This window comes from Heterodontus francisci, chromosome 4 (assembly GCF_036365525.1).
Source record: "Heterodontus francisci isolate sHetFra1 chromosome 4, sHetFra1.hap1, whole genome shotgun sequence".
Taxonomy (NCBI): Eukaryota; Metazoa; Chordata; class Chondrichthyes; order Heterodontiformes; family Heterodontidae; genus Heterodontus; species Heterodontus francisci.
The window spans coordinates 171858897-172003075 of record NC_090374.1 but is presented as its reverse complement, the minus strand read 5'-3'; the positions used below and the strand labels follow the sequence as shown (position 1 = coordinate 172003075).

Genomic DNA, 144179 nt, shown 5'->3' with positions numbered 1-144179 from the left:
ATTGAACGTAGAACCCTCCGGGTCTGTCCAGATCGGACACACATTGGATATCGTGCTGTTCATTTACAAACTGCAGCTTAGTCCTTTTGGTGTTTTGTTTTATTTTTTTATTTTAATCTCCCTTATCAGTTTTTTTCCCAAAAGTATATTTTATTTACAAAATTTGTCAAAGAAATACATTAAAAACAATTCAAAGTGGACATTTCAGAAAGTGCAATAGAGATCCGTTTCTCTCAATACAGAACGTGAGGTGCCTCACAACTCCTCCCATTCAATTTTATATACAATGTCCATTTGCATTATGTAGCAAAAACAGTCTCTGGTGCATAGGACCCTACACAGTCGCCTTTCCCCATTGAGCCTTTGCGGTGGCTGCCCCAAGATTTAGTGCATCCCCCAGCATAGAATCCTGGACCTTGGAATGTGCCAGTCTGCAACACTCGGTCATGGAAAACTCTTTGCTCTGGAAGGCCAGCATGTTTCAGCCAGACCAAAGTGCATCTTTCACTGAGTTGATGGTCCTCCAGCAGCAGTTGATGTTTATCTTGGTGTGCGTCCCCAGGTACAGCCCATAGAGCACAGAGTCGTTCGTTGCGGAGCTGCTCGAGATGAATCTCAACAAAAATCACTGCATCTCTTTCCACATCTGATTTGCAAAGGCACATTCCAGAAGGAGATTGGCGACTGTCTCTTTGCCATTGCAACCGCCTTGAGGGTGGAGTACAGTGGCAATGAGACTTCGGGCATGCAGGAAGGATCTGACAGGGAGGGCCCTTCTCACCACCAGCCAAGCTATGTCTTGGTGCTTGTTTGAAAGTTCTGGCAATGAGGCATTCTGCTAAATGAGCTTGACAGTCTGCTCAGGGAACCATCCGACTGGATCCATTACCTCCTTTTCCCGCAGGGTCTCAAGGATGTTACGTGCGGACTACTGCCTGATAGACTTGTGGTCAAAGGTGTTTTTCTGCACAAACTTTTCCACGAAGTGTAGTTGGTAAGGCATGGCCCATGATAGAGGACAGGAAGAACTGGGACGCCTTCACGTTGTACAGCCCGGCATAAAAGGATTTGCTGATCCTTAGTATGTCAGGCTGCGATGACGTTACCGAGCCGCCATCTTCCTTCAGGCTGATGATCACAGAGCTCTCTGTGTGTACCTTTTGGGAGAAGAAGTGTGAGCACTTCTCATCCTGCTCCAAGGAGTGGCCTCTGGACCGGAAGATGATCTTGGAGGCCTCTGTGGCAAAGAGCGAGGCCTGCTGGCTCTTCACCTCTTGGAGATTCTCCTTGACCTCAACCCCCATTGACTGCAGCAGGAGCAGATTCTGCATGCTTTTCTGGAGTCGGGACATTTCCCTCTGTCTCTCTCTTGCCCTATAATCCCTATTGAGGATAAAGAACCTCTTTCTGTTCGCCTTGGTCACTTCCCACCAGTGTGTCGGAGACCCAAAAAGGGATTTCATGGTCTCCAACCTTTGTAATCCCTTTTGAGTTGCTCAATGTTCTCTGGGGTCACCAGTTTTATGTTCAGTTTCCATGTCCCCCTGCCAACCCTCTGGTCATCCTGTAAGTGGCAGTCAGCCAGGAGGAGGCAATGGTCAGTGAAGGATACCAGCTTGATGTCAGTGGATCTGACTACGAACACTCGGGGTACAAACAGGTCGTCAATCCTGGAACAGACGGACCAGTCTGGTCGCGGCCAGGTGTGTCTATACCACACTCCGTCTGCAGGGTTACTGAAGACATCATGCAGTTTGGCATCTTTTATTGTTTCCATTAGGAGTCTGGACGTGGCATCCATTTGACTGCCAGCCCTGCTGGATCATCCAGCCGCATCGATGATGCAGTTAAAGTCATCGCCTAGAATGACCGGTCTGGATGTCACCAGCAGCAGTGGAAGCTGCTGGAGGATGGTCAGCCACTTACTGTCTTGAACCAGGGTGTACATGTTGATTAACCAGAGTTACGTCTGCTACGAGGAGGCGACCACTTTAACTTTGGAGATGATGAAGTTGCCTCCCGGGAGCAGAATACCCAGGCCAGAGGAATGGGAATCGTTTCCCCCGATCAGATCGATGGCCGGTGGGACCACCATCGCAACCATTGCTGGTAGGTGCTGAGGTGCGGTATTCCATACTCCTGCAGGAACAGCAGGTCAGCTTTGATCTTGGCAAGGTATATCGCATAGTAGGCTTAACGTTACACACGTTAATAGAAGCAATCTTTAAACCCATTAAAACTGTATGTTGCTTACCACTCCAGGTGTCTGTGCTAGTCCCAGTCCTTGGGTATGTTCCTGCATACCTATAGGGTTTGCAAACTGTTGCATAGTTGTTGGGCTCAGAAAATTGTCCTGGTCACTCGCAGGGGGTTGTTACGCTGGGGTGACATCGGGAGGGTCTTGCAGGCAGCAAGGTTTGGACTGTCTTCTGCTGGTGGTGTCTTTTCCCTCTGTTCCTCTCGAGGACGTTGCTGCTTCCGGCTTCCCGGAGCTGGAATCCTCTGGGCGTCTCACTGCGTTCGGCGCTTTGGGTTGGGGTGCACTGGGCCCTTCACTGCTTCCAGTGTTTTGGAGCTGGTGGAGCCTTCTCTTCCAGCTCCTTTGTGTTCTGCCAATTCTTTTGCTAGTGATGTCTTTCCTGCCCTTCCTCATCCCATGAGGAGCAGCCACTATAGTCTGTCTCAGATATTAGCCTCCTCTTGCCACTGGTTTGGGTGGTGGCCTGTTCCTTTTTTTGAGCCTTCTTCTTTGTGGTTTTCATCTTGACTACTTGCCACTCACCCAGTTGTCCCTCTGCTGGCTCCTTCTCCAGTGATTCTGTCTGTTGAGGAGGAGGTTCCGGGCACAGGGTTGGTGTTTGGCAGCTTGCTGCAGCTTCCTCTTCTTTCTTCTCCTTGTCTTCCTTAGAGAAGTTTTCCTCACGGTGGGGGCGGGGGGCTCGGTGGGGTGGTGGGGGGTGGTTTGTGGTTGCTGGTCTCCTTCGCAGCACCAGCCACGTTCACCATTCCTTCCTCGTGCCTTTCCTTGGTTCTCGCCACCTGTGCGTAACTGAAGCAGCATCTCGGGTAGGTCTTGTAGAGGTGGCCTGCCTCACCACACAGGTTGCAGCACTTACTCTGCTTGCAGTCCTATGTCTGATGGCCTTTCTGCTTGCAGTTCTTGCAGAGCACTGTGTTGTAGTTGGCCGCCACAAGACCAGATTTGCCACAGGTACAACAAACCCTGGGCTGCCCCGCGTAGGCTAAGTAGCCCAACTTCCCCCGATAGCAAAGCTGGAGGGCGGATTGCTCCACTGGCGTCTACCTTCAAGGTCACCTTGACCTGCTGTTTGCTGGCCAAATCCCAAACTGGTCTTTGACCTCGGCGTTATTCCCAGCCACTTTGACATACCTGGTTAGGAATGTGAGCACATCTATGACAGGAATATTGGGGTTGTATAGGTGGATCGTCACCACCCGGTTCCATTGCAATAGCAGCGTAAACAGCAGTTCCACCATGAGGATTGACGGTGGCGCCTGGTTCTTCTCTCCTTGAAGACTTTCAGGAACTTCATGCATCCCGTCATGTTCTTGAACATCAAGTCAAAGTAGCTACTGTTGGGAAGTCCTGCAGGCAGAAGATGTCCGCAGCTTCAAATCCACAGCATTCAAAAAGGACTCTCTTAATGAAGAAAATATGGTCCATGGGTGCACCTTCTTCACTATTTTTCACCGTCACCCTAACAGTGTTATGCATCCCCTGGCCTGGAGCTCTGGTACTGGTTGCAGCCATTTTTTGCTTGAAGCCTTCCCAGCACAGACACCAAGACCCAAACCAGCAGGCAAACAACCATGGGAAAACTCCAATCCCAAAGGGGTGAAAAACATTGCTGAAACCCCCTGACAACCCAAAAAACCACACAACACCTGCTGCAGGATCAGGGTGTTTCCCCTGTCAAGAAAATCTCCCCTATCTGTATTTTTTTCCTACTGCACGCCTCCATTGTGCTTCCTCCTTTAGGTGGAAGGGTGAAAGGAATGGTCCTGGTTGCACAGCCTCTGTACGGTCATTATGAATTATGCTTCTTTATGTGCTTGTTTTGAACTGCACTGGAGAATCTCGTGGAGTGAGAAATTATCAATGTTCCTAAGCTGTGCAGTGTTTGTTTTTTAACACAAGCTACTAGGGTTGAAATCATGGATGTAGAAAAGAATAGGAGTAAGATAGTAAACCCCTCAACTCTGTACCACCACTCAATTAGATTATAACTGATATATATCTTAACTCCATCTACCTGCCTTGGTTCTGTACCCTTAATATCCTTACTTAACAAAAAACGATCAATCTCAGAGTTGAAATTTTCAATTGCCCCTAGCCTCAACAGCTTTTTGGGGGAGAGAGTTCCAGATTTCCACTACCCTTTGTGTGAAGAAGTGCTTCCTGACATCACCCCTGAATGGCCTAGCTCTAATTTTAAGGTTATGCTGTCCCCTTGTTCTGGACTCCCCCACCAAAAGAAAGAGTTTCTCTCTATTTACCCTGGGCACTTAAATTGTGCACTTATCCCTCCAGCTAGTGAAGTGTTATATATAAAATGCTAACCTTTTTTTTAATTCATTCACAGGATGTGGGCATCACTGACTATGATAGTATTTATTGTCCATCCCTAATTGCCCTTGAGAAGGTGGTGGTGAGTCGCCTTCTTGAACCGCTGAGGTCCATGTGTGGTAGGTACACCTGCTGTTAGGAAGGGAGTTCCAGGATTTTGACCCATCTTTCTCTTTCATGTACTGACTGACCTTTTAGAACTTTCAGCATCCATGGCGTGGTTTTCAGCCTATACAGTGTATCGGTTATTCTATTTGTCCCTTTCTGTGCTATTTTAACACTGTTGTTAGCTTAATAATTAACCTATTGTTTAAAGACTACCATTAAAATGGATCGAAAATTATGCTCAGCTGAAATTTGCTTTTCTGTTGTGCAAAGCTTTGCACCAGAAGGGCTAATGCATAAAGTCTTTCCCCATAACTATTTTAGAATTAATGCACTCATATTAAATTGAAGTAGAAGTGATAAAGGAATTGCCATTTTTTACTTACTTTTTTGGTGACTTTTTGTGCTCAGATGTCAGCACAGACATGATGGGGCAAATGGCTCCCTTCTGTGCTGTACATTTTCTATGTTAAGCTGAGGAACATTAGTGCGGAGAACATTTCAAATTTCGGACATTTGTCGGGGGGCGGGGGGAGGTACTTGGATCGCCCCTGAAAACTGGTACAGGATTTGTGATGCACAATTAACCTGTGCCTGTTGATTGCAATGCAGGCAGCATGCAACTTTGTGCTGACTGTTCATTTGAATGGTCTCTGTGTCCAGCCAGCGTTAACCATGTTGCTCACTAGCTGGCCACATCAGTAGGTGGCTAATATTGTGAGCGGTTAGCACCACTTAAACCAGCCTGCACTGCTTAAAGCTAGCCTGCATCTCTTAAAAAGGAGATGCATTGTGGTTGGAGGAGGTGCTAGGAGTGAAGAGAACTTAACCTGGGAAAGAGTAGGGATTGGCATAACATGGGAGAGAGCAGGCTTGAACATTTTCAAATGCTGCATTGGAGGTCTTGGTGGAGGAGGTGGAAAGAAGGAGAGATGTCCTGTATCCTCGGAGGTGGGGGGGGTGCAGGGGCACAGAAGGCTCTCCAGACACACGCTCAAAACAGATTGGGAGCAGAAAGCCATGCAAGTCAGTTGGAGGAATCAAACCCTGAGGATGTGGATGCAGTGCCACAAGAAGTTCAATGACCTCACACAAGTGCTCAATGTATGTGAACGTATCTTCAAATGCTATATCGTACCAATTGTACCAGTAGCTTCAACCACTGCTCAAATCACCACATCCCTATCACCACAACCTGTGTCAATCAGGCCTCATATCTAACATATGCTTTACCTCACCCCTTTCAGATACTTAACACTGCTGCAAGCCTCACATCCACATCTCACAGGTTGTACACACTGCCAATGATTCAACCATGACAGCCACATCACCCAAACAGATTTCATGACACTCACTGACACACATCCCTCTCTCTTGCAGATCAAGGTGGCGCACAACTGGAGGCAGCAGGAGCTCGCAAAGGCTTGCATGTCCTTATCCCGATGGAGGAGACAGTGTTAGCCACTATTGGAAGACCCATTGCTGAGGCCATGGTCAGTTGCGGAACTGAAACCAACCAGTATCCGCATACATTATCTTCTTTCTCACATTCTGCTTCCTCTTCATCCCACACTCGCTTCTTCAGATTGTGTAAGCATGCACCTCTTACTTTCCCTTGCTCCCCTCACCATAACCTTATCCTTGTGCCTTTTTCCTTTCACATACCCAAGAGGTACAACCTGACCACTGTCACAAAACATTTTATTCTTGTACCAAAATCTTGGACTTCTATGTTTCAAAAAAAAAGAAAGCAGGATTTTGCTCAGTGAAAGATACCTGGCAAAATAAATTTAATTCCAGCAATGTTTTGAAAGGAAGTTCAAAACAAAGAGTTGAACTTTATGTGTGTTTTTGAAGGAAATTAAACTTGTAAAAGGATAGAAAGGTCAGCAGTTTGAAGGAAATCACAGGGGTTTGATATTTCTTTGGAGCAGCTTGAGTGACAAGGGGAGAAACTGTGTCTGGACATGTGACCATGTTCAGGAAGGTGCTTTTTTAACTTTGGACCCTTTAAAAGCCTGTGAATTGGACAAAGAGTAGGCATTTGAAATCTTTGCTTGACCCACCTGGAGCCAGAGAAACAAGACCCAGAAAGGTATTACCTCTCTCTGCAAAGGAGACTCGCATTTCTTGAAAATGAATTCTGCATTTGAAAGGTAGCAGATTCCTGTTGCCTTTAGTCTCTGAAGAATTTTTGCATCCAATCAGGTTCCTGCTGCCTCCTGTGTTCTAAGAAAATCCTGAAATCTGAAGAATTCCTCTACTGCTAGATTGCTGCTTCAAAACCCAAGCAGACGTGTTGCTACATCCCTGATGGAAGACCTATGTGATGCCTGCTGCAGTTAAATTGCTGTGAACACCTACCCATCACAGACTGTTCATCAACCTCGCCTGGAGAGACTTCGAGTGGCATCTGAATATTTGACTCTAGGACACCTCACCGTGCCAAAAACATCCTACCAGAATGTGAACCGCAATTATTTTTTATTATTCCTTCTATTCCTAAGAAACAGTTATCACCCCAAAACTCCTTTTGAAACTGGTTAACCATTTCTTTTTGAATGTATCTTTTTGTGCATGAGGGTTAAGGGAATAAGGGTTTTTTTCATGTATAGATCTATCTCATTAATAGTTAAGACTTATTATTTCTTTTCTCATAATGTTGTTTAAAGAAACCTGGTTTGGTGTGCTTTGTTCAGGGGAAAAATACAGTGTGTAATTTGGCTAGATTTCGTTAGGTGAGAAACTTTATTTTATATGCTAAGACCTGTGGAGTAGTGGGACTGAATTAACCGTATTACTCCCACCTTGGTTGTAACACCAAGCAGTGCAGGAACACCAAGAAGAGGATGATGATGATGAAGACACAGCACCATCACTCAATTTCACACTCGCAGCCACCAGCTCAGATACTGGCATGGCGCATATCTTAGGGGTAGGATATGCACATGATATTAGTATTTTTAATTAAAGGGAATAACTAAATAATCTAAAGGTAAGTCATGGCAGGAGAGATCGCACCCGTGATCTGCTCCTCCTGCACTATGTGGGAAATCAGGGATGCTTCCAGTGTGCCTGGCGACCATGTGTGCAGGAAGTGTATCCATCTTCAGCTGTATTATGGAACTGAAGCTGCGGGTGGATTCACTGTGGAGAATCCGCGATGCTGAGATCGTCGCGGATAGCATGTTTAGCGAGGTGGTCACACCGCAGCCAAATTCTTCAAAGGCAGTAAGGGAATGGGTGACCACCAGGCAGAGTAGAGGAAGGCAGGTAGTACAGGAGTCCCCTGTGGTCATTCCCCCTCTCTAACAGATATACTACTTTGGATATCGTTGGGGGAGATGGCTCAGGGGAAAGCAGCAACAGCCAAGTTCATGGCACCAGGGGTGGCTCAGGAAGGGAGGAAAAGGAGTGGCAGGGCTATAGTGATAGGGGATTCTATCGTAAGGGGTACAGATAGGTGTTTCTGTGGCCACAAACGTGACTCCAGGATGGTATGTTGCCTCCCTGGTGCTAGGGTCAAGGATGTCATGAAGCGGCTGCAGAACATTCTGAAGGGGGAGGGTGAACAGTCAGAGGTCATGGTACATATTGGTACCAACGACATAGGTAGAAAGAGGGATGAGATCCTGCAACAAGAATTTAGGGAGCTAGGTAGCAGATTAAAAAGCAGGACCTCAAAGGTTGTAATCTCTGGATTACTCCCAGTGCCATGTGCGAGTGAGTATAGGAATAGGAGGATAGAGCAGATGAATGTGTGACTGAAGAGATGGTGCAGGAGGGAGGGCTTTAGTTTCCTGGATCACTGGGTCTGTTTCTGGTGAAGGGGGGACCTGTACAAGTTGGACGGGTTGCACCTGAATCTGAATGGGACCAACATCCTTGCTGGGAGGTTTGCTAGTGTTGTTGGGGGGTGGGGGATTTAAACTAATTTTAAACTAGGGGGATGGGATACAGAGTGGAGGTACAGTAAAGGGTGATGCACAGTCAAATATAGAAGAGAAATTGAGTCAGTCTGGAAGGCAGAGCAAATATAGACCTGTTAAGGCACAAGCGAACAATGCAGGATTGCATCTATTTTAACACAAGGAGTCTTACGAGTAAGGCAGATGAATTGAGGGCATTGATTAACACATGGGAATATGATATTATTGCTATCACAGAGACATGGTTGAGGGAAGGGCAGGACTGGCAGCTCAATATTCCAGGGTATCGAATCTTCAGGCATGACAGGGGAGGGTATAAAAGAGGAGGTGGCAGTGCACTGTTGATCAAGGGGTCAATTACTGCAGTATGGAGGGATGATATCTTAGAAGGTTCCTCAAATGAGGCCATATGGGTAGAACTTAAAAACAAAAAGGGGGCAATTACTTGGCAGGGAGTGTACTACAGGCCTCCAAACAGTCAGGGAGAGATAGAGGAGCAGATGTGTAGGCAAATCTCAGAGAGGTGTAAAAATAATAGGGTAATAATAGTAGGGGATTTCAACTTCCCCAAAATCAACTGGGATAGTCTTAGTGCAAAAAGCTTAAAGGGGGCGGAATTCTTAACGTGCATACAGGGGAGCTTTTTGAGCTAAACGTAGAAAGTCCTACAAGAGAAGAAGCGGTACTGGACCTAATCCTAAGGAATGAAGCCGGACAAGTGGTAGAAGTGTCAGTGGGGGAGCATGTTGGGGATAGTGACCATAACTGTAAAATTTCAGGTAGTTATGGAAAAGGACAAAGAGGGACTGGAAATAAAGGTACTGAATTGAGAGAAGGCTGATTTCAATATGATAAAACAGGATCAGGCCAAAGTGGACTGGGAGCAGCTACTTGTAGGAAAGTCTACATCAGACCAGTGGGAGTCATTCAACAAGAAAATAGTGAGAAAATAGAGAGGGCCAACAATTTCCTGTACAGGTGAAGGGTAGGACAAACAAGTTCAGGGAAACGTGGATGTCAAGGGATATAGAGGATTGGATCAGGAAAAAAAGGAGGCTTATGGCAGATTCAAAGCGTTGAAAACAGCAGAGGCCCTAGAGGAGTAGAGAAAGTGTAGGGGATACTTAAAAAAGTAATTAGGAGAGGACATGAAAACAAACTGGTGGGCAAGATAAAGGAAAATCCCAAGGTGTTTTATAAGTATATTAAGAGCAAGAGAATAACCAGGGAAAGAGTAGGGCCCATTGGGGACCAAAGTGGCAATCTGTGTGTGGAGCCGGAGGACATAGGTGAGGTTTTAAATGATTACTTTTCATCTGTGTTCACTATGGAGAAGGACAATATAGGTGTAGAGATCAGGGAGGGGTACTGTGATATACTTGAACAAATTAGCATTGAAAGGGAGGAAGTATTAGCTGTTTTAGGGGGCTTAAAAATGGATAAATCCCCTGGCCCAGATGAGATGTATCCCAGGCTGTTATGTGAGGCAAGGGAGGAGATAACAGGGGCTCTGACACAAATTTTCAAATCCTCTCTGGCCACAGGAGAGGTACCAGAGGACTGGAGGACAGCGAATGTGGTGCCATTATTCAAGAAGGGTAGCAGGCATAAACCAGGTAATTACAGGCCAGTGAGTCTAACATCAGTGGTAGGGAAACTATTGGAAAAAATTCTGAGGGGTGGGATTCATCTCCACTTGGCGAGGCAGGGATTAATTACAGATACTCAGCATGGCTTTATCAAGAGGACATCGTGTCTAACAAACTTGATTGAATTTTTCAAGGAGGTGACTAGATGTGTAAATGAGGGCAAGGCAGTTGATGTAGTATACATGGACTTCAGTAAGGCTTTTGATAAGGTCCCGCATGGGAGATTGTTTAAGAAGGGAAGAGCCCATGGGATCCAGGGTAATTTGGCAAATTGGATCCAAAATTGGCTTAGTGGCAGGAGGCAGAGGGTGATGATTGAGGGTTGTTTTTGCGAGTGGAAGCCTGTGACTAGTGGTGTACCGCAGGGATCGGTGCGGGGACCCTTGCTGTTTGTAGTGTACATTAATGATTTAGACATGAATATAGGAGGTATGATCAGTAAGTTCGCAGATGACACAAAAATTGGCAGTGTCGTAAATAGTGAGGAGGAGAGCCTTAGATTAGAGGATGACATAGATGGGCTGGTAAAATGGGCGGAGCAGTGGCAAATGGAATTTAATCCTGAGAAGTGTGAGGTGATGCATTTTGGGAGGACTAACAAGGCAAGGGAATATACAATGGATGGTAGGACCCTGGGAAGTACAGAGGGTCAGAGGGACCTTGGTGTACTTGTCCATAGATCACTGAAGGCAGCAGCATAGGTAGATAAGGTGGTTAGGAAGGCCTATGGGATATTGTCTTTATTAGCCGAGGCATAGAATATAAGAGCAAGGAGGTTATGACGGAGCTGAATAAAACGCTAGTTAGGCCACAGCTGAAGTACTGTGTACAGTTCTGGGCACCACACTATAGGAAGGATGTGATTGCACTGGAGAGGGTGCAGAGGAGATTCACCAGGATGCTGCCTGGGCTGGAGCATTTCAGCTATGAAGAGAGACTGCATAGGCTCGGGTTGTTTTCCTTAGAGCAAAGAAGGCTGAGGGGGGACCTGATTGAGGTATACAAAATTATGAAGTGCATTGATAGGATAGATAGGAAGAAAGTTTTTCCTTAGCAGAGGGATCAATAACCAGGGGGTATAGATTTAAGGTAAGGGGCAGGAGGTTTAGAAGGGATTCAAGGAAAAAAATTTTCACCCAGAGGGTGGTTGGAATCTGGAACACATTACCTGAAGGGGTGGTAGAGTCAGGAGCCGTCACAAAGTTTAAGAAGTATTTCGATGAGCACTTGAAATGCCATAGCATACAAGGCTACGGGCCAAATGCTAGAAAATGGGATTAGAATAGACAGGTGCTTGATGGCCGGCACAGACATAATGGGCTGAAGGACCTGTTTCTGTGCTGTATAACTCTATGACTCTATGACTCTAGGATGAGACACCAGGCACAAGTGGGAAAGGATAGCGCAGGTCTCAGCACGCTGGATGACGAGGTTGCTCATGGGTTCTGCTGCAGAGGTCTCAGATGAGGACTTTGATACATTTTATTATTTGTTGTGATTTTATTTTTGTATTACAGTGTCCAACTATAATGATCAGTGACAGAGGGATGGTAAGATGTGAATGAGGAGTTGGGGTTGCAGTAGTGGTATTGCACTTGGATGAGTTCTTCACAGACAGCCCAGCCAAAAAAGGGTATCCATGTTGCCTCCTCCCTTTCTCTTCCTGCTCATGCACCTGAGCCACTCGCCCTATAGCTGGTGTTAAGGGTTGGCCCCTCATAAAGATGAGGTGATGCTGCATGTAGCAGAGCATCACAAATTTACACACCAGTTGGAAGCTGAGGCAGTGGAATCCCTTTTGGCTCCGGTATTGGGTAGTGGTGACATGTGGCACCTGCAAAGCGATGTGCTTGCAGTCAGTAGTACTCTGCACCACGGGGAAGCCTGCAGTCCTAGTGAAACAGCATGCCCACTCCACATATTTATTTCTAGCAAGAGATAATAAAATTTTGTTAGCTCGCTTCGCATACTGAGCCTCAATGACTTCCCTTATGCAGAAGTGAATGGCATACTGCGAGATGTTGCAAATATCTCCAGCTTCAGCCTGGAAGGAACCAGATGGCTCATTGCCATGGTCACCTTTATCAAAACTAGCAATGTGGTCCTTGCCCAGCTCTGAGGTTGCTGTTGTGACTGCAACAGGTGGCAGATTTCAGTAAGGACATCCTTACTAAAGTACAGACATCTCACACAATGTTCCTCACTGAAGTTCAGGTAGGAAAATTACTTTTTGGACGCACTGGGCAGATAAGGCCTCCTGCTGAGAGGCTTTCTCCCCCTCCTCCTCCTCTCTCTTACAGCAGCTGGTCCTGCTCTTTGTTTTACTCATTCATGGGATGTGGGCATCGCTGGCTAGGCCAGCATTGCCCATCCCCAATTAACCTTGAGAAGGTGGTGGTGAGCTGCTTTCTTGAACCACTGCAGTCCTTGGGGTGTTAAGAAGGGAGTTCCAGGATTTTGGCCCAGCGACAATGAAGGAACAGCAATATAGTTCCAAGTCAGGATGGTGTGTGGCTTGGAGGGGAACATGGACATGGTGGTGTTCCCATGCATCTGCTGCCCTTGTCCTTCTAGTTGGTAGAGGTTGTGATTTGGAAGGTGCTGTCGAAGCAGCCTTGGTGAGTTGCTGCAGTGCATCTTGTAGATGGTATGCACTGCTGCCACTGCGCATTGGTGGTGGAGGGAGTGAATTTTGAAGGGAGTAGATGTGGTGCCAATCAAGTGGGCTGCTTTGTCCTCCTGGATGGTGTCGAGCTTCTTGAGTGTTGTTGGAGGTGCACCCATCGAGGCAAGTGGAGAGTATTCCATCACACTCCTGACTTGTGCCTTGTAGATGGTGGACAGGCTTTGGGGAGTCAAGAGGTGAGTTATTGGATGAAGAATTCCCAGCCTCTGACCTGCTGTTGTAGCCACAGCATTTATGTTGCTGGTACAGTTCAGTTTCTGGTCAATGGTAACCCCCAGCATGCTGATAATGCTTGCTCTCTGCATGCTCTCTGTTCATTCTCCAAGTCAAGCTGTATTCCAAGGGGAATGCCTACTAGTGCACCCATATCTGGGAGTAACTGATTTGTGCAGAAACCTTAAAGTCAGCAAAATGTTCTACAGCACCTGCCACGCCACTCCCTATAGACTTCGCAACTTTGAACAACTACAGATAGCACCAAACACTTGTAAGAATTGTAGCAACAGCCAGAAGAAATCCACCAGAAACTAACCTGCAAGTAGTTGATGATCCCTTTAAATAGCGGGGGCTTTCCTTCATGCTGCTGAACACATGAGCAGCTGTACAAGGTTAAGAATGGGCGTTGAGTTCCTAAATAGCACTGCTGGCATCAAATTAGCATTGCATGCTGATTGATGTCTGATCGGCCTGCTCTGCATACTTCAGGCAGATGTTCACTGCACACAACCTAATGCCTGCATCAATTTGACATCCAGAGCGATTTGCCCCACAAATGTGCGTGTGCAGCCCGAATGCCTTTGGTGCTATCGAGTCTAATTTCTCATCCTGTGTCATCATCAAATACTCGTTTGTCTGTTACTATGGAATCAGCTGCAGAGAAAAGCTTAATCAGGTGGGCATAGAAGATTTGCATAAGAGCTGCAGAATCCCAGCAAATACTTATCCCTCAACCAAAATCACTAAAACAGATTTTTGGTCATTATCACATTGCTGTTTGTGGGACCTTCCTGTGAGGAAATTGGCTGTCGTGGTTCTTCAAAGGTGCATGTGAAGGGCCTTGGGATGTCCTGAGGTCTTGAAAGTTGCTGTATAAATGCAAGCTTTTTCTTTCCACTTTGTTTCAATAAAGTGCCTTAAATACAACCTCAGAAGATGCCCCTTCTCACCAGTCTGATCATTTTTGCTTTCCCCATTATCCATCCTGCATCCTCTCGGTGACAGCACCAGCTTAGTAGAAATTAATGCAGTACCAGTCAAAGATTTTGCTCAAGCTCCATTAGGAACTGGAATGCTCAGGCTCAATTTACAGATAACCCTTATAGCCAATGGAGGCTTTTGATCATTTTGTCTGCGTCGGATTTGAATGCAGCTTCCAAAGATCACAGTACACCATCTAGATTCCCTCCCCTCGCCTTCTGCAACAAAAAGTGTAGGTTGTAGAAAATAAAAACGAGATAACTCAACGTAATTCTAATAAAGTCATTTGGGCTTCCTTTAAAAATGCTTTCAACTCCCGTGAAGGTACTGCAGTTTGTTTTGGTCTCAATTTGTTAACCAGAAGAAGCATTGTTTTACTTTAATTTTCATAATAGAACTCAAACAAGAGGGATTACCGAGATGAGATAAAAACATATGAAAAGGGGCAAAACAACAAATTCAGGGCTGCATAATTGGTGTTCTGCCCTCTAATGCACAGCAAATTGTGAAGTGCAACCACAGGCCACTATGGGAGAGAGTGATCTGCAAGTTTCCTAACGTGGGTTGTAAAAGTGCAGCTAAATTGTGTACAGCTAAATTGTTCACAGCAAATTCCCACAGCCTGAAATGAAATATTTAACCAGACAATCTGTTTTTAGTGATGTTAGTTGAGGAGTAGATACTGGCGAGAACATCAGGAGGACTCCCCTGCTCTTTCTCGAGTACAACCATGGGATCTTTTACAAGTCTCGGCTTAATGTATCATTTGAAAGTTGGCAGCTCCAATAGTGCAGCACTCCCTCAGCATTGTATTGGAGTGCCAGACCCACCTTGTGGAAACAGTTTCTCATTACCTACTCTATCAAAACCCTTTATAATTCTGAATACTTGTATTGAAACTCCTCTTAACCCTCTCTGCTCTAAGGAGAGCAATTACAGATTCTGATCTCTCCACATAACTGAAGTCCTTCCTTTTGTCTCAGAGTTGCCAGGGCAGTATCAATGCTTTCAATACTGTTGTATGATGTCAATGCTGTGGTCATGGTGATGATATTACTTTAAATTTGTTTTAAATGTACAACATATTTGCATATAAATAATTTTGAATGTAGTTGCAATCTACAGTGCAGCACTGAAGGTGTCATTCTAGATTATGCGCTCCAGTCTCTGGAGTGGGGCTTAAATCCACAACTTTCTAACTCAAGAGGAAAAAGTACTATCACTGAGCTATGGCTGACATCAAAGCTGATGACTGTGAAACACTGCCTCAGATATTCGCTCCTTCCATTTTTATCAATCAGATTGTCATGTTGATGTACAATTTAGTCAAAAGTCATTCTTTCTTGCACAACTTTAAATCTTCTCTTGTAGCCACTGAATATGCTATTAAAGTTACATTTATAATTTAAGTTGATGCATTATGCAAAAGAATTAGAATAAATTAATTCATAGTACATTGTGAATAAAATATATTTGAAGCCCTGCAGTTCCCATTATCTCCTCTTAAATGACTTCTGGCTTCTAACAAATTATAATTTTTTGTGATAATTTGCTGCTCTTCTTATCCTGTTTTTACAGAGATTGTAGAGTGCTTATCTCCACTGACCGGCTTACTGGAATGATCTGTTCCCGATTTTGAATAGTGAATCCAATAAACACCCTGCAGCTCTGGGCCGGTTGCAAAGAAATTCATCTCTCTAAAGGGTTCATCAGTGCGCAGGAGTAGGACTGAACCCTTTCATTCTGAATCTTTGTTTCAATACTTCATACAAGCTATTATTAAATGGGCTTCTCTTTTTTCTATGCTGTTATAACAAAGAAGGAGGTACTATCATTTTACATATGTAAAATGCTGCATTTTTGCATTGAGAACTGGGCCTCTAAGCCGTACATGAGCCAAGTTCTTTGCAAAAAAAAAAATTATGGTTAAACAACTAATATGAGGAGAAGGCTCCATCTACAACCCCATTCTCAATGATGGCAGAACCCAGCATGTGAGTACAAAAGACAAGGCTAAAGCATTTGCAATCACTTGCCGCCAGATATGCCAAATGGATGATCTGTTTTGGCCTCATTCTGCGTTCCCCACCATCACAGAAGCCAGTCTTCAGCCAATTTGATTTACTCCGCATGATATCAAGAAACAGCTGAGCCCAGATGTAGTATTGAAGATTTGTGCTCCAGAGCAAGGTGTACCTCTAGCCAAGATGTTCCAGTTCAGTTACAACACTGGCATCTATCTGACAAGGTGGAAAATTGCCCAGGTATGTCCTGTCCACAAAAAGCAAGACAAATCCAATCTGGCCAATTACCGCCCTATAAGTCTACTCTCGATCATTAGCAAAGTGATGAAAGGGGTCGTTGAAGGTGTTATCAGCAGCACTTACTCACCAATAATCTGCTCATCGATGCTCAGTTTGGGTTCTGCCAAGACTACCCAGCTCCAGACCTCAGTACAGCCTTAGCCTAAACCTGGACAAAAGAGCTGAATTCCAGAGATGAGGTAAGAGTGATTAGCCTTGACATCAAGGCAGCATTTGACTGAGTATGCCATCAAGAAGCCCAAGTAAAATTAATGACAATGGGAATCGAGGGAAAATTCTCCACTGGTTGGAGTCATACATAGCACAAAGGAAGATTGCTGTTGTTGTGGGAGATCAATCATCACAGCCCTAAGACATCACTGCAGGAGTTCCTCAGGGCAGTGTCCTAGGCCCAACCATCTTCAGCTGCTTTATCAGTGATCTTCCCTCCATCATAAGGTCAAAAGTGAGATGCTCATTGATGATTGCACATTGTTCAGTTCATTTCGAAACTTCTCTGATAATGACCTGGACAACATTCAGGCTTGGGCTGATAAGTGGCAAGTGATACTTTCTTACACAAGTGCCAGGCAATGACCTTCCCCAATAGGGGAAAGTCTAACCACCTTCCTTTGCATTCAATGACATTACCATTGCAGAAACCCACCATCAACATCCTGGGAGTCACCAGTGAATAGAAAATTAACCTGTCCAGCCACATAACTACTGTGGCTACAAGAGCCAGGCATGGGCTGGGTATTTTGCTTTTGAACAGACATCCTTAAAACACTAACAATTGGGAGAAATGCAAAGCACTGGGACTGAGTTATAAAGTGCCAAAATCAATGCAGAATAGACAATGCTAATTATCAAGTTACCCCTGCCCTGTTCCTTAAAAGAAATCCAGATGAATCAATTAGCAACAATGCACATAAAAGCTACTAAAGACCAGAAAGTGTACAGGCCAGGATTGCAGGTGCAGTCTGTTTAGATGGCAGAGGCTGCAATCAATAGCAAGGATTTCACTTAGGCAGTTTTGCAGCCACACGATTCCCACTAAGAAGATTATGGTAATTCCTGTCCCACAAAGAGAAACACTGGAGCAGGACTTCACTTTAAAAAAGCACTCAAAGTACAAAAGTATAAATATGGAGACACAAGTACAGATCAAAAGAAAAGATTACGGAAATTTTAATATACTCCCAACATTTGCCTTTGATTATTCAATATTTTGCCTTGGTAATATAGTGTTTTTGCAGCTGGCTTTATGTGTTGAATATACACATTTAGGAGGACAAAGCATTGCTTCGCAGATAGTTGGAAAGAAAAAAATAGGTCAATTATCATTGTGGCCAACTGCAAGAACCCTTTAATGTTAATTGTTGAATCTTGCATTCCAAACTGTACAGTAGCAGCAAGGCAGTCAAAAAGATTTAAATTTACAGGAACTTTAGAAAAGAAGACATTAATATGTTAATACAAATAATACCACTTGCCCGTGTCACACAAGTTGATTTAATTTTATCTTTTGCCAAAGACCAAATTGTGCAACCATTTCTCCTAGTTGGCCTTTCAAGTACCAACACCAACCATATTTAAATTCTTTGCATGTCTGTTGAGGCACACACACTCAATTCATGCCTTATTAATGTCTTCATTGTAAAATGTCCTTGTAGAAATTATGCTGTTTGAACAAGGAGGTACTACATAAATGACATTCCCTGATTCAGACCATAGTTTAAACATTCTTCCTCCAGACATTTTCCCCCCATAATAGTCTAATGTTTAACCAAAACCCTTCCACAAAGCTGCTTGTTTTTTCTTTTACAGTTCATCTCATGTAAAAAATGGCTTTTGATATTATCTTGTGTGGTTTTCACAAGGAATGTTTGACCCTTTCTTCAATGCTTGTAACACCATTTCATCAATAAGCACAGAATATCGAGGGTGTAGTCTGTCAATGAGTTGACTGACAAACTCCAGCAAAGGAGTTAATAGCAGTTGATTTCTCTATCAAGCCCTACAGAGCATCAATTTTATAGCACTGGTAGATTTATTATACAAACTACTGCACTTCTAAAATATACAGCATCAATTTCCTTTGAATTAAAGACTCCTAATACAAGGCTGTCCACCACGCGATGAATTATAGAAATAGGTAACAGTTCATAAAGTACTTAAAAGTGCATTTCATTCTCCCATACTAACACATTTTAATATCAACTGTTACCTTGCATGAATATTTTGAATTGCTCAGTTCTATCATTATTTTAAAACAGAAATAATAATTCATATTATATTTGACTGTTTTAATTTATATTTGTTTCTGACATTTAAAGACAGTAAATTTTGAATTTTGAAGTGTTCAACTGTAAAAATTAATTGTTAACCCCTTGGTTAAGTCAAGCGGGATGCATAGCAGATGGCTGATCTGCTATTGCCCGTTATCCACTATCAAATGTTAAAATTACTCCCATTGTCTCACTCTTGGAGTGACAATTCTGCAGCATGCCCTGGCTAACACGGTGCGTTGTAGCACTGAATCGTATGTATACTAATGCCCTCTGCTGGTTCAATTCTGTCACTCATGGAAAAGGCATTTATATATTTTTAATATAATGTTGCAGTAAAGACAAATATCTGTGCTAATGCATGTTCTGTGTATGTTCTATTATTATGCACAGCACCATACAACAACTAATCATGTATGTGCTTAAGTGGTACAAGAGACAGAAATAAACCTTATGAATTCACATCTGAGCCCATAGTTATATTGCGCTACTGGTCTGAGACTGGTAGCTGCAGAAATGTGGAGAGAAGTTGCCAATGCTGAGGAGTGCAAATCACACTTGTGATTCTGGAAAGACATCTGGATGAAAGCTTATATGCTGGCACAGAGCTCTGCTCCATGGCCATTATTTTTTGGTGTGTGGAAATGTCAGCTTGCTGGGATTACCGAGTGTGCCAAAGATTTGTCATCCAGACGCCTCTGTGACGGAAGCCACACCTGCCAAATGGAAACATATTAATTTCGGCATATAGAACACTATTTGAACTTATATTGGACATTGAACATAACTTGTTTAAAAAGACCACAGAGCAGTGGCTGAAAACATGGCTGCACATTTGCATTCTGAGAGACAGTTGCCTAGAGAGATAGTGGGAATACTTCCTGATTCAATTAGCCAGATGGGTTTTGTCAATAGTGATGATCAAAAGACATTGAGCTCCATTGTCTGTATAATAACTAGCACTCCACCTCCCCCCGCACCCCCACACCCCAGCCCCACCACCACTGAATGTGTCTGGTAAGCTTTGAAGGATCAACAATCTTTGCAGGCGATGCTGTTTCAAACAAAGAGCTAATCACATGACTAACCTGCTGGCCAACCTGGGAATTGATTGAATTGTGCATCACAGAAAAGTCTGCAATGTTGAAGACCAAAGAGAAGCATGGTTGCTCTCTCTCTCTCTCAGTCTCTCTCACACACAAAGTTCCAGGGACTCACGGTAGCAACTTAAGCCTCAAGGCAGATGACACCTGCAGCCTTCTGGTCCCAGTGAAACAAGTTTGGAAGTGTGCACTGGGCCCCAGTGAGAACTGGAAGATTTAACTTCAATCAAAGATTTCACAGCAAAACCAAAAACAGTAACTGAATTCCATCTACTACTCAAAATCTTCCCCCTTTAATCCTTTCTCCTCCTCTTTATCTTTTTTGTGTGTGGGTTTATCATGTATGCATGCTAGCGTGGTTGTGTTGCGTATTTTTAGTAGTTTTAACTGAGTTAAAGTTTTAAGGTTAATAAACTTACACCTTTCTTGTTTAAACCTGAGAAAACCTGTCTGATTAATTCCTTTACAACAACAATTAGAGAGCAGTGAGCAAGGACTCACTGATGTGAAACTAAAAACACTGTGTTTTTAAAAGTTAAACCCTGTTCCGGCCAAACCAGGAAAGGGGCGAGAGGGGAGCCCTAGATCCCTTCCTCACCTGGTCATAATGCTTAACTCTCCTCAAGGAGGACAGTCATTAATTGGCCATTAAACCATGAACGAACACAAGTTTAAGCTGTCATTGGGCAACTTCCAGATATTAGGAGTTTCCTATGAGGGTCATGGTGAACAGCTCAACCCGTAAAACTTTAGTGTATGGCCATCATCATGCGAACCACAATGCAGACTCACATAATACCCCATTGAATTGAAGTTTCCTCACTATCTGCATCCTTCAGTGGGGTGGAAGAAGATACGTAGGGCAGCAGGAGATATACCAGCCACTCTCAGACATTCAACAACAACAACTTCACTTATATCGCTCTGTAAACATAGTAAAATATTCCATGGCACTTTACAGGAGTGTTATCAAACAAAATTTGACACAGAACCACAAAAGGTGAAAGAGGTAGTTCTTAAGGAGCGCCTTAAAAGGAGGACAGAGAGGTGGAGAGGCATGGAGATGGAATTCCAGAGCTTAAGATCTTCCTCGTGTCCAACTCCTTCAAAGTGATTAGTGACTGTTCAATGTAGGCCTGAGCTTTCCCTCCTTGCACTTGTCTCCCTCTCTTTATGCACCCCCCCCCCCCCCACCCCCCCATGCCACCTCTCAGCTTGCTTTGGATCTTGCATGCCTAGTACTTTTGAACCATGAAGGAAAACTGTTTGGCAATATGTCTTACTGCCATATGCTGAACTTGAAATTACATTTGTTCTTGAAGAAAGGTGAGAAATAGCAAAATGCCCAAGTCACTAACTCAGTGTGGTGTCAACCAACTATGTCCATAGAATGTTATGAAGTCTTTGTGCGGAAACTGAGTTCTGTACAGCTTGTGTTTTTGTTTTTGAGACGGTCCCTAATTTGAGACTGTGGATTTCCAGCTTCTAGAAGGTCAAACCATCAAACATTCTTGTGACTGAGAGGAAAACAACAGCTTGTTTTTTTTTTCACCAAGGGCATGTGACTGGAAGTTTTTAGTTTCAGTTTGTCAAGAAAACATCAGAGTGTTGGAGCCAACTAAAAGAGCTGGGTGTGTTTTTAAAAGGCTTTCAGAATTGTGAAGGTCTTCAGTGGTTGTTTAAAGAAGCTTGGACTGAGGGCTGACCATTGGTTATCCATGGTGCCATGCCATAAAGATGGTGGTGTAAAGGCTGGGGTGGTTTGAGAGGTGACAAGACTGAACCATTAAAGGGAAGATTGCATCGCTTGCTATCAACGGGGACATCATTACTTCCATATCCTGAAGCACTGGACTTGAAAAACTCTCTGAGGAAGATCCTGATTTTGTTGTACTGTGTAACTATTCGACACCACCCTGTGACAGAACTGCCAAAGGACTTATAACGAGTACCTTTGTTGATCTGCTAATTAATGCGTAACCTTTACGATGTATATATCAATTGTAATTTCACTGTTAATTCATGTTTAATTTATGTTGGTTTTGTTTTGAGTGTTACAGTAAAATTTATAAAAGTGAAATCTTGTTCATTTTTTTTTTAGTTTTCTAAATTGGGTTCAGTTGGTACATTCAATTCTTTTAGTTTGTTGGTAGTCTCCACGGGAATCATAACAAGAACCATATAGATTTACAACACAGTGGAAGTCCAGTCAGCCCATCAAGGCATACGGATACTTGGCTTTATAAACAGAGTACAACATTAAAGAAGTTATGGTAAAGCTTTATGAAGCACTTGGTGAGGCCCCAGCTGGATTATTGTGGCTAATTCTGGGCACCACATTTTAGGGAGGATATCAAGGCCTTGGAGAGGGTGCACAGGACATTTACTAGAATGATATCAGTGATTAAGGACTTCAGTTATGCGGAGATACTCAAGAAGCTTGGATTTCTTTCCTTAGAGCATAGAAGGTTAAGGGAAGATTTAATAGAGGTGTTCAAAATCATGAAGGGTTGGATAGGGTAAGTAAGGAGAAATTGCTTCCCGTGGCAGAAGGGTCAATAACCAGAGGACATAGATTTATGGTAATTGGAAAAAAAATCAAGAGACGACATGAGGAAGAAAAATTATGCAATGAATTGTTATGATCTGGAATGCACTGCCTGAAAGGATGGAGGAAGCAGATTTAATAGGTAATTAGATAAACACTTGAAGGGGAAAAATCTGCAGGACTATGGAGAAAGAGCAAGGGAGTGGAATTAATTGAATAGTTCTTTCAAAGGGCTGGCACAGACACGATGGGCAAAATGGCCTCCTTATGTGCTGTACCATTCTATGATTCTATGATTATATCTGCGACAGTAATGGGATTAGTTTTGGATTGCTCTTGCAAACAGCTGGCATTGACATGATGGGCCAAATGACCTCCATATGTGTTGTGAAAGGCACTTAACAGCCAATGAATTGCTTTTAGTGCTGTCACTGCATGTAGACAAACACAGCATCTAATTTCCACACATGATCCCACAAACAATAATAAGTAAGTGTGGGTAAAAGCAAAATACTGCGGATGCTGGAAATCTGAAATAAAAACAAGAAATGCTGGAACCACTCTTTCCACAGATGCTGCCAGACCTGCTGAGTGGTTCCAGCATTTCTTGTTTTTATTTTATATAAGTAAGTGTGGGTCCCTTACAGAGACAGGAGAAATTGTAATGGTGAATAAGGAAATGGCAGAAATATTACATGGATGCTTTGTATCTGTCTTCATGGTAGGACAGAAAAAATTCTCAAAATAATGGGGAACCAAGGGTGGAGTGAAAATGAGGAACTTAACGATATTATTGAGTAAAAAAAAGTACTGGAGAAATTAATGAAACTAAAAGCTGATAAATCATCTGGACCTGATCCAAGACACTCTTTTGGACAAGGGAACATTTTTCTGGCTTGCTGAAGGAATTCCACCACTTACTCGGCTTGTCAACCCTCCAGGATTGCCCTAGGGTCTCTAAGAATTAAAGATTAATCTCTCGGGCACTGCTTTGAGCAACCCAGGAGGAAAACCATAAAAAATTGTGTTTCTTTTCATTTTCTTTGACCATTTTTTTATTAGTTATAAAAATATTGACAATGGGGAAAAGGTTGTTTGACTTGGCAGGGTTGTTGGAGGCAGGAGGTCATGTGTTCAAACCTCCAGGAAAACTTCCAAATGGAGTTGACAACCCTACCACTTACCTGCAGGGAAGGCACATATCCATCAATTTACAGTCTGGGAAGTAGTTTGAAGATTCTAGGCAGCTCCCATGGAACACAATGTAAAGTATTACTTTGTGACAGAAAGTGAGTGTATAATAGACTTAATGGTGAAAGTTCTCTGAAATCTTGGCTCCTTTAACTTAAGCAAGGAGTCAGGAGGCCTAAAAGGGGTCATGAAAAGGTATTGGCAAACAAGATTAAGGAAAATCCCAAGGCTTTTTATACGTATATAAAGAGCAAGAGGTTAACCAGGGAAAGGGTTGGCCCACTCAAGGACAGAGAAGGGAATCTATGTGTGGAGCCAGAGGAAATGGGCGAGGTGCTAAATGAGTACTTTGCATCAGTATTCACCAAAAAGAAGGACTTGGTGGATGATGAGCCTAGGGAAGGGAGTGCAGATAGTCTGAGTCATCTCATTATCAAAAAGGAGGAGGTGTTGGGTGTCTTGCAAAGCATTAAGGTAGATAAGTCCCCAGGGCCTGATGAGATCTACCCAAGAATACTGAGGGAGGCAAGGGAATAAATTGCTGGGGCCTTGACAGAAATCTTTGCATCCTCATTGGCTACAGGTGAGGTCCCAGAGGACTGGAGAATAGCCAATGTTGTTCCTTTGTTTAAGAAGGGTAGCAAGGATAATCCAGGAAATTATAGGCTGGTGAGCCTCACGTCAGTGGTAGGGAAATTATTAGAGAGGATTCTTCAGGACAGGATTTACTCCCATTTGGAAACAAACAAACTTATTAGCGAGAGGCAGCATGGTTTTGTGAAGGGGAGGTCATGTCTCACTAATTTGATTGAGTTTTTTGAGGAAGTAACAAAGATGGTTGATGGAGGAAGGGCAGTGGATGTTATCTATATGGACTTCAGTAAAGCCTTTGACAAGGTCCCTCAAGGCAGACTGGTACAAAAGGTGAAGTCACACGGGATCAGAGGTGAGCTGGCAAGATGGATACAGAACTGGCTCAGTCATAGAAGACAGAGGGTAGCAGTGGAAGGGTGCTTTTCTGAATGGAGGGATGTGACTAGTGGTGTTCCGCAGGGATCAGTGCTGGGACCTTTGCTGTTTGTAGTATATATAAATGATTTGGAGGAAAATGTAGCTGGTCTGATTAGTAAGTTTGCGGACGACACAAAGGTTGGTGGAGTTGCAGATAGTGATGAGGATTGTCAGAGGATACAGCCAGATATAGATCGGTTGGAGACTTGGGCGGAGAAATGGCAGATGGAGTTTAATCTGGACAAATGTGAGGTAATGCATTTTGGAAGGTCTAATGCAGGTGGGAAGTATACAGTAAATGGCAGAACCCTTAGGAGTATTGACAGGCAGAGAGATCTGGGCGTACAGGTCCACAGGTCACTGAAAGTGGCAACGCAGGTGGATCAGGAAGTCAAGAAGGCATATGGCATGCTTGCCTTCATCGGTCGGGGCATTGAGTATAAAAATTGGCAAGTCATGCTGCAGCTGTACGGAACTTTAGTTAGGCCACACTTAGAATATTGCGTGCAATTCTGGTCGCCACACTACCAGAAGGACATGGAGGCTTTGGAGAGGGTACAGAAGAGGTTTACCAGGATGTTGCCTGGTCTGGAGGGCAATAGCTATGAGGAGAGGTTGGATAAACTCGGATTGTTTTCACTGGAACGACGGAGGTGGAGGGGCGACATGATAGAGGTTTACAAAGTTATGAGCGGCATGAACAGAGTGGATAGTCAGAAGCTTTTTCCCAGGGTGGAAGAGTCAGTTACTAGGGGACATAATTTTGTTTAAGGTGAGAGGGGCAAGTTTAGAGGGGATGTGCGAGGCAAGTTCTTTACACAGAGGGTGGTGAGTGCCTGGAACTTGCTGCCGGGGGAGGTGGTGGAAGTAGGTACGATAGCGATGCTTAAGAGGCAGCTTGAAAAATACATGAATAGGATGGGAATAGAGGGATACTGTGCCCGGAAGTGCAGAAGGTTTTAGTTTAGGCAGGCATCAAGATCGGCGCAGGCTTGGAGGGCCGAATGGCCTGTTCCTTTGCTGTACTGTTCTTTGTTCTTTGTCAGAAACACCTAGTGATGTAGAAACATGAACTATCTTGTGCGATAATACTGATGTACTTTTGCCTTTGATGGATTAGAATGTGGGAAAGTGTGAGGTTATTCACTTTGATAGTAAGAATAGAAAAGCAGAATATTTTTAAAAGGCGTGACTTTTAGATGTGGATGTTCAGAGAGACTTGGGTGTACTTGTATATGGAGCACAGAAAGTTAGCAAACAGGTACAGCAAGCAATTAGGAAGGCAAATGACATGTTGGCCTGAATCGCAAGGGAACCGGAGTGCAAGGTTAAGGAAGTCTTGCTACAATTGTACAGAGTTTTGATGAGAACACACCTGGAGTACTGTGCACAGTTTTGGTCATATCTAAGGAAGGATATACTTGCATTGGAGGCAGCACAGCAAAGGATGCGAGGGTTGCCCTCTGAGAGGCTAAGTAATTTGGGCTTATACTCTCTGGCGTTTAGAAGAATGAAAGGTGATCTCATTGATACGTACAACATTCTGAAGGGGCTTGGTAGGATAGACATTGAGAGGCTGTTCTCCCTGGCTGGGGAATATAGAACATGGGGTATGAGTCTTAGGATAAGAGGTCAATCATTTAGGATTGAGGTGAGAAATTTCTTCACACAGAGGGTTGTGAATCTTTGGAATTCTCTACCCTAGAGGGCTGTGGATGCTCCCTCATTGGGTATATTCAAGGCTCAGGTAGACATATTTTTGACCTCTCAGGAAATCAAGGGTATATGGAGTGGCCGGGAAAGTGGAATTAAAGCAGAAAATCAGTCATGTTCGTATTGAAAGGTGGAGCAGGCTCAAGGGGCCTTATGGTCTCTTCCTGCTGCAACTTCCTATGTTCTTATGAAGAACGGCCACTTGGGCAAAGTATCACTGTTGGTGGAATCGAGTGAATGCCAAACAAGACTAGCAAACAAGAAGTACCTGTTTAATCAATATAAAATAGTTAATAGCAATTTTTAAAAAAATTCTTTCATGGGATGTGGGCATTGCAGGCCAGGCCAGCATTTATTGCCCATCCCTAATTGCCCTTGAACTGAGTGGCTTACTAGGCCATTTCAAGGGCGTGTAAGAGTCAACCACATTGCTGTGGATCTGGAGTCACATGTAGGCCAACCCAGGTAAGGACAGCAGATTTCCTTCCCTAAAGGACATTAGTGAATAAGATGGGTTTTTACAACAATCGACAATGGTTTCATGGCCATCATTAGACTAGCTTTAAATTCCAGATTTATTAATTGAATTCAAATTCCACCTTCTGCTGTGGTGGTATTCGAACCCATGTCCCCAGAGCAATACCTGGGTCTCTGGGTTACTAGTCCAGTGACAATACCACTACGCCACTGCCTCCCCTTATGCAAATAGTAAATATGTTTTTGTTCCCTGAAATGAAAAGGTGCAGAATAAAAATCATGAAGTAATTTTCCATCTGTTAAGACAGAACATTTTCTGAGAAGCCTGTTTCAGAAGTTTGTCATCAATATTAAGATCTACTGTCTCACAACCATTTCAAAAAGGCTTAATATGTACTAATGGATGTAAATAAATGTCACATTAATATACTTCTGGCAGAAGATGCCATGTATCTCCAAGCCAGGGTTATTTAACCTTGTAAAGAAGTTTGTTTTATTCTTTCAGGGGATATGGGCGTCACTAGCAAGGCCAGCATTTGTTGCCCATCCCTAATTGCCCTGGACAACTGAATGGCTTGCTAGGCCATTTCAGAGGGCAGTTAACAGTCAACCACACTGCTGTGGATCTGGAGTCACATGCAGACCAGACTGGGTAAAAAACAGCAGATTTCCTTTCCTAAAGGGCATTAGTGAACCAGATAGGTTTTTAATGACAATTGATGATAGTTTCATGATACCATTACTGAGACTAGCTTTCAATTCCAGATTGAATGAGTTGCAAAAGTGACATTCATTGGAACAACATTCATACTTTCTTGCAGTCCTTGTATTTTCCTTAGCTATTAATGAAATAAAATTGAAACAATTAATTGTAACAATTACTATGTAATTGGTGTTCACAGTGCTCCTCCAAGGTACACTGTACTTAACTAATTTGTTCAACAAACAATGGAGTGAACACACTTGGGTGAAGTAACCAAATGGAAAACATCACCCATTATCACTGGCATGAACTGCAACAATCCATTTTAGGCCTTCACTATCGACTGACTTTTGTTTCCAGTCTGTAAAAATAATTATTATTTCCATCTACAGAAACTTTAAATACCTATGTTCTTATCTCATTGCTGTACTGCCGAATATTCTGCTCAGCACTCTTGTTCCATAAATATACCAGGCTCAGTAAACATACGATTGTATAATAATAGAACACACAGGTGAATCTTGGTCCAGCCATTTAAGGGAACAATACTCTTGCAAACAGAAAGGTTTAAGGAGAGGTGCCAGAGAACTGGAGGACAGTAAATGTACCATTTTTCAGGAAGGCAAGGCTAAGGGAGTAAACCCTAACAGAAAATCCGGAGCGGAACCCCGTAGGCGGTCATGTGTCACCTTTGGCATGTTTCCGGCAGTTCCTGCAGCCATACTGGTGCCAAACGTCGTGCTCTGCACTCCTTTGGACCCCACCAGAAAGGCCAAGAGGGGGGTTTTGACGCTTGGGCAACTCTCAACCTCCATACATTCGCCCAGGCATGCGCCATGGAGAGGTCACTTCATAGTTGCCTCGCAGCGACTGACACCACTGACCACCTCCAGGTGCTTACCCATTGTCTCTCGAGACAAGGAGGCCAAAGAAGAAGAAGAAGAAGACTCTTGCACAGGGTGGATGACACAGTAATTATCTGCGGCTCACTCATTCACCTAACTGCACTGTTTCCTTCTATTCTGCTGAAAGCCTTATGTTAATTTGTGATGAGAGAACCTTGAAATAAAGTGGAATGAGGTGTAATCAATAGTTAGGAGAAATTTACCTAACGTTAGAATATCATAAATATACTTAGTGAATGTTTGCTGATGTGGATGAACTGAAAATGGGAGAAGACTTTTTAAAACAAAATTGCCAACAGAATGATTTTACTGTTAGCAATAAACAAAAACAATTGCAGGTGGTAGAATTTGAGATTTTGCATTCCTGCTTCCCCGCAATCTGGTTCATTTCTGAGCAAGTAAAGAGTAAGGTCAAAAATATGAAAGGTAAGTATGTTTGATTCTGTATAGCTGACTTTAAAAACAGCATCATAGGTCTTAACAGAGACTGGCTACTACAGAAATAAAACACTATGGAATGTTTTTATTTAAAACAACTCACAGCTAGTGAGGCCAAATCAAACACAAGCAGAGCCACTCTTTCAAAGGGAATTAAAGCTCAACTCTAACTGTGTTGAGCTCTAAAGGTCACATACTACTTTGGCTTTCTCCCCCTTCATGTGCAAAATCCTGCATGCCAGCCAGATGTTTTCAGATATGTGCATTCAGCTTAACAAATTGGTTTATAAGAAACAGGGTTTTTTTTGAAAACGCTTCTTGTTATGAGAATAGTAAAACCAAAACTGTAGAATTGAACTTTTGAATAGTTAACCAACATGACTCCATTCATCATTAAAAAAGGAACACTCTGCTATGAAATCAAGGCAATCAGATGCTTCTGAATAGGCAGAATGGAAAATTGGGAGGAAGGGTCACCCTGAATCATTTTTTTGTAGGTTTCAATGGTCAGCCCTAGAACACAATGGGACACTTTAAGAAAAAACAAATGTATAAAAAGAGAAAATAAGTATTTGGCACATAATACATCAGATCTCAGTAGAAATCCTACATAAACTACAGCACAGATGCACAGTGCAGTGACTTTGGTGCAGGCCCGCCCTCTGTCAGGGACTTTCAAATCCCTCCATGGCCTCGCCCCTCCCCATCTCTGTAATCTCCTCAACCCTACATCCTTCCAAGATCTCTGTGCTCCTCCAATTCTGGCCTCTTGCGTATCCCTGACCTTCTTCGCTCCATCATGTCAGTCGTGCCTTCAGATGTCCAGGCTCTAAGCTTTGGAATTACCTCCCTAATCCTCTCTGCTTCTGTCTTCTCCTTTAAGACGTCCCTTAAAAACTACCCCTTTGACCAAGCTTTTGGTTACCTGTCCTAATATCTCCTTATGTGACTCAATGTCAAATATTGTTTGGTAAAGCTCTTGCAAGGTGCCTTGGGACATCTTACCCTGTTAAAGACACTATATTAATGCAATTTGTTGTTGTTATTGTTGTTGATAACCAGGGCACAGCTAGAGTGCTGTCAGCTACTGGTCTCACACTCTTCAGACTGTTCGAGAACAGCAGCCAGAAGCCTGCAAGCCCAAAGATCAAAGGGTTCCTGCAACAACAAAAAAATCACTCACCTTTTGGCCCTTTTTTGCCTCAGTGCCTGACTCCTCAACCTCTCCAATCTGAGGGGCATCCAGTTACAAAATCCAATGCCAGGTTCTTCACGTGCCCTTTGTGGCCACCGATAGGACAATGAAGCAGTATAGGAACACCCCACCCTCCTAATTTCAATGACACTGCTTGAGCTGTGATCACTGCAGACATCAGTGCTACAACACCTCACAGATGAAGGCTCAGAAATCCCAAAAATGTAACAGGGTAAAGTCTCAATATAATAGATTTCAACCTTCCTTTTCCTGACCTTTGCACCTGGGGAATGACATTCTCTGGATGCTGACCACTTGGAAATCCGTTCCCAAAGAGTTACTTCTGGTTCAGACTTAGTAAGTATGTGATTTTTTTTATATACTGGAGTAGTCATGCCAACTCTTGTAATCAATCATGAGAAACACAATTTTGAAGTAAAATTGAGCATCGCTCGTGAGCTCAGGTGAGGACTCAGAATCTCACATTTTGATAAGGCAGTTTTGAAACACATCGCTCTGTACATTGTGCTCCTCATCCGGACTGGATGGACTATGGCAGGGGTTGGATTGCTAGTCCTTCCAGTTTACCTGAGGGGTTCTAAATCAGGCATTAGGTTAGGTTCCTCATTATTTTATGCCAGTCTTAGGAAGCTATTCTGGATGCCTGACTCAATCTCAGGATTGCGCGTTATTCAGGCGTCCTTGGGACACAGGAAGTTGGTCCCTGAAATTAGGCCTTGTTACATCCAAACAGCACAGTAATATAGTTTTTGTAAAGAGCTCTGACCTGTTCGAGATTAAATAAACCACCAATGAGGTTTAGAAACCAAGTGTCAACCTATATTCATTTATGTTTGGAAAAAAACCTACATTTTTATACCAAATCTCTTGACTTGTTTTAAGAGTTTGACCTCTGAGTTATGAGACAATACAATTGCCATTACTGCTGGGGCATGTTCCACACTTGTCAGCTGGGAGCTTCTGATTGTTTCTATAGCATCATAATTAAGAATAGGGATGTGCTAAGGAAAATATTTCCAGGAGTTTGCTCATAATAGAGTTTAATTAAGATCACCATTTGGGAAGGAAAGAAACAAAAACTTGCATTTATATTGTTCCTCATCACATCTCTCAGTATTCTGCTTCAAATTCAATGAATTACTTTTTTAGAAGGGCAATCATTGTTACTGCATGGGTGAACAGCCATAAGGCACTGGATTTCCTTCAAAGGTGGATAATTTGTTCAATCACTTGTAGCACTGTTTTCCAGTAAAGCTGGATTTTTGACAAGCCCAGAGGCTATGCAGGTGCCTTCTTCGCTTTGAATCTTGCAGATCTGTCCTCAAACTTAAGATTCCGTTTGCACACGAGAAAGTGCTTTGGGTATATATGTGCATTCTCTTTGCTGCACTTCTGTTCACAGTACAATAAAGATTGTGTATCCTTACTCTTTGTCCTGTCTTTGTGGGAGAGTAGGAATGACTCCAATGTTGTGGGCAGCAGGGTGACATTGACCCAGTTGGCTTGATCAGAGAGGAAGTGTGGATTTGTGTAAAAGTGGTCACTATAATTTAGTTGGTGTAGACAGTTTCAGAGAGCTTAATGATCCATCAGTGATGAATTTTGAAGTGCTTTTTGTTTCCTTATCAGGATTAATGGGCTGTCATTAACTATTTGCACTTTCCAGTAACAACTCACTTTAACACAAAAAAAAGCAGGTCAGTGACAGTGGGTACAATCTTTAATCTTTCCATCACAGAATTTAGTGTTTGCAATTTTCCATAGCTTCCAACTACAAAGAAACATTATACCATTGAAAATATTTATTTTTCAGCGAACTTTTAATACTGGCCAGTTCATTTGGCATTTTACCTTGGGATTGAAAGACGACTCATGAAAATCACTGTAAGAAAAAGTCACAAAGTAACAAAGTGCAGAGAGTGCTGATGGAGACATAGGAAAACATTACTGTTGGCAGAAATACTGCTGACTTTAATTACTTCAACCTTTTGTACTTCAGAAGTTGTTCCAAAGTTCTCTGCCCTACCCTGATTGCATAATTTTTAACATATGGTCTGATATCATCTCCCCAAAGATATGTACCCTATACTGACTAATTCCAGTGCCAAATAGGCCTTTCTTTTGGTTATGTTGGCTGCTCAGAGTTTAAAATTTTTGGACAGTGGCTTTTTGGAACTGCAAGATGATCTCTGTCCAGCGGCTTCGGCAAACATAGCTTACCCAACACAGATAGAAAGACTTGCATTTATGCAATGTCTTTCATGACCTCAAGGCATCACAGAATGTTTTACAGCCAATGAAGTACTTTTGAAATGCAGTCTGTTACGAAAGTGCTTCTATATTTTTTGTTAAGTATATGTTTTTGAGGACTTATATTTAAATTATGTGGATGGATTCATTGGAAGGCTGAAGATTTCATAGAAGCTGGACTTTGTTTTGTTGTTGACAGTGTTACGAGATTGCTTCTATTTCTTTTGTAAAGTATGTGCTAAGAACTTATATTTGAATTATGGACTCTAATTCATCTGGAATTTTAAAGCGATTGCTGAAATTTGTGGTTTTTAAAAAAGAAGTTACCAGAAGGTTCTTGGTTTTGCCTAGTAAACAAGTCTTACTGGAAAGCGCCAGTTTTCAAATAAAAACCCAGCAGGGGCTGTTTTTGACTTGGAGAGATGTTTACGAAGAAGTGACAAGCCAAGATGTATGGTTGTCAGGAGGCTTGTTTCTGCAAAATGTTTTGGTTTCATTTTGAACTACTACAACAGACAGTTGGTTTTTGGCCTGGAACAGAAAAAGACATTGATCATCTCTCACTTGAAAACCAATCCTGTATCTCCAGTGTTTCAGATTCCTATTTCCTCCTGCATTTGAAGAATCCCTGCATCTTTGAAGAAATCTTGCATCGAATGTATGGGAAGAAAGCTTGTTGCTGCCTTCTTGCTGTAAGACAAATTTGGAGCCTTCTGTAGTTGCATCGCTTGGAAAGCCTACCCAAACTGATCTTCAACATCGCCTGGAAGGAACTATTCTTGGAAGATCCTAGTGACAGCCGCCTATTCACATTTGGGATGCCTAACCAACAAAGGACATCTTTCCATACCTTCTTTTCAGCCTAAGTGATTTTTTTACCTTCTATTACTTTGTAACAGCTGCAAACAAAAATCCCTTGTATTTTCCCCGACTCGACAATAGCTAACCCAAACCCAACCCTGGCCCGAGTCCTTCGGTGTTTTTAAATGCCCAACACGACCCGAAAATAACAAACATATTATTGAAACAGATAAAAATCATAGATTAAATGAAAACAATATGAATTAAAACAGTATAGTCCGGCCCAACCTGACCAGAGCCTGAATGCTGGAAGCAGAATACAGACCCAATCCGACCCGAACCCGACACATGTAGTCGGGTTTGAGTCGGGTAGCCAGGCATTAGTTCACCCTATATTCATTGATGTGCTTCTTGAGAGGATCCATATTCAGCACAGGCAAAACCAACAGGCAGCTGCAGCACACATAGAGGCCCCCGGTCATGAGCAGCAGCACCCAAGGAGAGTTCGCCACTACAGATTGCTGCGCATTTACAGGTCCTGTATGACATACTTGCAGATGTCTGAGTGCCAGCATCAGAGGCGACTGCGGGTGTCAAGAGAGACAGTGACACATCTCTGTGCCCTGCTGAATGATGACCCCAGGAGCTTCTGGGGACATCCTGTGCCTGTGGCCCTCAAAGTGACAGCGGCTCTCAATTTTTACGCCTCTGCATCATTTCAGAGGCCCCCCAGAGACCTTTGTGGGGTCACACAGTCAGCAGTGCACTGCTGCAACAGGGAGGTCACTGTTGTTCTGTTCCAGAGGGCTGGTGACCTTATCCACTTCATGACGGACCCTGAAAGCCAGGCCCAGAGGGCCACCAGTTTCGGCTCCATCGCGGGATTCCCACAGGTGTAAGGGGTCATAGATTGCACCCATCTGGCCATCAAGGCTCCCGCCAGACGACTAGCTGAATACGTAAACCATAAGAGCTTCTACTCAATCAATGTGTAGCTCGTATGTGATCACTGGAAATGATTCAGGCAAATCTGTGCCTGCTTTCCAGGCAGCTGCAATGATGCCGTCATACTGCGCCAGTCCCAGCTGTGGTTGCTGTTCACTGAAATGGCTCAGATGAAGGGGTGGCTTCTTGGAGATACGTGCCTCCTGACACCAGTGAGACACCCCAGCACTGCTGCAGAAGAGAGAGATAACACCAGCCACAGAGCTACAAGAGCCACCATTCAGCAGGCGATCGGCATGCTGAAAATGTGATTCCGCTGACTGGATTGATCGGGTCATGCCCTGAAGTACAAGCCGGAAAGGGTAGCTTGCATCGTTGCACTCTGCACAACTACACACTCAATAGGGGGGAGGCCTTGCAGGATGAGGAGAGACATGAGCAGGACTCATCCTCGGACGATGAAGATGCTGAGGACTTACAGCAGGAAAGGCACATGGGAGGACAGAGAGCATCCAGGCACAGCATGCAGGGCGAGCAGTGAGCTAGGGATGCATGGCAGCGCCTCATTGATCAAAGGTTCTCCACGCCATTGGAACCACCGTGGGCTCTGCAAACCACATAGCACTCTCGTTCACCTGCTGTGTAGCAGTCTGCATCTGCACCATCTTTTTGTCCACCATTAGTGGCAGCAGAAGACTGAGCCATTGTCCAAATTACTGCATCCGTGAAGACACACGAGTGATACTGGCATGGCAATGATGTTATTCCATACATTGACAGTTCTGAAAGGGCAATGATGTAATGGGAGGAGCCACGATCGGTACATACTGTCACACTTCATTCACACAGTAACGCACATGTTAGTGAAGACGATTTTGTTTTCGGCCTTTCTACATTGTTGTGTCACCCATGCAGACCCAATTGTGTCACAATGTTTTTGAAAATGCTTGTGGATTCTCCTACTTGGTGCCACTTCTGCGCTAGCAGCCTGACTGTAGGAAGACTACTGATCTGATTGCCCTTTGGCTGTGGATGACTTTGGCAGTCGTATGCTGTGCACATGAGGCCTAGAGGGCCCTGGCTGGCTGGGAGAGTGATTGTTCCAGCATTGGACCCTTTGACACCGGATGACCCCACGGCTACTCACCTCCTCTGCCATCTCCAGCCAGGCTGCCCTGTTCAGGCGGGAGGGCCTCTTCTTACCATCGCTGGTGAAAAGGACCTCCTACCTTGCCCACACAGCCTGGAGAAGAGTGAGCAAGGAGACTTTGCTGAACTGTGGGGCCACCCTAGAGCACCCCTCCGCCATCCTCGACTTTTGGAGTGGCCCTTTAAATGGAAAGGTGACTCTACTGTGTAACTGCTCTAACTTTTGACTGCAAGGTTTGTCTTGTACATGTTTGAAAACCAATGCAGGACTAGTGAGGAAATCTGTGCTGTTGTTATGGTTTTTCAACTATTACATATCGGCACATGCTTACGAACACTTTGCTTCTGCAGCTCCAATCATAATTATTGGTGTAATATTTCTACTCGGCAATGCGCTAAAATATGTACATATTTTCCTGTTTTCTTACAAAGATCGGTTAATTGCAGTTACATGTCTTTTCAGATAACAGTTAGCAGAGAAATTAATAGATTCCAAATGAATTAGTCTGTGGCTTTTCATGGTCAGATGATTAGAAGCCCAAAGTATGTAAATATTCTTCAGTTATGGTTTCTATCTGTTGTGTGTTTTAATGGTACATTTAAGTCTCACGTTCTGGAATGTACGAAATTAAGATTATTCATACAGGTGCGGCACACCTACAAGAAGAAATGTTACATTTGAGTGGAAGAAGAGGATCACAACTTCACAGGACACTGGGACACAGCAGGGTAGGTATGTGGCAGCAAAGCAGAAAGTGCTGGGGTAACCCAGCAGGTCAGGCAGCATCTGTGGAGAGAGAAGCAGAGTTAACTTTCAGGTCTGTGAACTTGATCAAGTTAACTCCGTTTCTCTCCCCACAGATGCTGCCTGACCTGCTGAGTTTCCCCAGGACTTTCTGCTTTGCTGCCACATTGACAGCAGCACCACTCTTCAAAAGTGAGGTAAGTATTCTTTGACAGCAATTAGGAAGCAGGTGCTTGGGTACTTTAAATAGGGCCCCAACACCTGCTGCACAGCTGTCAAATGGTTCCTTACTGTGCCGGATGTCCCGCCTCTCCCCACGTAATATGGGGAGGGGAGCGTGGCTCGTCGCAGTGATGCTAATGAGTCCCTGCGTGTAATACCACGGGGGTTTGGTGGTGGCTGCTGAATGCGGGCATGCCGCTGAGTTCAAAGGGTGCTGCCGTGAAGCGCAGCGCCCGAATAAAGTTTAGCCTCTCGAGTGTGACCCAATGTCTGGAATGGTAACTGTAGGAGTTGCCCATAGTTTGCCAGTAGATGGAGTTGACCTACTCCTGGGGAATGATTTGGCCGGAACAAAGATAGTAGCTTCTCCAGTGGTCCCGGAAAGAGTAAGTGGAGTCAAAGAGACAGACAGTTGCTGGAAAAGGTTCCAGAAATTTTCCTTCATGTGTAGTGACCTGAGCAATGGCTAAATATGTTCCATTGTTGGAGGTCAAATTGGTACCACAGATAGATAGCTGAATATCTGAAATTTTCTTTGAGGATTTGGATAATCCGAAGGAAATGTTCAGTAAGTCTTCTCTGATCAAGGCTCAGCAAGCCGATCTAGAGTTAAATAAAGTGGTACAATTGACTCTAACTGAAGCTGAGGCAAAGGGAGTTCCGGAAGGTTCCTATATTAAAAATGGCATTCTGACGAAGAAGTGGAGACTTCCTCACAGACCTGTAGATGACGATTGGATGATTGTTCATCAGATAATGGTACTGCCTAAGTATCGCTGGGAAATATTAAGGATAGCCCATGAAATTCCTATAGTGGGACATGTGGGGATCCGGAAGACCCAATCACATATAGGTCAACATTTTTATTGGCCAGGTCTTTCCAAGGATGTGGTACAGTTTTGTAAAACGTGCCATATGTGCCAGATTGTGGGAAAACTGCAACCTGCCATAAAACTAGCATCTCTAACTCCCGTACCAGTTTTTGGGGAACCATTTGGTAGGGTGTTGGCAGACTGTGCAGGACCTTTACTGAAAACAAAAGCGGGGCACCAATATATACTCACTATTATGGATATGACTACTCGGTTCCCAGAGGCTATTTCCTTGAGAACAATTTCTGCTAAGGTAGTGTTAGAGACCCAGTTCTTCACTAGATATGGATTACTGATTGAGGCTCAGTTGGATCAAGGTTCCAACTTAATGTATAAACTTTTTCAGGAAGTTATGGGTAACTTGGATATAACAAAGTTAAAGTCTTCAGCATACCACCCACAGACACTAGGAGCTTTAGAAAGGTACCATCAGACTCTCAAAACGGTGATCAGGGCGTACTGTCATTAATAACCCCATGATTGGGATAAAGGGCTAGAATTTCTTTTATTTGCCCCTAGAGATTCACCCAATGAATCTACTGGTTTTAGTCCTTTTGAATTAGTTTATGGACATGAGATAAGAGGTCCTCTAAAATTAATTAAAGAAAAGTTTTTAGAATCTTCTGTGTTAGGTTATGTATCCATTTTCTGGGAGTGGCTCATGAGAGCTTTCAAAATAGCTCAGGAACACCTGAAATCTTCTCAAACAACCATGAAGAAATGGGCAGACAAGCATGTTAAGACCTGAACATTTCAATCAGGTGATGAGGTGTTAGTATTACTGCCTTTATGTGGTGAACCACTGAAAGCATGGTTCAACAGTCCATATAAAGAGGTCAAAAGAATGTATAAAGTAAATTATTTGATTGACACCCCAGATCGTCGGAAAAAGAATCGGCTGTGTCATATCAGTACGTTGAAACAATATCATCGCCGGGAGGACGATAAGCAAGCACAGGCATGTCAGGTAGTAGGGACAGTGAAGGATGAAAGGGATAGTGAGGATGAGGCAGAAGGAGGCCTAGACAATTCTGAAATTGATACTGAATTGTTAGGGAGATTGGACACAATGCTTTCATTTTTAGATTCAGAACAACGAGAAGACCTAACAAGGCTATTCATAGCATTTAAAACAGTCTGTAGGAACAATCCACGATGTACAATCTTAGCCACACATGATGTGGATGTAGGGGAATACTTTCCTATAAAACAGCATCCTTATCACTTAGATCCAGAGAAACAGGATGCAGAAATGCAGAAATACAATACATATTGGAAAACCACCAAATTGAACACAGTCAAAGCAGCTGGAGTTCCCCAGTCATATTAGTGCCTAAACCTGACGGTTCAACTAGATTCTGCATAGACTACAGAAAGGTTAATGCAGTAACAAAGGCAGATTTCTACCCAATTTCTCACTTGGAACACTATATTGACAGAGTGGGCAGTGCCACGTTTCTTAAAAAAATAGATTTGTTAAAGGGATACAGGCAGGTTCCTTTAACACCCCAGCTTAAGAAATATCGGCCTCTGTCACACCACATGGTCTTTTCCAATGTCGAGTGATGCCATTTGGGCTAAAGAATGCCCCAGCAACTTTTTAGAGACTAATGAACGAAGTGGTAGCCTGCGTTCCTAACTGTGTGGTTTACCTTGATGATGTGCTGGTATACAGTGACACTTGGAAGGACCACTTGAAACCACTGGAAGCTCTGTTTCAAAAATTATAATCGGCTGATTTAGTGGTAAACCTTGCCAAAAGTGAATTTTCAAAAGCCAGAGTAACCTACCTCGGGCATATAGTAGGACAAGGACAAGTGTTGTCAACAACAGCGAAAGTACAAACATTGGTGGAGTTCCCTACCCCTAGGTCTAAGCGAGAAATCATGAGGTTTTTGGGGATGTGTGGTTCCTACTGCAAGTTTGTACCAAATTTTAGTTCTATAGCTGCTCTACTGACAGATTTACTACAAAAAAAAGAAAACCAAGGTAGTGTGATCAGGGGAGTGCCAAGCATCTTTTGAGAGGTTGGAAGCCATTTTGATTAATGAACCAGTCTTGGCTGTTCCAAATTTCACTAAGACCTTCAAAGTAACAATTGATGCCAATAACTTGGGGGTCGGTGCAGTCCTGTTACAAGATGATAAATCAGGCATAGATAGGCCAGTGGGATACTTCTCCAAAAAGCTAAATCGATAACAAAAAAGATATTCATCAGTGGAAAAAGAAACCCTGGGCTTATTACTAGCTCTTAAGCTAGATGTCCTCACATGCCACAAGTTTTGCACAGGTCATGGTATGCTGGACAACTGCGAATTGAGTGAATCAGGCCACATTTGCCACAAGGCTTAGCAGACTTCTGAGCCTTGGTTACCATATCAATTGTTGTAGCCGGCCCCAATGCTTGTAACTGTTACCGCCCAGCCATGATGGCTTCAAATTTCTTTCCTTCATTAAGTAGTACATCTATGGTGTGTCCATTCTTCTTTTCTAGCAGATCTTTTTGAAAGTCCTCTATTGGGGTAGACGTGATTACTAACTTTATAACCCGTTCTGACATTTCAATAGCTGCAAAGTCGCATTCCTGAGTTTTGTCTCCGCACCTTGCAACAAACTGGTCAATGGACTCATCTTGCCTTTGCCAGTAGATCATAAGCTCAAGCCTATGTACTCGGAAACTTAGCTTCACCTGAAGGATGGTAGACAGTGGTGCTCCCCAAGGTGCAGCGCTAGGACCACTGCTTTTTTTGATATGTAGAATGACTTGAATATTGGAATACAGAGTAAAATTTCCAAATTTGCTGATGATACCAAACTTGCAGGCATGGCAGACAGTGAGGATGATACCAATCAACTGTAATAGGATATAGATAGGCTAGCCGAGTGGGCAGAGAAGTGGCAGTTGGAATTTAATACAGAGAAGTGTGAGATGATGCATTTTAGCGGAAGGGATAGGGAGTTTACTAAGGAAGAGGATGCTGACAGTAGAAGTGGAGACCATAGAGGTAATGGATGGGGTGAAAATTGATAGGAAGGATGTACTTGAAAGGCTGGCTATGCTTAGAGTTGATAAGTCTTCTGAGCCGGATGGCTTGCATCCCAGGTTGCGAAAGGAAATGGGAGTGGAGATAGCGGTAGGACTTGCCATAATCTTCCAATCTTCCCTAGATATGAGGCAGGTGCCAGAGCATTGGAGAGTGGCAACTGTGACACCTACATTCAAGAAAGGGTGTAAGGACATTCCTCGTAACTACAGTTTGGTCAGTTTAACATCAGTAGTGCTTAAGGTTTTAGAAAGAATAATCAGGGAAAAGAAATCAACAGGCACTTAGAGAGGTTTGAGGTAATTAAGGAGAGCCAGCATAAATTTATAAAAGGCAGATTGTGTTTGACGAATCGAATTGAATTTTTTCATGAAGTAACAGAGAAGGATGATAAGGAACGAAGAAGATTGATGAAGGGAATGCAATGGATGTTGTCTATATAGATTTTAAGAAAGTGTTTGACTAAGTACCACATCAGAGGCTGGTAAACAAAATTGAGACTCATGGAATTGGAGGGTCAGCATTAATTTGGATAAAAATTGGCTTAAAGAACAGAAAACAGAAAGTCGTGGTAATTGGCTGTTTTTCAGACAGGAGAATCGCAAACAGTGGTGTTCCCCAAGGTTCAGTGCAAGAACCACAGCTTTTTTTGATATCTATAAATAACTTGGATATTGGAATAGAGTAAAATTTCCAAATTTGTCGATGATACCAAACTTGCAGGTGTGGCAGACAGTGAGGATGATACCAATCAAAGGGAGCCAGTGGCGTAGTGGTAATAGCTGGAATTTTACGTGGAGGTGGAGGCCCCGCCCACCAGCTTAAAAGTCAGGGGACAGCCCGCCTCTCCCAGGCCTGGAGATTTTGTGTGGCCCAGCCCTTAATTGGTTTTTGGCGGGACATTCGCCCCTCTGAGGCAGGCAGTCCCGTCTCCAAGAGCAGACCACATGGTCATCTGTCTGCACTTCCAATTCAGTCTCCTCTGGGGAGCTGGTTTGGTCATGGCCCGATTCACTACACAAGCTGGGGAACAGCAGGAGACCGTCTCCTGCCACTGCCTTCTCTCTCTGACCTCTTTCGGTCTCTCTTTCACTACTGGGGAAGTTACCATCTTTGCCCCCGCCAGATCATTATCTAGGAGCAGGTCAACCCTGCCCACAGGCTAATTAGGGACACTCCCTATAGTAACCAGTCCAGAAACTAGGTTGCACTGCAAGTGCACCCGATGTAAAAGTACGGGCGTACACTGCCCTCCAATACCATTCACCACCATTCTGGTAATTACTGCACTCTCTACGGGAAAGGTCAGTCCTTTTCCCAGCAAAAGGGATCTTGTGGCCCCTGTATCCCTGAGTATGACTATGGGCTTGCTTGCCCCACTTGAGGGGTATAGGGTTACTCTCCTTTTCGGTACAAAATCGTGATAACCTTCAGGGATCCTATTAAATTTTCCTGCACCCGCAGCAGTATGTTTTCTGGATCTTACTGCAGCTGCAGTTAAAACCACAGCTTGTTCTGCTGCACTTTCCTTCAGCGTCCCTTCTCCTGCACTGAGCGGGTGTGCCATGATTAACCCTACAGGCTTTCCCTTAGTTTCCAGCAGTCAGCTTTTAGATGACCTGCCTTATTACAATGGAAGCGCACAGGTCTCTGGGTCTCACTCCTACTTTCAGCACTATTTTGGCTGGATTAGGGCCCCTGTGTGTCCAAGTTTTCGTCCTCTCCCAGGATTGTTGGGCTCCGATCACTTTCCCACCCTTTGTCTTTTTCGGGTTTGTAGGGGTGACTCGGAAAGGATTTCCCGATTTCCCCTGGAGAACCAACTTGTAAATGAGAGCAAACTCATCAGTTAGAACTGCGGCTTGCCTCACACTATGTACTTTTTGTTCCTCCACATGTGTTTTTATGGAGAGTGTGAGAGGGTTTTTAAATTCCTCTAGTAAAATCACCTCTCTGAAATTTTCATTGGTGAGCTGTACTTTAAGAGCCCTTAATCACTGGTCAAAAGCCAGCTGCTTACTTCTCTCAAACTTCAAGTAAGTTTGATCAGCTTGTTTCCAGAAGGTTTGGAACTTTTGGCGGCAGACTTCCGGTACTAGGGCATATGCCCCGAGGATAGCAATTTTTAGTCAGTTCATAATTTGATGAACTCTCATCTGGCAACAGGGAATAAACCACATGGTCTTTTCTGGTGAACTTGCTTTGCAGCAGGAGAGTCCAACTCTCAGCTGGCCATTTTAACTGCCTTGCAAGTTCCTCAAAAGAGACAAAAAATGCTTCCATGTCTCCCTTGTTGAATTTTGGGATCAAGTGGGAAAATTTCAAAAGCTCAGCACACAGTGCCACATTACTTGTATTCTCCATATGGGCCATGCTTTCACTGGGATTACTCTGTCACCCCTCCCCCCCCCCCCCCCCCACCCAATTAATTCAAGTCACCTCAGCTCCCTTTCCTCCTGTTGCTTCTGGAAATTTCTTTCTCTCTCTCTTGTCTTAGATACCATGAATTTATAATCCATAATTTGTAATATAGTCAAAGTCTAAATATCACAAATTTAAATCCTACCTCACATAAAAACAGAAAATGTTGGAAGCACTCAGTATTCAGGTAGCATCTGCAGAGAGAGGAGGGTGGGTTAACCTTTTAGGTTGATGACCTAACGTTGTTCAGACAGTCCTACCTGTGTTAGTAAAAGTTACCATGGCACTCAGCCTTTCTGCCACTGGTTCATTTCAAACCTTTTACTCAAGTAAGGTGATGAACTCCAGAGGGCATTATTGCTTACCAGAGCATCTCCAATAAGAGCTGAAGGATATTTAAAAAAAAATAATTTTTTTTGAAGTTGTTGTACTTCTTTCTGCAGTAACACACGTGTTATCTTCACATTACTGTGTTGCAATGAGATGCTGTTGTTGCTAAACTTTAATTGATTTATGTGGTATCACATTAGTTACAATTATAGCACTATTTTTAAACTAGAATTATAATTATCATCCAGTGTAGCATACATCCTAATAACATACACCCTGGCTAAAGGTTTGCGGCCTGCTTGTTACACTGAACAATCCTTTTAAGATTTGTTGTGACTGCCCATCCACATACCTTAAAAGGAAAGTTGCTAGTGCACAGCCTGTTGGTTCCCTGAGCGGTATGTTCAGATTGCTGCGAGACTGCATAGATTAGATGGAACATTGGCAAAGACCCTCTGGTATATTCAGCCAGTCCCACACAATTGTGATATCTTGTGTATCACAATAAATGCACTCTCCATCCCACCCAAAAACCATGTGAACACCTGGGAGAGACAAAAAAAACAGATAAAAGGTCAATCTGGGGGGAAAATATTTGGGAACTTCCTCTCTGCACAGCTAGCTAATCAAAACTAGTTCAGAAGATCATTCTGGCCCTGAATTTCCTGCAGTACCTGCCCTTTTGTAAGAGATGATCTCCACACCAGCCAGATACAGCTCCAGCTCCCAATAGAAGTAGTTCAGCCAATCGACGTCCACTGCATCAGAGGCAATCTCTTTCAGAGGTCCACCACTCTCTGGGGAAAAGAATGACCTCCTAACATCTAACATAAATCTGGCCTTATACAACTTAAAGATGCTATTTATACAACTTACTAAAATGGAAATATGAAATAAAATTAGCCACCATTGCAATGTACTGACTGGTTGTGCACCACATCTGAAAAGTGAGTAATCAAGTTAGTTCAAGTCCATTGATGGGAAACAAGACATGACAAAATGGAATGTTTGTCAATGGGTTCTATCACATTTTACTCAGTTTTAAATAGCACTTTTTAAACCACTCGTAAAATGGCACCAACATTATATGCTTGCAAATTTGCTCAGCGACAAGATGTCTGATGTACAGCACAGTAGCTCTTTGAAGAGGGTAAATTATTTGGCGTGAATTAAGTTTTTGTAAGCTTTCTGACAAAGACTGCATTTTATTTCCACTGAGGGACAAAATTACATATTTCATTCTGTCACACATGATCTAATGGTGTGAAAGATGATTTCTGAGAGTCTTATCTGACCGGTTTCCTTTCATTAACCTCTCAGAAAGTGTCCCCAGACCTTGAGTCCTGCATTGTTCAAAATCTTCCCTATATTGCTTCCTTCTATAAATAATTCCATTTAAGAATACATGACATAGATATAAGTGAGAGGGCAAAACTATGGAATTCAATGTGGACAAGTGTGATGTTATTCAATTAGGATCCAAGAAAGAAAAATCTGAGTATTTTCTAAATGGAGAGAAACTAGGAACTGCAGAAGAGCAAAGAGATTTGGGAGAAGTACACAAATCAATCCAAAAGACTGGAATGTTGGCCTTTATCTCAAGAGGGCTAGAATACAAAGTGGAATAAGTTATGCTTCAGTTGTATAGAGCCCAGGTCAGACCCCATCTGGAGTACAGCGTACAGTTAAGGCAACACACCTCAAGAGGAATATATTGGCCTTCAAGGGGGTGCAGTACGGATTCACCAGAATAATACTGGGGCTTAGAAGGTTAACTTATGAGAACAGGTTGCATACATCTGCCTTGTATTCACGTGAGTATAGAAGATTGAGGGGTGAGCTAATGAAGCAGTTTAAAAACTTAAAAGTATTTGATATGGTAGATACGGAGAAATTGTTTCCTCTGGTGGGGAAATCAAGAACAAGGGGACATAATCTTAAAAATTAGAGTTAGGCCATTCAGGAGCAAAATTGAGAAGCACGTACTCACAGAAATCCTGAACTCTATTATTGCGATACAGCTGGTTTAATCATCCGCCACCAATTTGGCTAGACCACATCAAGTGATATTGAGCCTCACTATCCTCTGGCCAAACCACCCATTGCTCCAGATCCATTCTAGAGAGGGAAGATACCATCTGCCTTCTTTTTTCCAGTATCCAACATCACCTTAAACCCCTCATCCTTCCCTCTTCAACTCTCACCTCCAACATATGTGAGGGGCCTATTGACTTCTTTGGCACTAAGACTGTACTTCCCCATTTCCCTTGTCCACCAAGTCCAACCACCCCTCACCTCCCCTCCATCTTAGCCCTTAACCCCTATTGTCTGTCTCTAGTTTTTCTTCCTTCGTCCTTCACTTATCCACAAGAACCACCTTCTACTCAGTTGGCCCCATTCCCACTACTTTGATGGGCACCCAACTTTCCTGAAGAGAGAGGTTAGGAAAATGTTATTTTATTCTGAGAGGTGCCAGGGCATGGAGTGCTATACCAGAAATAGTGCTGGAATTAAACTTATGATAGATTTAAAAAAAGAAGTGGATAACTATTTGAAAAAGAAAAATGCAGAAGGGATGGGGAAGGGGAGAATGGAACTAAATGGCCACATATTTCAGAGAGCGAGCAAAAATGTGATGGGTCTAGTACCCTCCTTGTATGTTGTAAAATTCTATGATTCTAAATGAAACTTATTTTCTTTGTGCATGTACTTATCCTTTATCATGGTTTGGTGTGATATACCACAGCAATTTTATTTGTATAATAGCAGACCCATCAACTTGGGTTAATACTTACAAATGACATATTTATTCATTAAGAATGACACAGATTACAAATCCATATAAATCATGCTTAAAGGTGATAGAGGTCAAAAATATAGTCTATCCTTCTTATTTCAGTCACTGAATTCAAACTGTCTCATAATTCTTTTTTTAGCACAAAAACGAATGATTAGGAATAACATTCTCAGTACAATTTTTAAAATAAAGCGAATGATTAACAATCACGAGGACTAACTCGCCAGTTTTTTCTTAATCTGGACACTAAAGATTTTCACATTCCTGATTTTCCTTGCCCTATCACAGGCAGTCCTGCCTTCAGCTGCCTGGGCTCTAAGCTTTGGCATTCCCTTCCTAAACCTCTCTCTTCTTTAAAACACTGCTTAAAACTTCTTCGGAAGAAGGGTCACTGACCCGAAATGTTAACTCTGCTTCTCTTTCCACAGATGCTGCCAGACCTGCTGAGTGATTCCAGCATTTCTTGTTTTTGTTTCAGATTTCCAGCATCAGCAGTATTTTGCTTTTATTTTACTGCTTAAAACTTACGTGGTTTGGTCACCTGTCTTAATATCTCCTTATATGGCTCAGTGTAGTAAATTTTTGTCTGATTAAGACTTCTTTGAAGTGTCTTAGTGTGCTTTAATACCTTGAGGATATTATATCAATGCAAGCTGTTGTTTAAAAGAACACAACAAATTCTAACTCAACAGCTACAAGGGGGGAATTAGAAAACCCTAGATAAAAGTATGAGGGAAAAATAGCAAAAAGGACAATACAATGTCGCAGCAACACCATAGTCAGGGCTTCAATAAGGCTGCTAAGAGGTGAACACAAGCTTGTAGTGAAGAATGAGGAAAGGGGAAATATGCCAAGTACTTTGCCTTAATTATCATGGAGGTGGATATTGGCATTGTAGAACAACTAGTTGTGTCAAACTGTTAGTATTGTGACAAACTACAAAAAGGCATTAATAACCTTGCAGATTGGGCATGGGCATAGGCATGGGCAAATGAATTTCAGTATAGATAAGTGTGAGGTGGTAGGCAGAATATAGAGGTCACATACTGTTTAGATAATAAGTCTGAATGGGATAGAGAAGCAAAGGGTTCTAGGGGTACAGATTCACAAATTAGCAGTAGCGATGCAGATTAATAAGGCTATAAAAAACAAATCAACCACAGGGGTTCAATTTTAGAGGGATAGAATTGAAAAGCAGAAAGGTTATGTTAAACAAAAGCAAAATACTGCAGATGCTGTAAATCTTTCATCAGAAATCTTTCTTCAGGTGAGATGAGAGTGACTGCCCTTGATATCAAGGCATCATTTGACCGAGTATTGCATCAAGGAGCCCTAGCAAAACTGGAGTCAATGGGAATCAAGACGAAGACTCTCTGCTGGTTGGAGTCATACCAGCGCAAAAGAAGATGGTTGTAGATGTTGGAGGTCAAACATCTCAACTTCAGGACACCACTGCAGGAGTTCCTCAGGGTAGTGTCCAAGTCCCAACCATCTTCAACTGCTTCATCAATGACCTTCCTTCAATAAGGTCAGAAGTGAGGATGTTTGCTGATGATTTCACAATATTCAGCACTATTCATGACTCTCAGATACTGAAGCAGTCCATGTAGAAATGCTGGACAATATCTAGGCTTGGGCTGATAAGTGGCAAGTAACATTTGTGCCACACACATGCCAGGTAATGACTATCTTAAACAAGAGAGAATCTAACCATCTTCCCTTGACATTCAATGGCATTACGGTCACTGGATTCCCCCACTATCAACATCCTGGAGGTTACCATTGACCAGAAACTGAACTGGACCAGGCATATAATAAATACCATGACTACAAGAGCAGATCAGAGGCTAGGAATCCTGCAGCAAGTAACTCACGTCCTGACTCCCCAAAGCCTGTCCACCATCTACAAGGAACAAATCAGGAGTGTGACGGAATACTCTCCACTTGCCTGGATGGGTGCAGCTCCAACCACATTCAAGAAACTTGACACAATCCAGGACAAAGCAGCCCACTTGGTTGGCAGCCCATCCACAAACATTCATCTACAAGATGCACTGCAGCAATGCACCAAGGCTCCTTAGGCAGCACCTTCCAACCCAAGACCTCTACCACCTAGAAGGACAAGGGCAGCAGATGCATGGGAACACCACCATCTGCAAGTTCCCCTCCAAACCACACACCATCTTGACTTGGAACTATATCGCGGTTTCCTTCAGTCACTGGGTCAAAATCCTGGAACTCCCTTCCGAACAACACTGTGGGTGTACCTACCCAATATTGACTGCAGTGGTTCAAGAGGCGGCTCACCGCCACCTTCTTAAAGGCAATTAGGGATGGGCAATAAATGCTGTCCTAGCCAGCGATGCCCACATTTCATGAATGAATTTAAAAAAAGAACCTGATGTAAGGTCACACAGACCTGTTATGTTAACTGCTTTTCTTTCCACAGATGTGCCTGACCTGCTGACATTTCCAGCATTTTCTGTTTTTCTTTGAGGTTATGTTGAACTTTTATTGAACCCTGGTTAGACCACACTTGGAGTACTGGACTCTATATTCTGAAAATCATAGATGCATTTATGGGGAAGCTAGATAAACTCATGAAGCAGGAAGGAATGATGATCGGGTGGATAGAAGGAGGCTCTTGAGGAGCATAAAGTGTCAGTCCAAAATAAATGTTGTACCGGATGGCATGTTTCTGCATTGTCGATTCATTTTTAACCTAACTCACTGGGTGGGAAACCCACATGATCAGGTGGAATGTAGATTTTACACCCTAACCAAGGGGTGATTTTAACCTTTCCCACCAATTGGGTAATTATTGGGATTGTGTGCAATGTTGGTTTTACGCTTCTCTGGACTTTACTGTCCATTGTAGTTGAATAGTAATATTGGGCAAGGGGGTGTAAAAATCAGAGCTCCATTTTATCCCATGAGTAAGGTTAAGGGGTGGGAGTCGGGGGGAAAGAAGAATTGGGACTAATGGAATATTGTTTGTCAACCATTGCTCAGTGGGTAGCACTCTTGCCTTTGAGTCAGAAGATTGTAGGTTCAATCCCACTCTGGAGTCCTAAACACAAAAATCTAGGCTGACACTCCCTGTGCTGCACTGCCAGAGGTGCTGTCTTTCAGATTAGACACTAAACCAAGACCCTGTCTGCCCTCTCAGGTGGATGGAGAGGATTGCGTGGCACTATTTTGAAGAAGGGCAGGGAGTTCTCACTGGTGTCCTGGCCAATATCTATTTCTCAACCAACATCAGAAAAAAAATTATCACATTGTTGTTTGTGGGATCTTGCTGTGCACAAATTGGCTACCGTTCTTGCTACATTGCACCAGTGACCATACTTCTAAAAGCGCTTTTCGACGTCTGGCGGTCGTGAAAGGCACTATATAAATGCAAGACTTCTTTTTGCTTTATTAGCTCTCTCAGAGGCAGGATGGGCTGAATGGTCTCCCGCACGGTTTCACTGGAATCAGACAATTAATGGATGGATGGTACTGATGCTGAGTTGGCGGGTAGTCTGCGGCGCATGCGCAGTGCCGGCTCCGCACTTGCCGTGTGCGAGGCTCAGTGCGCGCGCCACTGCTCTCCATTTAAAACACCGAGAGAGAAAAAACACATTATTTCGGGTCACCGCCCGGCAGATGGTGGCTTCGCTTCAGCTAGGCTTTTTCCGTTTGATCGTCAGCGCAAGCTAGAGACATTCGACAACTTCTTGTGTAAACTCGGGGATTATCGCTGGTGGCACGACAGCGCCGCGACTGTGGCCTCTCTCTGTAGTTTCCTCACAACTGTGGAGTTTAAAAAATATATATATATATAAAAAAGGAGTGTCAGGAATTAAGAATGGACATCGTGTCGACGTTGGGGCTGACCAATTTCGTCATGCAGTTTTCCCGGATTTCCATGTACCCCTTCTTTGACATGGCTCACTACACCCTGTCTATCATGAAGCTGAAGGAGCAGCCAGGTGAGGGGGCGCGAGACGGCACAACGGACAGTCGCTTCCGCGCGCGATAGGGGGGCGGGGCAGTGCTGCTTTGATCAGCCGCTGGAGCTCCCACAGGTGGGAGAGAGCCGATGTGTGGGGGAGGGGGAGCTGCAGACACTAGGCAGAGAGCCGTTCGGGCCCGCGCGCGCGGGGCGGCTGGAGACCATTTTCAGTAAGGGGGCGCGGCTTTAGATGGCTACCTGGGCTCGTGTTTTGCAGTGACGCCACGTGTCCTCTGTGGCTCTCACCTGGCACTGGGTGTAAACAGGTTAGGGCGGGATCAGCGCCCCGGTGTAACTGTGCTTCTTTGTTGGGCTGAGGAGTGCACCCACAATTCTCTCTCAGAGGATCCTTTCTGGAGACAATAGTTGCTCCACCTTAAATATTTACCTGCAAACCTGCATTTCCCCTCTCTCTCCCCCACCTCCAACAAGTAGAGTAGGAAAACCAAGCGAGAGATGGGAAATTACCATGGATAAAGATCCAATGCACTTTGTTTACCTGATGGAGAGTTTTCTGTGCTGATCAATTCAGTACTGTTTAGTACCAAGTCCAACTATATGTATAGCAGAGCCACATTTGATGGGCAATTTTTGAATTATGCAGGGTCTTTTGGAGAGATGTGTTCTCCCCTTTTAGTCCCATGCATTTGTAATTTTTTTGATTCCTGGAAGAGATTAATATTTTCTGAAGACTAGTAATTAGTGGAAGCATGTACAAGTGCCTTGCCTTGTGTTATTTTTCAATATGGATGACCTGCGTTAACAGGTGGAGTGCAGTGGTTGGTCTTTGTTTAAAGATCTGTTATTGGGGAGGAGAGTAAACTAGTCACTGCATCACATACTTTTAGTTCCTAAAACAATTGTATTTGCTGTCCCTGCTTTCATATACTTTAATGTACAGGACTTTACTGGACTTGAGCTACTCACCAAGTATTAGGAAGTCTTAAAAGGAGTTTAAGGAAGTAATTACATTTTCACAAACATTAATAAACCACTGGAGCTTTGCTTTCATGATCATTATAGACATGCAATTGTGTTTGTATTTATACAGTACACATGTTATAAATTATATGTATTAATATATTTAATAAGATCTATTTTATTCTCTATTTGTCACTCGAGTATCAAATCTTTGTACGGCCAAGTCCTGTTTCTGTTAAATCTGTTATGAAGTATCAAGATGCAGATTTTAGATAAGCTACGAAAATCCATTCCAGCTGCATCACGTCATTGCCCACAGATCTTCTAACCAATATGTGTTTCTATAACTGGTAATCCAGTGCAGTACTGAGGGAGCGCTGCGCTGTCGGGATGCTGTCTTTTGGATGAGACATTAAACCGAGGTCCCATCTACTCTCTCAAGTGGACATAAGAGATCCCATGACATTATGTTGAAGAAGAGCAGAGGAGTTCTCCCCGCTGCCCTGACCAATATTTATCCCTTAGCCAACATCACAAAAAAACAGATTATCTGATCATTATCACATTGTTGCTTGTGGGAGCTTGCTGGGCACAAATTGGCTGTAGTGTTTCCTACATTACAATAGTGACTAAACTTCAAAAGTAGTTCACTGGCTGTAAAACATTTTGGAACATCCTGAGGTGAAAGGTGCTATATAAATGCCAGACTTTTTTTTCTTTTTAAACATATATTTAAAAATTAAAATGTACATTTGTACCAGTGAGGTTGTAGACATAGATGCTTATGCAATGTGCTGTGAGCAGAGTTGATGAAAAGTAATAGGGTTTTCCAGGACAATAATTTGTTTCATTTAATGGGAAAATTATGAGGGACTGTAATTTCAGATAAATTATAATAGCAACATAAAATTTCCTCTTGGGTCCTATTTCTATATTTTTCCCTTGACAGCACAGCATTCTTTCTTGTGCTATTGCATTTAGCCGCTTCATCCTTTGAAGTGTCAGTTTTTGTGCTTCCCTCTGCTTTTTATGGTGACCAAACCTTGCTTGCTGTGGATAATTATGGAATCATAGAATGCTTACAGCACAGAAGGAGGCCATTTGGCCTGTCAGTCCATGCCAGCTCTCTGTTAGAGCAACTCAGCTAGTCCCACTGCCCTGCCTTTTTCTTGTAGTCCTGCAATTTTTTTCTCCAGTTAATTATCCAATCCCCTTTTGAAAACTATGATTGAATCTGCCTCCACCACATTGTCAGGCAATGTCCAGATCCTAACCACTTCTTCATAAGGGAGTTTTTCATCATGCCGCCTTTCACCTTAAATCGCAATCCTCTGGTCTTGACCCTTCTGTCGATGGGAACAGCCTCTCCCTATCTACTCTTCGTAAATCTTTTCTGCACCTTCACATCCATCCTAAAGTGTGGTGCCCAGAATTTAAAAAAAAAAGAATTTGTTCATGACATGTGGGCATCACTGGCTAGGCCAGCATTTATTGCCCATCCCTAATTGCCATTGAGAAGGTGGTGATGAGCTGCCTTCTTAAACCGCTGCAGTCCATGTGGGGTAGGTACACCTACAGTGCTGTTGGGAAGGGAGTTCCAGGATTTTGACCCAGTGACAGTGAAGGAACACTGATATAGTTCCAAGTAAAGATGGTGTGTGGGTTGGAGGAGAACTTGCAGTTGGCGGTGTTCCCATGTGACTGCTGCCCTCGTCCTTCTAATTGGACACAATATTCCAGTTAAGGTTGAACCAGTGTCATATAAAAGTTCACCATAACATCTTTGCTTCTGTACTTGATGCCTTTATTTATAAACTATAGGATTCCATATGCCTTATTAGCCACTTTCTCAACCTGCCCTGCCACCTTCAGTAATTTGTGCACATATACCCCCAGGTCTCTATGCTCTTACACCCACTTTTAGAATTGCGTCCTTTACTTTACATTGCCTTTCCTTATTCTTCCTACCAAAATGTATTACTTCACACTTCTCTGCATTAAAATTCATTACCACATATCTGCCCATTCCATCAGCCTGTCAATGCCCTCTTGAAGTCTATCACTATCCTCCTCACAGTTCACAATATTTTCAAGTTTTGTGTCATCTGCAAATTTTGAAATCTTACCCAAGTCTAGGTCGTTAATTTATTTTATTTATTTAGAGATACAGCACTGAAACAGGCCCTTCGGCCCACTGAGTCTGTGCCGACCAAGAACCACCCATTTATACTAATCCTACATTAATCCCATATTCCTTACCACATCCCCACCATTCGCCTACCACCTACCTACACTAGGGGCAATTTACAATGACCAATTTACCTATCAACCTGCAAGTCTTTGGCTGTGGGAGGAAACCGGAGCACCCGGCGGAAACCCACGGGGTCACAGGGAGAACTTGCAAACTCCTCACAGGCAGTACCCAGAACTGAACCCGGGTCGCTGGAGCTGTGAGGCTGCAGTGCTAACCACTGTGCCGCCTAATGTAGATCAAGAAAAGCAGTGATGCTAATACTGATCCCTGGGGAGCCCCATTGCATACCTTTCTCTAGTCCAAAAAACAACATTCACCACTACTCTGTTTCTTGTCACTCAGCCAACTTTGTATCCCTGGTGGCACTGTCCCTTTTATTCTATGGGCTTCAGCTTTGCTGACAGGCCTGTTAATGTAGCACTTTACCAAATGCCTTTTGGGAGTCCACATATACCACGCCAACCACATTACCCTCATCAAAAATCAAATTAGTTAAACATGATTTGTCCTTAAAAAATCCATGCTGGCTTTCCTTAATTAATCCACATTTGCCCAAGCGTTAGTTAATTTTGTCCCGGGTTATCATTTCTAAAAGCTTTCCCACCACTGAGGTTAAAAATGACTAGCCTGCAGCTTCTGGGTGTATCTTTATACCCTTTTTTAAACATTTTAAAAATATTTTCAGTTCTCCAATCCTCTGGCCCAAGCCCTGTATCTAAGCAGGATTGGAAGATAATGGCCAGTGCTTTCCATAATTTCCACCCTTGCCTCAGTATTCTCAGATGCATCTATTCGGTCCTGGTGACTTGACTTTAAGTACAGCCAGCCTTTGTAATCCCTCCTCTTGAACAATTTATAGCCCATCAAACATCTCAACTGCCTCCTCTTTCACTATGACGTTAGCAGCGTTTTCTTCCTTGGTGGAGACACATGCAGAGTACAACATTTAGTACGACAGCCATGCCTTCTGCCTCCATGTGTAAATCCCATTTTTGGTTCCTAATTGGCCCTCCTACTTAAAGGCCTGCTACCTGACCGGGCCCGACGACATGTGTCGGGTTCGGGTCGGGTCGCACTTCCGGGTCTGGCATTCGGGCTCCGGTCAGGTCGGGCCAGATCGGACACACTGTATCACCACCTCAGGTAAGTGACTTTAATGTTAATTTACTTTTTGTTCTTTAAAGGTAGTTTTGTTACAGTTATTTTAAGCTTGTGCAGGTAAGGAACAAAGTGAAAAATGGAAGGTAGGTTAATTGATGGTCGGGTTGGGCGTGGGAAAAAATGGAAGGACTCGGGCCGGGCTCAGGGTCGGAAGGGGTTTTATTACCCTTTTGCTATTAATATGCCTATAGAAGACTTTTGGATTCCCTTTTTCATGTTAACTGCTCTTCTCATACTCCCTCTTTGCTGCTGTTATTCCGTTTTTCACGTCCCCTCTGAACTTTCTATATTCAGCCTAGTTCTCTCTCGTATTATCAACCTGACACCCTTTTTCTGCTTCATCTTGCTCTTTATCTCAAAGACAGGTTTAGATTGCATGTATGTAAATTAAAGCCTGGTTTGGGTATAAAATTAAACCCTGACCCAGGCCCACCCCGACAACAGCCAACCAGAACCTGACGCGGGCCGAGTCCTTTAATTTTTTTAATTGCCCGACCTGACCCCGACACGTGTAATCGGGTTTGGCCAGGTAGCCAGGCTTTACTGCAAAGTGCGGAGTCCGGACTGCACGTTTCCCGCCTTGACGTCCTGAATGTTCATTTGAAGATTACTTCCTGGAGCAAGGCAGTAATGTCCACGTCCAGCCCGAACCGACCTGAGCATGAATGCTGGACCCGGAAGAGAGACCCGAACCGACCCGACCCTGACACGTCGTCAGGTCTGGTCTGGTTCGGGTCAGGTAGCCACATTTTAATGTAAATGCACAAAACGTGGCGAACAAGGCTGGCAAACTATAAGCATATATAGCTGCGTGGGAACACAATGCAGCAGCTACAATGGAATTGTGGTCCAAAAACAATGTGGACTGGGCGCTTACCACCCAAGGATACAATGCATTCAGAAAAGACAGGGAAGGAAAAAAGGGGAGGCGGGATGGCAGTACCAATCGGGAAAGACACCACAGTGTTGGAAAAAGAGGATTCCCCTGAGGGGAATGCACCCAGCCAGAGCCGAGAAGCAAGAAAGGCACGATCATGCCACTGGAGGGTCCTGTCCAGGCGCTCAAACAGTGAGAGAGAGCGATAGACAGAGGAGCAAATCTGCAAGGAAATTACAGAGATACACAAGAACCGCAGAGTGGTGACATTGGGGGTCTCCAACTGCCCAAATATCAACCGGGATAATGTTAGAACAAAAGGAAAGGAGGGGGAGGAGTCTCCAAAATGCATTCAGGAGAATCTCCCTGAGCAGCACGATCCCGGTCCAACCAGGAAGGAGGCACCATTAGATCCTGCGCTGGGGAGCAAGGCAGGCCAAGGTTGCGTGAAGCCAATCAAGATGAGTGGTAGGATTCTGCCTTTCTCGATCTCAGATTGCCACATCTGATGTTGGGATACTGGCAAACTGGGGTGGTGGAAGCGGGATCTCCGCTTCATCTAACAAGGAAACTGGTATAGGCGCTTGACAGTCTTAGAGAAAGGCTGAAGCTAGTAGTTTGGGTAGTCTTTCCCTGTGTCAGCAGATGTACCTCTTGGGAGGGATGCCACGAGTAGCTTTGATACTCTGTTGGTGATGCATCGATTCCTTTAGAAATTCCTCAGCAAAGTGTATGGCTGTCCATGGGTTGTCAAGAGTGTCCACAATAGCCTGTCCTTCACTTCCTGAAATGTAAAGCCAATTTTGATGGTACAACAAAAATCCCTGGGGACTGGGCTCTGTTTCTTGTTTAGGGTATCATTTGCTGCAGTGAGATGGTGTGCAGGGTGGCCTCTAACAGCAACTGTTTACAATCTTCAGAATGTACTTTGGGCATGGCATAACTTTAAAGCTGATATTTGAAACAGGTCCAGTAGATTTGATACTAAGTTTCCTTGCATTTAATCTAATGCTTGTCCAGAGCCCTGCCTGCAGAGCTAGTAACCATTTTTGCAGGATTGTCAAATGTTATCCGAGTTGTGACATCAAGAAGGCCATTGTATACTTTGGGCTAGAATTCAATTATATGTTGGCTATTCAAGAAAATGAGCCATATGCAAGTTGTTAAGTAACAAAATAAGGTATTGATCTGCAGTGCTTTGGTCGTAAGATTGTTTTCCTTCATGTTGTAAGCTAAATTTAATTAAAATTTGTACATCATCTGAACAGTAGGGCTTCAGTAAAGCTACCCGGCACAAAAATTATTGGTACACACTTGTATCTTCCATCATGAGTTTTTTTGCAAGATGTTGACTGACGAGAAGGAAGATATGAAAGATTATCTTAAAGTGAGACAGGCTGAAAGCTTCTGAGTAGGAAAACGGAAGGACTTGTGGTCAGTTTTGCATGTTGAAATATTTATCATGTTTTATGACTGGCCTTGACTTGTTCTGTTTGTAACATATGAAGTATGTTTTAACTGATATTGTGGTTTGTCACTGGTATTTCTCAACTGAAATGTTAGCTTTACGGCAAAGTACATCTCCCTCCTCCCCCCACCCCAACCTGCAACTCATGTAAAAGTTCATCCTAACAGTTTGTACTCAGATTGAGTACTTGTGTGCTTAACTATTCTTACTTTTGCAAATTGGCTGAACATTCTGTCAGTTAACAGTTGCTTTTGTATACACTTAACAAATATTTGCCAACTTTTCCTGATTTGAAAGGGGGTGGTGGGAAGAAGGTTAACTGCAGTAAGCATGGTCTACTCTTTGTTAATTTGATATTGAGCAAGCACAGTGCTGCAACAAGACTATGCTAGTTACTGTCTCAATGTTTCTTCTGTACTGCAACTGCTTGCTTATTCTCTGACTCAATATTCCATCGTCTTCAAGAATTTCTGGGGCCGGGATTTCACATTGGGCGGACGGGAGCTGGCCACCGACTTAAAAGTTGGTGGCGAACCCGCTTCTACCTCGCCTGGGGATCCGACCCGCATTTTACAGGTCCCCACTTGAGGGAGGAAGTCCCGCCTCATTTAGTTACCGACCAACGAATAGGATGGAAATAGAGGGATACGGTCCCCAGAAGTGCAGAAGGTTTTAGTTTAGACAGGCATCAAGATCGACGCAGGCTTGGAGGGCCGAATGGCCTGTTCCTGTGCTGTACTTTTCTTTGACCAATCAGCGGGACGGCAGCTCTTCGTCCCAGCAGCGCCACCGGGACTGGTGGCCACTGTTGGGACTGCAGCCCAGCCAAAGACATGGCGCCGGGAAGACAGGTGGGTTTTGGTTGCCTCGCCGGGGGTAATCGGTCGGGCCCTGGCGAGGCACAGGTGGTCAGTTGGGGGGAAGGGTGGGCGTGTTGGGTGCTGGGGGTGGTTGGGGGAGCAGGGGTGGCCCTCCATCGGGCACCCTGTTAAGTGGCCACTTAAGGGCCTTGATTGGCCTGGGGCAGGTGGGCAGTTTTCCGCCCGTCCCCTCCCCCCCCCCCCTCCGCCCTACGTAAAGTGGGGTGGAGGCGGGAGCGGGTTGGGAATGCCTCCTGTGGTAGGAATATGGAACTAGTGCAGGATTAATATAAATGGGTGGTTGATGGTCGGCGCAGGCTCGGTGGGCCGAAGGGCCTGTTTCAGTGCTGTATCTCTAAACTAAACTTATCAGAACGGTGGAAATCATTACCTTCCTCATCCTTCCCTTCATGTTGCAATTTGCATGTTTCGAAAACACAAACTGTGGACTTTTAAAACCCAAGTTTGGTATTACTGTACTTAATTTACTTCATCTTTCTTTTCAGTTTCAGTGATTCCTGCACCATATACCTTGGGTTGTTGCCTAGATTTCACTTTTTAAAAAAAAATCTGTTAACTTGCTCTTTTGTCAAGTAAGCTACTGGTTTAACCAGAATGCCTAATTTGGTTTGCCTTTTCTTTTCCTTCTCTTATCCAAAAATATATAGTTGGATGTCTTCTGTATCAAGATCTTGTTATAGGTCAGAGCTCTAGGAATGGACAAGCATCTTCCACAGATCATAAACAACAATAACTTGCATTTTAAAAGCATCTTCAACAGAGGAAAAGCACCCTAAGATGTTTCACAGAGGCATAATCAAAAAATGGCCTCTCTCCAAAGAAGCTATTAGGAAGGTTGACCAAAGACTTGTCAAAGAGCTGGGTTTTGAAGAAGCCCCTAAAGAAGGAGAGAGGGGTGGAAAGGCATAGGGGTTTAAGGAAAGAGGTCCAGAGTATGGACTCCAGTTGGCTGAAGCATGACCACCAATGCAGGCCTGAAGGGAAGGGGGATGCTCAAGAAGCCAGAGATGCATGAACGGAGTGTTTGGGAGTGTCGTAAGACAGGAGGATATTTCAGAGATAAAGAAGAGTGGGGCCATTAAGATACTTAAACTCAAGGATGGGAATTTTAAATTTGAGGTTATGGGGAACTAGGAACCCATGTAAGTCAGAGGTGATGGATGAGTGGCAATTGGTATGGGATAGGCAAGGATATGGATACTGGAATTTTGAAAGATGGGAAGCTGGTCAGAAGGTTATTGGAATAGCAGAGCCCGGAGGTGGCAAAGGCATGAATGACGTTTTCAGCAGCAGATGCTCAAAGGCATATGCTCAAAGGCATATGTTATGGACCATTGAGTAGGTGGACTGTGTGATGGAGAGGATCTGGATTCAGAAGCTCAGCTTGGGCTCAGAAAGGGTGGTGAAGTTGCAAACAGTCTGGTTGAGCTTGCAGAGAGAATGTTTGCAGAGGGGAATGGAGTAGGTGACATGGGTATATAGGTTGTGGTGGTGCCACCAACCAAGGCTTCCTTTTCCCAGTATTCAGCTGGAGGAAATTGTGGCTCATCCAAGGTTGGATGTTGGACATTCAGTTTGACAACACAAAGCCAATGCAGACATTGATTAAGATAATGGAGATGTAGAGCCCATAGACCCTTTCTGTGGAAACTGACTCCATGGATAATATTGCCAGGGGGCAGCATGTAAATGAGGAAGAAAAAGTGAAGAATAGAAAATGGAAACATTGGATGGGAAAGGAAGCCATTGCTATGCTGTGGCTACAATCTGATAGGCTACAATTTCAGCTGAGGACTATTGGACTCTCATACTGCATTTAAATTCCATTTATTCTGGACTTGAATCCAACCACCAAATCTGTTTCTCTCTAATCTATTTGTGTGCATGTATATTCTCCAAGTACAGGACATGAGTTTTCTGTTGCAAACTACCGCTTTGAAACTTTGCCGTGATTATCAATACAGTCTTCCTGTATGATAGATATCCATGTTGTGTGTATATATATATATATGAAAGATAAAATTTACCACCTCTTGCAGAGAGGGGTTGCAAGTTGGATGCAGTTAAATGGTTCTTTGGTCCTGATGCACAACCAGGTTATAAAGCTTCCTGAAATTCTGCCGGAAAAGACTAACTTGTATACTGCAGAAACTTACAAGCTACCAAAGTGCCTGAAGAAGACCCACAAAAGTTTAACAGATTCACAAGTCAAAAATGCACAATCAGCGGAGCAGCCAATCCTCCTCTAATACAAGAGTTTTTGCTATTTTATTTATTCATTTTATTTAATTGGGCATAGGAAAATTACTTTGAATTATTTGACAAAACATGGCAATCTGGCTTCAACTGATTTTCTTGGGCAACAAGATGTTCATTAAAGCTCAATTGAGATGTTCAAAACTGTGCACAATACTCCAACTGTGGGTTTAACAATGTCTAATTATGTTTGATTCTGTATGCTGCCACCGTATGAGTCTAGCCAGAGAGCTTCTTAGACTAGTACTGGAACATTAATCTTTATTTCATAACTATATGCACTCCACACTAGCCTGTGTGGCTCCTTCAAAGGTCATGCTGTGTCTGTTCAACAAAAGTCCTGGTGTACAGAGCAGTTGTTATTACTACACTCCTGTACTGCAGTGATACCTGGACTGTGTATCAGTGACACATAAGAGCGCCAGAAAAATTCTATTGGCAATGCCTTCACCGCATCCTCTGGATTCAATGGAAGGACCATCGAACAAACACTAGTGTCCACCTTGAAGCCAGCTCCACAAGCATGCAGGCAAAACTCCTGCAAAAGCAACTTCGATGGACTGGACATTGTGTCCGGATGGCTGAAAACTGTTTCCCCTGCCAGGTCCTGTTTTCTCAACTCTCAAATGGCCAGCGTTCCGGGCAGGACGAAGAAAACGCTTCAAAGACACTCCTGGAGCTCTGTTTGAAGCACAGCAGCAGAGAAGGAAAGAAAAGGAAACCAATCCTGTACTCGGGATCCCACTACTTTGTGGGATGTCCTGCCCCATGTGCCCAAATATCTGCAGGTCGAGAATTGGCCTCTTCAGTCATCTGAAGACCCATGGCAGAAACTAGTGACCTTGAGTAGACGTCATCCTTGAATCGAGCTTGATGTGGTTGAGATTTTATTTTGGCACATTTTACTGAAATGCCCCACTTTTCTTTCTGCAATAAAAGCATTCTGCTCGATTTGCAGGGCATTGCTCGCGTTTGGGTACTTTTGGCGCCGCATTGCTGGCAGGGTTTAATGGCATCTTTTGCTCCTGTCTCCCCGCTCATGAACCTTTTTTTCCTGGTGCCTCTTTTTCAGTCATCTGGTGAAGAAACTGAACAGTTGCAGGAGGTTTCCTGAACCAAGGTCTTTCTTCACTTTGCAGAATTGCTTTGTTGTTCTTCCGGACCTCAGCTTGCCACACCAGCTGAATAGCTTTATCCAGGGAGAGGTCGTCTTTAGACTGAAAAAGATCTGATGTGGATTCATCAGCAACGCCCACAACAATACGATCTCTTATCAATTCTGCTTTAAGGTCTCTATGCTCACATCCCTCTGTAAGCCTGTGCAGGTCATTGATAAAAGCATCAACAGCTTTGCCCAGTTTCTGGACATTTGTTGAATTTTGCTCTTTCTGTTACTCCGCAAGTTGAATTAAAAATAAAAAGCTTTTAAAAGTTTGAATTTGGTAGATGTTTCATTAATACCTTGTTTTGCAATGATATCATCATCTATTATAGCCCCAATTGAATATCATAGTGTATTTACTTGCACTGTTTCAGACTTGCATTCTAACTGAGATGCAGTTCTGTATCTGAGAGTTTTTTTATCTCCTTAATACCCAGTTTTGAAATTGGGCCCCTCTTGATTTTTGAAACTCTGGCATTCCCAATTTTTGATCCATGTTTTATTTTATAAAGTTTTTTTCGAGTGTTCTACTTTCAGAAACTTTTTTTTCAGGCCAGCTTACTTCATTGGAGTGGAGCAGGCGCTTTCGAGTGTCCCCTGCTATTTTAATAAGCAGTTTTAGGGTTTTTTCCCTTTGCTTGAGCACTTCACTTTGTTTATTCAGCTGTTTGAGAGTTCCTTGCTGTTCTAATCGACTGTTCTAGGATCGACTGTTCTAGGATTTTCCCCTTTCTTTGAGAACTGTAGGTTATTTGCTTTTCTTCAGACTTGGCTGCGTAAATGGAGTGTCCCTGCTGTCCAGGGTTTTCCCACACGTTTTAGCAGTTCGTGTGCTTTTTGGAGTTTCCTACTTGTTATGGCCAGGCGAGGAGAGGGTCTCAGGCTCCCCTTTTGCCCCTTCTCTTGTTTGACCGCAACAGGGTTTATCATTTTTTTTTAACACCGTGGTTGAATTTACCACCTCTGAGTGTCTGCTCTTGTTCCTCTAACGTGATTGGTTCTTTTGCAATCAGAAGGTATGTTTATTACACTTAACACTGTAACACAATTTAAAATGCTAAAAATACGCTACACATTCTCATGAAAGTCACATGCACACAAATAGATCAGAGAGAAACAAATTTGGTGATTGGATTCAAGTCCAGAATAAATGGAATTTAAATGCAGTATGTGAGTCCAATAGTCCTCAGCTGAAATTGTAGTCTTGAAGTCCTCACTGGACCATATGCACGGTGGTTGGCTTGCTTTGCTCAGGGCCCCTGAAGGCAGAAGGGTGATGGTTGATTTTCCTCCCCCGGTTGCTGGCTGTAATGGTCTGTAGGCTTGGTGGTGGTGGGGGGGGGGAGGTTTGCAGCCGCAGTTGGATCTTCTCTCGATTATTTTCTGGGGGGGGTTACAGAGAGGGTGGGGTGGTGGTGAACCTGCTTCGTTGCTGGCTTTTCAGTTACTGCCTGTCTGCTGTCTGTGTCAAAGCTTACAGTTTCATGTGCAGTCACATGGCTGTATCAAACCCCTTTATTTTTAATGGAGTTTTTTCTGGAATCTTCTCTGAGATTCAAGGTACTACGTGCCTGAGGAGGTCCAGACACGCTTGGAAGGGATTGGCTCTTTCAAAGTCAATGGGTATACATGGCCCTGACGACCGTGTTGATAAAGCCATTCTAGGTAATTCAATCACTGAGAGCAAACCATTGTTCTGGCTGGGCTTGGGTAGACTTTTCATCTCCAGCTTAATCTCCTGGTGTTTCAAATGTAAATTACAGTGGCCATTTTGGCTGCCAGTTTTTCCAAACTTGTAGGACTTTTCCATTTAAAAGTTTAATGCAAGTGTCTAACCGATGAAATTAATATTTTCCATTTGGCATATAGGGTTTTCATGACACCCCTGTACCACGCAGAATGAAATGTGATGATGGGAGCATTTCATTAAAGGAGTGGAAAAGAAAAAAGGGGAAAACACACGTTAATTTTTCATTCACTCCCAAATTCACTCATGAAGCTTAGAATTGTTGCAGCTGGTTTTTCTCTGCAACGGTAATGCTGATTTAATTCCCTTTTTTTCTTGGAGTCTGTCTGGGATGGTTATATGTTGTCAAATGGGTTTAATGTTTCTTTAGTATCAATTTGTAATAACCTGGGGATGGGCATCTCAATAAACGTGGTTGTTGGGGAAGCTTGGGGTCTGCAAATTTTCATGATTGTCTAAGGAAAGTTTTCCTGTATGTACAAGCTTCAACCCCTCAACTGTTGTTTCTGCAACACATGGCTTTAACCATTCAGGTTCCAGTATCTTGACAATCTTTCTCCCTAAAGTGGTATTACGTAATACATTGGTTTTAAGCCCCTATGAGATGTCTGAAATTTCCTCTGGGCCCTTATTCTTGCTGATTTCTGAAGTGAATTCCTTGGATTTGATTAGCTTTGGGCTTGGGCCCTTATCATGGGGTTCTGCAGTGGGTAGATCTACCCTGACCTCCCTTTTAATGTTCTGGTGAGTCACACAAGTGCTGCTCACTTGAGGGCATTTTTGTTTTCCTTTTGTCTTTACTGTGGGGAGGGACGCTTTGCTAATCTCCCCCCATGCCCTCTGGGACATTTCTGCTTGCAGGTATCTGTCCAGCTTCCACTGCACTCCCCTGCAGCACTTCGACCAGGTGAGGCATTGTCTTCACTGTTTGTTTGGCTTTTTGGGAACTTTCCTTGTCCCTGCAGGTTTCTGTAAATGCTGTTCGCAGTCTTGATAGGGTGCTTCTTTGGCCTGTGTTTACATAGGAGGGTGAGGGGTCTAACTTTTCCAACATTTCAGGGTTGGCTAACCGGACAGTAGGGGGTTCTATTCAGGAAGCCTCCGGGCCCTTCTTTAACCTGTCTTCATTGTCCTTTTTGTCCCCTTCTTCCCTAACTGTGCTTGTCAGTCCCCCTTTGTTTTTGGCAGGGGTCCCATATAATCTACCAGCACTCTGCTGAGGGGTTCCCCAAAAGCCAGTACAGGAATTAGTGGTGCAGGTTTACTGCAGGTTGGGGCTTCCTCACAACCTGGCATGTGTGACAGGTTTTACAGAACTCCACCACATCTTTGTGGAGCTTTGGTCAGTCGCAATGCTGTCTTATGTGGGTTTTGGTTTTTTGTACACCAACATGTCCAGCCATTGGAAGCTCATGGGCCACTCTTAATATTTCTTCACAGTACCTCGGCAGCATCACTATCTGGTGAACCACTTTCCACTCTTTGTCCACAGGTCTGTGAGGAGGGCTCCATATCCTCATCACCTCATTCTTTACATTGTAGCGCTCAGGGACTCCCTCTGCTGCAGTTTCAATTTGGGTAGTCTGTGCAGACTTCTTTAATACTGGGTAGGCTTGCTGAGTCTCAACTAGGGAAGATTTGTTTAACCCATTCCTTGGGCCCTCTAACTTCCCAAAGAAGGTTTCAGACAACCAGACAGCATGATCATCTGTCTACAGCGCCAGTTCAGTCTCCACTGAGGGAGCTGGTTTGGCCATGGACCGAGTCATCACACATCCGGGAAAATGTCGGGGATGTTCTTCTGCAATTGTTCTGTTTCCCTGACCTCTTTCGGTCTCTCTAAAACTACTGAGGAAGCTGCCACCTTGGCCCCCCACCAGCTCGTTACAATCACAATGGTCATTGGTCCAGAAACTAGGTTACACTCCAGGTTATAGGGTTTTCATGACATGCTCTTCACCCTCGCGTTCAGCCCAAGTGAAGGATTGGGTTTTCTCCCTTTTTTGTTTCCTCTAGTCTGATGCCTTCAGAAACTTACTTTTAAGTCCTTCAAAGGCTTTTTACTGTGATTTCTTGACCATCGGCACTATAACTCACCCGATCAATGGAATTGATTTGGAGGCAGCCATGCTTCTGTTCTGTGGAGCTTCTCTCAGCCTCTTAAGGTCTGCAGTTTTTTTTTATTTCAGCTAGTTGCTTTAAATTTTCTCTCCTGGGTATAGGATGGTAGTTGCTTCAAACTTTTTCTTCTGGGTGTAGAATCTCACCGCTGATTACTATGTTCTATGTTTGGTTTTGTATGCTGCCACCATATTGAGTCTAGCCAGAGAGGTTCTTAGACTGTAGTATTTAAACATTAATCTCCATTTCATAATGACTGTATACACTCCACACTAGCTTGTGTGGCTCCTTCAAAAGCCACGCTGTATCTGTTCTCGAGTCTCTCCCACATGATCTCTTACATCATCATGCCAGGCGGTATTCTTTACACTCTCTCACGATTAACCCTTTCAGACCCTTATACTACAGATCAATGTCTAATAGTGTTACAACACAAGTATTTAATTGTAATAAATGTATGTATGCAACAGGGAAAGGCCTTTCTGTTACATGGGGAAGGGGAAGATCTTCAAGATAATCGTGTCTTAAAGGTGTTTCCCCTCCATATGGAGGATGAAAGCCTCTGTACAAGACAGGTAATCTCTGGAATTGACCAGAAATAATGCATCGTTTGTTTAATATAAAATATTTTCTGCTCAGCGTATGTACTGTTTTCACAGTTAAGTGAAAATTTAGTGATAGTAACTTTTTTAGGGATGTTTGAGGAGGAATAGGACTGTTTGATGGAAACTGAGTGGAATAAAAAACTGGGCAACTCTGTAGTAATATACAATTGTGTGAAGTGTGCATAGAGGTTATCGATCATCAAGACTGCTCACATTCTGAACCACTGACACTGATCTAAATGAAGAGGGGTATTGAACATTGTTTTGTGGTATATCTCATTTAGCTCTTGTGCTGAGCGGAAGTTTTCTCACCATACTAGTTAGAACAAAATGGGTTATTGAGCTTTTTTTTTTTTAGAAATCCTTTTAAATGGAAAAATTGTAACTGAAATTTCATATTTAAATATTAAGTTGAGTTTATTTTCAGTATTGGGAAAACTCATCTCATTACAATAAAGAGTAATAAAAGAGGGACTAATTATGGTTGGTTAACAGATGTTTTTTATTTAAGATTTGGTTTGTATTTATTATAATTATTGTATAGAAACCTCCTATTTTTGGTTGTAAGGGTCCTAAATAAAGTGAGCTTAAGTGGAGAGAATTGTCCAGAATATCTGTGACTAATCGGATTCAGGCCTCAAAGGTAGCTTGTGGGGAAATGTAAAACTTAACATTGATGTAATAATGTGCTCTTCAACGAAATGAGCTTGGGTACAAGGAACATTACTGAGACAGAGTGAGCTTTCTGCCAAATGTGACTATAGCTTACTTGATCTTGAAGCTTGGTATCAAAAATGAAAATTTTCCATTCAGTGACACAGGCATCATTTATCTTGACATCTCTTGCTCCAGTGAAAAACAGCTTATGAAGGCATTGAACCCCTATAGTAAATTGTAACCTCATTCGCCACGACAAACATCTACAATTCTATATTTATACATTTTTTTTTTGTGAAAATGTTAGAACTTTTCCAAATATTGCTGAGTTCTTTCTAGGCATTTGACAGCATATTAATTGCATTTCTTAGTGATCATGAGCATAGAAAATGATACAAGCTAGGTCAATAATTGATAACCGACTACCATGATTGTAATATGTTTATGCTTTGCTATTTAAGCTTTTCCTAAAAATATTGTTTCAATATTCCATGTTGCAGGAGCAGTAGATGTAGCACATCGAAGTCCAATTGCATGTTGGTTCAGTGGTATGCTTTGCTGCTTTGGTGGAGCAATTCTGGCATCTGTGCTTCTCGGTGAACCTCCCATTGAACCTTTCACAAACAACAGAAATATAATACTGGCTTCCGTAATCTGGTAAGTGTGGAAAATAAATATAATGACTTTTAGTGACTTTCAACGTTTAAAAATGGGGAGGCCATTTGGCCCATCTTGTCTGTGCCAGCTTTTTGCCAGAGTTGCCATTTAATCCCTAAAACCTGCCATTTTCCTTTATCATTTTGTTTTTCTTTTTGGGTATTTATCCATTTAAAAAAAAAAATATTATGAATTGTACATCCACAACTGTTTCTGATAGGGGTGTCACGACATGAAATGCCTTGTGTTTTCTAATTCTAATCTCTCCCTTCATTCCTTTGTTGGTAAACTTATGCCGTCTAGTTACCAACACCACAGACCAGTGCTAATAAGTTTTGATAGAGTAAAAACGCGAGCGCATTCACAATTGAGAGCACCTGTATCAGATTTCCTCTTGGCTTTCTGCATGCTGTGGTATTCTCTTTGTAAACCTCTTTGCCATCTCCATGGCCTTGACATTCTTACGAACTTATGGTGCCTAAATTATTCAAACTGCAGCCTAACTAATGACTTGTACAGGATTAGTATTGCTCTGTGCTTTGTGCTCTATACCCAGTATTTATAAATCCTAGGAACCCATATGCCTTTTTATTTACAGCTTTATTAATTTCACTTTAAAGGATTTGTGTAATTGAACCTTCAGGTTACACTGCTCTTCGACTCTGTATGTTTTACTATTTTAGAATATACTAGTTGTCGCCACAACAGACGTCAGGTGAGAAATTGGGATAGTTTGCACCCATTGGGCAGTAGGAGTGCCCTTAAAGCTCCCAAATTGCGTCTGCAGTGCATGCACACACTTGGGGCGAGTCAGGTGGACACCATATTTGTGAGGGCATTAGTGAGCATGCAGTAATGGCTGCCAGAAGTATGCAAAGCAGGCAGATCATGATGTCAATCAGGGTGCAATGTGGATTTGATCCCAAAGGTGCCATTTTGGAGCTCAAAGATCTAGTTAATGACCGCTTTTAACCTGTCACAGCTGAACACATGTTCAGCAGCAGGAAGCACCACCTAAGCCTCCACCAGCACTACATAAAGCGATCATCAGCTTCTTCAAGGTTAGTTACTGGTTGATTTTTTTCTGGCTGTTGCTTTGATTCTACAAGTGTTTGCTGCTTTCTATTGTTTTAAAGATGAAAAAGTCTACACAAGTGGTATGACAGGTGCTGACGGAGTTTTTGTGACTTCAAGGCTTCTGCACAAACTAGTTGTTACCAGACATGGTTACACTAGTAGGTATTCCCCTTGGAGAATGACTCGAGACCATGCAGAACAGGGAAAGCTGCTGGAAGTGGGAAGAGGGGGAGAAGGGCTTCCTGTTGAAAGCCCATCTGTCCAAGGTGTTCAGACAACAATTTCGCTTCCTGAACCTTAGAGAAGAACATTGTATGTGATTGCCTGCACTTCAGTAAGTTCACTGAAATCTACCACCTGCTGTAACTACAACTGCAAACTCAGAGCAGGGCAAGGACAGCATTGTCAGTGACTGTGAAGGTGACTGTGGTGATGAACTTTTATACATCTGACTCCTTACAGGCCGATGCTTGAGATAGTCATTTACAGCACAGGAAGAGGCCATTCGGCCCATCATGACCATGCCATCTCTCCACGGAACTATTCACATCAGTCCCACTCCTCTCTTGATCCCCATAGCCCTGCAAGTCCATTTCCTTCAAGTGGCCACCCAAATTCCTTATGAAGTCATTGATTGTCTCTTCCACTACGCTTGTGGGCAGTGAGTTCCAGGTCATTACCACCCACTTCGTAAAAATGTTCTTCCTTATATTCCCTCTGCATCTCTTGCCTAAAATCTTCATTCTGTGTACCCTAGTCCTTGTACTATTAGTTAACAGGAGCAGTTTTTCCTTGTCTAACTCCTCTAAGCCAGTAATAATCTTGTACATTTGTATTAAATTTCACCTCAATCTCTTTTTGTTCTAAGGAGAGCAACCCCAGCTTTTCCAACCTAACCTTGTTATTAAAATCCCTCATCCCTGGAATCATTCTAGTAAATCTCCTCTGCACTTTCTGAAGGGCCCTTCTTCTCTTCTTTGGCCTCCTTGTCCCAGGAGACACTGGGTAAGCGCCTGGAGGTGGTCAGTGGTTTGTGGAGCAGCGCCTGGAGTGGCTATAAAGGCCAATACTAGAGTGACAGACTCTTCCACAGGTGCTGCAGAAAAAATTGGTTGTCGGGGCTGTTTCACAGTTGGCTCTCCCCTTACACTTCTGTCTTTTTTCCTGCCAACTGCTAAGTCTCTTCGACTCGCCACACTTTAGCCCCGCCTTTATGGCTGCCCGCCAGCTCTGGCGATCGCTGGCAACTGACTTGTGATCAATGTTACAGGACTTCAAGTCGTGTTTGCAGACGTCTTTAAAGCGGAGACATGGACGGCCGGAAGGTCTGATACCAGTGGCGAGCTCGCTGTACGATGTGTCCTTGGGGATCCTGCCATCTTCCATGCGGCTCACATGGCCAAGCCACCTCAAGCGCCGCTGACTCAGTAGTGTGTATAAGCTGGGGATGTTGGCCGCCTCGAGGACTTCTGTGTTGGAGATACGGTCCTGCCACCTGATGCCAAGGATTCTCCGGAGGCAGCGAAGATGGAATGAATTGAGACGACGCTCTTGGCTGATATACGTTGCTACCGTTGAGCAAGGTACTGAGGACACAGGCTTGATACACTCGGACTTTTGTGTTCCGTGTCAGTGCACCATTTTCCCACACTCTCTTGGCCAGTCTGGACATAGCAGTGGAAGCCTTTCCCATGCGCTTGTTGATTTCTGCATCGAGAGACAGGTTACTGGTGATAGTTGAGCCTAGGTAGGTGAACACTTGAACCACTTCCAGAGCGTGGTCACCGGTATTGATGGATGGAGCATTTCTGATGTCCTGTCCCATGATGTTCGTTTTCTTGAGGCTGATGGTTAGGCCAAATTTGTTGCAGGCAGCCGCAAACCTGTCGATGAGACTCTGCAGACACTCTTCAGTGTGAGATGTTAATGCAGCATTGTCAGCAAAGAGGAGTTCCCTGATGAGGACTTTCCGTATTTTGGTCTTCGCTCTTAGGCGAGCAAGGTTGAACAACCTGCCATCTGATCTTGTGTGGAGGAAAATTCCTTCTTCTGAAGACTTGAACGCGTGTGAGAGCAGCAGGGAGAAGAAAATCCCTCATCCCTGGAATCATTCTAGTAAATCTCCTCTGCACTTTCTGAAGGGCCCTTACATCCTTCCTAAAGTGTGGTGATCAGAACTGGATGCAATACTGCAGTTGGAGCCTAACTAGAGCTTTATAAAGGTTCAGCATAACCTCCCTGTTTTTTTTTTTCCCTTTAGTGTTCTGTTTATAAAACCCAAGACCCCATATGCTTTACTGACCACTCTCAATGTTTCCTGCCACCTTCAAAGATCAATGTACATGCACCCCCAGGTCCCTCTGTTCCTGCACACTTTCGAACTGAATTTGCAACATCTCAGTTTGCTGTCCACTGTTTGGTAAGGCAGGTCACTGAGGCTCTTTACTCAATGACAGTTAACTGCATTTCATTCTCCCTTACCAGAGAGAAGCAAGTGGAGTGAACATGCAACTTCATGAGGATTGCAGGCTTCCCCATGGTGCAGGCTGCCATTGACTGTACGCGCATCATTTTATGGCGATTGTCAGCTCTGCCCTGTACCGTAACTCCGTAACTGAAAGTGATTCCACTCACTCAACGTCCAGCTGGTGTGCAACCATGGGCAGAGAATCATGCAGGTCAATGCCTGGTATCCTGGCAGTAGCCGTGGTGCCTTCATTCTGTTGCAGTCCACTGTATTTGAGGCACAATGGTGAACCAAAAGGTGGCTACTGGGGAACAATGGATATCCACTGATCACATGGCTGAAGACTCCAGTGCAGAACCCATACACACATGCACAGCATGCATACAATGAAAGCCTTGCTTCCGCACAAAATATGATCGAGAATGCCATTGGAGTGCTGAAACAATGTTTCCACTGCCTGGACCGTTCTGGAGGAGCCTTGCAGTACCTGGCAGAGCAGGTGTCAAGGTTCCTGCTGGTGTACTGTGGACCTTGCCATCATAATGGTACAGCCCTTGCAAGCAGCATGAGGAGGAGGAGAAGGAAGAGGAAGGGAGAAAGCAATCTAGACACACCTTTTCTGATTGGGCTGTCTGCGAAGAACTCATCCGAGTGTGCTACCAGTAACGGCAAACCCCAATTCCCCCTTCACCAACAGACCCACATCTTACCTTCTCTTTTACTGACCATCACAACTTTCGCTTGGCTGTAATACAAAAATAAAAGCCAACACGAAATAAACATTCCAGATCAAATTTATAAATTAAACCATGCCATGCTGCTTTCAAAAGTTAACTAATCACCTTTGTGCATTTTGTTAGTGCCTATCTTCAGTGTGCCTTTGCCTGTCCTAGTGCTGTTATGCAGTGCTACCCCAGTGGCTGCAGCATGGCTGGTGGAAGTTAGCTTACTTTAAGTGGAGGAGACTGCGTATGGCCTTGGAGGACGACCTCGAGCTCTACCTAAAGGCCCAACTGCAGACTGTATCAGCTCAGTATGAGCAGTCTGGGCAATGGCACTGGTGGAGTGGGTGGGAGGGCAAATGCTGTCTTCCTGAGAGGGGACAGCAGTTTGGTGCTCCTTGGAGCCACTGCTACTGTACCAAGTTGGCACCTCATTTAATACTAGTAATCTTTTGGAGGACATTGCTGTATTGTTGTGACACCCTGCAAGCCACTTTGCACACTGTAATTCGCAGCCAAGATGGCTGCAGTCTGAGCTTGCATTACAGCAAGTTAATGATGCATGACAGCTGTCTGAGCTTCCACTGCAGCACTCAGACTTTGGATGGCTGCTATTTGTGCTGCAATGGAAGTTGCTACATCAGTTATCTGATGCTCCATCATGGATGGGTGCATGAGTGTGTGAGCGGAATTGGCTACCACTTCAATGCTGGAAAGGACAGGCTCCCAGCATTGAGCAAAGCCTTGTGCCAACTTGGTGCTGGACTCCATGCTCTTGAAATTGACCGCAGCCTTTCCGGCTGTGTCTTTTGGTTGTGCATACCCAACGGTCGTCTTTTGTAGGCTGCCCCATTGAAGTCCTCATCAGAGTCCCCTGCAGCAGAACTTGTGTGCAACTTCACCCTCCAGTGAGCTGCCCCGGTACTAACCTTGCCCCCATTCTAGCTCCAGTCCGCTCGTGCTCGGTGCCTCACTGCATGCAGATCCTGCCTGTATGTTATCCTATAAATTATACACAGTGTCAGTATCTGACATGGTGGCTGAGAGTGTGAAATAGCTTGATGGTGCTCCTCCATTGCTTGGCCAAGTGGCAATTCTTGGGTATCTGAAAGGCAAAAGAGACAAGAGGAGGGGGTGGAAAGTGAGAGGTGCATGCTTACATCATCTGCAGCTTGTAAATCAGAAGTGAATGTGGGATGAGGGGGAGGTAGGACGTGAAAAGGAGGATTATATACGAGGATTCAATCATCAATGGTTTCAGTGCTGCCACAGTTTACGGCCTCAGCAGTGGGTATCCCAATAAAGGTTAGCACCCTCTCCTCCATGGGGGTCAGGGCATTCAGCCACACCTGTTCTCCTCTCATTAGGTGCTGTTGCCTCCATAGTACGTCACCTTGTCCTGCAAGAGAAGGGGAAGTGTGGTACGATGTGGGTGATGAGGCTGTCCTGGTTGAATAGCTGGAAGTGTGTTCAACCTGTGATATGTGGGTGTGAGGCTTGCAGCATTGGTAACTGTGTGAGGGTGAGGTGAAACAAATGATTTTCAGGGATACATCCTGATTGAAATTGTTGGTAGGTGAATGATGGGGGGGTATGATGATTCAAAGTGATTCCTGACAACGCAGCGGCCAGCTGACGTCATCAGTGTGTGCCAAATTGTGCAAATGCGCAGCTACATCTTGCCAAGACTAAGTGGCGCATGCGCATGATGATGTCACTGCACCAATGTCATCGCGTATCCCCACCTGGTCCATCTTCGCGCATGTGCGATACAGCGTCATCGGGTATTCAGCCCCCCACTCGGCTGGAGCGAGCAACTGAATGGGAGGCTGGAACGCTCCCCCCTCGCTCCAGACCTCGCTGCTCTCCCCCCTGCACTCCCCTGACCGACTTTGTTCCTTGCTTTGCGCCACCCAGCTCTCCGGCCACTCACTCACTGCTTTCCCGCTCTCCCCCCCCCCCCCCCGCCGCTGCTCAGTCCAGCCGCTAACTCCACGCCCTCTCGGCCACTTGCTCCTACGTCGCCCTGTCACCCCTTGCTTCTTCAGGCGGCATGTTGAGACCGATCAAATGTAGGAGTGAATGGCCGGGAGGAGGGAAGCGGCGTGGCATGGAGCTAGCGGCTGGAGTGGGGGTGGGGGGCACGGGGGAAGCGGGGAGTGAGCGACTGGAGAGCGGGGTGCCGAGGAGAGGTGAACAATCAGGGAGGGGAGGAGGACGAGCAGCTAGGTCTGGAGCGAGCGGCTGGTGGGGAAGGGAGAAAGCGAGTTGACGAGGTGGGTGAGTGGCCGTTGGGGCGGGAACAAGTAGCTTCGTTCGGGTGAAATCAGTCCTGGTCAGTCATATAACCAAATCACAATAACAAATTGGCAGCACATTTTATACTCTGCCCAATTTTCCTTTCCATCCATCAGGGTGCCAATTCACTGTCTTCCAATGGAAATGCAATCATAAAACTCCTTTTGTATTTAATAGAATTACTGGAATATTAAATGGATCTGAGGATTACAGTTAGTATCCTAAAACTACATAGCATATTACTGGGCTTCCATTCAACTTAATGTAAGGGTAATAAAAGCAAAATACTGCGGATGCTGGAAATCTGAAACAAAAACAAGAAATGCTGGAATCACTCAGCAGGTCTGGCAGCATCTGTGGAAAGAGAAGCAGAGTTAACGTTTCGGGTCAGTGACCCTTCTTCGGAACTGACAAAGTTGTTAATGTAAGAGTAGTTTGCTAGAACGATCTAACCATAAGTTTTTCCTGTGATAAATTGAGCAGCGCAATCTTTAATCCTGGCGCTGCCTGAACGTCACACTCTGACATTCCAGTTGAAGAGCCTGCATTTGTGCATGTGCAAGTACTGCACCACCTAGTGGTTGCGTTGTCAGCAAACACAGCCGTGATGATTTAAGCAGTATCTGAGGCTCATGGTGTAATTGTTAGGATTTGGCATTTGAAGATGCATTCACTGACCTTTACCACTTGTGTCAGTTCATTGAACTTCTTGTGATACTGCATCCAGGTCCTCAGGACATAGCAGTTTTTCTGCAGTACAGGGGGAGATGCCACAGCTCCACCACTGTCCGGAGAGTCTAATTGCAGTGTGACGTTTACAAGGGCAATTTCTATTGTAAATGTGGACATGCAAGTTTATAATGGAAAAAGTTGAAATGGAAAGTGCCTGCACATATAAGATCTTAGAGATTCATTCTGTCTTGTCTTATTGTAACTTTCCTGCTACTTTCAGGATTCAACTTAGTCCAACAAGGGTGACTTGTCTGTGAATACAGCAAACCACTATGGGTACGAGTATATGTTGCTTATAAGTGGAGCAGATTTATTAAGTAGTATATGTTCAGTGCAAAAAAGTAATACTTATCGACAATAGTCACAGTCTGTTCCTCAGAACCTTGGCAGTAGCCCTCTGAGTGAATGGCGTGGTCTCTCTTTTCTTGCTGTGTTCTGTTCACTGAAGATTCTCTTCTTTCTTCCTCTGGATTTTGCAGCAGCTTCTTATGTTCAATAGCTGTTATTTTGTACCCTTTTTGGCCATCAGACCACCTTGTAGTTTACCTGATGGTTGGTCCAGATCCTGTGATGTCAGTTACTACTGTACTCTAATTGGGGCTTAATTAATAAAACATTTTGCCAATTATTAAGCTAAAAACCTATGAAGAGTTCTATTCATTACATTTTTTATCTCCTTGGACAGTATGAATTTGGACAGAAGTTGATTCTTTTTTAGCCAAGCTGTTGAATGTTATCAGGGTCACAGTACTTTTTCTGCTGACTTTGTGTCACAGTGACTTACAAAAGCCTTCTGACACTGAAGTTTCTTACAAGCTTAAGACTTAGATTTTAAACTTAATACTTTTAAATGAAAGCCCATTCTTCCTAGCATGATTCTTTCTTCATTAATTACAACTCAATCAAGGTCCATTGCTTTGTAATTGTTTCTTGACAGGTTACTACTTAAAACATTAATTTGATGAATACAGTTGCTGATACAAGACACAAAAATGACTTCTTTGGTCATGTGTTAGTATTAAGATGGCTAACTTGACCTTGTTAGTTATTACAGAGGATACAGTGTGAAAATGGTCACGCTAAGCTAAAATCTAGCTACCCAAACCTACTTGCATTATCTTCACAAAATATATCAACTCACATTTCTGCAATACATTTAACATCTAGCTGCTGCGCCTACTAACCTGTTCCTCCTGAAGTCCACTACAGCTGTCTTCACAGTGAGCCTGCTCGCTATTTTTGTGTCTGTTGCAAGTTTTAATATTGTGACACATGTATCTGCTCACCAATACTGTTTCCTGTCCTTTAGCTAACTTTCTATACATTCTCAATACTGTACATTTTAATGTTGTCAACAAGCATCCCACATGGAATCTTATTGAACAGTTTTGTTAAAAGTCCAGAATACACATGTTTTGAGTTTGAGTTGCATTATGGATATCTTCTCAGATGCAATGGTATGAGTTGCTCCCATAAATGGTCTGAGTATCTGGAGTTGACTTGCACTGCCGTATATCTGCTTGTATGATAGAGTAACCAAGGGAAAAACATCCTGTTGTGATCTGGGCCAGATACTCATGTTGTTCACTAATTTATTTCTTGAATCCAAAGTTGGACCGAGGAATCACTTGGTGAGATAAGATTTGAAATGAGCCTTTAAACTGCTTTATTCCCCATCTGATGAACATAACTCCAATGATAAATAACTCTCCGTTACATATTTCCATCAATACAACTTGTCTTCCTGTGGTAATATAAAAATAATGAACACCCAACACTTCTGACCTTCTCTGATTTCTGTCAGCATTCAAGGCCACTTGCTTGGAGGGCCCTGTGCCTTTCACAAACTGTTTCAGTACTACTTCTTTATCTATAACTATCCTATCTCGCTATTCCTTCTCTTTCCATCAATACCATTCATCTTTATGTAATAATATAAAATAATGAACACTTGACGCTTCACCATTTCAGTTGATTGTTTTGTCTAACTTAAAACTAATTTTTGATCCTATCTTGTGCAGCCCTTTACCTGATTTCTTATGCACTTGTGCTTTTATTAAAAACCAGCCAAACTTTGTTTGTGCCCATGTTTCTTATTTCTGGCTGTTCACATTCTGAAAGAAAGCAAAGATCTTCCAACACAATGGGTATAAGGCATTTAGCAATTTACTGAGACATGCTAACTAATTGCTGCTTTTCAGTCCATGATGAAACAACATTACAGCGACCTAATATAGCACCTCAACTGCCTATCATTTCAGAAACCCCTCCCCCTTTCCTTTAATACAACTTGTCCTTTTATAAATCAGTGCTTGCTGTTCTTTCAAGCTGAGTTTTAATTTTATCCTGTACAATGGCTTCTATAAGATTACTTATTACCATTATCCGTCTGAATGATCTATTTGCCTGTTTAACCCTTTTTCCCTTGAACAAAAGTGCTACACTGAGAAGAGTTCTTCAGTCCTCGGGCACAACTTCCATATCCAAGGATAACTAAAAGATCATAGTCACAGCTTTTTCTATTTCCTTTTTGGCTAGCCTTGGTATTTGCAGATGCTTGGCGTTTTCTTATTTCCTGCCTTTACTGCTGGGTACCTGCAGCATTAAGTAGGCTTCTGATGATTGGGCAGGAAGTGCGATCACACAATACTGTCCTTTTTTTTTTTAGAAATAATTTTTATCAGTTGCTTAACTGTTGTTTTGGTACCACTGTTTTTTCTTCAATAGCGTACATGTAATTTCCTTGGCCTCATTCTGTGCTCTAGGTTTGAACGTTGAAATTGTTCACCATGCATTGCGACCAAGGCGGGAGACGTGCATTGTCTTTCTCTAATTTCACTGCTCCACAGGTCACAACGTATATTTAAATGTTTTACCCAGTTACTGATTCGGCCAATTAGATATTTCATCTATTTTAGTTTCAGAATAAAATCCACCCACCAGGTTTCTTTAATAAACAAAAGTATTAATTTATTATAAAACAGGACTTGGTCAATAAATATGCAAAGCTTTAACACACAGTTTGAAATATGACATTAAATATATATTCCCTTCTAAATACCCAACACACACAAATACGCATACACACACACCAGTTAAAGGAAAAATAAAGATGCTTTAGCCAAAGTACTTGTTAATCCTTGAAGAAAAGGGATGATATGTACCAGATGGCCTACAGTCTGGCATCTGAGTACACGCAAACGGGTGACTGGGATCTTTTCAGAAGCCGTTCGTTCAGGAGACGTTGAGCGGACGTCTTCCAGATGTTTCTCAGGAGAAATGCTGCTTCAGTTTTTCTATTTTGTTTTATTCGTTCCTGGGATGTGGGCATCACTGGCTAAGACAGAATTTATTGCCCATCCCTAATTGCCCTTGAGAAGGTAGTGGTGAGCTGCCTTCTTGAACCGCTGGAGTCCATGTGGGGTAGGTACACATACAGTGCTATTAGGAAGGGAGTTCCAGGATTTTGACCCAGCGATGGTGAAGGAATGACAATACAGTTCCAAGTCAGGATGGTGTGTGGCTTGGAGGGGAACTTGCAGGTGGTGGTGTTCTCGTACATCTGCTGCCCTTGTTCTTCTAGGTGGTAGAGGTCGAGGGTTTGGAAAGTGCTGTCGAAGGAACCTTGGTGCGTTGCTGCAGTGCATTTTGTAGATGTTAGACATTGCTGCCTCTGTGCGTCGGTGGTGGAGGGAGTGAATGTTTGTGAATGGGGTGACAGTCAAGCGGGCTGCTTTGTCCTGGATGGTGTCGAGCTTCTTGAGTGTTGTTGAAGCTGCACCCATCCAGGCAAGTGGCGAGTATTCCATCACACTCCTGACTTGTGCCTTGTAGATGGTGGACAGGCTTTGGGGAGTCAGGATGTGAGTTATTCACCGTAGGATTTCTAGCCTCTGACCTGCTTTTGTAGCCACAGTATTTTATATGGTTACTCCAGTTCAGTTTCTGGTCAATGGTAACCCCGCCGCCCCCCCCCCCCCCGCACAAGATGTTGATAGTGGGGGATTCAGCAATCGTAATGCCATTGAATGCCAAGGGGTTATGGTTAGATTCTCTCTTGTTGGAGGTTGTCATTGCCTGGCACTTGTGGCGTGAATGTAACTTGCCACTTATTGGCTCAAGCCTAGATAATGTCCAGGTCTTGCTGCATTTCTACACGGGCTGCTTCAGTATCTGAGGAGTCGCGAATGGTGTTGAACATTGTGCAATCATCAGCGAGCATCCCCACTTCTGACCTTATGATTGAAGGAAGGTCATAAATGAAGCAGCTAAAGATAATTGGGCCTAGGAACTCTTGCAGTGATGTCCTGGAGCTGAGATGATTGACCAACAACCACATCCATCTCCTTTGCACTAGGTATGACTCCAACCAACGGAGAGTTTTCCTCTGACTCCTGTTGATTCCAGTTTTGCTTGGGCTCCTTGATGCCATACTGCCTTGAATGCTGCCTTGATGTCAAGGGCAGTCACTCTCACCTCACCTCTTGAGTTCAGCTCTTTTGTCCATGTTTGAACCAAGGCTGTAATGAGGTCAGGAGCTGAGTGGCCTTGGCGGAACCCAAACTGAGTGTCAGTGTGCAGGTTATTGCTAAGCAAGTACCATTTGATAACACTGTCGATGATGCCTTCCATCATTTTACGGATGATTGAGAGTAGAATGATGGGGCGGTAATTGACTGGGTTGGACTTGTCCCTGTACACAAAAAGCAGGACATACCTGGGCAATTTTCCACATTGCCGGGTAGATGCCAGTGTTGTAGTTGTACTGGAACAGCTTGGCTAGGGGAGCGGCAAATTCTGGAGCACGAGTCTTCAGTACGATTGCCGGAATGTTGTCAGGGCCCATAGCCTTTGCAGTATCCAGTGCCTTCTGTCGTTTCTTGATATCATGCTCTGACGAAAGTCATACCTGCCACATGGCAACGTATCAATTTCGTCATATGGAGCAGTATTTGAACTTTTACTGGACATTGAACATAACTTATTTAAAAAGACCACAGAGCTAAATGGCTGAACGCATGGCTGCACATTTGCATTCTGAAAAAGAGTTGCATAGAGAGACAATGGAGTGTTCCCTGATTCAATCGGCCAAATTGTCTTTTTCATCATCACGATAGATAAAACCTTTGAGAGTCATTGTCTGTGTACGAGCCAGCACACAAGCCCCCCGCCCTCCCCCTCACCGAGTGTGTCTAGTAAGCTTTGGAGAATCAACATCCCTTGCACGTGATGCTGTTTCAAACACAGAGCTGGTGACATGACGAACCTGTTGACCAACTTGGAATTTGATTGAATTGTGCCTCACAAAAAGGTTTGGGAAGACTGCAATTGAACTTCCAGAAGACAGCAGCTCTCTCTCTCTCTATCGCGCTCTCTCTCTCTATCGCGCTCTCTCTCTCTCTCTATCGCGCTCTCTCTCTCTCTCTTTCGCGCTCTCTCTCTCTATCGCGCTCTCTCTCTCTATCGCGCTCTCTCTCTCTATCGCGCTCTCTCTCTCTATCGCGCTCTCTCTCTCTATCGCGCTCTCTCTCTCTATCGCGCTCTCTCTCTCTATCGCTCTCTCTCTCTCTCTCTCTCTCTCTCTCTCTCGCGCGCGCTCTCTCTCTCGCGCGCGCTCTCTCTCGCACGCGCGCCGCGCGCGCGCGCTCTCTCTCTCGCGCGCGCTCTCTCTCGCGCGCGCTCTCTCTCGCGCGCGCTCTCTCTCGCGCGCGCGCAGCGCCTCTCTCTCTCTCGCGCGCTCTCTCTCTCGCGCGCGCTCTCTCTCGCGCGCGCTCCTCTCTCTCGCGCGCTCTCTCTCGCGCGCGCTCTCTCTCTCTCGCGCTCTCTCTCTCGCGCTCTCTCTCGCGCGCTCTCTCTCTCGCGCTCTCTCTCGCGCGCTCTCTCGCGCTCTCTCTCGCGCTCTCTCTCGCGCTCTCTCTCGCGCTCTCTCTCGCGCTCTCTCTCGCGCTCTCTCTCGCGCTCTCTCGCTCGCGCTCTCTCTCTCGCGCTCTCTCTCTCGCGCTCTCTCTCTCGCGCTCTCTCTCTCGCGCTCTCTCTCTCGCGCTCTCTCTCTCGCGCTCTCTCTCTCGCGCTCTCGCTCTCTCGCTCTCTCGCTCTCTCGCTCTCTCGCTCTCTCGCTCTCTCGCTCTCATCGCTCTCGCTCTCGCTCTCTCTCGCTCTCTGCTCGCTCTCTCTCGCGCCCGCGCCCTCTCTCTCTCTCTTTCACTCTCTTTCTCTCTCTCGCACACGCCCTCTCTCTCACGCGCGCCCTCTGTTTCTTGAAGGTGTGCACTAGCCCCAACGAGGACTGCAAGACTTAATTCCAATCAAGGTCTTACATCCAAACCGAAGACAGTAACTGAATTCCATTTACTCCTCCAGACCCCCCCTCTTTATTCTTTCTCCCCCTCTGTATCTATCCATTTGTGTACCTGTTTATCGCGTATGCATGCTAGCGTGGTTGTGTCGAATATTTTTAGTAACTTTAACTGAGTTGGAGTGTTCAGGTTAGTAAACACACCTTTCTTGTTTAAAACTGCGAAAGTCTGTCTGGTTCATTTACAATTGCAATTGAGGGCAGTGAGCAAGGACTCACAGAGGTGAAGCTAAAACACTGTTTTTAAAAATTAATTGCTGTTATTGCCAGAGGGGAGCTTGAGACCCCTTCCTCACCAGTTCGTAACAACACAGAGTGAATTGAATTGGCTGAAGACTGGCATCTGTGATACTGGGGACCTCAGGAGGAGGCCAAGATGGATCATCAATTCGGCACTTCTGGCTGAAGATTGTTGCAAATGCTTCTGCCTTATCTTTTGCACTGATCTGCTGGGCTCCCGCATTATTGAGGATGGGGACATTTGTGCAGCCACCTCCTCCAGTTAGTTGTTTAATTGTCCACCACCATTTATAACTAGATGTGGCAGGACTTGGATCTGATCCATTGGTTGTGGGATCGCTTAGCTCTGTCTATCGCATGCTGCTTACACTGTTTAGTATGCAAGTATTCCTGTGTTGTAGCTTCACCAGGTTGACACCTCATTTTGAGGTATGCCTGGTGCTGCTCCTGGCATGCCCTCCTGCACTCCTCATTGAACCAGGGTTGGTCCCCCAGCTTCATGGTAATGGTAGAGTGGGGGATTTGCCGTCCATGAGGTTGCAGATTGTGGTTGAGTACAATTCTTTTGCTGCTGATGGTCCACAGCGCCTCACGGATGCCCAGTTTTGCTTTGCTAGATCTGTTTGAAATCTATCCCATTTAGCACGGTGGTAGTGCCACACAACACGATGGACGGTATCCTCAATGTGAAAGCGGGACTTAGTCTCCACAAGGACTGTGTGGTGGTCATTCCTACCAATACTGTCATGGACAGATGCATCTGCGACAGGCAGATTGATGAGGATGAGGTCAAGTATATTTTTCCGTCATGTTGGTTCCCTCATCACTTGCCGCAGACGGAATCTCACAGCTATGTCCTTCAGGACTCGGCCAGCTCGGTCAGTAGTGGTGCTACTGAGCCACTCTTGGTGATGGACATTGAAGTCCCCCACCCAGAGTATATTCTACGCCCTTGCCGCCCTCAGTGCTTCCTCCAAGTGCTGTTCAACATGGAACAGCACTGATTCATCAGCTGAGGGAGGGCGGTAGGTGGTAATCAGCAGGAGGCTTCCTTGCCCATGTTTGACCTAATACCATAAGACTTCATGGGGCCTGGAGTCGATGCTGAGGACTCTCAGGGCAACTCCCTCCTGACTGTATACCACTGTGCCGCCACCTGTGGTGGGTCTGTCCTGCTGATGGGACAGGACATACCCGGGGATGGTGATGGTGGTGTCTGGGACATTGTCTGTCAGGTATGATTCGGTGAGTATGACTATGTCAGGCTGTTGCTTGACTAGTCTGTGGGACAGCTCTCCAACTTTGGCACAAGACCCTAGATGTTATTAAGGAGGACTTTTCAGGGTCAACAGAGCTGGGTTTGCCATTGTTTCCATTGCCTAGGTTAATGCTGGGTGATCCGTCTGGTTTCATTCCTCATTGACATTGTAGCGGTTAGGTACAACTGAGTGGCTTGCTGGACCATTTCAGAGGGCATTTCAGAGTCAACCACATTGCTGTGGGTCTGGAGTCACATGTTGGCCAGACCAGGTAAGGACAGCAGATTTTCTTCACTAAAGGACATTAATGAACCAGATGGGTTTTTACAACAATCGACAATGGTTTCATGGCCATCATTAGACTAGCTTTTTTTACATTTGATTCTCAGGGTTTCTCAAAGAGATGTTAGCAGGCTGACCTCCAATTGACACAAAACAGTATTCAAATTGAAATTAGCTCGTGACCACCATAAATCTTGACGTCACTTCTCTGTAAACAACTCCCATAGTCGGAAGGCACTTGCTGTTTACTTAGCTGAAGAAGTGACTTCCAGTAAATGTTTTTCAACAGAAAGCTCAAGTCCTTCCAGTGAATCTTTTAAAAAAAAGTCCAGCTTCTATGGAATCACTTCAATCCCAAAGAATCCATCTCCACAATCTTCAACTATGAGTCCTCAAAAAATTTAAAAATAGAAGCACTTTCATAACACGTGAGAAAGGACATTTTTAAAATGTGTATTTAGCCATGGTGTTAAATGTAATCATGCCTTTGCAGTTGTGGATGGGCACAGAGATGCTTGCACCTGAAGCAGGTCATGAGTGCATGTCAGAGGTTTATTGCAGCTACTGTCTGGCAGAGAGGAAACATTTAGGAAATGTATTTTTTTACCTGCTCAGCAGCCAGATGTTAATTTGAAGAGTAGTTGTAAAGTCCTTCCATGGATGGATTCTCAATTTTTTTACCAAATGTTACTGGTCTCTTGTGGTAAATACAATGAAATATAGCAACAACCTTTCACTTGAAAGAGCCCATCTGCATTCTAGGATGCTTGATTTTAACATGCTTATTTTTTAAGCAGAAATTCAAACAATTTCTCTGAATTGCTTACAAACTGAATATATTGGGGGCTCCATAATATTGTGACTTTATCCAGTGGGGTATTTGACCTGTACAGACTTCAAAAAAGATCCAGGTAGGGTGCTCCAATGTGCTTCGTCAGCAATGTTAGTGTTTCTCACTACACGTGGAGAAATTGCAAATCTCTGGTGAAGTGCATGTTTCAGTGTTCTCCTCTGTCAAATAACCTAGACTAACACATGAAGAATATGTCAGAGGGTGACCAGTGCTTGTGGGTCAGTGCCCCTGCATGGACTTGACGCCTTAAGGAGAGGAAGGAGGAGCAAAAAATTGAACCAAAAAACTGTGATAAATGTTAGCCGAATTGTTAGATTTGAATTTTACAATAAAGAAATGTTAATTGTAGACACATTGTGGATTTATATATTGTGCTGAGAAAAAGCCCCAATCCTCATCCTTTTTTTCAATATTTTTAGGTATTTGATATTCTACTGTCCATATGACAAGTTCTACAAATGCTGCAATTTTTTGCCATCCAAGTTATTTATAGCCGGTATGAAAGAAGTGACAAGAGCCCGCAAAATTGTTGGAGGTGTAATGGATGCGCACAGTCGGTACAGAAACGGCTGGCTTGCTGTGATTGCTGTTGGATGGGCTAAAGGTAAGAGGTCTCTTCCTTGGTTTGTATCACATACCACGTTTGAACTTTTTTTGTTTTTTTTTTTCGCCCTGCCTTTCGGTTCTGAATCTGGATTTTTTTTTAGTCTGTACAGGCCAATTACCCCACTGGATAAAGTCATAATATTATGGAGCCCCCAATATATTCAGTTTCTAAGCATTCAGAGAAATTATTTGATTTTCTGCTTAAAAACATTTCAAAATTAGCATGTTGAAATCAAGCGTCCTAGAATGCAGATGAATATTTCAGGTGAAAGGTTATTGCTATATTTCATTGTATTTACCACAAGACATCTGTAATATTTGGTTAAAAAAATTGAGAATCCATCCATGTAGGAACTTTACAACTACTCTTCAAATTAACATCGGGCTGCTGAGCAGGTCAAAAAAAAATTCCTAAATGATTCCTCTCTGCCTAACAGTAGCAGCAATAAACCTCTGACATGCACTCATGATCTGCTTCAGGTGCAGGCATCTCTGTGCCCATTCATATTGTGACACAGTTACATTAGCACCAGTTGGCCTCCGCTACCCAAATAGAAATCAGGAGATGGAATTCCAGCTACTTTCATTTCTTCTACTCTTCCCTTTGCATGGGAAGTGCACTACCAACTATGACACCAGGAGAGGCATAGTTGAGTATGTTGGGGCAGGATGGGGTACGATTCCATTGCAAAACAAAATTATGGTGGGTGATATTAAGTACTTCTGCCTCTTTGACAGTAGTGATAATAGATAATTAATTCAATGTTACTTCTGTGCAAATCTTTTTATGGTCTATTTCCAATTAAGTTCTCTTTCCACAGGTGCTGGTTCTGGGCTGATAGCTAACTTTGAACAACTAGTGCGGGGTGTCTGGATACCTGAGAGAAATGAGTTGCTGAAAATGTCCTAGTACGTGGTTGGTTTTAAAATTGCATTAAATATGTTCTAAGCAGTTCCAAACTGAAGTAAAGATGAGAAAATGCCTTCCAAGTCGGTTCAGGTTTTTAGGCTGTCCTTTATCAAGAAATCAGTTTGGACCTTATTGCTTATTGGACCTATTTAGTTTTTATCCCATACTAGATAGTAATTAATAATTAAATTTTATTTTACAAATGGGAAATGAAGCATCTGGTAAAGAATGTAAACTACAGCAGTACAATTTTTATTGGAAATGTCATTTTTTTTTTAAATTTAGAGATACAGCACTGAAACAGGCCCTTTCGGCCCACCAAGTCTGTGCCGACCAAGACCCACCCATTTATACTAACCCTACAGTAATCCCATATTCCCTACCACCTACCTACACTAGGGGCAATTTACAATGGCCAATTTACCTATCACCTGCAAGTCTTTGGCGGTGGGAGGAAACCGGAGCACCGCGGTCACAGGGAGAACTTGCAAACTCCGCACAGGCAGTACCCAAAATTGAACCCAGGTCCCTGGAGCTTTGAGGCTGCAGTGCTAACCACTGCGCCACTGTGCCGCTTGTGGGATTTAAAAAAAAAAGAAAATTACAGAGATCAAAGTAACTCACTGAAAAAAGTTTAGCCAGAACCTAAAATTCCTAAATTCATAGACAAGATCATTTAATGCCTAGCCTGGTATAACAAAGATCTCTAACACCTACATTGCAAATTTTATTCTCTTTAGTCAGTGGAAAGAATATTACATTCTTCTCCATTTTTCAATCTCTGCATACAAATGAAATGTTCTGTCATCTTTATTTAAAAAAACAAGTGCCCTGAAACAGATGTTCCCCCTTTCTACACAAAAACTTTATTCTGGGCCATATATTTCTTTAATTTTTTTTCTTTGATGGCAGTTATGTTTCCACATGCTCAAAACAAGCTATTTTTGCCTCCTTAGTTTAAAATCAATGAACAACATGGCTCAAAGACTGGTGTGGTAAAAGCGGGTATATAAAAGCAAAATACTGCGGATGCTGGAAATCTGAAACAAAAACAAGAAATGCTGGAATCACTCAGCAGGTCTGGCAGCATCTGTGGAAAGAGAAGCAGAGTTAACGTTTCGGGTCAGTGACCCTTCTTCGGAACTGACAAATATTAGAAAAGTCACAGATTATAAGCAAGTGAGGTGGGGGTGGGGCAAGAGATAACAAAGGAGAAGGTGCAGATTGGACCAGGCCACATAGCTGACCAAAAGGTCACGGAGCAAAGGCAAACAATATGTTAATGGTGTGTTGAAAGACAAAGCATTAGTACAGATTAGGTGTGAATACACTGAATATTGAACAGCAGCAAGTGCAAACCTGAAAGAAAACCTGAAAAAAACAGTGGGTAAGCAAACTGAACAAACTAAGATGAAATGAAATAAATGCTAAAAAAGAATGTAAAAAAAAAAGGAAGAAAAAAATAACTAAAAATGAAAGTAAAGTGGGGGGCTGTCACGCTCTGAAATTATTGAACTCAATGTTCAGTCCGGCAGGCTGTAGTGTGCCTAATCGGTAGATGAGATGCTGTTCCTCGAGCTTGCGTTGATGTTCACTGGAACACTGCAGCAATCCCAGGACAGAGATGTGAGCATGAGAGCAGGGGGGAGTGTTGAAATGGCAAGCAACCGGAAGCTCAGGGTCCTGCTTGCGGACTGAACGGAGATGTTCCGCAAAACGGTCACCCAGTCTTGCTTGCCATTTCAACACTCCCCCCTGCTCTCATGCTCACATCTCTGTCCTGGGATTGCTGCAGTGTTCCAGTGAACATCAACGCAAGCACGAAGAACAGCATCTCATCTACCGATTAGGCACAATACAGCCTGCCGGACTGAACATTGAGTTCAATAATTTCAGAGCGTGACAGCCCCCCACTTTACTTTCATTTTTAGTTATTTTTTTCTTTTTTTTTACATTCTTTTTTACATTTTTTACAATCTTTTTTTGCATTTATTTCATTTCATCTTAGTTTGTTCAGTTTGCTTACCCACTGTTTTTTTTTCAGGTTTGCACTTGCTGCTGTTCAATATTCAGTGTATTCACATGTAATCTGTACTAATGCTTTGTCTTTCAACACACCATTAACATATTGTTTGCCTTTGCTCCGTGACCTTTTGGTCAGCTATGTGGCCTGGTCCAATCTGCACCTTCTCCTTTGTTATCTCTTGCCCCACCCCCACCTCACTTGCTTATAATCTGTGACTTTTCTAATATTTGTCAGTTCCGAAGAAGGGTCACTGACCCAAAACGTTAACTCTGCTTCTCTTTCCACAGATGCTGCCAGACCTGCCGAGTGATTCCAGCATTTCTTGTTTTTGTTTGTGGTAAAAGCAGGTTCTGGGTCGTGGGGCACTGGCACCAGTACTGGGGAAACTGGTGATTGTACCGTTGGGACGGTCTACACTTGAACCGTGCTGGGGCTAGTGAGCGCATAACTAGGGAAGTAGAGAGGGTTTTAAATGAACAGTGGGGCCAAGGGATCAAATTTGGGAAGATATGGTAAATCAAGGAGTAGAGACAAGGCAAGAGAGAAAGTTATTAATATGGGAAATGATGGACTGTGACGGGAAGGAACAGAGCGTACAAATCTAAGAGTAAATCAACACATAACGCTAGAGGTTACAAAAATAATAAAAGGACGAAACTAAAGGCTCTGTATCTGAATGCACGTAGCATTTGAAACAAAACAGATGAACTGAGAGCACAAATAGAAATAAATACGTACGATCTAATAGCCATTACAGAGACATGGCTGCAGGACGACATAGATTGGGATCTGAATATTGAAGGTGGAGGTGTAGCTCTGTTAATTAATGATGGTATTAGCACATTGGAGAGGGATGACCTAAGTTCAGGAGACCAGGATGTAGAAGCAGTTTGGATAGAGATGAGAAATCATAAAGGCAAGAAGTCACTTGTGGAAGTGGTATACAGGCCACCTAACATTAACCGCACTGTAGGATGGGGTATAAAGGAAGAAATAATGGCAGCTTATCAGAAAGGTACAGCGATAATTATGGAGGATTTTAACCTACAGATAGACTGGAAAAATCAGATGGGCAGAGGTGGCCTAGATGAGGAGTGCATAGAATGTTTTCGGGATAATTTCTTGGAACAATACGTTCTGGAGCCAACCAGAGAGCAGGCTATACTAGACCTGGTAGTGTGCAACGAGATAGGATTGATTTAATGACCTCATAGTTAAGGTGCCCCTAGGTAGCAGCGATAATAATATGCTTGAATTTTACATTCAGTTTGAGAAAGAGATGAGTGGGTCCAAGACTAGTATTTTAAACTTAAAAATAAGGGCAATTATGAGGGCGTGAAAGCAGAGCTAGCTACAGTGAACTGGCCAATCAGGTTAAGGGATAGATCAATAGCGATGCAGTGGCAGACATTTAAGGGGATATTTCAGAATACACAGAATAGATACATTTCAACGTGAAAGAAAAATTCCAAGAGTGGGACCCACCATCTGTGGTTAACTAAAACAATTAAAGATGGCATCAAACATAAAGAAAAAGCCTATAATTACACAAAGATGGGAGGCAGGTCAGAAGATTGGACAGAATATAAAAAAACAGCAAAGAACAACTAAAAGGTTGATAAGAAAGGTAAAATCAGAGTACGAGAGAAAGCTAGCTAGAAATATAAAGACAGATAGTAAGAGTTTCTATGGATATGTAAAAAAGAAAAGATAAGAAAGTGAGCGTTGGTCTTATAGAAAGTGAGCCTGGGGAATTAATAATGGATACTAAGGAAATGGCAGATGAATTGAACAGATATTTTGCATCGGTCTTCACAATTGAGGATACAAGTAACATAGAACATTACAGCGCAGTACAGGCCCTTCGGCCCTCGATGTTGCGCCGACCTGTGAAACCATCTGACCTAAACTATTCCATTTTCATCCATATGTCTATCCAATGACCACTTAAATGCCCTTAAAGTTGGCGAGTTTACTACTGTTGCAGGCAGGGCGTTCCACGCCCCTACTACTCTCTGAGTAAAGAAACTACCTCTGACATCTGTCCTATATCTATCACCCCTCAACTTAAAGCTATGTCCCCTCATGTTTGCCATCACCATCCGAGGAAAAAGACTCTCACTATCCACCCTATCTAACCCTCTGATTATCTTAAATGTCTCTATTAAGTCACCTCTCCTCCTCCTTCTCTCTAACGAAAACAACCTCAAGTCCCTCAGCCTTTCCTCGTAAGACCTTCCCTCCATACCAGGCAACATCCTAGTAAATCTCCTCTGCACCCTTTCCAAAGCTTCCACATCCTTCCTATAATGCGGTGACCAGAACTGCACGCAATACTCCAGGTGCGGCCGCACCAGAGTTTTGTACAGCTGCAGCATGACCTCGTGGCTCCGAAACTCGATCCCCCTACTAATAAAAGCTAACACACCATATGCCTTCTTAACAGCCCTATTAACCTGGGTGGCAACTTTCAGGGATTTATGTACCTGGACACCAAGATCTCTCTGCTCATCTATACTACCAAGAATCTTCCCATTAGCCCAGTACTCTGCATTCCTGTTACTCCTTCCGAAGTGAATCACCTCACACTTTTCCGCATTAAACTCCATTTGCCATCTCTCAGCCCAACTCTGCAGCCTATCTATGTCCCTCTGTAACCTACAACATTCTTCGGCACTATCCACAACTCCACCGACCTTCGTGTCATCCGCAAATTTACTAACCCACCCTTCTACACCCTCATCCAGGTCATTTATAAAAATGACAAACAGCAGTGGCCCCAAAACAGATCCTTGCGGTACACCACTAGTAACTAAACTCCAGGATGAACATTTGCCATCAACCACCACCCTCTGTCTTCTTTCAGCTCGCCAATTTCTGATCCAAAGCACTAAATCACCTTCAATCCCATACTTCCGTATTTTCTGCAATAGCCTACCGTGGGGAACCTTATCAAACGCCTTACTGAAATCCATATACACCACATCCACGGCTTTACCCTCATCCACCTGTTTGGTCACCTTCTCAAAAAACTCAATAAGGTTTGTGAGGCACGACCTACCCTTCACAAAACCGTGCTGACTATCGCTAATGAACTTATTCTTTTCAAGATGATTATAAATCCTATCTCTTATAACCTTTTCCAACATTTTACCCACAACCGAAGTAAGGCTCACAGGTCTATAATTACCAGGGCTGTCTCTACTCCCCTTCTTGAACAAGGGGACAACATTTGCTATCCTCCAGTCTTCCGGCACTATTCCTGTCGACAATGACGACATAAAGATCAAGGACAAAGGCTCTGCAATCTCCTCCCTGGCTTCCCAGAGAATCCTAGGATAAATCCCATCTGGCCCAGGGGACTTATCTATTTTCACACTTTCCAAAATTGCTAACACCTCCTCCTTGTGAACCTCAATCCCATCTAGCCTAGTAGTCTGTATCTCAGTATTCTCCTCGACATCATTTTCTTTCTCTACTGTAAATACTGACGAAAGATATTCATTTAACGCTTCCCCTATCTCCTCTGATTCCACACACAACTTCCCACTACTATCCTTGATTGGCCCTAATCTAACTCTAGTCATTCTTTTATTCCTGATATACCTATAGAAAGCCTTAGGGTTTTCCTTGATCCTATCCGCCGCTTGGCCATGTGAGCCGCATGGAAGATGGCAGGATCCCCAAAGACACATTGTACAGCGAGCTCGCCACTGGTATCAGACCCACCGGCCGTCCATGTCTCCGTTATAAAGACGTCTGCAAACGCGACATGAAATCGTGTGACATTGATCACAAGTCGTGGGAGTCAGTTGCCAGCATTCGCCAGAGCTGGCGGGCAGCCATAAAGACAGGGCTAAATTGTGGCGAGTCGAAGAGACTTAGTAGTTGGCAGGAAAAAAGACAGAGGCGCAAGGGGAGAGCCAACTGTGCAACAGCCCCAACAAACAAATTTCTCTGCAGCACCTGTGGAAGAGCCTGTTACTCCAGAATTGGCCTTTATAGCCACTCCAGGCGCTGCTTCACAAACCACTGACCACCTCCAGGCGCGTATCCATTGTCTCTCGAGATAAGGAGGCCCAAAAGAAATCCGCCAATGACTTCTCGTGTCCTCTCCTCGCTCTTCTAAGCTCTCCCTTTAGATCCTTCCTGGCTAGCTCGTAACTCTCAAGCGCCCTAACTGATCCTTCACGTCTCATCCTAACATAAGCCACCTTCTTCCTCTTGACAAGCGCTTCAACTTCTTTAGTAAACCACGGCTCCCTCGCTCGACAACTTCCTCCCTGCCTGACGGGTACATACTTATCAAGGACACGCAGTAGCTGCTCCTTGAATAAGCTCCACATTTCGATTGTGCCCATCCCCTGCAGTTTCCTTCCCCATCCTATGCATCCTAAATCTTGCCTAATCGCATCATAATTTCCTTTCCCCCAGCTATAATTCTTGCTCTACGGTATATACCTGTCCCTGCCCATCGCTAAGGTAAACCTAACCGAATTGTGATCACTGTCACCAAAGTGCTCACCTACATCTAAATCTAACAGCTGGCCGGGTTCATTACCCAGTACCAAATCCAATGTGGCATCGCCCCTGGTTGGCCTGTCTACATACTGTGTCAGAAAACCCTCCTGCACACACTGGACAAAAACTGACCCATCTAAAGTACTCGAACTATAGTATTTCCAGTCAATATTTGGAAAGTTAAAGTCCCCCATAACAACTACCCTGTTACTCTCGCTCCTGTCGAGAATCATCTTCGCTATCCTTTCCTCTACATCTCTGGAACTATTCGGAGGTCTATAGAAAACTCCCAACAGGGTGACCTCACCTCTCCTGTTTCTAACCTCGGCCCATATTACCTCAGTAGACGAGTCCTCAAACGTCCTTTCTGCCGCCGTAATACTCTCCTTGATTAACAATGCCACACACCCCCCTCTTTTACCATCTTCTCTGTTCTTACTGAAACATCTAAATCCCGGAACCTGCAACATCCATTCCTGTCCCTGCTCTACCCATGTCTCCGAAATGGCCACAACATCGAGATCCCAGGTACCAACCCATGCTGCAAGCTCACCCACCTTATTCCGGATGCTCCTGGCATTGAAGTAGACACACTTTAAACCAAGTTCTTGCTTGCCAGTGCCCTCTTGCGTCCTTGTAACCTTATCCCTGACCTCACTACTCTCAACATCCTGTACACTGGAACTACAATTTAGGTTCCCATCCCCCTGCTGAATTAGTTTAAACCCCCCCCGAAGAGCACGAGCAAATCTCCCCCCCAGGATATTGGTACCCCTCTGGTTCAGGTGAAGACCATCCTGTTTGTAGAGGTCCCACCTACCCCAGTAACATCTCAGTATTAGCTGTAAGTCAGGAAATGGAAGGGAGGGAGGAACTCAAGAAAATTACAATCACCACTGAACAAATTGTTGGAGCTGCGGGCTGACAAGTCCCCGGGTCCTGATGGACTTCATCTAAGGGTGTTAAAAGAAGTGGCTAGTGAGATAGTTGATGCTTTCGTTTGGTTTTCCAAAATTCCCTAAATTCGGGGAAGATTCCGTTAAACTGGAAAATAGCCAATGTAACTCCTTTATTCAAAAAGGGAGGGGACAGAAAGTAGGAAACTACAGGCCAGTTAGCTTGACATCTGTTTTAGGGAAAATGTTAGGAGCTATTATTAAAGACGTTATAGCAGGGCATTTAGAAAAATTCAAGGTAATCAGGCAGAGTCAACATGGTTTTGAGAAAGGGAAATCATGTTTAACCAATTTATTGGAGTTCTTTGAGGGAGTTACATGTGCTGTGGATTAAGGTGAACCGGTGGATGTATTATACTTAGATTTCCAGAAGGTATTTGAAAAGGTGCCACATCAAAAGTTATTGCAGAAAATAAAAGCTCATGGTGTAGGGAGTAACATATCGGCATGGATAGAAGATTGGCTAGCTAACAGGAAATGAAGAGTAGGCATAAATAGGTCATTTTCTGGTTGGCAAGATGTAATGAGTGGTGTGCCACAGGGATCTGTGCTGGGGCCTCAACTTTTTACAATTTATATAAATGACTTGGATGAAGGGACCAAAGGTATGGTTGCTAAGTTTGCTGATGACACAAAGATAGGTAGGAAAGTAACTAGTGAAGAGGACATAAGGGGGCTACAAGAAATATAGATAGGTTAAGTGAGTCGGCAAAGATCTGGCAAATGGAGTATAATGTGGGAAAGTGGGAAATTGTCCACTTTGGCAGGAAGAATAAAAAAGAAGTATATCATCTAAAATGGTGAGAGATTGCAGTGCTCTGAGATGCAGAGGGATCTGGGTGTCCTAATGCATGAATCGCAAAAGGTTAGTATGCAGGTACAGCATGTAATTAGGAAAGCTGATAGAATGTTATTGTTTATTGTGAGGGGAATTGAATACAAAAGTAGGGAGTTTATGCTTCAGCTATACAGGGCATTGGTGAGACTACATCTGGAGTACTGTGTACAGTTCTGGTCTCCTTATTTAAGGAGGAGGTAAACGCGTTGGAGGTAGTGCAGAGAAGGTTTACTAGACTAATACCTGGAATAGGTGGGCTGTCTTATGATAGATTGGACAGGCTAGGCTTGTATCTGCTGGAATTTGGAAGAGTAAGAGGCGACTTGATTGAAACATATAAGATCCTGCGGGGTTTTGACAGGGTGAAAATGTGGAAAGGATGTTTCCCCTTGTGGGAGAATCTAGAACTAGGGGTCACTGTTTAAAAATAAGGGGGTTGCCCATTTAAGACAGATGAGGAGAAACTTAAAAAGGAATGAAACCAGACGGACCACCCGACATCGACCTAGGCACCGGAAACGACAACGACAAACCCAGCCCTGTCGACCCTGCAAAGTTCTCCTCACTAACATCTGGGGGCTTGTGACAAAGTTGGGAGAGCTGTCCCACAGACTAGTCAAGCCACAGCCTCACATAGTCATACTCACGGAATGATACCTGACAGACAATGTCCCAGACACTGCAATCACTATGCCTGGGTGTGTCCTGTCCCACTGGCAGGACAGACCCAGCAGAGGTGGTGGGACAGTGGTCTACAGTAGGGAGGAAGTTGCCCTGAGAGTCCTGAACATCGACTTTGGACCCCATGAAGTCTCATGGCATCAGGTCAAACATGGGCAAGGTAACCTCCTACTGATTACCATCTACCGCCCTCCCTCGGCTGATGAGTAATGTTGAGCACCACTTGGAGGAAGCACTGAGGGTGGCAAGGGCACAAATGTACTCTGGGTGGGGGACTTCAATGTCTATCACCAAGAGTGGCTCGGTAGCACCACTACTGACTGAGCTGGCCAAGTCCTAAAGGACACAGCTGCTAGACTGGGTCTGCGGCAGGTGGTGAGAGAAACAAGAGGGAAAAACATACTTGACCTTTTTTTTTTTAGATTAGAGATACAGCACTGAAACAGGCCCTTCGGCCCACCGAGTCTGTGCCGAACATCAACCACCCATTTATACTAATCCTACACTAATCCCATATTCCTACCAAACATCCCCACCTGTCTCTATATTTCCCTACCACCTACCTATACTAGTGACAATTTATAATGGCCAATTTACCTATCAACCTGCAAGTCTTTTGGCTTGTGGGAGGAAACCGGAGCACCCGGAGAAAACCCACGCAGACACAGGGAGAACTTGCAAACTCCACACAGGCAGTACCCGGAATCGAACCCGGGTCCCTGGAGCTGTGAGGCTGCGGTGCTAACCACTGCGCCACTGTGCCGCCCTTGTTCTCACCAATCTGCCTGCCGCAGATGCTTCTGTCGATGACTGTATTGGTCGGAGAGACCATCACACAGTCCTTGTGGAGGCGAAGTCCCACCTTCACATTGAGGATACCGTCCATCGTGTTGTGTGACACTATCACCGTGCTAAATGGGATAGATTTCGGACAGATCTAGCAATGCAAAACTGGGCATCCATGAGGCTCTGGGCTATCAGCAGCAGCCGAATGGTACTCAACCACAATCTGTAACCTCGTGGCCCAGTATATCCCCCACTCTACCATTACCATCAAACCAGCAGACCAACCCTGGTTCAATGAAGAGTGCAGGAGGGCATGCCAGGAGCAGCACCAGGCAGACCTCAAAATGAGGTGTCAACCTGGTGAAGCTGCAACACAGGACGATCTGCGTGCCAAACTACTTAAGCAGCATGCGATAAACAGAGCTAAGCGATCCCATAACTAACAGATCATATCTAAGCTCTGCAGTCCTGCCACATCCAGCTGTGAATGGTGGTGGACAATTAAACAACTAACTGGAGGAGGTGGCTCCACAAATATCCTCATCCTTAATGATGGGGGAGCCCAGCAGATCAGTGCAAAAGATAAGGCAGAAGCATTTGCAACAATCTTCAGCCAGAAGTGCTGAGCTGATGATCCATCTTGGCCCCCTCCTGAAGTCCCCAGCATTACAGATGCCAGACTTCAGCCAATTTGATTCACTCCGCGTGATGTCAAGAAACGACTGAAGGCATTGGATACTACAAAGGCTATGGGTCCTGACAATATTTCGGCAATTGTACTGAAGACCTGTGCTCCGGAACTTGCCGCACCCCTAGCCAAGCTGTTCCAGTATAGCTACAACACTGGCATCTACCCGGCAATGTGGAAAATGGCCCAGGTATGTCCTGTACACAAAAAGCAGGACAAGTCCAACCCGGCCAATTACCGCCCCATTAGCCTACTCTCAATCATCAGCAAAGTGATGGAAGGTGTCATCAACAGTGCCATCAAGCAGCACTTGCTTAGCAATAACTTGCTCAGTGATAGCCAGTTTGGGTTCCGACAGGGCGACTCACGACCTGACCTCATTACAGCCTTGGTTCAAACCTTTGGACAAAAGAGCTGAACTCAAGAGGTGAGGTGAGAGTGACTGCCCTTGACATCAAGGCAGCATTGGACTGAGTATGGCATCAAGGAGCCCTAGCAAAACTGGAGTCAATGGGAATCGGGGGGAAAACTCTTTTGTTGGTTAGAATCATACCTAGCGCAAAGGAAGATGGTTGTAGTTGTTGGAGGTCAATCATCTGAGCTCCAGGACATCACTGCAGGAGTTCCTCAGGGTAGTGTCCTAGGTCCAACCATCTGCAGCTGCTTCATTAATGACCTTCCTTCAATCATAAGGTCAGAAATGGGGATGTTCGCTGATGATTGCACAATGTTCAGCACCATTCGCAATTCGTCAGATACTGAAGCAGTCCATGTAGAAATGCAGCAAGACTTGGACAATATCCAGGTTTGGGCTGATAAGTGGCAAGTAACATTCACGCCACACAAAGTGCCAGGCAATGACCATCTTCAACGAGAGAGAATCTAACCATCTCCCCATGACATTCAATGGCATTACCATCGCTGAATCCCCCACTATCAACACCCTGGGGGCTACCATTGACCAGAAACTGAACTGGAGTAGCCATATAAATACCGTAGCTACAAGAGCAGGTCGGAGGCTAGGAATCCTGTGGCGGGTAACTCGCCTCCAGACTCCCCAAAGCCTGTCCACCATCTACATGGCACAAGTCAGGAGTGTGATGGAATACTCTCCACTTGCCTGGATGGGTGCAGCTCCAATAACATTCAAGAAGCTCGACACCATCCAGGACAAAGCAGCCCGCTTGATTGGCACCCCATCCACAAACATTCACTCCCTGCACCACCAATGCACAGTGGCAGCTGTGTGTACCATCTACAAGATGCACTGCAGCAACGCACCAAGGCTCCTTAGACAGCACCTTCCAAACCTGCGACCTCTACCACCTCGAAGGACAAGAGCAGCAGATGCGTAGGAACATCACCACCTGCAAGTTCCCGTCCAAGTCACACACCATCCTGACTTGGAACTATATCGCCGTTCCTTCAGTGTTGCTGGGTCAAAATCCTGGAACTCCCTTCCTAACGGCACAGTGGCGCAGTGGTTAGCACCGTAGTCTTGCAGCTCCAGTGACCCGCGTTCTGTTCTGGGTACTGCCTGCGTGGAGTCTGCAAGTTCTCCCTGTGACCGTGTGGGTTTCCGCCGGGTGCTCCGGTTTCCTCCCACAGCCAAAGACTTGCAGGTTGATAAGTAAATTGGCCATTGTAAATTGACCCTAGTGTAGGTAGGTGGTAGGAGAATGGTGGCGATGTGGTAGGGAATATGGTATTAAATTAATATTAGTATAAATGGGTGGTTGTTGGTCGGCACAGACCCGGTGCTGTACCACTCTGACTCTATGATAACAGCACTGTGGGTGTACCTACCTCACATGGACTGCAGCGGTTCAAAAAGGCAGCTCAGCACCACCTTCTCAAGGGCAATTAGGGATGGGCAATAAATGCTGGCATAGCCAGTGACGCCTACTTCCCATGAATGAATAAGAAAAAAAAAATGTCTCTCAGAGGGTTGTGAGTCTTTGGAATTCTCATTTGGTCTACCAAATGATCACCTTCATCCTTTGAAAGAAGTTGAGCATCAATTTACAAAACTCCTGCTCATCCTGTCTGCTTTTTTACCTTCTGACCCAGAATGGCTTTGGGATGCTTTAGATAACTGTGTTTTTGTGCAAATGCTGCTTTCTCTGGGTGAAGCATACACTCCAGTATAATGTATTGTACACAATCAAGTGAGAATGATGACCAGATGCCCAAATAACAAAATTCTTTGTCCCAGCTGATCTCTCTCTTTGTTCCCACTGATCCCCAGATGTCCGTAATTCTCATTTGTAAGGCTGAGGAAGATCACACCTACAGTGATAAATTGGGTTTGTTGCACATGTGGCACATGCCAATCTAATCACTATAACATCAAGACGTCATGCAATCATCCTTGAGCTAGGAAAGGAAAAGTTTATCCAGGGATTCTTGCTCCTACCAGAAAATGCGCACTGTGAATGTTGGCGATACCTAGTCATTGTTTGTGACTAGCCCAAAAAGAATGGCTTATTAATACTGCTGCTGAATTTGCAGTCTAACTGAGTTGGTCAATGGGCAACTTATCAGTGGTTTGTTCTCTTTGTGGAGTCACTCTGTTGGAAGAGTTTTTACTTCCTTTTTATTGATACATGTACTAATTATCCTGTTTCTGTTACAGTGGAACAAAGGTAACTCTGATAGGAGCTGTACTCTTTACTTTTCAGCAGATGAATTATCTACCTATTACCAGACACAACCTGATCTTTTTGTACACAATGTTTGTAGTTTCCACAGAGGTATGTAAATGTCATTAAACATGTAATTTTGCTATAGTTGTATAAATTTTTCTTTTGAAAAATAAATATGGAGTAATATAACTGTAGGTAATTCCTTTTATTTAACTTGTGTGAGACCATTTAACACTTTTTTTGTCTGCAGCACTTGCAAGTTCATTGGGCCCCTATTGTACTGTCTGGCTTTATGTATTCTCTGATATTTTTGGGGGTAGGAAAATAGAAAATTAATTGTGCTGTCAGACAGGTATTGACATTTTTATTGTACCTGCAGTACAGATGGTACCTGATGTATCAATAAATACTGAATTTGTGTTTCCTTAGGCCTTCTGTAGACCAGCAGCAATTACTTGGATTTTGAGTGCTGCATTTAATGAAATTGTTCCCATGAATGTGATTTTAGATTAAATGAAGCAGAGACAATGCACTTGAAAATTTTAGTCTTCAGAACCCTGAGCATTTCTGGATCTCTTTTCCAAGGCACCTATGGTTTATTTTTTAAGTTGGCTGATCTAATTTTTATATGTGATACAGCTGATTATATAATTTAGCAATGCTAGTGTTGAGAAGGTGAGAATATTCATTTTGAAGTAATTACATTTCTATCTGTTTCTCATCCCTCCCTCCCTCCCTGAGCCTGTGTCCTACCACTTCTGGCACAGCACATACTAAATGAGCAACAACTTTATAAATAACCAAAGGAGTATTCAATTGATTACAAAATAAAGCCACCGTCCTGTGTGGTTTATGTTGTTGAATTTGTCATCATAGGAAGTGGCCATGATCCAAATGGTATTGCATTTCAGGGGTAAAGGAACACAAGATGACTTTAATTGTATGGCTGCTCAGACAAAATAATAGAATGCTATTTCTGTGATGACAAACTGACATAGTCTACAGGTTTTGCATTTTGTACATTTGCAGCTTATTTGATCTTGTATGTGCAGTCTATTTTTCAGACTTGATGCACATGGTTCAGGTGCAGTGAATGCTGGAATGACCTATCTGTTCAGGACTTCTTAGACATGCTGCTATGGTGAGGCATTGCCTCTCTCATATTCTGTTCATTACTAGCCTCCACTCACATCTCCTTCGGAAGTAAAGATTATAGTGTGAAAAAGGATTATTCCAAGCAGTAGTGCTGTCCTCTATATCTGCCCTTGTCATGTGGTTGATATTGGCTGTTGCAATGAAATTGCTATTGGGTTGCTGGGGATGCTAATGTTTGTTTTCCTATAAATGCTGTGGTGCTTTGAAAGCACAAGCATAGAATGTAAAAGGAAAATAGAAGAATTTTCTTTTCCCTCATGCTGGGTGGCTTCAACTGAATTTTATTTGAAATGCTGTGGGGAGAAGATGAACATTTTACTAAAGCTTCACTGGTATTTAAGTTTTTGCTAAAATTGATTGTACTTGCTAAGGATGAGGAGGAAAAGAGATACATTTGCTGCCCTCTAACCAAATGATTAAAAAAGGAAATTTCTTGAAGTTAGTGCAATTCCTATAACAAGATATCTATTGGGAACAAACCAGGAGATTAACCAACATATCAATGGCAACAATGAATATAAACCCAAGTTATTTTTGTGTCTATGTGATATAGTGCTTTCTACTTGGAATATATCTTTTCTGTGCTCAAGCCTCTGTCTGGCAGACCTTTGGGAAGAAAGAAAATGCTTAATTTAAGGAAAGGTTTGCAGGAAAACTTAGCCGAGGTGAAAACCAAGCATGTTTGATTGTTTCATAAATGTGTTAATTTATACATGTTTTGATGTGTACTGTAACTTAGTTATGATACTTGTATGGTGCTAGAAATAAAACATTTTGATCTCATCACAATAAATCAGCTTTTCCTTCTGGATAAATAGAAAATTGAAATTTAAGTATTTCTAAGCTTTTGTTTATCCCAGCGTTTTCTGAATTTTGTGATCAGGGACAGTCTTTGAAAGTTCAAATTAAACTTCCAGATGTTTCATTAGGATTTCTGAGACTTCAGAATTCATTTTCCAAAGAGGAAGCATATCTCTACTTTAAATCTGTCAGATATTTCACTCTGACTTAGAAAACTTGATGTTTGAATATTGGAAGAATAAGGTATCAAAACTGGGTCCACCTCCTCGATGTGTTTTCCTGTTAGCCTCAACAAATTCATACAGAACAAGAAATGAAGTGCTTCAGTGGGATACACAGCGCTGTGATCCAGTTTCTTGCCTATTCCTTCTGTTGCTTTGCATAGACAACTCTAAACTCAAACTTTAGAGTATGTGAATTAATATTCTATCAAGGTGCTTTAAAGACTAGAGAATCTTGATTGGTGTTGCTTATGGCATTTTGGAGGATATGCTCTTGCATTGGTGGGGGTGGAATTTCTGCTGAAAGGATTGAAAAGAGCATTGTGTTCAGAGACACTGAATTATGTACTTTAGTTTCATGGAAATCTAGTGTTTTCCTTAACCAGTACAGATAGATAAATGTGTTTCCTTAACATACACTAGTTATGTTACAAAAAACTTAATTTGCAGGAATCATGAAGGGTGGTTCAGGACATTGTGGTTGAATAATTTTCTTTTGGCTTTGTGACCATTTACTCATAGTTTTCATGAGTAGTTAGCAATGTTTCACTGAAAGGTTATGTACTATTCTTATGGCTTTTGATGCATAAATTTCCTATTTGTTTCATGGTCTGTTGCTGTTTTCGAATACCTTCACTTATGTGCAGATGTGACATGAATTAACAGTTTTTGAATGATTTATTAAATCTGGTGGAGCAGGTGTCTATCAAAACCTAGTGTTATAAGCGTGCTGCTCAGCTAACGAGCAGTGTCACTTAACTAGTGCTGGCCGGCAGTATAAACAGCTGATCAGTAAATTCTGTAATCCCCAATATTAAGGGTGACTTTTTTTTTCTCCCTATCATTTTTAGTACATCTGCAACATTTTAGAACTTCACATTTCTAAATTTTTATTCATATTTAGAGTTTGCCTCTTGTAAAGCTTCTTTATTTAAAAAAATTGTCATTAAGATTTATTTAGATCAGCTCTGTGATCTTAACACCCAATTGGATTTATTTGGAGACATTATTTACCAGACTAAGGCACATTTGAAAGCTGCTAATCTTGAGTTACATGAATATGCATCCTTTTTTTTAGGTTTCCATGCTGTTTTTATTTGTATTTTTTTGGCATTGATCAGGCTGCTCTGTACAATTTGGCAAATATATTATTTTGTATTTTAGGTTGCAATGGTGCTCTTTAACATTCATCATTCCCCTTTTGCACCTATGGAAGTTGCTTTGTACCATATGGCATTTAGTTGGCAGTCCAGTTCTACTGAACCACATTTTAAAACAGAAGCTTCTGTTAAAGGGGAAGAACTGGAGACACAGTGCCCTGCTGCCTTTGGTGCAACTCCTGAAGAAAGTGAAAATATCAAAAGGAGGAGGACAAAGAAGGCTGAGTAAGATACTTACCAAGAATCGCAGGATCCACAAGGTTATCTTTCTGCTGGACTTCTGTTCCATTGAAAGCCTTTGGATGAGATTTGAAATTGAGAAACCTTTTTGTAGCACAAACAATAGTAAGAGTATAGTCATCTACAAGATAAAATGTACCTAGGTACCATTTGAAAAGTTCTGCACAGTTCAAATAGACATAAAACAGGCTAAAGTTATTGGAATAACATATTGACTCTTGTTCATGGTTTTATTTTTTTACAATGTTACTATGGGTTTAAGTGGGAAGTACATGTAATACCTGTGCACAACATTTAAGGGTCCTTTATTGTAAAGAAAAGTTGTTGTAATTTAGTATTTATACCAAGATTACAATATTGTTTCAAAAATTTGTAAATGTTACATAATTATTCCTGTTTTAAAATCTTACAAGTGCTAGGAAATATTGAAATTGTACATTCTACAAAATGCAATGTTTTTTTTAAAGACGAATAGCAAAATGATTGGAACAACAAACTTTTTAAACTCTGGTAAGTAAAGTGACAGCCTGGGCCTGAATTTGAGAGCCAGCTCTGACATTCTAGATTCCCTTTGGCAGTCTGAACAGTTTGTTGGTGAAAGAAAGCAATACAGCTTGGATTAATACTTCTGCATCACTTGGGTCAACCTTCCAATATGCTAGCTAAAAAGATATCCGGGAGAGGAACTGTTCCTGCTGCTGGTAACTCGGGCAGGTACTGGCTGCTTTACTAATACCTATTCAAGTTGTATGGTCATGTTTAAACAATATCTTTTATATACTGTTCTTCCTGCTGTCAGTGCCTTGTTCATTGATATCCAAAGTGGACTGTCAGCCATTGCAGTCCTGTTGGATCATTATCTCATCCTTCCTTCATAATTCAATTGGAAAGAAACAAATTTATGGCATAGTCAAACAGCTGGCTATTCAGCACTGATATTTTCTAATAAAGGATCTATTTTTGTTTTTATATTTTAGTGTATTGTAAACTTGGGAATTCACTTTAACCTTTAAAATGCAAGTTCTGTGCAATTAATATGAAATGGTTTTCTATACAAAGTGAATTTGCCCTTTTTCACTTAACACTGTGATGGTGATTAAGCATCTCTGTTTTTTGCGGCATGGTTCTTTATTTGTTTGCTGTTTAAAGGTGTACCATTTTACAAGTGTTTGTAAACCTGTAGTTGTATAGTTACAAAAAACATTGACAGCAAAATGAGGTAGACAAAAATTACTTTAAGGTGTATTTTCAGATAGCTTAGGATGGAACTTTTCCAGAAACCTATGATGCAAGAGGATCTGTGAATTTATTCTTTATGCTTGATTTATATATTCCAATGTGAAATAATACCTGATGGTTGCTTGCTCTACATGAGAATCTAGAATGGACTTAAAGCACATGCAACCAAGAGTCACCTCTTCCTTAGATAAGCAAGGTATTACATGAGTGATGAGTTTGGGCAATCTTTGGTACTCATTGGGGTGAGAGAACTATTGGAACTTACTATCACCATTCTGTACGCAACTGGGTAATTACTTGATCACTTTTATCATTTCTGGGTTAATAGTGACTTGAAATGTAACAATTTTCATTGATCCATGTGCATTAATTTTACAATGTGCATTTTTGGCTGAAGTATCTGCAAATAAAGTTCAACTCTCCTTTCTCTAGCAATGTGTTTCAATCATTAAAGATGCTTTTCCTATCTCGCTCTGTCCCTCCACACATCGCTGGACTGCTCATCAGTTTACATTCCAGGGAATAGAAGAATTGTGCAATTTTAGTACATTGAAAGGTCTTGGTATTATGTGACCAGCTCATTCTGTTGTGTGATAAAACTACACTCCAGATCGTATGAGTCATGCTGAACATGGAGAAAACCTAATGCAGACCAAAAACTTGTAACTGTGCCTGCCTGTATAAAGCAGGTAGACTTGCTTGCCAGGATCATTTTTTTTCTGGCAGAAGTGAGCTTTGAGGGGAATGCTATTTGAAACCTTTGTCTCAGTATCTTCATTACTGGAGTGATTTGAATTTTGCCTTCACCCTGTCTTAATCTGGCATTCCTGGAGACCACAATTTCCCTCCCTGCTCAAACAGCTGCAAAGAACTGAGTTTCCCTAACGGAAGGAGAGGAGGAGGCCTGCAAGCATATCCAATTGCATTGTGGGAGGTTGTAACCCTCTCGCTCCTGATGAGTTTGCAGCTTTCCAGGACTTGGGCAACGCACGAGTGACCAGAGAACCTTTGTGCCACCTTTTGCACCAGACCTGTATCCCATCTCAATACACACAGGGCTTTGTTAGTGGTCGTCAAAGGAACAACAGATCACATTTTGTTGCTACTCTGGCTGATTCCTGACTGTAGCTGGGGATCCCTGCAATATTAGTTAGCATGCATTCTGTTCCTGCAGTCACTGGGCCATAGATGGTTGCTTCACAAAGTGGAATTTTACTTATTTGGCATGACTACACGAGTAGCTTGACAATTTTATTAAGTAGTTGGTTCCCAAAAATACATCGAGCTGTGGGTGGTTCCATCTGTGAACCTCATGAGTTTCCGTAACCAGAAGGGATTCCAGTTCCCCAGGCAGCAATGTATTCTTTGGTGGAACGTGGTACATCTAGCCATTTGTCTAGCCATTGAGAGAACAGTTAGGGAAATTGAGGGTTGCTGCAGGTGTCTGAATTGGCCCAGAGGGGCACTGTGGTACATTCCAGACTGGGTTTGACACACTTGGAAGTTTGCTACATACTGCACAACTTTGCCCTCCAAAAACAAGGAAGTTCCACAGGAGGAGCGCAAGCTTGATGTGGTAGAAGGGCACCAGAACCCATCAGGCATAACAGCAGGAAATGGAGGAAGCAGCAGTCCCAGTTGGTTAGGAAGGCATATGGGATATTTGCCTTTATTAGCCGAGGCATAGAATATAAGAGCAGGGAGGTTATGATGGAGCTGTATAAAACGCTAGTTAGGCCACAGCTAGAGTACTGTGTACAGTTCTGGGCACCACACTATAGGAAGGATGTGATTGCACTGGAGAGGGTGCAGAGGAGATTCACCAGGATGTTGCCTTGGGCCGGAACATTTCAGCTATAAAGAGAGACTGAAAAGGCTAGTATTGTTTTCCTTAGAGCAGGGAAGGCTGAGGGGAGATATGATTGAGGTATACAAAGTTATGAGGGGCATTGATAGGTTAGATAGGAAGAAACTTTTTCCCTTACCGGAGGGGTCAATAACGAGGAGGTATAGATTTAAGATAAGGTGCAGGAGGTTTAGAGGGGATTGGAGGAAAAAAAATTTCACCCAGAGGGTGATTGGAATCTGGAATGCACTGCCTGCAGAGGTGGTAGAGGCAGGAACCCTCACAACATTTAAGAAGTATTTAGATGAGCTTTTGAAACGCCATAGCATACAAGGCTACAGGCCAAGTGCTGGAGAATGGGATTAGAATAGTTAGGTGCTTGATGGCCGGCACAGACACGATGGGCCGAAGGGCCTGTTTGTGCTGTATAACTCTATGATTGTGGGAGTACCTTAACTACACAGATGGCAGTGGGTTAAGAAGGCAGCTCAGCACCACCACCTTCATAAGGACAACTAGGGATAGGCAATAAATGCTGGCTTTGCCAGCGCTGACCACATCCTGTAAATTTTTTTAAAATGGTGCCATGAGGCCAGAACTTCCCCGGCAGTAGACTCAACTGTGCCTTCTGAGAAATCCTGAGAGATTGTCCTCCGTGTCTGATATAGGTGTGATGTTCAGCAAGATCAGGGCAGGACTCCTGAGATGAGCCTACTGATTATCATTCAAGATTTTCCCTTCTCTTAAGCCTCTGTTGCAGGATCCTGTTCCATTCCCGAATGCTCTGGGACTCAAGTCGTCATTCCTGTTAACCTTTCCCCACCTCTCTGACTCCCAGATAAGCAACTTGGGTGAGTGTGTGGGAGAGAGAGGGAAAATGAAACTGTGGCCTGAAGCAGAGGGACCTGATTCCTCTTCCTCCTTCCTTTCCTCCCCTTTTCTTCTCCCCTTGGCTGTGATAGATCTATAGGAAAGGAACACCAATTCCACATTACAGGCATTTAAAGGAAGCTGCTGCTCCTGTCATTTTTGCTGTCTTTCAAAGGGTGCTTACACTACTTGGGAAATTATCCTTGGTCTCCAGGCTAGTACTTATCCCTCAACCGACGTCATGGAAATAGATGATCTAGTCCTTTATCACATTTGTGTTTGTTTGGCCTTGCTGCGTGCAAATTGGCTGCCATGTTTCCTACATTATAACAGTAACTATACAGCCAATGAAGTACTTTTGAAGTGAAGCTCTTTGGAACCTCCTGAAGTCGTGAAAGGTGCTATAGAAATGCAAGTTCTTTGTTTCAGTGTTTGTCCTGCAGTGATTACATCAATTCTATGACACACAAATCTTTGAATTTAACAAGTTATTTTGCAAAAATAAAGCAATCGCTCTTCAGAAAATTGTGGTCATCTTTTATAGTTTAGTCTTTGTGCTACACAGCTTTCTGGAACTGTTTATAGTCCATCTTAAATGAATTGAATTTTTTGAGGATGTAACACAGAGTCGATGAGAGTAGCATGTTTGATATAGTCCACATGGATTTTAGCAATGCTTTTGACAAGGTCCACATGGCAGACTGGTCAGAAAAGTAAAAGCCCACGCAATCCAAGGGTAAGTGGCAAGTTGGGTCCAAAATTAGCTCAGTAACCGGGAAGAAAGGGTGATTTTCGAGTGTTTTTGTGATTGGAAGGCAGATTCCACTGGGGTTCTGCAGGGCTCAGTATTAGGTTCTGTTTTTTCGTGTTATATATAAATGATTTAAACTTAAAGATAGAGGACATGATTTGAAAAGTTTGCAGATGATATAAAAATTGATTATGTGGTTATTAGGAACAAAGCTGTAAATTGCAGGAAAATATCAATGGACTAATCAAGTGGGCAGAGAAGTGGCAAATGAAATTCAATCCAGAGAAGTGTGAGGTGATGCATTTGGGGAGGATAAACAAGGCAATGGAGTACACAATCAATGGTAGAATATTGAGAAATGTAGAGGAGCAGAAGGACCTTGGACTGCAAGTCCACATATCCCTGAAGGTAGCAGGACAGGTAGGATAAGGTGGATAAGAAGTTATATGTGATACTTACCTTTATGAGCTGAGGCTTAGAATATCAGAGCAGGGAGGTTATGCTAGAACTGTATAAAAACACTAGTTAGGCCACAGAGAGAGTACTGTGTACAGTTCTGGTCACCATATTACAGGAAGGATGTGATTGCAGTACAGAGGGTACAGAGGAGATTTACAGAGGATGTTGCCAGGACTGGAAAATTTTAGTTATGAGGAAAGATTGAATAGACTTATTTTCTTTGGAACAGAGGAGATTGAGGGGAGATTTAATTGAGGTGTAGAAAAGTATGAGGGGCCTAGATAGAGGATGGGAAGGACCTATTTCCCTTAACCGAGGTGTCAATAACTAGGGGTATAGATTTAAAGTAATTGGTAGAAGAATTAGAGGGGAGTTGAGAAATCTTTTCACCCAGAGGGTGGTGAGAGTCTCGAACTCACTGCCTGAAAGGGTGGTGGAGGCAAAAATCCTTATCACATTTATAAAGCACTTGGATATGCACTTCAAGTATTTTAACCTATGGGACTATGGACCAGGAACTGGAAAGTGGGATTAGGACTGGCTGACTCTTTTTCAGCCATCACAGAAACAATGAGCCAAATGGCCTACTATGATATAATTAAGGCTGCTGTCAGAAATCCAACTATGTTGGAGGTATGATGGGTGGAAACACACATTCTGCCGCTTCATGGTGTGTGCGTGTTGCTACTCCTAAAGTGCTGTTTTTTAAAAATCTGGTATTAAGCTTCATCTTTCAATTAGTCAGACACCTAAACTTCACACCATTAGCTTTATTTGGTTAATGTTATGTGCTACATTCGAGAAAAGGAACATTTTGTTACCGCTGATTTTGTGGTGGGTATTTCTTGAATTCCATAGCAATATTAATGCATAACATAATACCTCATGCTGTATTATGTAAAGTGCTTTTGGGCTTCACGTTGACAAGGCAGATGCATTACAATTCTGTTATAAGATTGTCCAAATCAAATTTAGGCAAGTGGTGTGATTTGACCTCAAGGCAATAATCACACAACACTTTTACTTTGCACCAGCTGTAATACATCTGTAACTGCTGTGATGTGAAAATCCCCAGATGATCCCATTGAGCACACTAGTTTTTTTAAAAACCTTAATTTTTAATCTTTGCAACTTTAGCAGAGAACCAACTGCCTCAGTACTGTTGAAACGTAGCCTCTGTGCAGATGCCAGTATGCTTTGGTTTTCCTGACTTGGGAATGGTATGTGAGTCCAACAGATCATACACTTTGACCAGCTTTGCATCACTGTAAGCAGGTACTGGTCTCATGCTGCAGTAAATTTGGGTCCTAAAGGATTTGTCTAATTTTTGTCTTGCTTTCCAAGATATGGGATTGGCTGAAACAGCATAAAAGATCATGGAATTTTAAATGTAGTATTTCATTTACTGAGAAACTAAGTTGTGTACACCAATGAAACTATGAAATGGTTCAGTATAGTTTTTTTTTAAAGTTTTTTAGTGGTTTTAAATTGGGTTACTCACAGGTGGAGAACCTTATTTAAAAAAAAGTATTTCTTGATAAACCCATTTTCAGCTGTATTAATAAAACTGCTTCAGGTTGTCACTCATATATGTCAAGGAATACATTTTAATGGGAAAAAAATTACATTCTATAACGTTGTGCTGGTTCATGGGAGCTTTTACATTTGTAATTATGCAACTCGGTTTTAACGGAAACTTGAACTGTAACCTAACCAGGGGATTGCAAGCACGTTTTGGGCGCACCTTCCCAATTGTGCCTAAAGCGTTACCTGTAAAATTCCAGAACATCAAATCAGGGAGCCTTGCCAAGAATGCTGATTGGATATATTTCCATGTAAACCTGTAGGTGGCATCATATTCACTTTTATTCTCAGGCAAGGTAAGGCATGCTACAATCTGCAACCATATAAGAGCATGTGTTAATTGGAATAACCTACAAAACTGCTCACAGCAATCTAGATCCAATTAATTTACTCTTAAGGGTAGAAGTGGAAATGTCAATATTACATACTAACATTTATAAAATGGTGCATAAACTGGCAAACCAATATAGCAAAATATACTTGCAGCACTGCAGCATCTAAAATGCTTCAGGCTGACCTCAGCTTTTGTACTCCTCTGTTATGTCACCTCAATCTCCCATGCCTCACAGTAAGAACATATATAGAACTTAAAAACCAAAATTTTTAAAAATGTTAATGAATATAATTCAGTCACTACAGCCATGATGACTAACTGCAATTTTTAAAAAAAATCTTGCAATGTGGACATTGCTGGCATTTATTGCCCATCCGTGGTTGTCCTCGAAGGTGGTGGTGAGCCGCCACCTTGAATCACTGCAATCCATGTGGTGAAGGTACTTCCTCAGTGCTTTTAGGGAGGGAGTTCCAGGATTTTGATCCAGTGATGATCAATAAACGTCAATATGTTTCCAAGTCAGGATGGTGTGTCACTTGAAGGTGTACTTGAAAGGGGTGGTGTTCCCATGCTCCTGCTGCCCTTGTCCTAGACAGTAGAGGTTGTGGGGTTTGGATGCTAATGACAGTCACAATAATACTGTAAACTGTAAAACCATTGAAATATTTTTAGGCTGTTAATTTTTTTCATCCATGTGTTGTCTCTTCTGACCCATCGACACCCCCCCGCCCTGCTCTGCTCTTTACTGGGCCTATTGTTCCATAGGAACTAATCTTCTTATACATTACACAGTCTTTGTGTGCAAATTCTCACAGGAGAAAGGGTAGGCCATTCAGTCCCTTGAGCCTGTTCCGCCATTCAGTTAGATCATGGTTGATCTGTATCTTAGCTCTATCTACCTGCCTTGGTTCTATAATTCCGAATACCCTTGCCCAACAAAAATCTATCAATCTCAGTTTTGAAATTTTCAATTGAGCCCCAGCCTCAACAGCTTTTGAGGGAGAGGGGTCCAGATTTCCACCATCCTTTGTGTGGAGTAGTGCTTCGTGACATTACCTCTGAATGGCCTAGCTCTACTTTTAAGGTTATGTCTGCTTGTTCTGGACTCTCCCACAAGAGGAAATAGTGTCTTTCTACCTCCCCTATCAACTCCTTTAATTGTCTTAAACCCCCCCCCCCTTTAATCTTTTATATTCAAGGGAATGAAAACCTGTCCTTATAACTTAACCCTGGTATTATACTGGCGAATCTGCACTGTACCACTTCCAAGGCCAATATATCCTTCCTTAGGTGCAGTGCCCAGAACTGAACGCAGTACTCTAAGTAGAGTCTAACCAGTACCCTTATACAATTGTAGCATAACTTTTCACCCTTTGTGTTCCAGTCCCCAGTTTACCGACAGGTGTCAGGAGGCTGCTCAACTGTGGTGGGTATCACAGCTAAGCTGGATCCAGTTATCACCCATCAATACAAGCACACTTCCAGCAGGAATCACTGCCTGGCAATCAAGTACAGAAACCTTGACATATCTTTTCAATCCATGGCCCAGAAATACTTAGGCTAATTATAGCATCCCTACAAATAGCAGCTGAGATTAGCTAACTCAGCACAGGCCAAAGATTGGAACCTGAGACCTTTCTATCACAGCAAGGCTCTGCTACTCACCGAGTCATGTGCAGTCCTAATCTAGTTTAGCCTTGGAGAGGGTGCAGAGGAAATTTACTAGAATTGTTCTGGGCATAAGGGGCTTCCATTACATGGAGAGACTACAAAAGCTGGGATTGTTCTCCTTCGAGCAGAGAATACTAAGGGGAGATTTAATTGAGGTGTTCAAAATCATGAATGTTTTTGATGGAGTAAATAAGCAGAAACTGTTTCCACTAGTAGGTGGGTTAGTAACCAGAGGACAAAAGATTATGAGGGTTCCGAAGAAGGGTCACTGACCCGAAACGTTAACTCTGCTTCTTAGTTTAGTTTTAGTTTAGAGATACAGCACTGAAACAGGCCCTTCGGTGCCTGTTCTGTGCTGACCATAAACCACCCATTTATACTAATCCTACACTAATCCCATATTCCTACCACATCCCCACCTGTCCATATATTTCCCTACCACCTACCTATAGTAGGGGCAATTTATAATGGCCAATTAACCTATCAACCTGCAAGTCTTTGGCATGTGGGAGGAAACCGGAGCACCCGGAGGAAACCCACGCAGACACAGGGAGAACTTGCAAACTCCACACAGGCAGTACCCAGAATTGAACCCGGGTCGCTGGAGCTGTGAGGCTGCGGTGCTAACCACTGCGCCACTTTCCACAGATGCTGCCAGACCTGCTGAGTGGTTCCAGCATTTCTTCTTTTTATGACAAGAGATTATTGCTGTACTGTTCAGTTCATCCAACCACAAACTCTGTTCCCTAGCCTGGTAAAACTCTGGCAACTCTAAGATTTAAAAAAAAGCATCCTTGTTTTCAAATCCCTCCATGGCCTCGTCCCTTCCTTATCTCTAACCTCCTCAGGCCCCATAACTCTCCTCGAGCTCTGCGCTCCTACAATTCTGGCATCTCCCGCATCCCTAACTTTCTTTGCCCCACGATTAGCAGCCGTGCCTTCAGCTGTCTAAGTCCTAAGCTCTGAAATTCCCTTCCTAAACCCCCTCCTTCTTTCTACCCCTCTCTCCTCCTTTTACGATGCTCTTTAAAACTACCTCTTCAACCAAGCTTTTGGTCACATGTTCTAATACCTCCTTATGTAGCTTTGTGTCAAATTTTTTCTGAAAATGCTCCTATGACGTGCCTTGCAACATTTTACTAGGTTAAAGGTGCTATATAAATGCAAGTTGTTGTGGTGCAGTCAGCAATAGAATTATTTTTCAATAGGTTGTGACAAACATAAGCAACAAATTGCATCCATCCCACCATCATCTGACATTAATTTGAGATTTTTAAAGCTGTGTTCACTTCGGTATTGGCTGTTACTATTGAGAGATGTTAAACAGAGTTGATGAATTAAATAATTCAAGAAAATCGCAAAATTAATCTATATTGTCAATACAGAGCAGCTGGCTGACAATTTTACAGAGGTGAGAGGATCTGATGGCATCATTATCATAACAGTGACGCTTGAGGGCATAGCTGCAGTCATCAGTGCTCTGCAACTGTATTGCAGTTAGCATATATATACCTGGCCAGTTATTGTTTTATGTGATAAATAAAAGTTTAGAAAAATATAAAAAAGAAATCTATTTTACCTTCTGATCTGATGCCCATTTTGATGCGATGCTTTCTATTCAAATTCAAGGCATGTGCTGTATTATGCACATGTAGGGTTGCCAATCCTCCAGAAATGTCCTGGAATCCCCAGGAGTTACAGATTCATCACCTGGATACTGCTGTGAGCAAATCAATGGAAGAAAAAATTCATAGAGGCCTTAAAAATAATGTGGTGGAGTTTCAACCTTGGGGTGCAATTGGCAATCCAAACTCAAATTGCACTCAAAACTATGTTATTTTTCAAAATTTAATTTTTTGCTCAAGTTTCTGCTCAAGTAAAGTCTAGACAGAGTAGACAGAGAGAAACTGCTGCCATTGGTGGAAGGGTCAAGAGGCAGAGGACACCGATTATAAGGTAAATGGCAAAAGAACAAATGGTGACATTAGGAAAAACTTCTTTATGCAGCAAGTAGTTAGGATCTGGTATACACTACTTGAGAGTGTGCTGGAGGCAGATTCAATTGTGGTTTTCAAAAGGGAATTGGATAAACACCAGAAGAGGAAAAAAATGCAGGGCTACGGGGAAAGGTTAGCGGAGTGGAACTAGCTGATTATGCTCGCTATCTGCAAGAGCAAGGCACGGTGAGCCAAATGGCCTCCTGTGCTGGAACCGTAATATGATTCTAAATATATTTGCATGTTGCCAAATGTAAAATTTTCTATGAACCAGCGCAACCATTTGCATCTAAAAATATCCCTTGATATATTTAAGAGTGGTAACCTGGTGCAGTTTTATTAATCCAGCTCAAAATGGGTTTATCACAAAAATTAAACATTTTTAATAAGGCTATATGCAACCTGATTTTAAGTAACTTGAAATGACCTTTTAAAAAAAAACTGCACAGAACCATTTACTAGTTTCATTGGTGTAGAGTTGTCAGTTTCTTACTAAATTAACTATTTTTAAATATTTGAAAATTTATAAAATGCGCCCTTGTGCCTGAAAACATAATTATTAAATTGCAGGCCTTTGAGGATATAATTGGCAGAAACATGCCGTGGTGGTTAATTCAAACTGGGGCATGGCCAGGTTGTGGGCGGGACTGACTTACAGTGTGATATTTTTTAAACCAGCTCAAACGATTGTGGAAACTCAATTTGGGCTGGATGTAATTTGCACTTTAAATTCGTCGATCTTTTGCACTGGTTTGGCTGATTTGGGAGAAATTGCAGTGAATAGAACCACATAACCGAATGGAAAATCTACCTCGATGTGTTTTTTTTTTACAAATGGTTTCTACACTTTTGTTAATTATAAAAATATAGAAATGTGGGGCAAGGGAAAGAGGCTGGTTGAGTAACAGTGAAGAATCATCCAATCAGGTGTTGAGTTTGTTCACTTTCCAATTGTGAGGTGTACCTGATCCATATCATCGTGTTATGCCTCAGCGCTAAGTTGAAGATTACTCCGCAGGACAGGTTTGGATGAAAGTGGCTGACTTAAATGCATCCTTCCAGACTACCAAGTCTGATCTTCCCACCCAGCTGTGTCTTAAACCCAGTCTTTTGGTCTTGGCTAGTCCCCATGCGACCTGTTCTAGCTGTTCCTCAACCTTTGTGTGAAAAAATCGTTCTTGACATCTCTCCTAAATTTGTTTTACACATTGCTTACCCTGTGCACCTGTGCCTTGCTATCTCTGAAAGTTTTGTTCTATTTACTTTTTCGATCCTGTTAATATACCTCCATAATGTCTCCCTTGAGACTTCTTTTAGAGGACAAAAGCTCCTAGATTATTAAGTCCTTTCTTGGAGCTCATTCCTCTAATACTTCCATTGAAATAGCAGACAGAGAAATTTCATACAATATCTTAGCCATGTGTAATAATATTACACAGCATGATTTTAACCCTTTGATGTTGGTTTACCGCTATTCCACATTTTTCTCTTTGCCAAAGAAAGATAAAAAGAAAGGCTTGCATTTATATAGCACCTTTCATGATCTCAGGATGTCCCAACGCACCCTACAGGCGCTGAAGTACTTTTGAAGTATAGTCACAAGTAGTAATCTGGGAAAGGTGGCAGCTAATTTGTACACAGTAAGCTCACACAAACAGCAATCAAGTAAATGACTGGGTAATCTGTTTTACTGATGTTGGTTGAGGGATAAATATTCGCCAGAACAGTGGGGATAATTTCCATGCCTCCTCTTCAAAATAACACCATGGGATCTTTTACATCCACCTGAAAGGGCAGGTGAAGCCTCAGTTTAACAATTCATCTGACAATGGATTAAAAAGAGAAACTTTTTTCCACTGGTGGGAGAGTCTAGGTCAAGGGGATATAACCTGAAAGTGGGAGCCAGGCCATTTTCAGGACAGAGGTTAGGAAACACTTCTTCATGCAAAGGGTGGTAGAAGTGTAGAATCCTCTCCCACAAAAAGCAGTAGGTGCTAGCTCAATTAATAAGTTCAAGTCTAATGTCGATAGATTTTTACTAGACAAGGGCATTAAGGAATATGGAGCCAAGACAGGTGGATGGAGTTAATATACAGATCAGCCAGCCACAATCTCTCTGAATAGGGGAACAGGCTGAAGTGGTTGAATGGCTTCCTCCTGTTCTTATGTTCCTATTCCCTGCCTGTTGACCATTAGATGTGGGAATTGAATATCCAGTTTGCCCCTGAAATTCCAGCCATCTCCCCTACAACTTCCTGTGTAAGGGACTAATCCATATTTTGGTACTTAAGTAGAAACCTAGTCATGAGCAAACTCTATCTGATATTCATTAAAGCAGTAAAACTGAGACCAAACTAGACTTTCCAGTGTTAATGTAGTCAGATGAATCCTGTGATTTTTTTTTTTGTATTTTTACTCGAGTCGTTAGGGAAGAGATTGCAAAACTAAACACGTCAGCTTTGGTTTTTGCTATTGTCTAGAGATAATTAAAATCTAAAGGCAATCTAAGCAGCCTATTTTCACTTGGATCAGGCAGCAACAAGAAGCCCGAATAAAAATGCATTTCTAGGTAAATGATTGAAAGTTGAATTTGATATCATCAATCATGCCTGTCAAGCAAAATCTTCTTTGTCCCTGCAGTTTTGCAAGGGATTATATGATGGAAGTAGCAGTCAGAATTGACAGCATATCCGTTTAACCGGTTCTGCAAGCTTTCAAGATCAAACTTGGAACTATGCTGTGTTACATTCAAATATTGAAAGGATTACAACTGTAATTATAGATATTTGACATCTGTTTCTCCCCCTTCCCCCCGCCCCTCCGCTTTACCTTTGCTCTTCTGAGGGTGTGAGGGTGGTGGGTAACGCCAGTGAGCAGTATCTCAGATGCCCTCTTACATTGATGCCATCAGTGGCTCAGCGGGTAGCACTCTCACCACTCTCGCTTGTAAGTTAGGAGCTTGTGGGTTCAAGTCCCACTTCAGAGACTTGAGCACATAATCTAGCTTGACGCCCCAGTGCAGTACTGAGGGAGTGCTGCACTGTCAGAGGTGCTGTCGTTCTGAGATCTTAACCAATGCGCTCTCTGCTCTCTCAGTTGGATCCCATGGCCCTATTTCGAAGAAGAACAGGGGAATTCTACCTGGTGTCCTGGCCAATATTTATCCCTCAACCAACATGGCTAAAAAAACAGAAAAACGGTCATTTATCTCATTGCTGTTTGTGGGATTGTACGTTACAATTGTGACTACACTTCAACAGTACTTCGTTGTCTGTAAGTGCTTTGGGACTGAGGTTGTGAAAGGTGCTATATAAATACAGGTGTTTCTTTGCCTTTCATATGTACTCAAGAGGCCGTTCCCCTTGAGTGACCCGGAGACTGAGTATTGGCTGTTTGAGCCTGAATCTGTTCTCATTGTAAGTACCTACTTCCCTGTTTTTTTTTAAACAAACTTATTTACTGCTTTTAGGTAAAATTATTAGATTAGATTAGAGATACAGCACTGAAACAGGCCCTTCGGCCCACCGAGTCTGTGCCGACCATCAACCACCCATTTATACTAATCCTACACTAATCCCATATTCCTACCAAACATCCCCATCTGTCCCTATATTTCCCTACCACCTACCTATACTAGTGACAATTTATAATGGCCAATTTACCTACCAACCTGCAAGTCTTTTGGCTTGTGGGAGGAAACCGGAGCACCCGGAGAAAACCCACGCAGACACAGGGAGAACTTGCAAACTCCACACAGGCAGTGCCCAGAATCGAACCCGGGTCCCTGGAGCTGTGAGGCTGCAGTGCTAACCACTGCGCCACTGTGCCGCCCTGCTTGCTATTTTAATGAAGTTGATATAAATGTGTTCATGTGTCTCTAGATAGCAATTGGGAGGGAATTCTTGCCAAATCCAGCCCCATCCACAAGCACTGAGGTTCATTGTAGCATTGCTATCTCCACCTCAGCAGAAATTGGCTCATGCAGCTAAGATCCCTGCTGTGGAGTCGAATCAGCAACCTTGGTCTATATGGCTCAGCACCTGCCATGATTTACCCACTGGAACAATTGTGTGGCAACATCTGGAATCCTTTTTGCTGCAACACTGGTTCTGTTATAAAGGACAACTGTTCCTGACTCTTTTCAAGTTACATTTTCTCTTTTATCATCGAGCATCAACTGTAATGCATCATTATAACATGCAGAATGCACATCTCCCAAGGACTATATTACAATGAGACTGTCATACAAGAGATATGTTTAAGTTAATGGTTCTTTAGCTTACTAAGATCTGTATAATAGTGATTCTATCAGATATTTGACCTCATTAAGATGCAGGACTGTAGAACTCTTCCATTCCTTGAACTTTGTTCAACGTTATAACACAAGAGTTCACTTTCACACGCACACACATGCTGTTGACATATCATATCCCCTTACCCTAATTCCAAATAGTTAGAAGTGCTTTATATAAGAATGTAAGAAAACATGCCATCAGGCCAAAATAGCCCACTGTTTCCAATAGATTACACTCATTCTATCCAATCATGGAATCTTCTGCATGTATTTAATCACCTGAGGGAAACTTCTGCATTAGTGCTTAGTAATCCCCAAAAGTAATGAAGCAAAACTGCAGAATATTCATCATCGCCATGTTTTCCTTATTAGATCCTCACCCGCTGCCCTGAATTTCATGAGTCTCCTGTGTAAAATTGGGGCAGCTCATTATCCAAGCCAGCAAATTGGGGTGCAGGCTGTGCTCCCTGCCCCACAACCGACTCCTCACTTTCCAACTGTGATTTGGCTTTTGCCATGAGCCACCCACTAGATACCCATGCTCCTAAACTAAATAAATTATAATGAGGGCCAAAATCAGTGTGGAATTGAGTTTTTTTGAGCATTCAGACTGCTGAAAGTTTCTGTGCCAGCTGTGGCTTGGTGGGTAGCACTCTTGCATCTGAGCCAGAAGTTCATGGATTAAAATTCCCCTCCAGAGACTTGAGCATTTTTAATGCAGCACTCCCTTAGTTCTGCAAACTATCAGGAAGTGCTGTCTTTCAGATTAAATATGAAGCTGAGGCCCCATCTGCCCTCTCGGATGGATGTAAAAGATCCCATGGCACTATTTCAAAGAAGAGCAGGGGAGTTCTGCCAGTCCCCTGGCCAGTATTTATCCCTCGGTCAACATCACAAAAACAGATTATCTGGTCATTATCACATTGCTGTTTGTGGGAGACTGCTGTGCACAAATTGGTTGCTGTGTTTCCTACATTATAACAGTAACTGTGTTTCAAAAGTACTTCACTGACTGTAAAGCACTTTGAGACGTCCTGAGGTTGTGAAAGATGTTACAGAATGCAAACAAAACACTGGGGTTAACTTTTAGAGGAATGGAATTGAAAGGCAGAGAAGTGATGTGAAAATTACACAGGGGTGTGGTTGGGCCACACTCAGAGTCTTTGAGGTATAATTCAACTTTGACAGGGGCATAAAATAAAGTCACTGAAAAGGAAAGGTTGTATAACGGACAGCCAAAGTTGACTTTCACCTTCCATCTCCCTTTGTTTACAACCTGAGAGAACCTGTGCCAGAGTGCTCAGGAGCAGAGACCTCCCACTACAATGGAGGGTGAGCTGTTTAACAATTACCAAGATAAACTAATAAATTGGTTATTGTTTACAGTCTTTTAGGAAAACAACTTCAAAGCCTATTTTATTAGCATTTTAATCAATTCTCAGTGCCACGTTTTGCAATCCCTCCATGGTCTTGTCTTTCCCTATCTCTGTAATCGCCTCCAGCCTCACAACCCTCCAATCTATCTGCATTCCTTTAATTGCCCTCTTGAGCATCCCCTGATTTTAATCACTCCACCATTGGTGGCCATGTTCTCAGTTGCCAAGGCTTTAAGCTCTGTAATTCCCTCTCTAAAACTCTCTGCCTCTCTACCTTGCTTGCCTCCTTTAAAACACTCCTTAAAACCTGCCTCTTTGACCAAGCTTTTGGTCATCTGACCTGATATTTCATGGCTCGGTGTCATATTTTGCATCACAACGCTCCTGTGGAGCTCCTTGGGATATTTTGTTATGTTTAAAGCACTATATAAATATAAGTTGTTGTTATAACTTGTGTGAATACAATTTGCTTTAAAACACCACCTTTAAATAAAGCTTTTTTCCCCAAATTCCTTCTGTGGCAAAATGTCAAAAAAAGTTCCCAAGCTATGACAATTCTATATATAGCTTGGGCAAGCTGTTAATCTGACATCTATTGTAAATTATATTAAAATTATAACAATATTAATTCTAAGAAGCTGAAATAGATGCACAATTCAGGCTGCTTGAAAGCCAATGCCTTGGAGAAGTTGGGGCTGTTCTCCTTGGAGAAGAGAAGATTAAGAGGAGAATTGATTGAGGTGTTAAAATAATGAGGGGTCTAGACAGACTAGATAGGGAGAAACTGTTCCCATCGGCGGAAGAATCAAGAACCAGAGGCCACCGATTTTAAAGTGATTGACAAAAGAAACAACGGCGACATGAAAACTAATTTAAGCAGCGAGTGGTTCGGATCTGGAATGCACTGTCTGAAAGTGTGGTGGATGCAGATTCAATCGAGGCCTTCAACAGAGAATTGGATAATTATCTGAAGACAAAATAATTGTAAGGTGACATGGAAGAAGCAGGGGAGCGGGACTGGATGGGTTGCTCTTGCAGAGGGCTGGCGTGGACACAATGGGCTGAATGGCCTTGTGTGCTGTAACTGGTCTATGATTCAATGATTGATCTGATGGGAAATACAACCTATGCGACAATTATTAAAAGTTTGATTCCTCTGTCTTTTCTATTGATATTTTTGATTTTTGTGTATATAAATTGTTGGTTTACACTTACTCATCAAACAACTGAAGAAAGTAACCTAGAACTTGCATTTCTATAGCTGCTTAACTGTTATAGATTATTTTTTTAGATTAGAGATACAGCACTGAAACAGGCCCTTCGGCCCACCGAGTCTGTGCCGACCATCAACCACCCATTTATACTAACCCTACACTAATCCCATATTCCTACCAAACATCCCCACCTGTCTCTATATTTCCCTACCACCTACCTATACTAGTGACAATTTATAATGGCCAATTTACCTATCAACCTGCAAGTCTTTTGGCTTGTGGGAGGAAACCGGAGCACCTGGAGAAAACCCACGCAGACACAGGGAGAACTTGCAAACTCCACACAGGCAGTACCCGGAATCGAACCCGGGTCGCTAGAGCTGTGAGGCTGCGGTGCTAACCACTGCGCCACTGTGCCGCCCCCTATCTATTTCAAATGTAAGGAGTGATAACATATCATAGAGTTATAGAATGATATATCACAGAAGGAGGCCATTCAACCCATTGTGCATGTGCCGGCTCTTTGAAAGAGCTATCCAATTAATCCCACTCCCCTGCCTTTTCCCCATAACCCTGCAAATTTTTCCCCTTCAAGTATTTATCAAATTCTCTTCTGAAAGTTATTATCGAATCTGCTTCCACCAGTCATTCAAGCAGCACATTCCAGATCATAACAATTGGCTGCCTAAAATGATTTTCCTCATCTCATCTGGTTCTTTTGCCAATTACAGTCAATCAGTGCCCTTGGTTACTGACCTTCCTTCCACTGGAAACAGTTTCTCCCTATCTACTCTTAACAAAATCCTTCATCATTTTGAACACCTCTATTAAATGTCCCCTTGACCTACTCTGCTCGAAGGAGAACAATCCCAGATTCTCCAATCTCTCCACATAACTGAAGTTCACAATGGCATTTCAGAAAGTGTAGTCAGTGTCTTTTGAGCGAATTTATGAATCATAGGTGGGCACTCATTTACCTTACAAGACTAAGAGTATTTGTGTGATATTCAATCTAATAAAAATAATTAACCTCATGAAGGGTTTTACCTATCCTTCATAACAGGTTCGCAGATGAGCTTGCACATTGTTAATATCTCCTTGTAATAATTCGATATCCTAAAATGGTCTCATTGTCGAGATCACATTGATGTTGAGAACTCACTTTATGAGCTGGCAATTTCTCTGGCAACAAGAATATTTTCTGATATAATCTGAAACATACTCTACACATCATATGGTCTGAATGCATAAGCCTATTCTTTAAAATGGTGACGTAAAGCTGACTTTACCGTGTGCAATTTCTGGCTCATACGTAGACATGAACACATTTCCTTTCTAATGCAGTGGTAATATGAAGAAGAGTCACTGGTACCAAAGGGTCAACTTCTAACCTTTTAGTGGAAATTGTGGTGATGCTATCAGCTAGTAATTGCCGCCTTCTGCTTCTAGGCTTCTGGTATGGTGTCTTTCTAGTTTGCAGGCTCTAAGAAATAGCCTTTTCTTTTGTGTCCTGGATTCCCCTTGTGGGCCTCACATCCTCTTTTCAGTAGTCACCTAGAGTATCCCCAGCTTGACATTTCTCCTTCCTATCTGGAGCCTGAAATGGTCAAAGACAAGTACAAAAGACACAACCTTATTACACATGCATTAAGATACCTTTCACAAGTAATATCTCATAACAATGAAAGGAACAATGAAAAGATCTCTCCCTTTTTCTACCAAGCACTGCATTCTCCACTTAACGGGAACTGTTGATATTAAAAAGATTGTTCTGTTCTGCAACTCAATATTTCTAAGAGTGTTACCTGCGTCTCATTACCTATTAACTTGCACAGTGAAACATTGATGTCTAGATCATAAATAGGGTATTGGAACATCGTTAGTGCATTACAAAAGTTGCTTAATTTAGGGACTTAGAGGTTTACTGTCTTTAAAAAAAACAGTACTGGACCACAACCAGAGAAAAATATTTTATTTCTTCATGGGATATAAGGACAATTGCATAGCTGTACCATCATGTCAACATGATATCATCTCTGGCAACAGTACACTTGTCATGAAGCTTGAAAGATTCTTCACTCCCGCTGTATTATAAATTTGTACAGAATGCCTCAGAGCTGCCTTAAGGCATATCTTCGTGATTAAAAAGCTCTCTTCTGCCTGCACCACGAATGGATTGATGACAATTCTCCACTTGACAAAAAGCCTCTGTAGTGACTGCAATTCCACTGTAATAGTTTCACCTTCCATCTATCCTTCAACACATTCCTCCAAATTTTTTTTTTATTGAACGAGCCTCTTGTTAGCAGCCATCTCATTTTCTTTGTGCTTTCACAAGAACTGAGAGATTTGTATAATCACAGAAGAATTTCAGCTAATGTTTGCTTCTCCTGCTCAAAATGAAACCTCAGTCCCAGTTTAGCAATTATTGTGCACAGACTGCTCTGTAAAGGCTTCAGGTCTCCATTATAATCACACCTGCCTCTGTCATGTAACACAATTTTCCAAGAATCAATTAAAATCCATAGCGAGGCTTTTTCATGAATTTTTATTGATGTTAGTATAAATTCCAAACACACTGCATCCAGAAAATCGACAAGTCATGTTAAAATAAACTCTTCCAACTCTTGAAATATTCCTAAATTATAGTGGTTCAATACTCTTCTGTATTAGTTTTAAAATATATATTCACCAGGAAGAGAATAATCTCATTAACGTAAAAGTAGCTTCTTTTTCTTCAATACTTTATAGTCAACTTTGAGTTCTTTGGGTCAATAGTAGGGATTGGGAACATTTTTCACCTTTTTCATCAGTTATAAATGCATGTTAGATGCTCAATTCTGGTTTATATCTATGAACCACATGCTAGAAAGTGTTCCCTCAAGTCAAACATCAACATGATGCTTCCTTGTCATGCCCTAGATATTTTTATGAGTAAGGTCGGACAATGAAGTTAATGTTGTTTAGGACCTTGCAACCATTAACTAAAACATACTTTCCCCCCATCAGTCTTGGATTGGTTTTTACCATTTGTACCAGACGAGAAAGGGCAGCGCACCACTTGACCTCTGAACGTCAAAGCTATCTTCATTTACCAGCTTCTCTGTACCAATTTTCTTGACATTATGAAAAATAATTTTAATTAGATACTAAAACTAACTACTGAGGATAGTACTGATAATCATTCTAGTTCAAATTGTTGACATCAAACCCATATTTTCTACTTGTGTGGAATTGCAAAATCATTTACACAGAGGAAAGCCTTGATGTGACATTACTCATAACAGTTTTTTGTATATTTTATTCTTGGCATATGTACTAAAAGGCTGATGTGGTTCAAAAAGACCATTTGTCATGCACAAATATTGACACACATTTTGATTGCTGCTGGCTTAACAACAAGATTGAATAAGACCTGAGAAAAATTCAGCATTCGGAATGGAGTTTTACTTTTCCCCCTGTAATTTTCTTTCCTTATTCTCTACTTCTGAAGACAACTCAAACTAGGTGACAAGTTTCATAAGCTGGCATAAGTTCGCATTGCACCTAGAACATAAAAACTGTGAAGAATCTTTCAAACTTCTTGACAAATGAATTGTTTCACAAATAGGTGTAATGAGAAAGGACGCAGAACCAGGAAGGAAAAGATTAGGAGGGGTGACGAAGAGTGGGTTTTGAGGAGACTTTTAAAGATGGAGAGAGAGATGGAAAGGCAGAAAGGTTTTGGGGGAGGGTGTTTCAATAGGTAGGACTGAGGCAGCTGAAAGCCAATCGTGTATGATGGAACAGAGAAATGCATGGAAAGCTGGAATCAGTGGTCGGGAGTATTCAGAAGGACACATCGAGTTGGACGAGATTCCAGAGACAGGGTGAGGCAAAGCTGTACAAGGAGTTATAGATGAGGATGAATTTCGAACTGAGTGCATTGGAGGAATGGAGCATCAATGCAAGTCAATACACCATTCTGCATGGGTTGAATTTTATTAGCACATCGCACATCGCACAGATATGTCTCATTTAAATGTTTAAAGAGACAGGGTTGTGAAAAAAGTGAAATAAAATTTTACTAACATTTACTAACTCTGAACAGCGTTCCAAAGGCGTGTAACTTCTGACGGCAGCCGTAATATCGGTGTGGGACGGCCACTGCGACAAGGTAAGTTGATTTGCATGTTTATTCATTAATTCTAATATTTAAATGATGGCTCCGCTGCTGAGTGGCGGGGGACGGGGAGGCAGTGGGGTGGTGGCCGCACCGAGGCCTTACCACCATCGCTGGTAAAATGTGGCGGGGCCTTCTTGGCATTGTAGGTCGTGGTGGGCCTCTCGCGGAAGAATTTTCCGGGCCTCCCCGCCATGACCCCCGACACCAGTGGCCTCATAAAATTCAGCCCCATGTGTTGAACCTTCATCACCATGTGTTGTGGAACACACATTCTGCTGCTCCAGCATCTATACAAAAAAATACTTTCAACAGGGATTGTTACATTGCAAACAGGTTTGGAAACCCTAGTCAGTTTTCCGTCCCTAACACAGAAAATGCTGAGGATAATTGTGTCAGTCCTACTGCTGCCATTGCTGAGATTGGCTAATTTAGCCTAGACAAGGGTTTGAAATATGGATTGCATAGTTACATAGAATTAAGTAGCGTCTACGTCACAGAAACAGGCCATTTAGCCCACAGGTCCATGCCAATTGGTATTCATGCTATCCACAAGCCTCCTCCTGCCCCTTTTCAGCTCACCCTATCAGCATACCCTTCTATTCCTTTCTTCCTCATGTGCTTATCCAGCTTCCCCTTAAATGCATCTATACTATTCACCTCAACCACTGAGAAACTGAGGTAATTCTGAGCGGAGAATGATTGAAGGACATTTTCTATTTTCCAGTGGTTCTTAAAATATCCACTAGCCTTTTCTTAATAGCAGTATCTTTCTGCTATATATAGATATTTAATGACATTGCAGTTCATGCGGTAATGTTGAATTAGATTAGATTAGATTAGAGATACAGCACTGAAACAGGCCCTTCGGCCCACCGAGTCTGTGCCGAACATCAACCACCCATTTATACTAATCCTACACTAATCCCATATTCCTACCAAACATCCCCACCTGTCCCTATATTTCCCTACCGCCTACCTATACTAGTGACAATTTATAATGGCCAATTTACCTACCAACCTGCAAGTCTTTGGCTGTGGGAGGAAACCGGAGCACCCGGAGGAAACCCACGCAGACACAGGGAGAACTTGCAAACTCCACACAGGCAGTACCCAGAATCGAACCCGGGTCCCTGGAGCAGTGAGGCTGCGGTGCTAACCACTGCGCCACTGTGCCGGTTTGGTTTGGAAAGTGGAAGGATAATTCAGAAGGCAGGTCGTGATCTAACTCCAGAAAGCACTTAAATCATGTGGTGTAGAACTTCCTCGGGGAGGCATCTCACTCCACTTGGGCTTGGCAATGTGCGAAGTAAAACTTCAGTGTGGTGTGAATCTGAATTGAAACAGTGCTTAGTCATTCCATTGAACCTTCAAGGCACTATATAAACTTCCATCAGGCTCTTTTTGACATCACAAGAAATCTGATGCTTCTGGTTAGTCACCCTCAACATTACAAAATAGCTACCAGGGGAGCCCAAGTCATGACAGTCTTGTACAAAGCCCTCTCTCATGTCGAGCAAAGTATATCTGTTAGCCAAGCACTGTATAACTTAAATGCTGTTAGATGCACTTCACAATCTCTGGAACTGAAAGGGCAGTGTAAATTCAGAAAATGGCACAGAACTTCTACATTTAAACAAGGTTATGCTACAGTTCTATAAAGCTCTGGTTAGGCCCCAGTTAGCATTATGCATTCTGTCCTGAGCACCATACCCCAGGAAGGATATATTGACTTTGGAGGAGGTGCAGCACAGATTCACCAGAATGATACTGGGACTAAAAGGGTTAAATTATGAGGACAGGTTTTATAGACTAAGCTTGTATTCCCTTGATTATATATCCAATTGAGGTGCTGTAACATCACCTGACTCTCCCCCTTCCTCAGCTCATCTGCTGCTGAAACCCTCATCCATGCCTCTGTTACCTCTAGACTTGACTATTCCAATGCAGTCCTGGCTGGCCTCCCACATTCTTCCCTCCCTGAACTAAAAGGTCATCCAAAACTCTGCTGTCCGTGTCCTAAATCCTGTTCACATATCACCCCTGAGCTTGCTGACCTAAATTTCTCCATGGCCTTGGTCCTCCCTGCTGTATAATCTCCCCCAGTCTCAGAACCGTCCGAGATTCCTGCGCTCACCTAATTCTGGCTCCTTGAGCACTCCCGATTTTAATTGCTCCACATTTGGTGGCCGTGCCTTCAGTTGCCTTGGCTGTAAGCTCTGGAAGTCCCTCCCTACATGTCTCTGCCTCTCTACCTTTACTTCCTTTAAGGCGCTTTTTAAAACTTGCCTCTTTGACCAAGTTGGTGGCCATCTGCCGCAATAACGTCTTATGTAGCTCAGCGTCAAATTTTGCTTTATAATGCTCCTGTAAAGCATCTTATGACGTTTTATGATGTTAAAGGTACAATATAAATATAAGTTGTTCTTGTTGTTTTAGATGATTAAAGGAGTAAATAGAAAGAAACTATTTCCTCTGGTCGGGGAGTCTAGAGCAAGGAGTTGTGGCAGGAACTAAAGACATTAGCTTGCTTTTCCCAATATTTAGTTGAAGGAAATTTCTACTCATCCAGCAGGTTCCTCTTACTGTCCCAAAGTGCTCTGATGAAGAATTTAGTCTTGACAAAACTGCACCACTTCTGCACTGAAATTTCCGGGGGCCTGCCAGCACCACCACCTCCACCCACCCGCCCCCCCACAACCCCCACACCTCGTCTTGGCAATGTTATCACACCACAACTAATGAGTAATTAGACTTGCTCAGGAAATCTCTGTGCTGTGCCCCTTGCTGGGGAATGGTGTTATTTGCTGACACTATCAATGTGCTGCAAACATGAAGGAAATTCAGGGCCATTGTAACTGGATACTTAATACTTATTGATTAAAAATCATGCTAAATTGTTCATTTTATGCTTATGCTAAATCGAGGCAAATCTCTTCCTTACACTTGACTTGGAAAAGTCACTTGACTCTCTATACCTCTCTGTCCCTCTTCTGCTCTTTCCTCCTTTAAGATGCTCCTTAAAACCTACCTCTTTGGCAATGCTTTGGTCACCTATCTTAGCATCTCCTTACATGGCTTGGCATCAAATGTTGTTTTATAATGCTCCTGTGAAGCACTTTGTCACGTTTTAACTATGTTAGAGGCGCTATATAAATGCAAGTGGTTGTTGTTGAAAAGGGTGATGTAATTCTCTAAAGTTTCCCCATTATAATGAACAGCAAATTTCCCAGTAGCTTAACAATGGTAGCTTTAAGATACAATCTACTTATTATTTTAGGCCTTTCACTAACTGGTTTTCTTCAATCTCAATTGCTAAACATTGACCTCCAACTTGAAGAACAGAAGAATGAGCCAAAGATTCCTTTAGGGTTTCTAAAGCTATTCCATGGTTCAATTACAGAAAGCCTGCTTACTGCTAAAGATCAACATAAGATTGGGCGATAGGAAGCCTGCTAGGGGTGTCTTGGGTTTGTAAGCTATTGTTATGCTAAGACTGCTTTGCATTTAAAAGTCTGAAAGTAGCACAGATTGTTGGTGATAACGCACCTTAATTTCTTCAAAATGCTTTCCCAATAGTTTAGCATGTTAATCTAAGAAGGTCCCAGGTTTGATCCATGATCTGTACTGAGGTAAGTGATCTCATCAGGTACAGGATTAGGGGCAATTCTGTTAGCCTCAGTGTCCTGTGCTGACAGGAAGATCAACTGGATTCGTACACCTGATCATTACCCAATGACCCTGTTCAATGTGCACATTTGTGGGACTAAAGGGATTAAATAACGAGGACAGGTTGCAGAATCTAAACTTCTATTCCCTCGAGTATAGAAGATTAAGGGGTGAACCAATTGAGGTGTTTAAGATGTTTAAGGGAGGTTATCGGACAGGATAGAGAGAAACTGTTTCCTTTAGTGGGGGGAGTCCAGAACAAGGGGGCACAACCTTAAAATTAGAGTTCGGACATTCAGGGGTGAATTCAGGAAGCACTTCTTCACACAAAGGATAGTGGAAATCAGGAACACTCTCCCACAAAAAGCTGTTGAAGCTAAGGGTCAATTGAAAATTGCTAAACTGAGATTGATAGATTTTGGTTGGGTAAGGGTATTAAGGGTGATGGAACCAAGGTGGATAGATGGGCCAGAATTTTATGGTGGAGGATGGGAGCCAGACTCTTGACGTGAAAGTCTGTGGTGAACCTGCTTCCGCCTAGCCTGGGGATCCGACCTGTATTTTATAGGTCCCTAGGCTTTAATTGTCCTGAGGCGGGACTTCTACCCACTTGAGGAAGGAGATCCCACCTCAGTGAGCTGCCGGCCAATCAGCGGGCCGGTAGCTTTTAGTCCCAGCAGCGCCACTGGGAGCGGTGGCCACTGCTGGGACTGCAGCCCAGCCGACGCCATGGATCGAGGAGGGAAGGTAAATTGGGGTTGCCTCACCAGGGAGATTAGTCCTTCCCTGGTGAGGCTGGAGTTGTCATTTGGGGAGAGGGGGGCATCTTGGGTCCCGGGGATGGGTTGGGGGGCAGAGGCGGCCCTCAATCGGGCACCCTGTGCCCGACTGCCATGCCTGCCCCCACCACTGCACCTCCCCTCCCGGGCGCGGAAAGGCTGGCAGCTAGCGCTGGGCGGCCTTTCATGTCCTCTGCACGACCTCTTACCACAGGCAAAATACTCGTGGAGGCAGGCGAGGGCCCTTAAGTGACCGTTAAGTGGCCACTTAAGGGCCTTGATTGGCCTCGTGGGGGACGGGCCATTTTCCCCCACCCTGATGCCATAAACTTGTCCAGAGGCGGAAGCAGGGCGGGTAGGCCTCCCAGAGCCTCCCACTCAATTTTATGCCACCCCCACGCCACCATCCACTCTGCTGGGGTGGCGTAAAATTCAGCCCATGGAGTTAAAATACAGACCAGTGATGATCTATTTGAATGGTGGAACAAACTTGAGGGGCTGAATGGTCTCCTTCTATGCCTATGCTTAGCTTTGACAGCTTATGCAGTTAAATAGCCTCATGACTCACATGGTCAATGAATAGTAAGTACCCGGGTGCAAAGTATTGGGGAGGACATTGGGTTTGGGATTCTGAAAGGAGGGGTGAGCAGCTAGAGATTTTTTCCATATTGGTACGAACGACATAGGCAGGAAAAGAGATGAGGTCCTGCAAAGTGAATATAGGGAGTTAGGCAGAAGGTTAAAAAGCAGGACCTCTAGGGTTGTAATCTCAGGATTACTCCCTGTGCCACGTGCTAGTGAGGGTAGGAATAGGAGGATTAGGCAAATGAATGTGTGGCTGAAGAGCTGGTGTAGGCGGGAGGGCTTCAGCTACTTGGATCATTGGGATCTCTTCTGGTGCAGAGGTGACCTGTACAAGAAGGACGGGTTGCATCTAAACTGGAGGGGACCAGTATCCTTGCGGGGAGGTTTGCTAGCACTACTCGGGAGGGTTTAAACTAGTCTTGCAGGGGGGTGGGACCCAAAGTAGTAGTCTCTCCGATGAGATAGTTGAGGCAAATGTAGAGGTTAAAGCAAGCAAGTCCAGTAGGCAGGCCGGGCAGGGCAGGACAGGGAGCGTGGAAGGTCTGGTAGGCTAAACTGCATTTACTTTAATGCAAGAAGCCTTACAGGTAAGGCAGATGAACTCAGAGCATGGATCGGTACATGGGATTGTGATATTATAGCTATTACGGAAACGCGGTTGAGGGATGGGCAGGACTGGCAGCTCAATGTTCCGGGGTACCGATCTTTCCGGCGTGACAGAGGTGGAGGTAAGAGAGGAGGGGGAGTTGCACTATTGATTAGGGAGAACATCACGGCAGTACTTAGAGAGGATACCCCTGGGGGAATGTCCAGCGAGGCCATATGGGTAGAACTTAGAAATAAGAAAGGGGTGATCACTTTGATGGGATTATACGATAGGCCCCCCAATAGTCAGAGGGAATTGGAGGAGCATATATGTAGGGAAATCACAGATAGGTGTAGGAATTATAGGGTTGTAATAGTAGGTGATTTTAACTTCCCTAATATTGACTGGGACTGCCTTAGTGCTAAGGGATCAGATGGGGAAGAATTTGTTAAGTGTGTCCAGGATAGTTTTCTGAAGCAGTATGTGGATGGCCCTACTAGAGAAAGGGCTACACTCGACCTCCTCTTAGGAAATGAGGATGGGCAGGTGGTTGATGTGTCAGTGGGGGAGCACTTTAGGACCAGTGACCATAACTCTATTAGCTTCAAGATAGTTATGGAAAAGGATAGGACTGGTCCTCAGGTTGAAGTCCTAAATTGGGGGAAGGCTAATTTCAATGGCATCAGACAGGAACTCTCAAAAGTTGAATGGGAGAGGCTGTTTACAGGTAAAGGGACGTCTGGTAAGTGGGAGGCTTTTAAAAGTGAGATAGGAAGAGTTCAGGGCCGGCATGTTCCTGTTAGATGGAAGGGCAAGGCTGGCAAGTTTAGGGAACCTTGGTTGATGAGGGATATTGAGGGTCTGGTCAGGACAAAGAAAGAGGCATATGTCAGGTATAGGCAGCTGGGATCAAGCGAGTCCCTCGAGGAGTACAGGGGATGTAGGACTATACTTAGGAAGGAAATTAGGAGGGCGAAAAGGGGCCATGAGATTTCCCTGGCAGATAAGATAAAGGAGAATCCTAAAAGATTCTATAAGTATATTAAGAGTAAAAGGGTAGCTAGGGAGAAAGTAGGTCCCCTTAAGGATCAGTGTGGCAATCTATGTGTGGAGCCACAGGAAATGGGCGAGGTCTTAAATGAATATTTCTCGTCCGTATTTACCGTGGAGAAGGTCATGGAAGCTAGTGAGTTCAAGGGAGGGAACACTGACATCCTGGAGCATATCAACATTACAAAGGAGGAGGTGTTGGAGGTCTTGAAGCGCATTAAGGTGGATAAATCCCCAGGGCCTGACCACGTGTATCCTAGGATGCTATGGGAAGCAAGGGAGGAGATTGCTGGGGCCCTGCAGAGATTTTTGTATCATCATTAGCCACGGGTGAGGTACCAGAAGACTGGAGGATAGCTAATGTTGTGCTTTTATTTAAGAAGGGCAGCAGAGATAAGCCAGGGAACTACAGGCCGGTGAGCCTTACATCAGTGGTGGGAAAGTTATTGGAAGGGATTCTGAGAGACAGTATTTATATGCATCTGGAAAGGCAAGGTCTGATTAAGGATAGTCAGCATGGCCTTGTGCGTGGGAAATCATGTCTTACGAATTTGATTGAGTTTTTCGAGGAGGTGACCAGGAGGATTGACAAGGACAGGGCAATGGACGTTGTCTACATGGACTTTAGCAAGGCCTTTGACAAGGTCCCGCATTGTAGGCTGGTCCAGAAGGTTCAAACACATGGGATCCAGGGTGAGCTCGCAAATTGGATACAAAATTGGCTTGGTGATGGGAGGCAGAGGGTTGTTTTTCAGATTGGAGGACGGTGACCAGTGGTGTGCTGCAGGGATCGGTGCTGGGCCCTCTGTTGTTTGTCATATATATTAATGACTTGGATGTGAATGTAAGGGGCATGATTAGTAAGTTTGCAGATGACACCAAAATTGGTGGTATAGTGGACAGTGAAGAAGGTTGTCTAAGGTTACAACAGGATACAGATCAACTGGGAAAGTGGGCAAGGGATTGAAAAATGGAATTTAATGCAGACAAGTGTGAAGTGATGCATTTTGGGAAGTTAAACCAGGGCAGGACATATACAGTGAATGGCAGGGCCCTGGGGAGTCTTCGTGAGCAAAGAGACCTTGGGGTGCAAGTACATAGTTCCCTGAAAGTGGCAACACAGGTAGACAGGGTGGTGAAGAAGGCATATGGCATGCTTGCCTTCATCGGCCGAGGCATTGAGTACGGGACGTCATGTTACAGTTGTACATAACGTTGGTTAGGCTGCATTTGGAGTGCTGTGTGCAGTTCTGGTCGCCGCACTACAGGAAAGATGTGATTAAGCTACAGAGGGTGCAGAAAGAATTCACAAGGATGTTGCCTGGTTTGGAGGGCTTGAGTTATAAAGAGAGATTGGATAGGCTGGATCTCTTTTCTCTGGAGCGAAGGAGGCTGAGAGGGGACATGATAGAGGTATATAAAATTATGAGAGGCATAGATAGGGTAGATAACCAGAGTCTGTTTCCCATGGTAGGGGTGACTAAAACTAGAGGGCATAGATTTAAGGTGAGAGGGAGGAAGTTTAAAGGGGATCAAAGGGGTAAATTTTTCACACAAAGAATAGTGGGTATCTGGAATGAGCTGCCTGAGCAGGTGGTGGAGGTAGGAACAATAGCGACATTTAAGAGGCATCTGGACAGGTACTTGAATGAGCGAAGCATAGAGGGATATGGAATTAATGCAGGCAGGTGGGATTAGTATAGATAGGCATTATGGTCGGCATGGATGCGGTGGGCCGAAGGGCCTGTTTCTACGCTGTACAACTCTATGACTCTATGACAGAGGCTGACAACCGTGGAACTATATATCCCAGCGATCAGTCAACACCTTCAGAAAAGGGGAAGGAACAAATGTTGGAAAAAATAGAGATAAAGCATTACCAGGTAGAAAAATATCATAATTTTAATATAGTCAATGGGAAGTAACAGGAACCAGCCAAAAGATGTCACACATTAGGGTTGAAATCACTCCGTGGGTAGTATCTAATGTGGTCTTCAGGACTGGTTTGTGAAGTGGGGTGTGGGGGGGCGGTGGGTGGAATGAAAACTCAGGAGGTACAGTGTGGGGCGGCGTGCCCGTCACCTTCCCGCCGCCATGGTATTTTGCTAGTGGTGGGCAAAGTGGCAGATGATCCTCCTGCCCAGAGGCCAATTGAGGCCTTCAGTGTGTGTTAAGGGCCTCTTAACACTGCCGCTGGCCTTTTACCATAGGTGGGTGGGCCCTCCACCATGTAGGGACATTGCCACATCAGCCCTGGTGTTCTCCCTCCGGGCTCGGTGGGGGAAGGGACCCTTCTGATAGGGCATTCTATGGCCCACGGAAGGGCTCCCTGGCAGCAATGGTCGTCCTCGCGGGAATACCACCACCTGCCTTCACCAACCACCACCACCCCGCAGTCCCCCACCAATCACTGGGCCTGCCTGACTAGCCCCGGCAACACCGACCCCACTTACCTTGGTCCAAGGGTGGCATCCATGATGCTTCTCCGGGCTGAGTGCAAGTCCCAGCAGTGGCCACCATTCTGGGACAGGAGCCACAACGCCAAGCAGTTAATTGCCTGAGTGCGAACAATGCATTTGCTGATTTTGAGACCTGCACCTGATTTTGGATGTTTACGACCAATCGATTTTTGTCAGGTTGCTATCAGACACCAAATTCCAGTCCACTTTTCCTTTCCACACCAAAAGCAGTCACAGCAGCTCAGGAACAAGTCTGGCTTTTTCCCATGGTGTACCACTGCATGGCATTGCCATTAATTATTACTCCAGTGCAGTACTGAGGGAGTGCTGCACTGTCAGAGGGGACAGTACAGAGGGACCGATGCACTGAGAGAAGAGGCAATACTGAGGGAGTGCTACACTGTCGGAGGGTCAGTACTGAGTGTGTACTGCAGTGTTGGACAGCCAGTACTGAGGGAGCGCTGCCTTGTCAGAGGCACAGAACAGAAGGAGTGCTGCACTGTCCGAGGGTCAGTACTGAATGAGTACTGCAGTGTTGGACAGCCAGTACTGAGTGAGTACTGCAGTGTTGGACAGCCAGTACTGAGGGAGTGCTGCACTGACAGAGTGGCAGTACTGAGGGAGTGCTGCACTGTCAGAGGGTCAGTACTGAGGGAGCGCTGCACTGTCAGAGGGTCAGTACTGCAGTGTTGAACAGCCAGTACTGAGGGAGCGCTGCCTTGTCAGAGGAACAGAACAGAAGGAGTGCTGCACTGTCAGAGTGGCAGTACTGAGGTGAACGCTGCACTGTTGGAAGGCTAGTACTAAAGGAGCGATGTACTGTTGAAGGGTGTGGTACTGAGGGGGCGCTGCCCAGTCGAAGGGGCAGCACTGTTGGTGGGGCAGTACTAAGGGAGAGCTGTCAGAGGGGCAGTATTAAGGGAGCGCTGCACTGTTGGGGGCAGTAATGAGGAATTGCTGCAGTGTTGGCCAGCCAATACTGAGGGAGCGCTGACTTGTCGGAGGAACAGTACTGAGGCAGTGCTGCAGTGTCGGAGAGGCAGTACTGAGGATTACTGCACTGTCGGAGAGGCAGTGCTGAGGGAGTGATGCACTGTCAGAGAGGCAGTACTGACGGATTACTGCACTGTCAGAGAGGCAGTACTGAGGGATTACTACACTTTTGGAGGGGCAGTTCTGAGGGAGTGTGCACTGTTGGAGGGTTAGTACTGTGAGAGTGCTGCATTGTCATTGGGGGAGGATTGAGGGAGTGTGCACTGTCGGAGGGTTAGTACTGTGAGAGTGCTGCATTGTCATTGGGGGAGGATTGAGGGAGTGGTGCACTGTCAGATGTGCAGTTCTGAGAAGTGATGCTCTATCAGATATGCAGTACTGAGGGAATGCTGGATTGTCTGAGGGACTGTATAGAGGGAGCGCTGCACTGTCAGGGGAAGTACTGAGGAAGCATTGCATTGTCAGAGAGGCAGTACTGAGGGAGTGCTGCACTCTCAGATGTGCAGTACAGAGGGAGTGGTGCACTGTCAGAGGGGCAGTACTGAGGGAGTGATGCACTGTCAGAGAGTCAGTGCTGAGGGAGTGGTGCACTGTCGGAGGGTCAGTACAGAGGTACTGCTGCACTGTTGGAGGGTCTGTACTGAGGGAGTGGCACTGGTGGAGGGTCAGTACTGAGGTAGCACTGCAATGTTGGAGGGGTATTACTGAGGGAGCACTGCATTGTCAGAGGGTCAGTACTGAGAGAGACCACACTGTTGGAGGGTCAGTACTGAGGGAGTGCTGCACCTTTGGATGGTCAGTACTGAGGAAGAGCTGCACTGTTGGATGGTCAATACTGAGGGAGTGCTGTACTGTCTGAGGGTCAGTATTGAGTGAGTGCTGCACTGTCTGAGGGTCAGTATTGAGGGAGTGCTGCACTGTCGGAGGGTCAGTATTGAGGGAGTGCTGCACTGTCTGAGGGTCAGTAGTGAGGGTTCCTTTCAGGCAGGCACAGGGATCTAACATTTCAATAATGATGGACATGAAAAGACCCTTTGGTCCATCCAGCCTTCCTCATACAATTGACAGTGTGTTAACCACAATATATCCACTCCTCGGCCCAACTGAGAACATGCGATCTCCTGAGACAGGCAAATGAGTCGGTCAGAAAAACCCATGCAACAGAATTGTAGAATTATACCGCACAGTGGGAGGCCTTTCAACCTGTCATTCCTATGCTTGTCTTATATGAGATTTACACCAATGGTATTGTAAATGAGCTTACCCAGGAAACGTGTATGTAACACCATCTGCTGGCGAATGGGAGGTTTAATGATATTCTTAAAGGAAAAATGCTATGTGAATTGCATCAAAGAAATTCCTGGCCATTAGCTTATTTGCCGAGAGTAAGAGTACAAATATTATACTTTCTACCGTGTGAATGATAAATAGTCCTCAGATTAACCATCTGGTGCTTATCCTGTGCTCGCTGACCTACATTGGCAGCTGGTCCAGCAATGTCTCCAGTTTAATATCCTCACCCTTTTTTTCAAATCCCACCATGGCCTCACCCTCCTTCCTATTTCTGTAACCTCCTCCAGCCCTACAACCCTCCTCCCCATCTCTGTAACCTCCTCCAGCCCTACAACCCTCCAAGATCTTTGTGCTCCTCTGATTCTGGCCTCTTGCGCATTCCGATATCCATCGCTCCACCGTTGGTGGCTGTGTCTTCAGCTGCCTGGGCCCTAAACTCTGGAATTGCCCCCCAAACCTCTCCACACCTCTCTCCTCGTTTAAGATGCTCCTTAAAACTTACCTTCTTGACCAAGCTTTTGGTCACCTGTCTTAATATCTTCTTATGTGTCTCGGAGTCAAGTTTTCTTTAATAATTACTTCTTGGGACATTTCACAAACATTATGGATGCTATGTAAATGCAAGCTGTTGTTGAACTTAACAGCCATTGCATTTAAGAAAACAATTCATTACCTGAAGCAGTTTGTGACATTTCAACAGCCTTACTTAAGGCTACATGAATGCCCAGCTGTTGGGTGAGAATAAGTCTTTGGTTAAAGATTAAAAGGGGATTTGTCTTCATGATGGAGAGTTTTGTTTTTGGAAAGGCTCAGTTTTTTGCTATGGTCTGAAGATACCTGCTGTGAAAATTTTGTAATCCAGGATATCGGGGTCAAGTTTACACTGCAGCTGATGCTGTTAAATGAATTTCATTACGGTAGAACTTGAGGTATTTCGATCAACATTTTAACACGCACTTATGGTGGATTGTGTTTCTTCCAGTAAGAAGTTTCTGATATTGGTGTGAGATGTGCCAATATTTGAATACCATTGAACCATTTCAATGCATCGCACGTCCCAGGGATTGTTCTATTGAAGAAGGGTAAAGTGCCATTTCCTGTACCCTAGATTATGTGACTGTATTTTCTTGTCTTAGCAAGATTTCTCCTCTCCGATCCTGCTTTGAAGTTGTTGGGGTAGTAATTGGACCTTGCTCCACTAATTTTCCTGACAGACCAGTTTGTGTAGAGGATGGATATTCTTGTTTAACGATTACTGCTTGAAATATTAGGGTTCACAGCACCAACAGTACATATTCACAGGTTTATTAAGCATATGATCAAAGCAATCACTGACAATAATTAAACATGCACTCAACAACCTGGAGAATCCACACATCAACAATGCAGTGGTCAACTGATCAGACCTCAGTGAATAATGAAGTTTATCTTTCCACCGAGACTGGTTTACAACTACTGTTTTCCCAAATCCTGGCAGAAGATGAGGAACAAAAAGGAAACAATTTTGTGAGGCTGCGTTCTATGCCACAAAGACTCCCAAAATACATCCAATCCCATATTGGGTTTTGTGATTTTATTTCAGGAGTGTCTGGTGATGCCTAAAACTAGCGTGAGGCCCCTTGCTTATTGTGATGAATTCTTTATGTTGTCTGCATCAAGTCCAGTTATGCTGAAGATCTCAAACAGGTTTATTACAGCTAAACTATTATATACAGTACAGAGCTAACTATTTACAGAACCTTCCTCTAGGTGTCACAGTTGCAGAGTGACTAAGGCTTATAGTTACATGACTACCTCTTGATGCTTAGCTCATTAGCATACTAAGGGCTTAAAGGGACATCACTCTTAAAGGCAATCATACAACACTTATGTTAATGAGCAGCCAGCTGCTTGTTTTAAGACCACTTCCTGAAATCGATTTTCCCTGAGCGAAGCAGGAACTGGGCTTGGGCTTTCCTGCCAAGGATGCGGCCTAACAAGTGGCCAGCAACAAAAGGAAGGTGGAAAATTTACATGTAGAGCCAGTTAGAAACAGGATTGATGCCCCTCCTGGTTTCATAGTACTCTTCAGCGTGTTGCCAACCCATGAATGCAGCAACCCTCTTCACCTTCTCTCCCATTTGCTTTCCCCCACCCCAACCCCGCACTTACCTGAGGAAAGCTGCCCGTGAACCAGGAGGCCCAAAATTGGATCCATTGGTGCAGGGACCTGCCTCTTGAGGCCAATGTGTCTCAGTTTTAATCAGGCCTTGGCTTACCTCTGGAATGTCAGGCAGTCCTTGGTCACTTGCTGGCTCTGGTGGATAAGGGGACTTTGTGGGGAAATTGGTGGGGGTTGGGGGGGTGTGGTTGCAGGGGTTCATGTGCTAGGGAAGTCATGTTGGGACCAAGGGACTCCATGACAGATGAAGCTGAAATTTTTGTGGTGCGGCCCAGGAGGGACACTACTGCTCCTGCTGACCCCACAACAGAAAGTAAAAAGCTTACTAGGAAGAGGCCCCTTCAGCTTCCTGATCCTCTTCACACTGGTCTTCACCTGGCAAGGGGTGGCTTCCCTGCTCAGGCTGAACTTAAAATTGTTGTCTGGGCTCATACTAACTGCTGCAATGCTGGAGGTGCCATCTTTCACGTGAGATGTTAAACTGAGGGCCCGTCTACCCTCTCAAGTGGATGTAAAAGATCCCATGGTACTATTTTGAGGAAGAGCAGAGTGGCCTGGTCGATATTTATCCTTCAACCAACATCACTAATAAAACAGATTATCTGGTCATTATCACATTGCTGTTTGTGGTAGTTTGCTGTGTGCAAATTGGTTGCCAATACACTTCAAAAGTACTTCACTGGGTGTAAAGGGACATCCTGAAGTTCTGAAAGGTGCTATGTAAATGCAAGTCTTTCTTTCAAAGTACCCATTGCAACCAGAAAGGACCAGGTAAAAATCATTTGCAGTCCCCGGTTTGTTGGAGGTTTGTTTTATTGATCTACAGGATGTGCGTATCACTGGAAAGGCCAGCACTTATTGCCCATCTCAAATTGCCATTTAGAAGGTGGCAGTGTGTTATTCTCTTTAATCAATGCAGTCTGTGTGAATTATAGATTTTCGCAGCAATTTCTTTAACATATTAGGCCATTTCTGAGAGTTTAGGGTCACTTTTGGTCAGACCAGGTAAGGACAGCAGATTTCCTTCTCTAAAGAGCATTAATGAACCAGATGGGTATTTACAACAATCCAGTTGTTTCATGGTCACCATTACTGAGAATAGCTTTTAATTCCAGATTTATTTAGTTAATTGAATATAAATTCCCCAGCTGCCAGTGGTGGGATTTGAATTCAGTGTCTAGATTATTGGTCCAGTAACATAACCACTACACTATATTAAATTGACCAGCATACCCACTTCTGAATCCATATTATTACAAAGTAGAATGTGTGTATCAGTATATTTGTTTGTGTGTGAATATGCCTGTGACAGTATATGTGTGTGAGAGTATATGTGCACTTGTATATATGTGTGAGTGAGTTTGTGTGTGTGAGTATATGTGTGAATGTGTGTGTCAGTATTTTCATTCATGCGGAAAATGTGATGAGACTTTTTACCAATGCTTAGTTCCTGAATAAGAGACTAACTTGAAGATAGCAGTGCCTGAGATGATCAAGTCAATAATTCAGGAAGGAAAAATTGACCAGGATGTTCTTGAGGAGAGTACTTTAGTTACAAGACATAAGCTGCCTTTTCTAGTAATCTTATCCAAGCTATACTTTGCTGGGACAGACAACTTGTGAATATGGCTAGGGAAGCTGATAGAAAGTAGGAATCCTCAAGAAAGTTAAGCTCTGCTTGACAACTCTGATTCTCTGTCTGGCTTTAGGCTATCTTTTTTAAGGTAAAGTTGTGTTACTTCTCATCTCCTGGTTGCAGACGTTCTCATCTCTTCCCAACGGTGATCGCACGATGGCCCAGGACGTGACTAAGAACAAAGAACAAAGATAATTACAGCACAGGAACAGGCCCTTCGGCCCTCCAAGCCTGCGCCGATCCAGATCCTCTCTCTAAACATGTCGCCTATTTTCTAAGGTTCTGTATCTCTTTTCTTCCTGCCCATTCATGTATCTGTCTAGATACATCTTAAAAGACTCCATCGTGCCCGCATCTACCACCTCCGCTGGCAATGCGTTCCAGGTGCCCACCACCCTCTGCGTAAAGAACTTTCCACGCATATCCCCCCTAAACTTTTCCCCTTTCACTTTGAACTCGTGTCCTCTAGTAATTGAAACCCCCACTCTGGGAAAAAGCCTCTTGCTATCCACCCTGTCTATACCTCTCATGATTTTGTACACCTCAATCAGGTCCCCCCTCAACCTCCGTCTTTCTAATGAAAATAATCCTAATCTGCTCAACCTCTCTTCATAGCTAGCGCCCTCCATACCAGGCAACATCCTGGTGAACCTCCTCTGCACCCTCTCCAAAGCATCCACATCCTTTTGATAATGTGGCGACCAGAACTGTACGCAGTATTCCAAATGTGGCCGAACCAAAGTCCTATACAACTGTAACATGACCTGCCAACTCTTGTACTCAATGCCCCGTCCGATGAAGGAAAGCATGCCGTATGCCTTCTTGACCACTCTATTTACCTGCGTTGCCACCTTCAGGGAACAGTGGACCTGAACACCCAAATCTCTCTGGACATCAATTTTCCCCAGGACTTTTCCATTTACTGTATAGTTCACTCTTGAATTGGATCTTCCAAAATGCATCACCTCGCATTTGCCCTGATTGAACTCCATCTGCCATTTCTCTGCCCAACTCTCCAATCTATCTATATTCTGCTGTATTCTCTGACAGTCCCCTTCACTATCTGCTACTCCACCAATCTTAGTGTCGTCTGCAAACTTGCTAATCAGTCCACCTATACTTTCCTCCAAATCATTAATGTACATCACAAACAACAGTGGTCCCAGCACGGATCCCTGTGGAACACCACTGGTCACACGTCTCCATTTTGAGAAACTCCCTTCTACTGCTACTCTCTGTCTCCTGTTGCCCAGCCAGTTCTTTATCCATCTAGCTAGTACACCTTGGACCCCAAGCGCCTTCACTTTCTCCATCAGCCTGCCATGGGGAACCTTATCAAACGACTTACTGAAGTCCATGTATATGACATCGACAGCCCTTCCCTCATCAATCAACTTTGTCACTTCCTCAAAGAATTCTATTAAGTTGGTAAGACATGACCTTCCCTGCACAAAACCATGTTGCCTATCACTGATGAGCCCATTTTCTTCCAAATGGGAATAGATCCTATCCCTCAGTATCTTCTCCAGCAGCTTCCCTACCACTGACGTCAGGCTCACCGGTCTATAATTACCTGGATTATCCCTGTTACCCTTCTTAAACAAGGGGACAACATTAGCAATTCTCCAGTCCTCCGGGACCTCACCCGTGTTTAAGGATGCTGCAAAGATATCTGTTAAGGCCCCAGCTATTTCCTCTCTCGCTTCCCTCAGTAACCTGGGATAGATCCTATCCGGACCTGGGGACTTGTCCACCTTAATGCCCTTTAGAATACCCAACACTTCCTCCCTCCTTATGCCGACTTGACCTAGAGTAATCAAACATCTGTTCCTAACCTCAACATCCGTCATGTCCCTCTCCTCGGTGAATACCGATGCAAAGTACTCGTTTAGAATCTCACCCATTTTCTCTGAGTCCAAGCATAACATTCCTCCTTTGTCCTTTAGTGGGCCAATCCTTTCTCTAGTTACCCTCTTTCTCCTTATATATGAATAAAAGGCTTTGGGATTTTCCTTAACCCTGTATGCTAAAGATATTTCATGACCCCTTTTAGCCCTCTTAATTCCTCGTTTCAGATTGGTCCTACATTCCCGATATTCTTTCAAAGCTTCGTCTTTCATCAGCCGCCTAGACCTTATGTATGCTTCCTTTTTCCTCTTAGCTAGTCTCACAATTTCACCTGTCATCCATGGTTCCCTAATCTTGCCATTTCTATCCCTCATTTTCACAGGAACATGTCTCTCCTGCACGCTAATCAACCTCTCTTTAAAAGCCTCCCACATATCACATGTGGATTTACCTTCAAACAGCTGCTCCCAATCTACATTTCCCAGCTCCTGCCGAATTTTGGTATAGTTGGCCTTCCCCCAATTTAGCACTCTTCCTTTAGGACCACTCTCGTCTTTGTCCATGAGTATTTTAAAGCTTACGGAATTGTGATCACTATTCCCAAAGTAGTCCCCTACTGAAACTTCAACAACCTGGCCGGGCTCATTCCCCAACACCAGGTCCAGTATGGCCCCTTCCCGAGTTGGACTATTTACATACTGCTCTAGAAAACCCTCCTGGATGCTCCTTACAAATTCTGCTCCATCTGGACCTCTAACACTAAGCGAATCCCAGTCAATGTTGGGAAAATTAAAATCTCCTATCACCACCACCCTGTTGCTCCTACATCTTTCCATAATCTGTTTACATATTTGTACCTCTATCTCACGCTCGCTGTTGGGAGGCCTGTAGTACAGCACCAACATTGTTACCGCACCCTTCCTATTTCTGAGTTCTGTCCATATTGCCTCACTGCTCGAGTCCTCCATAGTGCCCTCCTTCAGCACAGCTGTGATATCCTCTTTGACCAGTAATGCAACTCCTCCACCCCTTTTACCTCCCTCTCTATCCCGCCTGAAGCATCGATATCCTGGGATATTTAGTTGCCAATCATGCCCTTCCCTCAACCAAGTCTCAGTAATAGCAATAGTAATAGCACACCTTCTTTGTTTTGGAAGAAGACATTCAATTCTGGAATGTTTTAGGATGGGTACAATTGACACCTCTTAGCTTTGAATATTTGTCTTTTGTCTTTGTCAGACAGTTTGAATACACAAAGGCCAGTTCCTTTTCCTTCAGAGGCCATTTTAGACCATTGTTCACATTTAAAATAAAGGTTCATTTATTTAAAAGACAAAGTCAGTTTTTTTGTAACTCTTCAGAGTTCGCCCGTAATTGGTATCATCGTACTTCTGGTGTGCATGATAACTGACACACCTTGTGTGCAGTATTGAGGGAGCGCTGCACTATCCAAGATGCCTATTTTGGATGAGATGTTAAACTGAGGCCGCGTCTGCTCTCACAGGTGGGCATAAAAGATCCTCTGACCCCTATTTTGAAGAAGAGCAGGGGAGTTCTCACGGTAGTCTGGCCAATATTTATCCCTCAACCAACATCATTAAAAAAAACAGATTATTTTGACATTCCTGTTTGTGGAATCTTTCTGTCTGCAAATTGGTTGCAGTGTCACCTATATTACAACAATGACTACACATCAAAATGTATTTCAATGGCTGTAAAGTACTTTGGGACATCTTGAGGTGGTGAAAGGTGCTATAGAAATGCAAGTCTTGCTTTTCTTTAATTGTAGACACCTTTGACGCCAGTAAAGCGAAGCTATGTCCATTTCTAGCCATATAGTCTGGTGTGTTGACTAAGGACTTGGACTGTGCCAGGGAACATCTTCTACAGTATTGGCTAGGTATGGTCAGACTCACAACACTTCTGCAGATCAAGATCAAAGCACCTAGTGTTTTACAAAAAAATTCATTCACATAATGTGGATGTAGTTTGCAAGGCCAGCATTTATTACTCTTCCTTAATTGCCCTTGAGAAGGTGGTGGTGAGCCGCCGCCTTGAACTGCTGCAGTCCATGTGGTGCGGGTAAACCCACAGTGCTGTTAGGGAGGGAGTTCCAGGATTTTGACCCAGTGACAATGAAGGAATGGCGATATAGGATGGTGTGAAACCTGGAGGGGAACTTGTAGGTGGTGGTGTTCCCATGCATTTGCTACCCTTGTCCTTCTAGGTGGTGCCAAAGTTATTGATTTCTAAGGCAGTTCATTCTGTGGCTGATATCAACTGAAGACAAAATAAAATACATTAAGGCCTGGATTTTGCAGTCAGTGACCACTGACCTCGAAGAAAGCTGCCCAGAAAGATCTAGCGATCTCGGCAGTGTGGATTCCTCTTTCCCAATGGCAGTTTAAATCTAGCATCAAGTCAAGGGGATCTCCAGGCATCCAACAGCAGTGATATCAGCAAGCAGGTAGGGCAAACAATCAAATTTGAAGTATTCACACACAGCAAACCAGGAAGTTAAAAGCACTTAAAATCCTTCATTTTAATGTAAATTTCAGGTAGTGAAATAAATGTATCACTACTAAAGTAGAAGCTAAAATAAAGATAAACAGACTTTTTAAAAAGGGTTTTAAAAATATGTGGAATTTTGAATCTTTATGGAGAAAGTTGACATTCGATAAATATAAAATTATCTTTTCAGAGCCAGTAAGGGTGTTGAACATAAGATCATAGGAATGGAGTAGGTCATTTGGCCCTTCCAGTGTGCTCAGTCATTCAACAAGGTCATGACTGATCTTCTACCTCAACTCCACATCCCCACACTATCCCCATCTCCCTTAATAGCCAAAAATCTATCGACCTCTGTTTCGAATATGCTCAGCAACTGAATATCAACAGCTCTCTGGGGTAGAGAATTCCAAAGATTCACAATCCTTTGAATGAAGTAATTTCTCCTCATCTCAGTCCTAACTGGCTGACCCCTTATTCTGAGACTGCGATCCCATGTTCTAGATTCCCCAGCCAGGGGAAACGTTTTCTCAGCTTCTACCCTCTGAAGCCCCTTAAGAATTTTATATGTTTCAATTAGACCACCAGTTAATATGCCATTAAAAACCCGATTACACCTTATTCAATAAATGTAACTTTTCCAGGATTTTTACAGCAAGACTGAACGCATTAGAGTCAAACCATGATTGTAATGGAGATTGCAGTCTCTGGGAATCTCTACAGCACACCCTATGGAGGAACATAGACTCACTGACAGCAGCTTCTGGATTTCCGCATTATTCTTCCCATGTGTGGACTCCAAAATTTGCTCTCAATTTCCGTGGAGTGATGACGGCAAATACTGACAGTTTCGCTGACATTACCACAGCAAAATCTGAGCCTAAGAAGCTTCTTGGACTCTTGCTGCCCAAAGAATGGAGGTAATTTTAATTTGGTTAGGAACTGTTTCAATCCACAAAAACAAGGCAAAACAAAAGACACAGAGAGGATCTAAAGCTAAAAGAATTTAACAATGAGATAACTTGTCAGGGAAATCTTGATAAAAGCCCAATCTTATATTTAACTGATCTATAGACATAGGGCTGAATTTTGTGCAGCAGGCGGGGCTTCTGGTGCCTGGCTGAAAAGTAGGAGGAAACTCCACCTCTGCGTTTTTTTCTGAGCTCCGGAGGGGTCTTTTGGGGTCGAGGTTTAAGGAGGCGGGATTCCCATCTCTTTAAACACTTAATAGGGAACAGAGATCCCGCCCCAAACAGCTGCTGGCCAATCACAGGGCCGACTGCTCAGCAATTTCGGAAGCGCCACCGGGAATGGTGGACACTACCGGTACTGCAAAGGCCTCAGACCCAGGCCCACCACTGGAACCCTGGACAAGAGGTAGGTGAGGTGGGGTTGCTGGGGCCAGTCCGGAAGTCCCTGGCGAGGGTAGGCGGGCATTCTGTGAAAAGGGTGCAGAGTTCTGGAGAGCACATTTGTTCCTGGTGGGGGTCCTCCATGGCCACAAATTGCCCATGAAGGAGGGACATGTCCCCACAAGCCCACAGGGAGGGCACCTCATTTTCCAAGGCATCCTCCCTGCACAGTAGAGGATCCTCCCCCACCCCTCACCCCCAGCCACTGGTAAGATCCCAGCGACGGTGGGAAGAGGCCCATATTTGGCCTCTGGGTGGGATGGCCATCATTGGCCTATCCTGCCCCCAAGAGAATCGGAACCAGGTTTTCCAGCCTCGGGTTCCGTGGCAGGCGATTCTGCCCTGATTCTCCGCCACCCCCACCCCCACCCCAACCTCACCACGAAACCCGTCATCGGGATGAGCACAAAATCCAGCTGATGGAGCTTGTATCTATCATTGATACGAACCATGCTCATCTGAATTTTAAATAAAATTCATACAGTAGACAT

At 43.5% G+C, this 144179-nt stretch overlaps 1 protein-coding gene across 2 annotated transcripts; it reads left to right on the top strand.

The window, feature by feature from the left end:
* The first annotated feature begins 49187 nt into the window (after positions 1-49187).
* LOC137369389 (trimeric intracellular cation channel type B-A-like) lies at positions 49188-102582 on the top strand. Of its 2 annotated transcripts, none has more exons than XM_068030534.1 (6): positions 49188-49603; positions 66237-66393; positions 83098-83282; positions 84106-84193; positions 97326-97443; positions 100807-102582. In XM_068030534.1, the coding sequence occupies exons 1-6, from the start codon at positions 49480-49482 to the stop codon at positions 101053-101055; spliced, it is 921 nt and encodes a 306-aa protein (XP_067886635.1). In that variant the 5' UTR covers positions 49188-49479; the 3' UTR covers positions 101056-102582. The 2 variants fall into 2 exon arrangements, with proteins under 2 accessions (XP_067886635.1, XP_067886636.1); XM_068030535.1 differs by having other exon boundaries at positions 100677-101003.
* The last annotated feature ends 41597 nt before the right edge of the window (positions 102583-144179 follow it).

Excerpts from the sequence above, each read along its gene's own strand:
- LOC137369389 (XM_068030534.1), top strand. The coding sequence starts at position 49,480 with ATGGACATCGTGTCGACGTTGGGGCTGACCAATTTCGTCATGCAGTTT. Across the intron at positions 84,194-97,325 it reads GAGTTGCTGAAAATGTCCTA|TGGAACAAAGGTAACTCTGA; the intron begins GTACGTGGTTGG and ends TTTCTGTTACAG. Across the intron at positions 97,444-100,806 it reads TGTTTGTAGTTTCCACAGAG|GGGAAGAACTGGAGACACAG; the intron begins GTATGTAAATGT and ends CTTCTGTTAAAG.